At 46.1% G+C, this 141,435-nt stretch overlaps 5 protein-coding genes across 16 annotated transcripts; 3 read left to right on the top strand and 2 right to left on the bottom strand.

The window, feature by feature from the left end:
- The first annotated feature begins 1,461 nt into the window (after positions 1–1,461).
- Positions 1,462–23,407, top strand: MIGA2 (mitoguardin 2). 7 transcript variants are annotated; one of them, XM_077922764.1, is made up of 17 exons: positions 1,583–1,699; positions 3,252–3,327; positions 6,059–6,283; positions 7,395–7,605; positions 8,384–8,496; positions 8,937–9,054; positions 9,593–9,726; positions 10,471–10,588; positions 11,740–11,846; positions 12,882–12,997; positions 14,188–14,260; positions 15,038–15,124; positions 16,167–16,265; positions 16,604–16,738; positions 18,362–18,415; positions 19,256–19,372; positions 19,980–23,407. In XM_077922764.1, the coding sequence occupies exons 3-17, from the start codon at positions 6,188–6,190 to the stop codon at positions 20,178–20,180; spliced, it is 1,779 nt and encodes a 592-aa protein (XP_077778890.1). In that variant the 5' UTR covers positions 1,583–1,699; positions 3,252–3,327; positions 6,059–6,187; the 3' UTR covers positions 20,181–23,407. The 7 variants fall into 7 exon arrangements, with proteins under 7 accessions (XP_077778891.1, XP_028570799.2, XP_028570803.2 ...); XM_077922765.1 differs by lacking the exons at positions 1,583–1,699; positions 3,252–3,327 and adding an exon at positions 1,462–1,482; XM_028714966.2 differs by lacking the exon at positions 3,252–3,327 and having other exon boundaries at positions 1,557–1,699.
- An 8,654-nt stretch (positions 23,408–32,061) lies between these two features.
- Positions 32,062–54,635, top strand: DOLPP1 (dolichyldiphosphatase 1). 3 transcript variants are annotated; one of them, XR_013391281.1, is made up of 9 exons: positions 32,062–32,303; positions 44,051–44,151; positions 47,814–47,898; positions 48,928–49,027; positions 50,038–50,136; positions 51,116–51,244; positions 52,238–52,327; positions 52,746–53,829; positions 53,911–54,635. XR_013391281.1 is itself a non-coding variant. In XM_028714840.2 (9 exons), the coding sequence occupies exons 2-9, from the start codon at positions 37,285–37,287 to the stop codon at positions 52,780–52,782; spliced, it is 669 nt and encodes a 222-aa protein (XP_028570673.1). In that variant the 5' UTR covers positions 32,168–32,303; positions 37,249–37,284; the 3' UTR covers positions 52,783–54,635. The 3 variants fall into 3 exon arrangements, 2 of the variants coding, with proteins under 2 accessions (XP_028570672.1, XP_028570673.1); XM_028714840.2 differs by adding an exon at positions 37,249–37,312 and having other exon boundaries at positions 32,168–32,303; positions 52,746–54,635; XM_028714839.2 differs by having other exon boundaries at positions 52,746–54,635.
- Positions 54,636–55,716: 1,081 nt separating this feature from the next.
- Positions 55,717–85,133, bottom strand: CRAT (carnitine O-acetyltransferase). Of its 2 annotated transcripts, none has more exons than XM_028716084.2 (14): positions 84,987–85,133; positions 76,859–77,122; positions 72,879–72,997; positions 69,056–69,109; positions 67,470–67,635; positions 66,142–66,316; positions 64,957–65,135; positions 64,447–64,547; positions 62,812–62,931; positions 62,215–62,337; positions 61,136–61,271; positions 59,892–59,954; positions 58,915–59,052; positions 55,717–58,645 (listed from the first exon to the last, which is right to left on the bottom strand). In XM_028716084.2, exons 1-14 carry the CDS (start codon positions 85,116–85,118, stop codon positions 58,430–58,432), a joined length of 1,986 nt encoding a protein of 661 aa, XP_028571917.2. In that variant the 5' UTR covers positions 85,119–85,133; the 3' UTR covers positions 55,717–58,429. The 2 variants fall into 2 exon arrangements, with proteins under 2 accessions (XP_028571917.2, XP_028571916.2); XM_028716083.2 differs by lacking the exon at positions 84,987–85,133 and adding an exon at positions 82,938–83,167.
- A 475-nt stretch (positions 85,134–85,608) lies between these two features.
- PTPA (protein phosphatase 2 phosphatase activator) lies at positions 85,609–109,037 on the top strand. 3 transcript variants are annotated; one of them, XM_028716085.2, is made up of 10 exons: positions 85,609–85,767; positions 89,228–89,331; positions 90,902–90,988; positions 93,109–93,234; positions 94,343–94,460; positions 97,596–97,695; positions 98,035–98,159; positions 98,780–98,880; positions 106,072–106,179; positions 106,309–109,037. In XM_028716085.2, exons 1-10 carry the CDS (start codon positions 85,743–85,745, stop codon positions 106,381–106,383), a joined length of 969 nt encoding a protein of 322 aa, XP_028571918.2. In that variant the 5' UTR covers positions 85,609–85,742; the 3' UTR covers positions 106,384–109,037. The 3 variants fall into 3 exon arrangements, with proteins under 3 accessions (XP_028571918.2, XP_077778363.1, XP_028571919.2); XM_028716086.2 differs by lacking the exon at positions 85,609–85,767 and adding an exon at positions 85,794–85,909; XM_077922237.1 differs by lacking the exon at positions 90,902–90,988.
- Positions 109,038–130,867: 21,830 nt separating this feature from the next.
- Positions 130,868–134,448, bottom strand: IER5L (immediate early response 5 like). The gene has a single exon (XM_077922116.1). It carries the CDS (start codon positions 133,885–133,887, stop codon positions 132,565–132,567), a length of 1,323 nt encoding a protein of 440 aa, XP_077778242.1. The 5' UTR covers positions 133,888–134,448; the 3' UTR covers positions 130,868–132,564.
- Between the last annotated feature and the right edge of the window lie 6,987 nt (positions 134,449–141,435).

The following is a 141,435-nucleotide window of genomic DNA, read 5'->3' on the forward strand; positions in this document are numbered from 1 at the left end:
GTCTACTAAGACCTCTACATGCTCAGTGTACACAGGGCCCTGAACCTAGGTATGTTGGGTTAGACAAAGAAGCAAACAGTTGAGTTCAACAAGGCTCTCAAGTAGAGCTGTGATCCTGGGGGTTGTATCCAATGTTAGTTCTACTCACAGTAGACTGTGAGTGGACTAACATTTAAAAGAATGACCATGACTAAATTAGGTCCACTGGATCAGAATAAGAGTAGGACTAACAATAAGAGTAGGACTTAGTTACATACAGCCCTTGGGTACAGTGTAGTGGCCCTCAACAAAACATGTCAGTCTGCTGCTCTTGAATAAGACCCATTGAAATTAATGGAGCTTAGTTAGTCAACAGATCCACTCTGTGTATGTCTACTGATGGCTACAACCCTTCACACACACACACACACACACACACACACAAAGTATCCTAAACCATGTAGGCTTCTCATTTCAGAAATACTGTTTTTAGCTACGTGCAAACTTTAATCAATAAATTAATGAGCAACTCAGTTCTAGAAAGCCAGAAAAAGGCTCCTAGACCTGTTCATTGCGGCAGCTAAAATCCAATAATAATAATAATATCAGGATTAGAATATTATTGTGGATCGGGGAAAGGAGGATTCTATTATTATAATACTAACAATAAGTAGGTTTGCCATATTTTGAAAAGCAAAAAAGAGGATGCTATGACGACTCTCATTTTAAATACCCCTACTATATGTAAAGGGACGCGGGTGGCACTGTGGATTAAACCACAGAGCCTAGGACTTCCCAATCAGAAGGTTGGCGGTTTGAATCCCCGCGACGGGGTGAGCTCCCGTTGCTCGGTCCCTGCTCCTGCCCACCTAGCAGTTCGAAAACACGTCAAAGTGCAAGTAGATAAATAGGTACCGCTCCAGTGGGAAGGTAAATGGCATTTCCGTGCGCTGCTCTGGTTCGCCAGAAGCGGCTTAGTCCTGCTGGCCACATGACCCGGAAGCTGTACGCCGGCTCCCTCGGCCAGTAAAGCGAGATGAGTGCCGCAACCCCAGAGTCGGTCACGACTGGATCTAATGGTGAGGGGTCCCTTTACCTTTACCTTACCATATGTAGGCTATAGAGAAGCTGGGATATATTGCTGTTGGGGGCAGGAGAAGAGAAGAGGAAAGCAAGTCTTCAGCCACCCGTTATGTCTATGTCTCATCCAGAAAGTACGTATAGCTAGAAACATTTTGGCAAATTTAAAAAATCCGCCCAGACAGAAATTTTACGTGTCCTGGAAAGAGAGGACACATGGCAACCCTAATTTTCTAGTCTCAGATTATTGATCTCAAGATACCGTACTTACTGTACAGGAGACGTTGCCCCTTTAAGAGGAGTCCCGCCCCTTGAGCTGCACGTCAATCAGCCCTGAAGCGCACGCCCCGTTTCCCACGGGGCGGGGGCAGGGGAGGAAGAGGGAAACTCCATTGCCGCTCAACCGCACTCGATTTTGCTGCGGTAAGTTAAACCGGCGACGCGGTGGAGGGGCGAAGGGCGCCCATTGGCTCTCACACGGGGTTGAGGGGGCCGCTTTCATTGGCCGAGAAGGCTGCCAATTGGAGGTCTCCCCACGGCGCCCTGCCCCTTGCTGACAACAGGCGTGTTAGGCTGTGAGGCTGAGTCGTAGCCGGGAAGGAGACGCTGCCCTTTTGAAGCCATGGAACGCCGATGCACGGTGAGGGCTTCTCAATCCCCCCATCAGGAAGGTGGTATTGTCCGACCCGCTTAGGGCAGGTGCGCGGTGGTGTGTTCCATTATGCGGAAAGGGGTGAGGGGGGAGTGAGGGAAATCTGTTATTACCTTTCATTCCAAAGAGCCCTGCGCGAACGAAAGGAGCTCTTGGGCAAGTACTTTGCTGGGAAATGATAAGGTCTCAGTTTACGTTGCTGCTGCCGTTTCCTCGTATTTGCCATCACTTCATTTGTGGTAGGGTCCTCAGCCCATTTCTGCCATGGCATCCTTTGGCCAAGCCTTTTCCTACCTTCCCAGTTTCCATTTGTGCTTCCAGCTCCGTAAAATTTGGCAACCGTTACTTAGGCTTGCTGCCTTAATGGGTCTCCCTGGTTCAGGTGCAGTTTACCTCAACAAAAGAAAACGCTAGTTCGTTGCTGGGGGTGGTGGAACTTGAGACATTGCTTGGGGTTGGACGCGTCTGTGACTTAGGATGGCTTTAAAACGGGGTCGGGGAGAGTGGATGAATTGATGGAGGACTGAGCTGCTGGCAAGCTAAGGACAATCTCCATGCCCAGGGGCAGCCAGCCTCCAAAATGCCAGCCCCAGAGAGTAGCAAACAGGAATACAGTACTGTAGTCTCTTTCTTTGCATGCTGTTGCTTTGGGGTTTCCCCAGCATTTACACTTGGTGAAATGGGACTCTCGGCTTTTGTTCTGATTGAGAAAGTCTTTTAAAAGCAAAAGTAAAAGTAAACTGAATATAGTACAGTGGTACCTCGGGTTACATAAGCTTCAGGTTACATACGCTTCGGGTTACAGACTCCGCTAACCCAGAAATAGTACCTCAGGTTAAGAACTTTGCTTCAGGATGAGAACAGAAATCGTGCGGCGGCAGCGGGAGGCCCCATTAGCTAAAGTGGTGCTTCAGGTTAAGAACAGTTTCAGGTTAAGAACGGACCTCCGGAATGAATTAAGTACGTAACCATAGGTACCACTGTATGTCGCTTTGCTAGTGGTGTTTGGTGATGATTATGAAATAGGAACTTAGTGTCCAGGGGCTCTATTCATGGGGGGGGGGGGGCAAGGATGGGATGGCTGTTGGCTTCAAGAGGGCATTTCAGAGGGCTTATTCTGGGTGCAGGCTGCTGAAAGATGCTTTGCATGGAGAGGGTCCCAGGTTCAATTCCCAATGGCACCTCCTGGTAGGGCTGGGAATGTCCCTTCCTGAAACCCTGGAGAACCAGTCAGTGTAGACAATATTAAGCTAGATGGACCAGTGGCCTGTCTCAGAACATGGCAGCTCCCTATGCTCCACTTTGGTCCGTAACTCAGATGCAGAGCATCTGCTTTGCATGTAGAAGGGCCCTGGTTCCATCCCTGGCATCTCCAGATGGGGATGTCCCCTGCCTGAAACCCAGGAGAGCTGCTGCCTGTCAGTGTAGACAGTACTGAGCTAGATGGGCCAGTTGTCTGACTTAACATAAGGCAGCTTCCAATGTTCCTATACAATACAGCCCACTTACATCAGGACTGGAATATTACTCTGTGTTTCAGGGAAGGGCCATAGCTCCGTGACAGAGAATCTGTTTTGTGTGCAGAAGGTCCCAGGTCCTATCACCAACATTTCCAGGTAGGGCCTAGGAGACACTCCCTGCTTGAAACTCTGCAATGACATTGCCTGTCTGTGTAGATTGTATTGAGCTGGATGAACCAATGGTCTGACTTGAGACTATCCCATTTTAATTTAGCCATTTCTTCACAACCATGAGGCCTGGTATCTTACTTTATTTTTAGAGGAAGGGCCATAGTTCAGTGGCAGGGCACCTGCCTTAGACAATGAAGGACCCAGATTCAATCCCTGGCATCTCTAGGTCTGCCTCGGTATGTCCTGTTGCTGAAACCCTGGAGAGCCATTGCTGGCAGTCAGTGCAGGCAATACTAAGTTAGATGGCCCAATAGTCTGACTTGATATAAGGCAACTTCCTATGACGGCAATGATATAGTCACTTAAAAGTTCTATGCCAAGGATTACAACAGAGACGTGATTGAAAATGAAGGAGGGATGAATGCCAGGGATGAGTAGGTGTCCATCAAATTGTAACAAATGTAGCTGGTGTTCTGCATTCCTGCAGACGAGAGTGATGGGTTGGGTTGGGACAACTGATAACCTAGGTGCCTGATGGTAACTAATTTGTACCAACTCTACTGGGTGGTGTGTGTGTGTCTGCTCCACTGAGCAAAGGTTGCTGTAAGGAGGGTGTTTTTTTCTGCACATCAATTTGGAAAAGATCTGACATGGGTGTATCAAAAATAAATGCATGCATACATTTAAAGTTTTCCACCCTCTTGCTGTAGTTGTCCAGTTGGCATCACTGTTCATAAGCACTGCTTGAGAAAACCCTGTTGCTTTGCAAATAATCTGACAATTACTGTATTTTTCCATCTATAAGACTCCCCCATGTATAAGATGCCCCCTATTTGGGGGGACTTAGATTTAAGAAAATGGGGGGAGATGTATCTGTGTATAAGAGGCCCCCTAATTTTTGACATTATTTTTTAGGAAAAAAATCTAGTCTTATACATGGAAAAATACGGTACATAGAGCACCTTCTATTCATTTATTTTGAAATCATTGCATGTAGAAGAGTAGCATGTGAAAGAGAAAACCAGATTAGAGTCCTTCCCCTTACAAGCTCCTTTTCTATGTGCGGGGACTTCTTTAAACAAACAAAAACCACGGAGGAACTAATCAGTCACGTGGACAGCTTAGTGTGCCCAGAGACATGCAGCTGAGAAGCAACCCTGACTTGTTACTCTTTGTATCTCTTGGAGTTCTGATTGTCCTTGATTGTCGTTTCCTACAATTTTCAGGCCAGGCCACAAAAAGTCCAGCTGTATCGCCTTAAGAAAAAAAAAAGTATAACAAGTTATTCTTCAACTCCCACTCTAGCTCAGTGGTTCCCAGAGTGAGCGGATTACCAGGTTTGGGGGGCGGGGAAGAACAACCAAGAGGCATGGGAGGGGTGCTGGAGGTTTAAATTACAATCAGACTTTGAAAAACTGGCATCACTGTATCAAGTTCCTTAATTCCATTGAATGATTTAAACTAGTGTTAGAGTTGGATTATAAATAAAGGTACAATTAATTTTTAGTGTTTTGAATTTTATTGTGCTGTTATGTTCCTTAGTGGGTCATGCAAACTGCTATTCTGAATCATGCTTTTTATTGGGTAAGGTACGGTATGGGGCACTGGGCTGAGTTGATGGAAGCATGGGGCAGTGGCCCCAAAAAGTCTGGGAATAGGCTGTCCTGTGTTACAATTATTATAGCACACATGTATTGTAGGAAGATGCAGCTGTTGATGATCTGGCTACAGCAAAACAATTTTGTTTGAAAAGATGTCCCATGAACTGAAAGTATCTAAAGGGTAGAAATTGAGCGACCTTTTTTAAAAAAAAATACATATTGTGATATTGAGGCACATGGTCACTCAATGCTACCAGGATATGCAAATGTCTGGCTCATTCAAGACTATATAGAACCTAAATAACAACGGAACTCACAAGTAGATAATGTTTTTATTTTTATAAATAGTTATTATTTGTGAAGGGAACCTTTGTATGAGTCAATACTTCATTTTCTGTTTGGAACTGCATGGTGCCCTTGTACTTTGCTTTTCCTGGCTGTGATGCTGTAAGGTTTAGGTTTTTTTAAATTCTTTTCTTTCTTTTTGTTATGTTTGCACGTTTATTTTTGTTAACAAATAAACATGAAAACTTTTTTAAAAAAAATCCTCATGTTTGCTTTCTTTTGTTTTTCTTTCCCTTGACTTCAGTCACATTGCATACAGTAGTTTAGTTTGGTCTGATATGCCTCGTAGAGAAAAGCCTTAGTGGAACTTCATGTTCAGCTGCAGTCTACTTGTGTATATTAGTTATTTATTTGTTTGTTTGTTTGTTTGCTGCTTTTTTCCTCCATGGAGCTCAAGGTGGCTTACGTGGTTCCTTCCCCTCCTTGTGTAATCCCCAGAACAGCCCTGCAAGGGTAGATTAGGTTGAGAGGCAGTGACTGGCCCAAAACCACCCAGTTAGCTTCATGGCCAAGTGCAGGATTTGAACCCTGGCCTCTCCCAGGTCCTAGTACAACACCCTAGCCACTATACCACAACTGTCAGAAGAAAAGGGATGTCTTTTGCCTCCCTTCTCTGCTCATGAGCTTGCCCAAGATGGTCTTCGCTGTTTATTACCCCATGACTGTGCCATTCTGGATGCGCTCTGTGAAAGAGCCCCTCCGTTAGTTCTGTCTGACTGTCTTCCATTTATTTTTAATTATTTAATTATTGTTTCGTATCTCTGCAACAGGGAGGCGATCTTCCAGATAAGACTGACTGTAGGAGTCTGCCAAAGGAGAGCTGGGTCTCTTGGTGAACTTATTGGCCCAGGTTGTTCCTCACAGCGTCTTCCAGCACATGCCTAGAACCTCTGTCAAAAATGGCATTTCAGAGAACTGAGGGGATGTCCATTATTCAGGCTCTGGCGATGACTGTCGCAGAGATACCGGTATTCCTTTACACAACGTTTGGTCAGGTGAATATGCACATTTAATTCATCCCTACGTTTAGAACTTTGAAGACTGGAATCTTAATTGTATTTTTAGGAGAAGGCCCTAGCTCAGTGGTTAGAGCACCTCCTGTGCATGCAGAAGGACCCAGGATCAGCCCTCAGCAGCATCTCCAGGCAGGGCTGCAGAATGCCCCCTGCCATCCCGTGGAAGATGGTGCATGCTTGTTTTCTGCTGCTCCAGAGGGCAGGATTCGAACTAATGGATTCAAATGACAAGAAAGGAGATTCCAGCTAAACCATAGTAGGTGGTGGACTCGCCTTCATTGTAGATTTCTAAACAGAGGTTGGATGGCCATCTGTCAGGGATCCTTTAGCTGCGATTCCTGCAATGCAGGGGATTGAACTAGATGAGCCTCGGGGTCCCTTCCAACTTTACAATTCTGTGAAGTCCTGGGGGAGCAGCTGCCAGGCAGTGCAGGCAGTATTGAGCTAGGTGGTCTGAAATTGTGGAGAGCAGCTGCCAGACAGCACAGGCAACAATAGGTGAGATAGATCAATGGTCTGGTTCAGAACTGGACAGCTTCTTATATGAGAAAGATTTAACTGTGCTGGATAAAAGTGCCTCTACAAATATATATATATAGTGCCTGCGGGATAGCTCAGTCAGTAGAGCATGAGAATCTCAATCCCAGGGTTGTGGGGTCGAGCCCCATGTTGGGCAAAAAGATTCCGGCATTGCTGGGGATTGGACTAGATGACCCACGTGGTCCCTTCCAACTGACCCATTTTATGCTTCTATGATCACCCACCCTGTCACCCTGTGAAGCGCCCACCTTGTGGAATGCCCTCCCATCCGATGTCAAACAGACAAACAGATATATGACTTTAAGAAGACATCTGAAGGCAATTCTGTATAGGGAAGTTTTTGATGTTTTGTTGTGTTTTTATATTTTGCTGTTTTACTGTGTCAAATGTTTTAATTTGTTGGAAGCAACCCAGAGTGGCTGGGGCAACCCAATCAGATGGGTGGCATATAAATAACAAAATTATTGTTATTGCTGTTATTACTATTACTATTACTACCACTACTACTACTACTATTATTATTATTATTATTTCCCTTCCCCTTTTAAAGTCTGCCTTTTCTCAGCTGAGGCTCACTCCAGGCCTGCGTAAGGTTCTGTTCGCCACAGCGCTTGGGACGGTTGCCTTGGCTCTTGCAGCACACCAGCTGAAGCGCCGTCGTCGTCGTAAGAAGCAGATTGCCCCGGAGAAGGCGGGGGTGAAGCCCACAGGTGTCCCTGTTCCCATCTTGCCAACGAGGCGGGTCCCCTCCGTCAAGAAAGGTGGCTATGATATCAGAGGGAAGCCAACAGAGAAGCTGGCTACCTGATGCTTAGTGAGGGCGGGGGGTGGAGAGGGAGTACCAAGGGATACAAGATGCCACCCCACTTAATTGTGTGGAACGGACCTCCTGGTGGGAAGGTGCCACGTCCTGCAGGACACGGTGATAGGTTGAGGGTTTAAAGGACAAGCTAGCCTGGTCGCAAGCTGCTTTAGGTGGAGAGGCGGAGATTGCAGAGCACCTGCAGGCCCCAAGTTATGTTAACGTTACTGCTTGCTTATATATATATATCACCTTTTAGCCAAAAAGGCAGCTCCCATTAATAATCATAAAAATACAATAATGTAAATGCAAACAGTATGGATACTTATTCAAAACGTTTCAACAAGACTAAATGCCAAACACATCCTCATTTCTGCCCCAAAGGCAAATGATATCTCCTACAAAAATATTAAGGGAAGAGAAGGATGCTTAAGCAGCACCTTCACCTTTTAAGGGTCCCAGGCAGGGCTGGGACTAGGGCAAGGCAGGGGGGAAAGTTGGTGCCCTTTGATGGTTCCAGCAGACTCTCCCTGTAGCAATGCCTAGAAGGCAGCTGGTCCTTCTTATAAGGGTCCCAAACAAACCCCCAGCAATTGGCTACTCAGATATTTCCGACGACTGCCTTTAAAAACAGATGTACTGCAGCTGAGGTTGTCCCCATTTCATCGTAGCAATTAAGACCCCTCATCACAAAGCCTTTTTTTGTTGTTGTTTGAACCGCATGTTCCGTTTTGCAGGTTACTCCAATAAGCGAGTGCAGAGCCCAAGCAGCAAAAGCAACGACACGCTCAGTGGGATCTCCTCCATCGAGCCCAGCAAGCACTCCAGCTCTTCTCACAGCCTCGCTTCAGTACGAGTTTCTCTTTGCCTTTTGTCTTCTATCCATGTCTTCTAGCCAGGGTGCTGGGCACAGTCTTGTGGCCCTCTCTGTCTCGCCCTCAGGACTCTCTCCCAGGTCATACTCCCCCGCCAGCCCTGCACTGCCCTCCCCCTGCAGTGCCTGTGTTGCTGAAAGGTATCCTTGAACTAGGAGCATACCTGTTGTTTGTCTGGAAGGAGACAGAGGGGTGCAGGTGGCAGGGTGTAGAAAGCACTGGTTTTGCATAGCCAGAACGTAGCAAAAATTACAGTTGCAGTGTTTGGGATTTTTGGAGATAATGAGTAAGAGGTTACATGAAATAATTTTTAAAAGTGTATGCACCTTAAAAAAAAAGAAAAGCACGCTTAATGGGATGGGAACACTTGAGGCTGCTAACGGTTCTTTTTCTTCCTTCTCTTCTCACCTGGTAGATAGTGGTGGCCAACTCTTCCAGCCCGACTCCAGCGTCAGCAGGACCCTGGGAGACACAACCCATAGAAGATCCAGGAGCTGCAGGAGACTGTAGTGCAGAAAACCTCTACTTCCAAGGTCAGGACCTGGCCTGTTGCTGCTATGTACTGTATGAAATGAAATGGTTGCCCCAAAGAAGCTGGAGCAATCTTGTTTTCTGTGCCTCCCATGAATTCAAATTGCAAGGAAGGAGATTCCAAGTAAACGTTAGGCAGAACTTTCTGAGACGAAGAGCAATTGGACAGTGGAACAAGACTCCCACAAGAGGTGGTGATCTATCCTTCATTGGAGGCGTTTAGGTAGAGGTTGGATGGTCATCTGTCAGGGATATTTTAGCTGTCACTTCTGCCTTACAGAAGGTAGGACTAGACAACCCTTAGAGGTCTCTTCCAACTCTACAATTTTATGATTCTTTGAAAGCAATTGCTAACTTAAAAAAATGTGGCAGCGTTTCTTTTGTGTTGCCAATGGAGAGTTTTCCAATGCTGGCCAGAAAAGAGGGAGAAAAAAGATGAACCTTTTTGACTGCTATATTTCCCCCATCTACTGTAAGAAAACCAGTTGATTTTTTTTTAATGTGATTCTTTGGCCTTTTCTGCCAACCTTGCCTTGACAGGGATGGAGCTGTTTGAAGAGGCCCTGCAGAAGTGGGAACAGGCTCTGACTGCCAGGCAGAGGGACCACACCAGCCCCTCTATCACCTGGGACAACCGTAAAGAACAGGAGTTACTGCCAGAGGATCTCCTGGAGGTATGGCCCCATTAGCTCAGATGTGGGGAAACCTTTGAGCCTCCAGTTGATGCTGAACTACAGCTCCTGGGGCCATTGACCATGCTTCCTGGGGCTGATGGCAGCTGCAGTTCAGCAGCATTCAGCCAGGAAGGGGGGAGTAAAGGGTTCCCCACAACTGAGTTAGTTCAGTGACAGGAGTGAGGAATCTTTGTCCAGAGCACTGAGTTCTAAAGATGCAGGAGCACCGGCTGCACCCTCTGTTTTACAGCCCACACCCCTTGCTACACCTCTCCACAGAGTTCATTTATTGATTGCATCCATATCCCACCTTTTTCTCCAAGGCATTCAATGTGGCACACATGGTTCTTCTCCTCATTTAATCCCCACAACTCTGTGAGGTAGGTTGTAGGCTGAGAGTCAGTGAGTGGCCCCAAGGTTACTCATAGAGCTTCATGGCCAGCTGGTGATTTGAACCCTGGTCTCCTAGGTCCTAGTCCAATGCTTACCACTACATTGCACTGGCACTCATGGTGGTTGCCATGGCAAGGCTGCCTGAATGAAGCTCATGGATCACTGATGGTCTGCAGACCTCACCTTGGGTACCTCCAGCCCCCCTTGCTGCCTGTTGGGAATTTCATTGGATGTTCTTTTTTAAAAAATCAAGCTTGCTGTAAATCATGCCTACTAGCTTCGGGGGCAGGGTGTTGATGGGTGTGAGCCCTACAAGGTTTAATAAATGCTATATATCTTTTTTCTATTAAGCAGGAATCCCAGAAAATAGAGTTTGCAGAGAAGCTGGAATCCCTCTTGCACCGGGCGTATAACCTCCAGGAAGAATTTGGTTCCACCCTCCCTGCTGACAGCATGCTGCTAGACCTGGGTGAGTAGGGCTAGGATCCAGCTGTGGGCCAAGTTCTAGGTATTACTATTAGTATATACAGTCCTTAACAAACTTGGGACCAGTTTGCCTATCAGATTCCCAACTCCACTTGTGCTTACTTGACTGCTTTGATAGGCAAAACTGGCACTGCTACAGGTCCTGCATAATGCCTGTTTCACAATTGTAAGACCTCAATTTTTTAGTGTGACAGCACCTACACTTGGGAACTCTCTTCCTTTTGATACCAAGCAGCCATGGAATCATAGACCTTGGTGTGGTCTGACCAAGGCTGAATAGAGTGGGACTATTACATCCCTTAATCTGGACACAATACTTCTGCTGATGCAGCCCAGAATAGCATTAGCTTTTTCTGTTGCTGCATCACCCTGTTGACTCATGTTAAACTTTTGCTATACTAAGACCCTTAAATTCTTTTTACATGTGCTACTGGCAAGCCAGGTGTCCCCCATCTTATGCAAATGGGATGAGCATCCCCTCAATTCCTTAATCCAAGTCGTTAATTAAGATGTTGAACGACAACAGGCCCAGGCCAGGCCAGAACCCTGTGGTGTCCCACTTGTTACTTTTCTCCAGGATGATGAAGAACCATAAGTGAGCACTCTTTGGGTTCGGTTAGTCAACTAGCTACAAATCCACCTAGCAGTAACCTCCTTCAGTCACCTTCAGTGTACTCTTTTTGGAATGTACTAAAAACCTTTTTGTTTAGACAAACCTACCGAGATGTTTAGAAAGTTGATGCATGATTAATCTGTTTTTAGGCTTTGGTTATTTCAACTTTTTGAAAGTCTAAAATCATGGTTATTTATTTTTCTTAGTGATCATTATATTGTTGTGTGTGTGTGTGTGTGTGTGTGTGTGTGTGTGTGTACATATAAAATTTGTAACCTCCTTTGAGTTCTTGGGGATTTTCTTTGAAAAATCAGGCAGTGCATAAATTGAATGAAACAGGTAAATAGACAAAAAAACAGAGGCAGGACAGACTCCCCCTTGACTTAGCAGGAATGTTCTTTGATATTATACAGGTAAAATTGGGGGTGAGGGTGGTGACCTCAGAAATGTGCGTGTTGAGCATCATACTAGTTTGCTTATTATTTTGATGTCTGAGTCTTCCCACTCCCCATCTTCCCCAGAGAGAACACTCATGTTCCCACTGACAGAGGAGTCTCTAAGACTCCGGGCTGACGATGATGATGAAAACAGCTTGACCTCTGAGGATTCCTTCTTCTCTGCTGCTGAGGTGATTTGTACTGTGTGCTGTGGTTTTCCAAACTTGCTGCCTTTGTGGTGATGGGAAATCCCTTCCATGTTTGCTTGTCCATTTCAGTAAATTTGCTTTGAGCATGTTGCAGAGGATTGAGCTGTCTTCAAGGCAGTATTGCCCACAAACCATTCCTTTTTTGGGGAAAAGTCCTATAAATAAATAACCAGATTACAAAGCAAACTATTCCTATGGACCCAGAGGTGGTACAGTCATACCTTGGTTGCCGAATGCCTTGGAACTCATATGCTTTGGCTCCTGAACGATCAAAAACTGGAAGTGAGTGTTGCGGTTTTTGAACAATTTTCGGAAGCCAAACGTCCAGCATGGCTTCCACGGCTTCCGATTGGCTTCATTCTGTTCGAGAACCAAGCTATGACTGTACTAACAGTTTCCAGAATTTCAAAGCTTAATGAATAAATATTTTAATCATCTGCTAACAGCTGCAAAGCTAGTAATCACTGTACACTGGAGATCTCTCAGATCTTTTTTGGAGCTTGGATCTCACAGGTCTGGGGCTTGACGGTCATGGACAAATTAACTGACTTAAAGCCTGAACATCATACAGGAAAGAGGAGTATCACCTTCCAATCAACATTGTTCGGTTTTATGCAGCATGCACAATCTTTTGAACATGGCTTTTGCCCACCAAGAAGAACACATGGAATACTCTGGAATGACACTTGCAATTAATTATATTACTGATGCTTGTGAAAACAGAAGCTGTGTCCTACTTAGAGACAAATCTGCACTCTGGGAGGGAGTTTTATTTGTTGATGTTACTATGCAATTCTGTTTAAGTTTGGAATCAATAAAATATGGTTGTTTTTTTCAAAAAACAGAAAAAAAGAAGGGCAGTCCTGGGTACAGTGTCATTGCAGTAGTCAAGTCTGGCACTCAGAGAAGCATGGATCAGCTTGGCACAATCCAACCCAACATTGCCTTAGGGCAGCTTGGTATTTAGGAATTGTGGCCTTCGGGTGACATCAGTTTTATTCTATTACATTTTTGCAGCTCTTTGATTCTTTTCAAATCGGGGATGCTCCTTTCCAGCTCTCCAAGCCGGTTGCGGCATATGAAGAAGCTTTGCAGTTGGTGAAGGATGGACAGGTGTCATGCAGGACTTTCCGGTGAGCAAGCGAGCTGATCTGTACCAGAAAGCTCCATATAGTCTGTGTATTGTGTGCTACTACTCCTGGGAGGTGGTGGGATTAACTAGAGCAGGTGTTGGCAATGTGCGGCCCATGGGCTGGATGCGGCCCACGAAGACCATTTTACTGGTCCATCAGCCACCCCTGAACCGAGCCACCTGCTCAGTGAGTCCCCCACACGCTGCGCTAAACTGGTGCAGCGTGGTGTGGGGACTTGCCGAGTGGCGCTGGAAATCGCGTCTGCACATGTCCAGATGCCAAAAATTGCTTCTGCGCAGGTGCGGTTTTTGGCGTCTGGCCGTGCACAGAAGCAATTTCCAGCGCTGCGGATATGCGCAGATGTGATTTCAGGCGCTGCACCAGTCCAGCCCATGGACGATCTCTGTGGGAGTGATCCGCCCATGGCCGGTAAACCTTGTTGGCCCCTGACCTAGAGGGATGCTAAGAAGCAAGGTGGCTTTGGCACTGGAGGAGTTAACAGGTGTAAAACATTCCTGTTTGGAGAAGCCTACCCAGATGCTTAGAAAGTTAAAGTAATTTTGATCTGTTTTAGTATTTTAATCTGTTTTTGTATTTAGTATGGTATACGATATCTTTATTGTCATTGTCCCATACAGAACAATGAAATTGGAAATCTACATAAGACATTCAAAAACTCCTAAAAACTCTGAAACCCCATTTTAAAATACAATATACTATAGAGACTCCTTATGCTGCGTTTAGAACCAGAATTGCATTTGCGTAGAAACTATTTCTCAGGCAGCTAGTCCTGGTCTTTATAACCCTATACCTTCTTCCAGAAGGCAGAAGCTGAAAGAGATCATTTCCAGGGTGCGTACTATCCTGCGCTATCTCTGCAGCTTTCTTATGGCACCTGACTGCATAGATTTGATCTAAGGTGGGAAGAGTGCACCCAGTTATTCTCTCTGCAGTCTTTACAACCCTGGACAGCATTGTTTTTGGTGTGAATGTGGCCAGCAATACATTGTCCTGTCTCACTTTTGGAGATGCCAGTCATTATGTGTCCTGCCTTGCCCCTTGCGGCAGCCATTTTGTCACTGGAACCCATAGGCACTCTCTCATTGACCCTTTCCTCAAGGGATATGTGCCTAAGGAGCGTCCTGAATGTTTACAGGTACCTCCATTTTCACCCCTCTCTTCTCTTCTAGGACAGAGCTTTTGGGCTGCTATAATAACCACGACTTCCTGGCAAAGCTCCACTGTGTCAGACAAGCCTTTCAGGTAGAGAAATGCCAAGTCTCATCCAGACCCCTATTCCACCTCTGTGCAAATGTGCTACTGTGGTTCTGTTTTGAGAGGTCAGTGGCTGGCTGGGCCCATGATTGGCATGCAAGAGGTCCCATGTTCAACTTCTGGTCTTCTCCAGTTAGACGAATAAGTTGCCAGATAAGAGGAACAGAAGAAGTTGCTTTATACTATGTGTGAGGCCATTGGTCCATCTAGTTAAGTACTGTCTAAATTGACTGGCAGAGGCTCTCCAGGGTTTCAGACAGGGTTTCTTCCCGAGCTCTACCTGGAGACACAATTGGGGATTGAACCTGGGACCTTCTGCATGTAAAATAGATGCTCTACCGCTGAGCATTTTACCTAAAAAAAATAAGGTTCTAGTCCTCATGGTTCTAAATAATGACCTAATTTAAATAGGAAGCTGCCTTCTACTGAATCAGGCCCATTGGTTTATCTAGCCCACTTCTGCCCACACTGACTGGCAGCAGCTCTCCAGAGTTTCAAGAGGGAGACATTCCCAGCCGTACTTGGAAATGCCACTGGGAGGGTTGAACCTGGGACCTTCTCTATGCACAACAGATGTTCTAACCCATGAGCTACAGCCTCTTCTTTTCCTGAGAGCTGCTCCCAATCAGAGAGAAAATAACAGACAGACAATCATCATCTCCTGGCCAAGGGCTACTTAGAATCTTTTACATCAATCACCCTGCTGTTTTCCTCCTCCTTTCCATGGAAAGGATTGTTATCTCTGAATGGAACTCTCTTTTGCAGGAACTTCTTCAGGATGACAGAAACCAGTCCTTTTTTGGGGAGGTGGGGAAGCGGATGGTGATGGGGTTGATGATCAAGGCTGAAAAGGTAAGGGGGCCAGTTGAGGGAGAGAGGTGGCTTCAGCCATCACCATGGTTGCAGGGGACAGTTCTTACTCCTCATCTATTCCAGTGTTTCCCAAAGTGGGTGGTGGTGCCCTCTGGAGGGGGATTCCCCGGGAGACTCTAAGAGGCAAGGGGATGCCGGAGGTGTAAAGGACTATCACATTTTGAAATGCTGGCATCACTGGGTCAAGTTCTTCAGTTTTGTTGAATTAAATAAGTTAAATATTATTAATGGGGTTCTGAACAACTGTGAAATTAACTGCTACTGTCATGAAATTGTTAGTTATTATCTTCTTTAGCGGGTCATTCAAACCGCCATTCTGAACAATGCTTTCTGTAGAGTAGCAGGGTGAGTCTATGGAACCCCAAGGGATCAGAGGCCCAGAAAAGTTTGGGAACCACCGATCCATTCTCTCTATAGCAAAGTCAGGGGCAACTTCTGTGGTCATCCAGATGTTGCTAGACTACAACTTTGGTAGTTTCTGCACCATCGGCTGGAGGCTGATTAGAGCTATGAGCCCAGCCTTGTCTGTCTACCCAGTTCTCCTACCCCACCTCTAGCAGGGTGACCCAATTTGAAGAAGACTCATCTGAAACCACAACCACTTCACTCCACTTTTTCTTTATTTCTCTATGTGTATATTCCACAGCTACAATTCATAGAGTTCCCCTGTGAAGAGGGATTGATTATTAAGCCACCCTGGGAAGGTTAGCTCTGGGAGAGGAGTGGGGAAGGTTTCCAACTCTCAGCAACCTGAACAAATGGCAGCTCCCAGAATTCTTTGTAGGAGGAGGAGCCATGGCTGTTTAAAGTGGCAATATATTGCTTTGAATGTGTTGTGAAGGTGGGGCTTACTTTCTGTTTAGAGCTGACCTGATGAAATGAACACATATAACTTTAATCGTGCCCATTTTCAGTGGGTCTGCTCTTAGTTAGACTGATGTTGTTCAGTCTGCTGTGGTGCTGAGTTGTAGCATAGATTTAGCAACTGAGCTGTCTCTCTCTGTTCTTCCCCACATCCCAGAACACCAAGGGCTTCCTAGAAAGCTATGAGGAGATGCTTCAATATACGCTGAGGCAGGAGACCTGGCCCACAACTCAGAAGGAGTTGGAAGGACGAGGGGTTTGTGTCGTTTTCTCCTTTTTGAAATAAAATAAAAAGTAGTCAGTGAAAGCTGTTGTTATTATTGATTCATACAATTTACATGTCACTTGATTGTAAAAAAGAACAAACTCTAACAACCCTCAAAGCAGTTTGTAAAGAATAAAACAATGGAATTATCAGCAAAAAAGTTTTTTAAAAGATTCAAGCATTAATTAAAATAAGTAAATGGTTCTAAATTTTTTTTAACATTGTGTTTTAATGCTGTAACCCATGCTGGGACATTGTGGTGAAGGGCAAGCAATAAATAAACTGTTGTTGTTGAGGCCTGTCAGTTTACCTGTATTTCTCCTTCCCAGGTGGTCTGCATGAGCTTCTTCGATATTGTGTTGGATTTCATCCTTATGGATGCCTTTGAGGACCTGGAGAACCCGCCTTCCTCGGTGCTGGCTGTCCTGCGGAACCGCTGGCTCTCGGACAGCTTCAAGGAGACGGTGCGTCTGCTGGACATACCCCCCACTGGGAAGGAGAAATATTTGTTTTTATTTATTTGCACTTACACCTCTAAGGAGCTGAAGATGGCATACATGGTTCTCCTAATTCTCAGGAGGTAGGCTAGGCTGAGAGAGGCAGTGACTGGCCCAGGGTCACACCCAGTGGGCTTTATGGCCGAGGGGGGATTTGAACTAACCCCGGTCTCCCATGTCCTAGTTCAGCACTCTCACTACACCACCTCACTGGCTCTGATTTATGCCACAGTGCAAATCTTACCCTTAGGGCATTGTTCAGCCAGGTTCCAGCTTGTTCTGTGATCCCTGACCCCCAGGGCCGGATTAAGACCTTTACGGGCCCCATTTGTAATTTGAAATAAAAACAGCACTAAACTGTAAATTTAAATAAACAAACACAGATTTATTGCAACCCATGACAGGATCTGATTTCCTTGCATTATTTTGAACTACACTAGTAGGATGTCCCCCTGGTTTAGGTGGGGATAAGAAAAAAATGGGGTAAGAGTTGTAAGGAGGTCTAGTAAAGTTCTGATTTTTCTCATGATTGTTTTGAAATATCAAATGTCAAATTATTTATAAATAAATACATTCTATTTTCTTTTGCTTTGCCAGTGCCCAAAGCACATTTTGGTTGTCCAGAAGTTCCCAGCCCCCACTTAAAATATAGGTCCATTTTCAATCCCTGGACTTGGTCTGGAAAAGTGAATTTCCTCCAGCAAGCCATGAATTGGCCATTAATGCACAAGACGCACACAAATGGGGGGACCTGCTTGACAGGTTTAGGGTAGAGGTGGGTTCTAAGTCTGAGAAGAAGGCTGTGAATTTTAAGGTCTGTGGTTCCAGGAGGTGTCTGGATGATGATTGAGTCAGGCGGAGGGGAGACTAGCCTTGGTGCTCACTGAAGAACAGTTTTCTCCCTTCTCTTGCAAGACTAGAATTCATGAACATCCATTGAAGCTGAATGTTGGAAGATTCAGGACAGATAAAATAAGGTCCATCTTCATGGAGAGCATAGTTAAACTGTGGAATTCGCTCTCACTGGAGGCAGTGATGGCCATCAACCCTAATGGCTTTAAAAAAGGATAGGACAAATTCATGGAGGCTGGCTATGCATTGCCTCCATAGTTTGAGGCAGCAATGCTTCTGAATACCAGTTGCTAGAAACTGCAAGAGGAGAGAAGACTCTTGTGTTCAAATCCTGCTTGTCGGTTTCCCATTACTAGAAGCTGGTTGGCCATTGTAAGAAGAGGCTGGACTAGATAGGGCATTGGCCTGATCCAGCAAGACTCTTTTGATGTTCTCAGAATTTTTAATTTTTTTACTGGTTTCGTTCTGAGTTTTTTGGAGTGCCCCCCCCCATAAAGTGCTTACAAATTTCTTAGACCCTGATCTTTTCAACCTGAACTTAGAAATCAGCTTCAGATAAACTGAAATAGCAACAGATTCTTTGGAGAAAGGTGCAATGGAAAAGATCTGTTGCTTCGTAAATTGTAATGTGGGGACTTCAGACTGTAGTGGTTCAACAGCTGTAGGTTGTTGGCCTTTGAAATAAAAGTTGGCAGTGTGATGACAGTCTTGCTTTTTCCTTTATGTATTTAATTTCAGGCTCTTGCCACTGCCTGCTGGTCGGTTCTGAAAGCTAAGAGGCGGCTTCTATTGGTAAGTTTAATGGTATAGTTGACTTACATACAATGGTTGGTTAGCAAGTTGATTTTTGTGGGGAGGAGGCTAATGGTCTAATTGATTCTCATTTGTAAAAATTTGCTTCCTGATGTCTAGAGGATATTTTGTTTAGTTGTTTACTATGTTCATTATGAATTTTACTGTCTTTTTGTAGCTGATATTTTATGTGTGATGTTTATCTTGACACTAAAGAGGATGCTTTTAAGTCACAATGTGGCTGTATCAGTTTGTTTTGCAGTCCTTATGAGTGGTGTAGTCACATTGCAATGTACAAAGAGTTGCTATCACATCATCATTTTTATTTCTTAAATTTATATCCCGTCCTTCATCACAGGGCAGTTTACAGTATAAAAACACAAAACACACAATGCTAGTCCTACTAGGAGTGGACCCAATAACATTTTTTTTGTTTTATTATTTATTTATTGCCAGCCCCCCTACACCTGTCCCGGGGCAGTTTACAACATTAAAACATAGTATTAAAAACAGTTTGAAACAACTTGCAGTCATGAAAATAAGGGTTAATGGCCATGACCAAGTTAGACCCATCCATTACAGTTGGTCTACTCTCGGTATGCCTTAGTTGGCTACAGCAACCCAAAGTATTTTAATAAAATTGGGTTGCATCCAATGTCAGTCCTGCTCAGAATGGACCTGTTGAAACAGATGGACAAACTCGGGTACATTTATTCTAATAGGTCTGCTCTGAGTAAAAGTTAAAAATATATCCCATTACTGTGTGTGTGTGTGTGTGTGTGTGTGTGTGTGTGTGTGTGTGAACCACTGTTCAGTTTGTTTTTCTTTCTCCCACATCAGGTCCCAGACGGCTTCATATCCCATTTCTACTCCGTATCGGAGCATGTCAGCCCTGTTCTTGCCTTTGGTTTCTTGGGGCCAAAGGAGCAGCTCTCCGAGGTTTGCTGCTTCTTCAAGGTAAATAAAGTTAAAAATCATAGAACTGGAGAGTTGGAAGGCTCCCAAAGTCCAACCTCCTGCAATACAGGAAATACAGCTAATTTTAATTAATTTTTGTTAAATCTTGGAGACTGCTTTACCTAAACTTTTCAATTCTAAAGATAAAGAAATAATACCAGTTGCACTGTAACTTAAAAAAAGAAAAAAAGAAAATCCACTTCTGGTCGTACGTTATTTATCTATTTCATAAAATTTATATACTCCTTGACTGTAGAAAAAAACTTCAAAGTGGTTAATACTTACTGATTGTTTCTTGCAACACTGCAAACCCACCCCCAAATGGTGTTATGTATTTTTTCTTTAATATCTGCGGTACCATTTGTTACCTGAACATTGAAAAGGAGTCTGAGGACTGCATGAAGTTTCGAGTTCACAAGTTTCCTACCCGCAGCCTAAGACAATGTTCAGTTTTTATTACAAGCTAACTATCTTGCTGGTTCTTTCTCATCCCTTTCCCCAGCACCAGGGCCACATGTGTTTCTCAAGCCACAAATTGCCCAGTCCTTCATTTTTTATTGCTGACTATGCTGCTGATTATCTTTCTCCCACTCTCTCTCCTCCCCAGCACCAGATCCTGCAATATTTGAAAGACATGTTTGACCTAGACATTGTGAGATACTCCACAGTCCCGTTGCTAGCAGAAGATATCCTCCAACTCTCTCGGCGCCGCAGTGAGATCCTGCTGGGTTACTTGGGGGTTGAGACCATCCCGGAGGTGAACGGGACTCTGCCCAGTGACATTGAACCCTTTGAGGAATTCAACTGAAGCTCGTCCAGGCAACAAGCATCTTCTCGTCTAACAGATTCTCCTGCCCCCACCATCCAGCTGTCCATCCCAACCAAGTGGCTTAATAATTGGCAGCAAAGACACTATTCCGTCCCAACAGTGAGTCAGGGTATTAGCCACTGCCCCAGATGTTCCTTGTTGGATCCAGAGGTTTGGCAAGGGGCATTCAAGGGCACTCAGTGAACCTGTTTCTGGCTCATCTGTAGTTCCTGTTTCTTATAAATCTTTTTCAGCTCTAGCATAAAATGTGAAACACATACCAGGGCCTGAGCCACCCCCTCCAACCCCCCCAAACCTGCAAGGTGTGTGTGGGGGTGTAGTGCACAAGAACACTTTTCCTTCCTTTTAAAATGTGTGAATGGATTCCTAATGAAATTGGGGAAGAGAAAATAATTGATTTGTTTTGCTGTGTCTATATGTTTGTAAAGGCTTCTGACTTTGTAAAAACCTTAACAGTTCTGGTGTGAATTAGGAGGACAGCAGATTGCTGTCTCTCTGTGCTGTGCTGTCATTGCAGCTGCATTTCACTACATCATGGATTTTAAAATGCCATCATAGTATTTCCTGTGTGCCCCCTTCCATTTCCTCTATCTCTCTGAGTGGGCAGTATCCTTTTGTTTGTTTATTTTTTCACTGAGCACAATGACAGTGCAGTGGGGGGGAGTTATGTGTTGTAGCTGTGGGGAGCAAGTAGCTTTGGGCATTTTAAGCTGTGGGGAGGTGTTGTATCGATTTTGTTTGTTACCATGTTTGTTACCTGTGATCCTCAGATGAAGGGTGTTACAGAAATTGGATAAATAATAATGATACGGGAAGCTGTTTGGAGCAGTAAGTTGTATAAAAGAAGATTCAGTTCAGTTCAGAGAGCTTGGGTGCCTGGGAGGGAGAGGCTGATGGCAAATACTTTAATCCATTCACACCACCTCGTGTGGAGAGCACCACATTTGCACTGAGGGATTATCCTTTGACTAAGGTTATGGGACAGACTATATACAATGCATTGAAAAATCAGATTTGGGGCTTTTGGGGGAGAGATGGCTTCCCCCTAGTGAAGGTTGGCAGTATTCTTTATGGAAGAATTAGTAATCGAGGGTCAATTCATTCTGTTATTTAAAACTGAGAATTTGTCTCTTCTTCTCCACCTCCTCCCTTGAGCACACAAGGAGCACTTTAATGTTAGGAGAAACCAAAGCTGTGCGTTACTTATGGACCCAGGGAACTATGGTTTGTTCTACCCAAAAAGTTGGTTTAAAGAATAGAAGTGTGCTCTGTTATCTTGGTTTGTTAAGTATTGTGCCGCATTCATACTGTACAATTAAAGTACAGTGATGCCACCCTTCAATTCTACAATCCTATTCTGTGTCCGACCCCTTACAATGCAGGAATATGCAGCTATCATAGTGCTTTAAATATGTGCTGTGAATGTAGCATGCAGATGCCTTCCAGCTGTTGCTGGACATGGTGTCCTTGTACATAATCTCTGGCCCCCGATCACGTTAGCTGTGCCTGATGGGAGTCCTGCCAAGTCGGAATTGCATCCTGTTGGCTAAACCCCTAATTTGAGAACTTAGAATACTAGAAGGCTTGCAGATGCCTGGAAGGAAATAATGGTGCTTGAATGCCTGAAAAGGACAGCTAAGAGGATGAGGGATATTGTAAGAGCTGATTAAGATATTTCTCTTGTATATTTTCACTGTTTTGTCGTCTTGTGTAGCTAACCCATCATGCAGCCACATTCTCTAGCAGTGATGAAGAGACTGAGGCACCGTCCAGAAGTTGTTGGACTCTAATTCCCCTTAGCCAGCATGGCCACGGGTGATGGGAGTTGTAGTCCAGTATCAACTGGAGGGGGGGCCAGGTCCCGCAGCCCTGCAGTGTAGGAGTTTCTGTGTGGGAAACGGAAGTGGGAAATGGAAGGGGAAAACACTACAGAGCAAGTGTGGGGAACCTTTGGCACTGCATTGTGTTGCTAAACTTCAACTCCCACTATCCCTGGCTATTGACCGTACATGCTGATACTAATGGGAGTTCAGCAAATATTGGGGGGGGGGGAAAGGGTTCCCCACACTTGATATCAATGCTGGTGGCAAGTGCATGCAGGAGGATGTATTGCTAGTTGTCAAGGACCAAGGGCCCGATCCACTGGAGATGCAGTCATGCAACAAACATATACTTGTGTTCATATTCACAGATAGTGTCAATAACCAGCAGCACTGTTGGAGTGCTTTTCACTTAGGCCTCTTAAGATGCTAAAACATGTCCACACAAAAAAATGGGTTTTGGTTCTCAGTCCAATCCTAGGAGAAAATGAATGTGACTTGGCGTATTTTTCGCAGATTTCAGAGGTCTTTTTACAACCTGTTCCATTAGGTTAAAATGTGTGGGTTGTTTTTAAGGAAAGGAGATACACACAGAGTTTTTTCTATTTGCACGTTAGAATTACTTGTGTAGGTATTTGGTTTCTTTGCTAGAACTTGACTAGAGTTGCCAACTGACCAGAGAAGGAACCTTGCCAAGACTGTTCCTTCGCCTTTTTAACAGCCGCTTGTGCAGAAATCAGCAGGTACAAAGCTTACACATGATCATTTCCTTATGGCAGAACTCATGCATCATGGCAAACCGCAGTTTGCCATCATAAGCTGATTGAGCCTGCTTCACCCCTCCCCACTAACGGGCAGAGCAGACCAGTCATGACCAGCAGCTTAGTGTTATGATCAAACCATAGATTGTAGACAAGGTTTGTTATTGGCTACAGGCTGTGGTTTGTTTCGGAGTGAAACAAACCATGATCTCCACTTCAGATGTAACACTAAGTGCGTGATTGTGGTTGTTACTCTTAAGCATGAGAGTGGAGGGGCACAGCAGCCGCTATTAGTTCATGAATTGTTTGGTTAACCATTGTTTTATAGCGTATGGTATGTGTGTGAATACAAGCGGTGAGTCTCAGATCAAGAACGGTTTCCTTTATCTCTTTTTAAAGGACATTCCTGTTAAACCTGAAGCTAATGAATGTAACATTTGTGCCTAATCTGTTTCTTTTTTTAAAATTTCATTTTCCTTAATTGTAAAATATTTGTTGGGAGTTTGTTTTGTTTTGTTGTGCTGCATATCTCACGTCTTTTGCAATTTAATTTAAATCTCTTTTTTTCGTATCCCATTAAGGTTTCAGCATTCAAAGTCAAATAAATCTTTCCTTCATTATCAAACTCTTAACTGAGTCTTCTTTTGCTCATACACAAGTAGAACCTGTTCTTCAGATCATGGGTTGCAGAGGTGGGCAGTCGCTTGCTAGACCTCTAAAATCTGCCCCACAACATCATTATTCCTGAGAGCCTTCCGTTTAGAAGATGAGGTGGCAGAGGGTTTTCTTTGCGTGTGTGCTTTAAACATCAAAAACTTTGCTGCTACTGCAGTGTTATTATTTTATCCCCAAACAGCCCAATGGGTGTGATTCTACTGCATCATTTGGGGGAGGTGGGTATGGGGGAGATGGCTTCCTTGTTGGCTAACCTGTTGCTGGAAATGCCTCCATGCTTTTTTTGTGGGGAGAGAAATGGACCCCACAAAAGGAAGACGCGGGAATATTCAGTACTAGACTAATTCACACCTGGGTGAATGTGATTTAAGTTATAATAATTGTGTAGGACATTCAAAGCATGTTGAACACACATTACTCTCCCCACACAGCTAAAGAATTGTGGGAAGTCTAGTCTGTTAAGGGTGCTGAGAACTGATAACTCAGTGAACATAGTGTCCAATTGCCCTAGAAATGTTGGGGCTGTCATGAAAACCCTTAAGCCTTCATGAGTTCTTACTTTGTCATGCAGAGTCCCAAATTCCTAATGCAGCCCCCTTTTTTCCAAGGGGCCAATGGGAAGCGGTGGCAGGTTGGGTTCCTGGGGCTCTCGCCCAGCTAGGAAGAAGAGGGAGCAGGGCGGTGCAGACAACAGACAACAGCTGGATGGTGAGGCAGCCAATAGGAAGCACAGAGGCCCCACCAGCATGGGAGGTGGGAGGGAAGGTAACAAATCAAACACAGGGGCAGGAGGCTGCAGCATCCTTGGCCAAGCCAGAGTAGCAGGAAAAGGGCTTTCTTAGAAGCAAGACCTTTTAACTTCTATAGGGCTTACTCCCAGATAATGGCTGGAATCGCATGAGGCGAGGCGTGCATCCCAAGTTGCTGATGATGTGATATGCAGTCCTATGACTACTCAGAAGTAAATTGCATTGTATTAAATGGTGCTTATCTACCCCACCCCCAAAGTTAATCTGGTTTGGGATTGCAGCCTTGACTAGGAGATAAGAATGGCTTTGCTGAATCAGCTGTCCCTAGAGAATTCTGCTTGCTGCTTGTTTACAGCAAAACAAGGACAACAAAACCAAGAGAGTTAAAAAAACAACGAACAAACCAACCGAGATTCTTGTGGCTCCTAAGATGATCACACACTTGTTATTTCAGCCCAAGTTGTGCTGATCTAGAGCCTTACTTTACCATATACATGGTGTGAGTGAGAGTGTGTATACACATGCATGGCAGTGGAAGGGGAGTTGCGTGCAGTGGGGTCAGAGGGAAGTGAAATTCCAGAAACGCAGATAGGAACCATTCAAAGTAGAGCTACAATTTAGGCAGAATAAGCACAGGGACCCTCTAGAACAGCAGTAGGCTATGGCATAAACCGTATTGGTAATGGTGAGTGAATTTACATCTGCAAACCATTGCCTCCATTCAGACCCAAATCATAGAATTGTAGAGTTGGAAGGGACCCCAAGGGTCATCTTGTCCAACCCCTTGCAATGTAGGAATCTCAACTAAAGCATTCATGGCCATCCAACCTCTGCTTAAAAATGGTACGCAAGTGGCTCTCTCTATGTGTATGTAAGTGACCCAAAAGAACACCATGAAATACTTAGACTAGCCTTCCCTGTGCTTGGGTCCCCAGGTACTGCTGGACTACTTTCCCCATCACCCCTGGGGATTGGAGATTAATATATTATTAATAACAATGATAATGTCGCCCCCGGGGATTGGATAGTAATGCAATATTGATGATGAAAATTATAATAATAACTGCAGTCCAACAGCATGTCTGTCATGTTTGTTTTTTTAATATTGTGCTTCTCCCAAGTAGTTCAGGACAGTGTACATGCTTTCTTCCTCACTCCTTTTCTCCTGACAACCTCCCTGTGAAGGCAGTAACAGATCCAAGGTCAACCGGTGAGATTCATGGCAGGGGATCTGGACCTCTTGCCACCCCAGTATGACACTCTAGCCCTGGGGTTGGGAAACTTCCTTTCCTTTTTGTAGCCCTGAGGCAACATGCCCTGGTGAGGAACCTTCCAGAAGCCATGTGCCAGTGACGGGCAGGGCCAGAGGCAGAAGCAAGCATAGCAATGGGGGTTATGTTCCACCCATACAAAACCAAGAGGATTCTACACACACACACACACGCGCGCGCACACACACACACACACACACACACACACACACACACACAGAGAGAGAGCTCAACAGCTCAGGCTGTAGTGGCCCCAGGGGCTTCAGCAACCCCCCTCAAGGCCAGCGAGCCAAGACTCACTACACATGAATTGCACTGAATGTCTTCAATACTTGTAATGTGCTGGGGTGAAGCCCTGGAGACAACAGCACTGAGCTGTATGGACCAGTGGTCTGACATGGTGTAAATCAGACTATGCGTCTAACTGTATAACATAATTATGAACAAGGAAGAACTGGAGCAGAATGGTACAGCATTTGCCTTGCATTCATTCAAGCTCCACGGAGAGCTGGGAACGAACGTGAGTGAGCTCTATGCACTGTTGGTCTGATTTAGTGTAAGGCAGCTTCCTATGTACATGAGGACATAAGAACATTACTAAATATGGCCAATGGCCCATCTAGTCCAGCCTCCTGTTTTCACAGTGGCTGACCAGATGCTCCAATGGGAAACCCGCAAGCAAGATGCAAGCACAAGAACAGCTCTCCTCTCCTGCGGCTTCCAGCAACAGGTAATTCAGAAGCATTTCTCCCTCTGACTGTGGAAGAAGAGCAGAACCATTGTGGCTGGTAGTTGCTTATCTCATATCTTTCAGATTAAATGCCCTCCAGTGCATCCAAATAAAATAAATAAGGCACCAGACACTTTGGGCAATTCCACTTTTCTGTCTTCTGCTTCTGAGGTTGTGAAACTAGATCTAACCACTACAACTCTTCTTTTGGATTCCTCCTCATCATCTTGTTATTGACTTTTTCTCTCCTCCTACCTGGTATCTGTTGCCTTGCCTGTAATTATAGTATGAGAGCATCCTGGGGGAATGGATCTGGTGCCTGAGGCTTTGCTGCCAGAGACCCTTGCGAGAGTCAGTCTAGAGGATAGGGGAGAGAAGGAAAATGAACTAATTCCCTCTCACTATCATACAGTATATATTAAGGCTTAAGCCCATAACAGAATCTTTGGTGGAAGATTCAGAACACATAAAGTACTTAACATAGCACATAGTTAAACTATGGAACTCATTTCCACAGGAGGTAGTGATGGCTTTAAAAGAAGATTGTGGAGGCAGTGCATAGCTATTATAGCTAGTTGCCTTCAATAGCCCTTTCTTCCATGAATTTGTCCAATCCACTTTTAAAGCCACCTTGGCTGGTGGCCACTATTGCCTCCAGTGGGAGTTCCAGGCCCATGTGTGAAAGTGTGGAATTATGCACCGTGGCAATCCTGTAAATAAAACCCAGATCTCTGCATCAAATTGTTACCTGTTTACTAGAAGTATGTAGGGTCTTTATGGGATGAACAAAGCCTGCAGGGTTATTTATTTACCCTCCGGCTGCCTAATCCTTCCCAGTTCATTTGCTTTCTGACACAGAGCCGCCCAAATTGATACAAGCCATCTTGTTAGCTGCCACTACACTACTGTATTTATAAATAGGCAGCTGGAAAGCACTCTTGTAAAAAGAGCTTTTTTTAAAAAAATACTCTGGTAGCATCAGCCAATGTTGTAGTATGAGTGGGTGAAGAGTGAATCACCTACAAGGCACAAGGTTGTAATTACAAGGTAAAGCTGAATGGAAATCAGCGTTTGCATAGCATTATAAGGGAATAAAAAGGAGGAAAACTACAAAACATTAAACCCATATATGTATATAAATAGCATACATATACTAGGGTCTGCCATCCCTGCCTCCAACACACATCAACCTTCATTCCTCCATACCTAGGCAAGCCCTCCTCCTTGCATAACCCCTCACTCACTGATCCTTTTGCTGCTCACCCCTCCCGTCAGAGAGGGCTTTTCTGCAGCAAAGTTTAACATCACAGAGCAGTTTGACATACCGCTCTGTGAAGCACCCTCACATTAAACAGCTTGCCTGGGTCGCCCCCTGCCCCACGCTGATTGTTTACCTCTGCCATCAAGCTGCAGTGGCCAGCTTCACGTTTGCAATAAGTCAGAAGGTTTGTGCCCCTCAGCAGCAGCAATGTATTGCATCCATGTTTTAATCAACTGCTACTAAAAGTTTATGTACATTTAAAAAACAAGAAGGGGGTTCCCAATACAAGTAACAAAATAAAGCCACAGGAATGAAATTAGTAAATATGTCTTTAAGTATAAACAGGGACGCAGGTGGCACTGTGGGTTAAACCACAGAGCCCAGGGCTTGCCGATCAGGTCAGTGGTTAGAATCCCCGCGACGGGGTGAGCTCCTGTTGCTCAGTCCCTGCTCCTGCCCACCTAGCAGTTCAAAAGCACGTCAAAGTGCAAGTAGATACCATATTTTTCGCTCTATAGGACACACTTTTCCCCCTCCAAAAATGAAGGGGAAATGTGTGTACGTCCTAATGCAGACTCCTTGGCTTCGCTTGGCTTCAGCGATAGCGAATGCAGACTCCTTGGCTTCAGCGATAGCAACGCGAAGCCTCCGAAGTGCAGAGGGAGAGCACCCCCCGCGCTCCGGAGGCTTCGTGTTGCTTTCGCTGAAGCCCCCGGAGCGCAGTGCGAACTCCCGCTGTGCTCTGGGGGCTTCAGGCAGCTATCCACAAGCCTTCGGAGCGCAGCAGGAGTTCCCACTGTGCTCCGAAGTCTTGCAGATAGCCGCCTGAAGCCTGGAGAGCGAGAGGGGTTGGTGCACACCGATCCCTCTTGCTCTCCAGGCTTCGCTTTGCTGGAGAGGCGCTGCACAGTTTTCCCTCTCTGCGCAGCGCCCCTTCAGCGAAGCGGGAGGAGAAATGGAAGGGGCTCCGTTTCTCCTGCCGCTTCGCTGAAGGGGTGCTGAGCAGAGAGGGGGAGAATTCCCCCCCCCCCCGTTCTCCCGCTCCTATGGTCCGGTGCATCCTATAGAGCGAAAAATACAGTAAATAGGTACCGCTCCAGCGGGAAGGTAAACAGCGTTTCCGTGCGCTGCTCTGGTTCGCCAGAAGCGGCTTAGTCATCCTGGCCACATGACCTGGAAGCTGTACGCCGGCTCCCTCGGCCTACAGAGCGAGATGAGCGCACAACCCCAGAGTCGGTCACGACTGGACCTAATGGTCAGGGGTCCCTTTACCTTTATAAGCAAACAACAAAGTCACTATTAAGTAGTGGGTTGACAAAGCAGGCGACACAGAGATTTCTCCAATTGGTTCTTTATAGTAAGCTGGAATGGAACTGAACTGAACAGCTCAGCTGGCCTGCTTTTATAGGCAGCTGGCTGTCAACATTGTAACAACAACACCCCAGGGTTTCCCACCTAAATTACCGTAACTGATGTGGACCTGAGTGAAAACTATATGCACAATACCCCTGGTGGCCAGGGTGAGAACTTCAATGCATAACAGTCACAGTATGTAATTATATACCTGGGCGGTCCAACTTTTCATGCCAAGTGAACCGCAAAAGTACTTTGACATGGAACCTGTGTTCTGCACACTGCCTTGTTGCATGTGGGGGTGGGGAGAGGCCAAAGTTTGACAATCCCCATAGCCCTTGTGCTGCCTTCCCAAAGCTGACTAAGTGAAGCACTGGGCTTTGGGAAGGAGGTGTGAATCTTTGACAGGATCCAAGTCCTCCCTCCTGCTTCCCAAAGCTGGGAAAGCGCTCCTGGGAAGGAGACAGGAGAATTCCAGGAGCCAGTCAGAGCCCTCATGTCGTAATCACAAAGCAGCGGGAGGGCTGAGGGTGTGGTTAGTTGTCAAGGGCCACCGAAAAAGGCTTTGAGAGCTGTTGAAACACCCTGTTATATACAAATACGTAATTTACTACTGGGTGAGTGTATAAAAGAGTGCTTGCTGGTGAAAATTGACTATTATTGGACCACAGTAATTGGAAATCACAATATTGATAGCACTTTCATTATACAGCTGTCAGTAAATGCTGAATACCCACCTGTCTTTTGACACTTGAGAGGTATATTTTTTCGACACACCAGATTTTTGTAATTTTAAGTTGCTTTAAACAGTTTTTAATATTGTGTGATATCGTATTTTAATATTCATGTTGTTTTATTTGCTATAACCTGCCCTGAGACCTTAGGGTGAAGGGAAGATAATACATTGTAACAACAACAACAGGCATCAGAGCATCCAATAGAACTCAGCAGGGTTTGACATTCACCTGAAAGATGGGGAAAATTCTAGAAAACTGAGTGGGAAAGGAGTCTTTAGCTGTCATTCATACACATTTTCCATTGGTTGAAAAAATATGAAGAGTTTTAATGATGGATAATTTGTCTTATCATCTGGAGAATAGTTTTGTTTACTTGCCTTGCGCTGTTTGAATCATTTCAGTTTATTGTATACAATGAACTTTTTTTATCACATGGTGACCATGACTGGTCTTTCTTTCTTTTTCTCTCTCTTGCTACATTCATTGCATTATGTTTATGTATGATGTACAGAACCCTTGGGCTTTTTCTAAGGTGGTTATATAAACACCTGGGTTGTATATTTATTTATTTATGGGATATCCATCATTACAGGGGAACAGTCAATTCAGGACCATCTTGAAGCTGGTGCAATGCATCTTTTGACAAGGCTGCTGACACCAAAAGAACTTGCAAATCCTGGTTTATTTCTGGGCAGAATTATCAGTTTTCCCACAATAAACTGACCCTATGGGGAAATCCAACTTTAAAAACTGGGGGAAATTGTATTATGGAAAAAAATAGTATCCTTAGATCAATTAGTAGATGAGAATGATTTTTATTTTTACACGTTACCTTAATATAAAAGTATTGCTTAACGGGAATGGCACAGTAGCAATGTTTACAATTGCAACACATGCTAACATCTTTATTGGGACTGCCAGCTTTTATAGCATCCAAGAAGCTGGACATACTCAAACACTTGAACCTTAGAGGCTAAAAAACCAGCTATTACTTTTTATAGATATTTGGTATCTTTTCGTCAATTTTTTATCAAATGCTTGCAGATAGGATTGCCAATGCTACATTCTGTACAGTATTGATAGTTATGTCCTGTATTTCAGGTTTTTTCTTTCTTTCTGAGAGATTAGGGATCCTCTCCAAATACATGTGTTTGAAAGGGTGTGTGAAACATCATCATCATCATCATATTTATTTATACCCCGCCCTCCCCAGTGAAGGCCGGGCTCAGAGCGTCTTACAAGCAATAATAAAAACAAGTTGAATGATTACAACTTAAAAACAAAATTAAAATACATTAAAATATTGAAACATTAAAATATTAAAATGTGGCCTCATCGCAGGAGAAGGAAAGGAAAAAAGAAAGAGAGGGAGGGAATCAAATTGGCTCCAAGCCAAAAGCCAGGTGGAACAATTCTGTCTTACAGACCCTGCGGAAAGAAATCAGATCCTGCAGGGCCCTGGTCTCATGAGGCAGAGCGTTCCACCAGGCCGGAGCCAGAGTTGAAAAGACCCTGGCTCTGGTTGAAGCCAATCATGTATTGAAGCTGTGGATAACCAAGCACCAATTTACATATTTATGTGTCTGTGTCAATGTTCAAAACTCTAACTGTTTTAGGCACATTTTGCGACAGGTAATTTCATTAGTGTGAGCAGTTTCTGAGCTCTGGGCGCAGTACCCAAGATTTCAGATTAAAACTGCAGTGGAAGGAAGGGGGACCTTGTTCTGCCTTCACTTCCATCTACTCTCTGAAGACTGGAGAAGAGACCCTCTTAAGAATATTAGGAGGGAGGGCAGGGGAAGGACTAGAGTAGACCATGTGAAAAATGAACATAATATTTTAGCTGCAGTTCATTCATTTTCAGCTTTGTATTCTTGCTATTATAAAGCACGCCTAGACATTCCGTTGTTGCGTCCACAACCTAGATTTAAGTGCCATTTAGCTCCTAGCTTTCATATATCGGTTTCTATCCTAACACTGGTCTGTGTTGTGCGCGACAAATTCCAGAGAGGCCATCCTGTTAGGCTGCATTAAACTGTAATGGGTTGCTTTGAAGCCACTTCAGTGCCAGATGGAAAAAAATCGCCCCCCAACAGCCCCACCCTGTATTTTGCGAGAACAAAGGTGGCAACCCAGTTGCAGAAGACCGCCCCCCCTTCAAACCCTGTCAGGGTGGAGAACTCTGTCTCAGCTCCATTCCTTTAGCTCCCCTTAGTTGTACAGTGGAGAAGCCCCCCCGCCCCTTTGAGCAACGATAATACCCACAATACACCTCACTCACTCAAGTCGCTCTCTAGCCCGCCATCCACCCTCTAAGACCTGATTGGCTCAGACGGGGGAGGAGTCGGAGAGAGGATTGGCGAGAAGGGCCAGCCAATCCCCGGGCGCCGCCACGCCCCCGCTTCCTCTGCCATTGGCCATCTCTTCTACCTGGGCCCCGCCGAGGATTGGACTTGTGGAAGTTCCCCCTCCCCAACTCGTTCTCGCGCTTCAGAGCGGGGTGGGCGGGGCTGCTGTACGTTGCGGTGCCCGCGGATTGGCCAGTGCCTCACCTGCGGGGCACGGCTATTGGCCGTGCGCGTCTCCCCCTCCGCCCACTCCCATTTGCCGCCCCGCCCCGTGTGTGCCGCCCGATTGGCTGTGGCGGCCCGGCCCGGTATCCGGGTAAGATGGCCGCGGTAGGAGAGTGCTCGGTCTCTGTTCCGTGGAAGTCGGTTTCCCTCACTCACGTCGAGTACCCAGAAGGTAAAGCCTCCAGCCTCCGGCGCTTCGCGGAGCCTGTTTTCTTCTCTCCGCTGTGGGTGGGCCTTTCGCCCTACGCCCAATTCATATCCGTGAAAAAAGGCGAGGTTTGGGCTTCGGGGAGTTCCTGAGGGGATCGGGTGGGAGCTGCCAAATAGTGAGCCATTGACTAGCAGCGCTGTGAAGCCGGGCGGCGGCGCATGCGCGCTTCGGCTGCCGCTCTTTGCGAGATAGTGTACTTCGGAGGCTGCAGTGCGCGTGCGCGGCACCCTTTCTGCTTTGGATTTCTCGTCCCAAGAGTGCAGAGTTTTTTTGGGGGGGGGGTCACCTTTACATTTATTGTATTTATTATGGTCCCGCTTCCGATAACCTATTGGCACCTCCCTCTTCCTGGCCGCTTCCATCTAGATCTAGATCTATTCTGTTTTATTAGAGTTAAGTTTTCTTTTGACATGCCTCTTTGTCACACCAGTTACTAGATGCTACTTTTGCAGGATCACTGACCCATTCCTGGAGAGATCCTTTTCCTAACACACTTGGAACACAGAACGCTGCCTTATATTGGGCCAGACCTTTGTTCTTTCTAGGGCAGTGCTGTCCACACTGACGGGCAGCAGCTCTACAGGGTTTCAGGTGGGGAGGGGGGCAGAAATGTATTTTTCCCGAACGCTACTTTGAGATGCTGTTAGGGATTGAAGCCAAGACCTTACACATGCAAAGCAGGTGCTCCTACCACTGAGCCAAATGCCCTTCCTCCGAAATAAAATAAGATTCTAGTCTTTGTGCTTTTAAATAGAGGGTGGGATTCAACACAGTGCTAAGGTGATTGTTTTCACAATGCAGGGGGAGGTGCAGAGGAGGGGGAACCTAGCTAGCAAGAGTACTTGCACTGATTTCCACTAGTGCAGTAGTTCTTAAAGGGTGTGGCGTGCCATACTGGTGTGACAGGAGAGGGTGGCAAGTGTGGCAGGAAGATTCAATGACAATCAAATAAACATTTAAACATTTCAATATTATACGTAAAATATTTAAGTATAGTATCGTATAATATAGCATCAAAATGTTTTTTTTAGATATACAACCAGAGACAGTATCCATGCCTCTTTTCAAGAGTGTTGGCTATTTATCTACCATTTTCCACAACATATTGTTGTGAACGGGGATTTTCAACTGACAGATAAGAAACAGCAGAAAAGAGAAAGGTTTCTTTGTGTTGACGAGATGAGAGTTTATTTGTCTCAAATTAGACATAATATAAATGAGATTACTTGGCAAAAGCAAGCTCATACCTCTCATTGAATTTGTATAAATATGTAAGGTACATATTAAAAGGCTTGTTTATAATTATATTTTGGGAATTATTTCTGTTCTTATGCATTTTTTAATACTTTCTGGATGTCCCACAATCAAATTATAAAGTAGTTGTGTTGTATGTTTTAATCAAGCATTGCTAGGACTCGTTTCTTTTTGTTTTCCAATGTATTTCTTATCAATAAAAATATTGGTGTAGCACAAGCAAATTTTTATTCTGAAAGTATGACCCAGAGAAAAAAGTTTGAGAACCACTGGAGGAGCAGAACAGAGTAAGTTGAATCTGGTCCAAAGGGGTGATTGAAATAATAACTCAGATCATTGTCTTGTCTAGCTCAGAACTGTCTACACTGACTAGGAGAAGTTTTTGAGGGTTTCAGCCAGGGACTCTTCTCCCAGCACTAACTAAAGGTGCTGCATGTGGGAACCTGGCACCTTCTGCATGCTAAAGATGTGCTCTGCTACTGAATTGTGTCCCTTCCAAATAACATGTAAAGCTATGTTATTCAGAGTCAGACCCTTGATCCATCTAGCTCAGTATATTGCTCATACTGAGTGGAGGAAGCTCTCCTGATTTTGAAAGAGGGCTCATACCTGGAATTGTCTGCATGCTAAGCATGTGCTCTGTTATGCTTTTTTTCTAGGAAGCTTGCAGGCAGGGTGCAAAAGCACCAGTCTTTCCTGCCTCCCATCATGTGACCGTGCAGCCATTGGCATTTAGAAGTAAACTATCTCTGAATAATGGGTTTCTAAATGATCAACAGGATAAACCCTAATGGTGCAAAATTGTATTAGGGTCAGTGGCTGAGGAAGGGGGTCGCAGTGGGTGCGGGCCGCCCCGGGTGTCATCACTGAGGGGGGGTGACAAAAATATGAGATAAAAAAAGGACTCATAAAACTTTTTAGTTCAGTCAAGAAACTTAATGAAACGTGGCTGGCACTGGGCGCCACACCGCAGGGCTGGCACTAACCACGGGGCCTGCAGCATGCCCAAGCCACACGTTTCTTCTGGGAGTGACATGGTGGCTTGGGTGCCTGCAGGCTCCACGCTGCCTGAAATGGCTGCGTGGGGCTTATATCTGCCCACTGCCTCTCCCTCAGCAGCCCTATAGCTGAGGGGAATGTGGTGGAGAGGCTCCATGCAGCTTGCCCTACTTCCATGGGCAGATCGCCCCGACCCTGGCTGCAGGACGCATGCACCGTACCAGGTGCCTGAGTGGCTAGCTACACCGATGATTAGGGTTTGGTGTTTTGTTTTGTTTTGTTTTTTTACATTTTTTCCACATATCTTTTTCAAGGAACTCAAGACAGCATACATGAATCTTTTCCATCCTATCAATTTTGCCCTCAGAACAACTTTGCATTGTTGTTGTTTGACTGAAAGATAATGACTGGCCCACGGTCACCCAGTGAGATCCCAACACTCTTAACCACTGCTATGAACACCTGGATGTCTCTAGAGAGCACCTGAATAGGAACATAGGGAGCTACCTTATACCGAGTCAAATCATTGGTCTAGTATTGTCTATACCACCCTTTCTCAACCATGGGTTCCCAGATGTTGTTGGACTACAACACCCATCATCCCTAACCACTAGTCCTACTAGCTAGGGAAGATGGGAGTTGTAGTCCAACAACCTCTGAGGACCCAGGGTTGAGAAATGCTGGTCTATACTGACTAGAAGCTACTCTCCATGATTTCAGGCAAGGAATCTTTCACAGCCCTACCTGGGAATACTGCTGAGGATTGAACTTGGGACCTTCTGCATGCAAAGGAGACTCCCCACTGATTTTGTAATGTATCTGTAAAGCTTCATTTGACTGTACATTTGCTTGGGATTGTCCTGCTGATTTCAGGAGACTTGTTTAAATAATAATTTATATGGCTGTATTAGTGTGCATGTCACTTTTCAAAACAAAGCCTAAAATGTTTGTGCTTTACAAGTTCTGTGATCCATCTCTTGCCTGGCATTTAATTTTTAAACTTTAAAAGCAGCTACAGAATGTTCTGATTTTGATCAGAACTGGGATGATGAAAGGAATGTGTTAGTTAGTTTCCTTGATCTAAATCCCCTCCTCACAAAAAACTGCTATTCATCCTGATGAGCAAAATAAAAATACAGGCAACTGTATCACCACCACCACCACAATGGGGGCATGATAGCATATTTTTTTAAGTGAAGGGAAAGGGTTAAATTCAACTGCTTTAAAGTAACAAAATGACAGGATGACCAGTAACAAATCTGCATCATACACACCAAGGGGTAGGGGGAGAAATCCCTGCCCCAAGCCACTTGCAGTCTAAACTTCCACTTTACATGTACCAGCAAAATGTACCAAAGGACAGATGGGAGTGAATGGAGTTGCAATGCCAGGGGAAGCTTTGCCTCTCCAGATGTTGCCTTACTAAAGTTCCCATCAGCACCAGCAGCCAGTGCCAGGGATTATGAGAATTATCGTTCAGTAGCATCTGGAGGGCCACAGGTTCCTCACACCTGACTTAGACTATGTGTGTGTTGTCTCAGTTTAGGGAAGAGGTGACTTTGAGAAGGAGGAGGAGGGAGGCAATCTGGGAGTGAGTTCCAGGCATAGGGAACAGCAATGTAGGATGGGAGGGTTTTTAAGGGAGCAGGAGGAGATCATTGGGTGGCAGAGTTAGGATCAGCTTCTACGTTTGTAACTGGATCTCCCAACCTTGCTAGCCTGTGGCCTATTTATTTATTCATTTGAACTCTGAATATTTCAGTAACTCAGGGCTTTAAATTCTGACATGACTTAGTGCTGCCATTTGCTCTCTTAAGTGCCAGAGCCCAACCCTAAAATAGTGGAAAGTGATTCTGAGAAGGTTTGGAGTGCATTTCCCCTGAGTAACCAACCGAAAGAGGTCTCTTTGTGTCCAGGCTTCCATACTAGGGTGTGGTATTTCCAGGCAGACCTGCAACTTGGTATTCTTGTTTTTTTCATTTGCAGACACTAAGCACTGTGGGAGTTAGACGCATTGTGGTAATGAGGGGGGGGGGTCACATGTATTATTTATCTCTTCTTTCTGATACTTGGCTCCCTTACCTTGTGCTTCCTGCATTAAACTGGGATTTCTTTCCGCCTGGCAAGCTGACTGTAGAGGAGTATTCTAGAGTTGTGTGCGTGCTGCTGAGAAAGCCCACTCAATTCCCATGATTTTGGCACGGGGGTGGGGAGAGGCAGAGCTTCTGAGTGAGAGAATGTATGGCTTTCAGGCCAGCCCAAACTCATCCTTTGATTCCCCCACGCACCCACCCGCACACACATCCATTAACTAATGGAATTATTGGATTCAGTTTTTATAAAGATTGCACACTGGAAGACAGGGCAGGAGATAAAAATCTCCAAAGCCGCACCTTATGTACTCTGAAAAGCATAGTTCAGCAGTAGAGCAGCTGCTTTGCATGCAGAAGGTCCTAGGTTCAATTCCACCCTGGGGATGCTGTGATGACATGCTGCCAGCTTGTGTAAGCCATAGTGAACTAGTTGGACCAATGTTAATGCCTTGGTTGAGGCCACTTCCCAAAAGCAGGTGACATATCGGGCTGTTCCTTATATACAAAGAAAATGGAAGTAAATGATCATAGGCAGCATCCTCTTCATATTTCTAACCCAGGGTATATAACGCCAGTGGGAGCCAGTAAGCTGCTGAATGCTTCTTAATGGAAACTGCAAGAAGGGTGAGTTGTGGTTGTGCTTATGGGATTCCCATGGGGCATCTGTTTGGCCACTGTGAAAACAGGATGTTGGACTAGATGGGCGCCGGCAATATTTAGCAGGGTTCTCATCAACGCCAGCCAGCATTGCCAATGGTCAGAAGTGACAGTTGCTGCCAGCAACAGCCATCCCTTGATCCCATATCTCTAATGAACAGATTGATCAGCTGCAGATTTACCCCAGTCTGAGTAAAGAGATCCACATAGATAAGCAGGTTTTCATGCTGTTTGCTTCATCAAGGACTACAGAATGAATTGGATGAGCACAGCTGATCCAAACTTTTTTGTTTGCTTACATCCTTAGGATATGCCTCCCACACCACATCCAGTGCATTTTGCATGCACACCCACTTAAGAGTCATGCAGCATGGATAGATAGCATCTGTGCTCTGAAAGGCATTCTGATTTATATGAGTGGTGACCCAACAAGTGATCCAGTTAACCCCCCAAAAAATTCTTTTCCTGGATCAAAGTGAAAAATGGCTTAAGGCCAGATTTGCACCAAGATCCAATTACAAGCCTTTTTGTGAGTGGAAGTAATATGGCATGTGCTTGGCCACATCTGCTTGTTTCCTACTTGAATGCTAGTGCACGTGAGAGTAAGAGAAGCTGGTAACTGTATCTGGAGAGCTTCTGGTTTCTTCGATACTATTTCTAATTCAAGGAATAGGTCACTGAAAATAGTGAACACACAGCATGTCTGTGGTGTTTTAAAGTTCTGAGGCACCAGGCTGGCAAAGTTTGAAATGGAACCTGCCTTTTATTCAGGTAGGTCAGTGATGGTGAGTCCATGACACTCCAAATATTGTTGGACTCCCACCTTCCACCAGCCCCAGCTAACGCAACAGTCAGTCTAGGGATAATGGGGGTTGGAATTTCACATCATTTGGAGGGTCACAGGTTCCTCACTCCTGAGTTAGAAGCAGCATTCCCTACTGTGTGTAAGAGATGGAATAAGGCCTCTTATGTACAGTTCTGGTCCTTGGTTGCCTTGCCTCAGAAAAGGGCTACCAGAATGATCAAGTGACTCCTCTATTAAGAAATTAAACTAAAAAGTTGAGTAAGAGGAGACATCAAAGAAGTTTATAAAATTATGCATAGCATGGAGAAAGTAGATAGAGAAACCACAGGAAGGGAGAGTGCACGAATCTTTTTTTCCAGGTGTCCCACAGACACTATGAGAACAGGTTGCTAGACTTGCTAGGCCATTGGCCTGATTGAGCCGACTCTTATGTTGTGTTAGAAGAGTCATTCCCCATAAAATGGGAAATAATGCCACTTCTTAGGCTGGGGTGAAGAACTTTGTGGCCCTCAGGTTGTTGTTGCACTCCAACTCCCATCTGCTCCCTAGTCAGCATGGCCAGTGGTCCAAGCATGATGGGAGTTGTAGTCCACTAACAGCTGGATGACCACAGGGTTTAACCACCCCTGCTTTACACCATCCAAAACTCTTTGGCTATATTAGCATAAACAGCTGTCTTGTAAGGTAAATCAGCTTTAAGACACACAAGGATTAGGATTGAAGGAGAAGGGAGTGTTCATTTTAAGGCTGTCTATGGAATTTGTAGCTGAACAAATTCTTAGTTGACAGCTCCATCCCTTGGCCACTGAGCTACATGCCAGGGAAAGTCAGACCCCTTTTTAAGCACATCAGAGTTCAGATGCTGATGAACTGATAGAAGCTGAGTCAGGATGATGAAAAACTGACTTTGAACCTTCTACACCAAATTTATGCCTAATGAAGGCACCAGTCAAGCCTCCCTGGGAAGAGCATTCCACAAACTGGGAGCCACTGCAGAAAAGGCCCGTTCTCATGTTTCCACCCTCACATGAAGAAGGGCCTCAAATGATGAACGCAGAGTCTTTGACAGTTTATAGGGGGAGAGGCGGTCCTTGAAGTATTGCAGTCCTGAGCTGTTTAAGACTTTTATACGTCAGCCAATGCAGTCAGGTCAGGATCAGTGTAATATGCTCAAACCATCTTGCCCCACTGAGCAACTTGGACGCTGAATTCTGCACCACCTTAAACTTCCATACCATCTTCAGAGGCAGCCCTATGTGTAATGTGTTGCAGTAATCCAGCCTAGAGGTTATTAAATATATATATTTTTTGCAACCCTCCCCTTCATTAAGATGTTACCTCAGCCAGTTCCATCAGAGCTTGTTGTGCTTTCAGTCAGTCAAAATTTTTTTTTAAAAAATGAATGGATTGTAAAAGATGAAAAATCCTGACATCTGAAAAAAGAACACAAGTAAATGAGTTTAATAGCATTAATTATTATTATTTTTGAACAATCTTAAATTTAAGTAACAGAAGTGGCATTGAATTTTGTGGCTTAAGTATCTCAACTTTCACCCAAGGTTCCAGCTCTCATGCCAGTGGAGAGCCTTGAGAGTAAGTACACCTGCTGACATTTCCAAAGCCTCTCGAGAGAGGAGGGGTCTCTTGGAGGTCTCTGGGGAGCTCTGAAGGTGAGAGGTTTAGACTGCCTTCACCAACATGGTGTCATCCAGATATTTTGGACTTCCGTCAGCCCTAGCCAGCAACTAAAGAATATAAGAATGTAAGAAGAACCGTGCTGGATGAGACCAAAGGCCCATCCAGTTCAAATCTTCTGGAAGTCACCAGGTTAACAAAGGCTAAGAAGTGGCTTACAGTGGATTTCTTCAGATCAAGCACCAGATCACAATCTGTGGTAAGATTCATTTAGACTGCGTACATACCGTACACCATCTCCCCAACCCCCCAAAAGAGTCCTGGGAAATTTAGTTCACCCTCCCACAAAGCTACAATTCCCAGCACTCTTTACAAACTACAGTTCCCGGGATTCATTGGAGAAAAAGCAAATGTGCTTTAAATTCATGGCATGTGTCCAAACCATGATATGGCTTACATGGTTCCCCTCTCCAGCCACCTTCCCTGAGAACCCCCAGAGGCCCATCCCAAACAGCAGGTTCTGAGGGTGTAACAGCATCCCAAACCACAATTCATCTTCTCAGATGTAGCACCAAGCCACAGCTTACTGTACTGTGCAAACCAGTTTCATTTGCTATATTTAGGCATAATTATTGTCCTAAGGGATAGAAGCTTGTCCCTAGTGTTAACAAAAACCTGTGTTTTTTGGATGTTGTGTTCTGCACTCAGTATGCACTTTGTAGATGGGAAGCATTGCCCCCATGTTTGTCCACATATGTGTACATAGGTTCTGCATTATGCATACACCTAAGGGCAGGAGGAGGCATCTATGGGGTCGTCCCCCAGGATGGCAATTAGCAAGCAGAGACCTTAGGAGTGTTTCTTGGGGCCAGATTCTGCCTGCAGGCCACCTGTTGTATCCTGGAGGTGCAGCATGAATCTTCTGCTCTGGCTCGCTAAATTAATTGGTCCCTGCTGCGGAGCCATCTGCGCCAGCTTCCTTGTACGGAAATAATGGTGTGTGTCTGTGTGTTTTCACTGAGACTCATGTTCTGTTTATGCTGCTGCATGAGCAAATGAAAACCCTCTCGATCCCATGCCTGTTGTCTGGTTCTGGTGCTGAAAACATTTTTAGCTAGCTCTGTAAGACCCACGGCCTGTTGTACATTCTAGAGCCCCTAGAGTAGACAGGCATGATCCATGAAAACAAAATAAAGATCATTGGTCCATCTAGCTTTGGATCCAGCTTTGTTACCGGCACTGACTGGCAGTGGCTCCCCAGGGTTTCAAACAGTCTCTCTGTTGAATACTGAGATGCTGTTGAATATTGAACCGAGGACCTTCTGCATGCAAAGCATGAGTTTTAAGATGTAGATATGTCTCTCCCCTAGAAATAAAAGTATCCTGATGATTATGGATAAAAGGGATTTTTGTGTGTCAGAAGGGGGCATAGGAATATAAGCAGGAAGTTGCCATATACCATGTCAGACCATTGGTCCATCTAGCTCAGTATTGTCTACACTTACTGGCAGCACCTCTCCAAATGTTTCAGGCAGGGAGTCTCTCCAGCCTTACCTGGGTGTGCTTCAGGTTGGTTCTCTACTGCTCAGCTGCAGCTCTTCGCTGTACAGCACTTTCAGAAACTTTATTTGCTTTCCAACAAGCACATGTTGGCACGTAAACAAGCCACATGTAACAGCCACCCCCAACAGGCCACTTGTCAGCATCAAAAGGATGAACAGAGAGCACGATGTAATAGATATCCTTAAAATATCAAATTACTTTCTTTGAGTCCACAATGCATTTGATGACATGCCTGGGATTCCCTTCTAGTCTGTTTCCTGCTGATGTTCAAGCCTGGACCACTCCTCACAAATTAAAAAAAAAAAGCAGAGGTGAGAGTGTGGCCGTTAGAAAGTCTTGTGCAGTTGGATAGCGCCCCCCCCCCCCATGCTTTGGACAACAACTCACATCAGCCCCAGGCTCCCATTAGTTGAATGGTAAGCTATCAAAACTGTAATTGTGAGTATCTTCCTGGGTCAGCCTTCACCAACCGGGTGCCCTCCATATTATAAGACTGCTGCTGGGAGAATGGCTGTGCTGGCTGGGGATGATGGGCCACTGGCTTCAAGTTACAAGAAAGGAGATTCCAACTAAACATCAGGAAGAACTTTCTGACAGTTTTGCCAGATGACCCATTGAGGTACTTTCAGTTCTACAGTTCTGTGATTCTATGAATGTATGAAAACAATACTTTCTGGGGAGAAATAAAGCACTAGGCAATTTCCCCAAAATTTTTCCATCCTTGGCCAACCTGGAACCCTTTAGATTTTTGTCTTACAACTCATAGGCTCATAGAATAGAGTTGAAAGAGACCCTGAGGGTCATCTGGTCCAACCCCATGCAATGCAGAAATCTCAACTAAAGCATCCGTGATAGATGGCCGTCCCACCTCTGCTTAAAAACTTCCAATGAAGGAGTGTTCAACACCTGTCAAACAGATCTTACCGTCAGAAAGTTCTTCTTAATGTTTAGGAATCTCCTTTCTTGTCATTTGTTCATTAGTAGCAACAAACAGATGTTGTTTGCAAATGAAACATCAGGCCAGGCTTGGCAAATTTCAAAGTTTTTAGTTTTGTTTACCAAATGCTGATAAAATAAAACATGCTAAATTAGAATATTCTCTAGGAGAGGGATGGGGAACATCTGTGGCTCTCCATATGTCATTGGACCCCAATTCCCTGACTAGGTAAAATTCACTTTCATTGCTCCACCCACTTTTGCCTCTGGCCTCGCCCAACGCTGGAATATGGCCTTCAGAAGGTTGCACAGAAGAGAATGTATTGTTCATACTGAAAAAAGGCACCCCATCCCTATGGTTTAGACCAGAGCTTTCCAAACGTTTCATGTTGGTGCCACACTTTTTAGACATTCATAATCTCGCAACACAGTAATTCAGTTTTACTAGCAAATTGGAGGTTAAACTAACCCCTTTCCAGCCCCAGGAGGAGCACGGGGAGCGTTCACGTGAGATACCTACACACTGAAGCCAACACACTAACATGTCACAACACACAGTTTGGAAAGCTCTGGTTAACACAGTACTGGACAAGATGGACCAATGGTCACATGCTGTACTGGATAGCTTCCTCAATTCCTTTGATGCATTTAAGAGGTGTGTTTCTACTCAAAAGTAGTTCCCATTGAGTTTAGGTGGACCTAACTTCCAGGTACTTGTGTGAGTATATCTCAGAGGTGCAGAAAATTTGGCACTCCAGATGTCATTCAACTCCCAATTCACACCAGCCCCAGCCAACAATGGCTAACAGTTGGGGATGTTGGGAGTTGTAGTCCACCATCATCTGGAGGGTAATAGATTCCTCATTACTGGTGTATAAGAATGCAGCTACAGCAATCTTCATGTGATGGCCGGCCAAGCTTTCGTATCTTTACAACAGCCTTGTAAGGCAGGCCAGCTGTGCAGTTTTTATGTAGCAAGCAGGTGACAAGGTGGAGGGAGGCTGATGATGTGAAGGGGGAGAGGACGGCTTTCAGGGCCTCCCCAAAAGCCTATTGCCAGGGTGAGTTTCAAACCGGCAGCCTTGTGTTCCTCTGTGAATGGAAAGCTTTGTACTGATGACCCTGAGATCATTGCCCTTTAAAGCAACTGATATCCTGTACCAAGTTATCATGCAACCAAAGGTTTTGCCACAAGCAGACATCCAACAGGAAATGGTGGCGGCCGGGTGTCTGGGTAAGAAGGATGTGGTTTGGGTGCTGTTCATCTATAGGCTCTGTTTTTCATATTTAGACTGTGCTGCTGCGGTAAACCTCATAGTTTCCTCTGGAGTTGGAAGGAACCTGTTCATTAGTGCTCCCTCTCTTTTGTTCTCTCTCGCTCTTTTTTAATTGCCTTATTCATAAAGCACAATGTTACTAAGTTTTTAATTCTCACAGCATTCCTGTGAGGTAGGTCAGGTTGAGGGAATAAAGTACTGGTGCAAAGTCACCTAAGAAGCTTCAAGTCTTGTGTGGGGACTTGAACTCGAGTCCCCCTTAGTTCAAGTCCAACACAGCCAGGGTCCTTGGGCCTTTCTCCCCTCAAAGCACAACTCCTATTACATAGTTGTCTAAAGACAGTTAAACTTAGTGGCCTGTAGCACACCTGCTTGCGGTTAGTTCCATAAGTTGCACACGTACTTGAAAGTAAAAAAACAAACAAACCTTTACAGCCAGGCAAGAATACCTTTTGGGCAAGTTTTATCTCTTTTTGTCTACTACCCCAGGTGACTTCACCGGATTTATTCTCGCCCAAGCAAGCCTGAGCCCAATTTTCATCATATTCGGATTCATCACACTCATCGTTTTCAAGAGAGAGCTTCACACGGTGAGTCCTGCTCCTGCTTCTCTGCCCCCCTCCCCAAATCTGGGTCTAGCCTTTTGTGTTCCTGAACTCACATCTCCTGCTGGGGCCTGGTAGCATCTGCTTTCCTTTCTCTCGTTTCCCCTTCCCTGAAGTTGTCCCCATCACTCCCTTCACCTTGACCATCCCATGACTTTCCTTTCTCTTACATCTGTAATTATAACTATTATTAATTCAATTTCTTACCTGACTGTCACCATGAGGTCCCAAGATGGGTTGCAGCAGTTTAACATTCAGAATGAAAAACAGTTTAAAACAAAATTACAGGCACAGAAATAGGGTGGGTCCTTAAAATATGCCTCTTGTCAAAGGACATGTTGAAGAGGCTCAGCTTCAGCATGTAACAGAAACTGTATTGTGACGGTGCCAGAAGCACCTCTGCAGGGAAGGAGTTCCACAATTTAGGGGCTGCCACAGACAAGGCCCTCTTCTGGGCTGCCAAGAGGGTGGAGGAACTACCAAGAGGGCCTCCTCTGGCAATCTCAACACCCTAGAGGCTCTCTAGGGAAAGAGGTAGTATTGACAATACCTTGTCAGTTGTGCCCAGTAACTGAATAGAATAATAGAATTGTAGAGTTGGAAGAGACCCAGTTCCTGTCAATCTCAATAAAGCATCCATTACAGATGGCCACCCAACTTCTGCTTTAAAACCTCTAAGGAAGGAGAGTCCACAACCTTCCGAGGGAGTCCATTCCACAGTTGACTCTTCTTGACAGAAAATTCTTTTTGATGTTAATCGGAATGTCCTTTCCTGTAATTTGAATCCATTGGTTCAGGTCCTACCCTCCAGAGGAGAAGACAAGCATGCTCCATCTTTTATGGGACAGCCCTTTAGATATTTAAAGATAGCTATCATATCTCCTCTCAGTCTCCTCTTTCCCAGGCTAAACATACCCAGCTCCTTCAACCATTCCTCATAAGACTTGGTTTCTAGAGCCTTGATCATCTTGGTTGCCCTCCTCTGCGCTCATTCCAGATTAACATGACCTTCTCCCTGCAACTGTTGGCTACTCATGTATACATCAGGGATTTCCTTTGTGATTTTCTCTTTCTTCCATTTCTTATGCATGCCCTTCTTAAATATCAGCTCACCTGTAAGCTTATGCACACTGGTTTCTTTAAATGCCTCCCACTTTTCTGTTTTGTTGGAGTTGTCTTCATAGATGAGTTCCAGAAGGATAGATGCCTTTAGTTCTATTGCAGCAGAAAGAGGAAAGACCCTTTGACACTATGAGGCAGGGGTAGGAAAACCCCAGCTCTGGGAGCCACACCTCTCCTCAATTTTTTTAAAAGTCTGACTGGAATGTTTCCTTGAATGTAATGATGCCTCTTGCTTGCCTACACACACACACACACAGGCTTTGGCTTTTTGCCCCTCCCACTTCTGCCTCTGGCCCCATGTTCCCCATGTGCCCTTGAAAGGATGCTTGCGAGGCAATGTGACCCTCAGGCTGAGAAAGGTCCCCTGTTCCCGCCTTGAAGATCCTATGCTAACAGATGCTTAGAGTAGGTACCTCTTTGGATAGGGGATTGTCAAGTCTGGAGTCAGATGCAGGTCAGCATGAAGCAGCAGAGTCAGCTGTCAGTGAACTTAGCTCTTTATTCAAGGAAATGGCATACAACTCAGCAACACTTCCCAGTCTTCCCCTATAGAGCAGTTGCCAGGCCTGACGGTGCCTGCCTTCTATCCCTCCTAAGAAGACTGCTCTCCCAGATGTTTCCCAAGAAGTCTCAAACGGTGTCTGAGCACCTCCGGTCCCTGTTCTGCCCTCCTCATTATCCTGTGCATTCCTGAAGATCATCGGGGAGAGGAGCTTGTCGCAGCAGGAGAGGGAGCTTCTCTGGATTCTTCAGCAGTCCCTTGACACTCCTTCCCTTCTGCCTCAGCCTCAGAGTCTGAACTTCTCCCTGTCACAGGTTCCTTCTGCTCACTGAACCCTGTTGTCCCTTCAGTATCCAGCAGGCCCTTCCAATTTTCCCCCTCTGACGTCTCCTCAGTGTCCCACCGCCAGTCCCCGGGCTCTGAGCCTTCCTTCTCTGGGATTTCCTTTGGGGCTTCCCCAACTGGTGCCTCCACCACTCCTCTTCATCCAGCTAGTCCCTGACAGTATCTAAATTTTGAGTTACAGAGAGGAGGAGGAAGAGGAGGGAAGAAACTTCAACCTGTGTTTTTTACAGTGAGGCCAAAGGTTCAAGCAGTGCAAGAGAGAGAGCCATAAGTATGTTGCCATCCAGTGGGCAGCCAGTCAACCTGGAGCACCACCCCACTCCTTTATTAGCAGCTAGTGGTGAACAGTCATAGCTATCCATAACCATCAATTGTCTAAATAGAGCCAATGAGATAGCAGTACGTATGTTGCAGCAACATGGCAAGCCAATGGATTAAGAGCAAGAACCAGCTGACATGTTTGTGCATGCGTGACCTGGTCCTGGCTGTCGGCCAGAAGTGAGGAGCAGGCATAACCAGAACAATTGCAGAAACCAGGGACAGGGAACTTTTGTCCCTCCAGATTTTGTTGTTGAGCTCCCAACTCCTGTCAGCATGGATCTCATTGTGCCTTGGCACAAGCAGGACTTGCTATCAGTGCCCATCAACCAATCAAATGCTGACAGCCAGCCCTAGTGAGATTGGGAGTCATTTATTCCAGTGGGTCTCCTTTGAATAGGACAAACATTGGAAACAGCACAAGGTTTCTGAAGGGCTCCCTGTTCTATATGTGCCTGCTCACCTTTGGAGGTCATCATCTTTGGTTGCCCCTGGCTTTGAAGGTTGGGCAGGTGGTGAGAGGGTTTCTTCTCCTGTGTTGGCGCTCTGGTTGCAGAGTCCCAGGGACATTGGCCACCTTGGTGAGTCTCAGATGCAAGGTTAAAAACAATTTGATGCCTTTGGGAGTTGTTTATTGGCCAAGAGAACATGTCAAAAGAAACCTTGATGGGACTTTGGGGCGTATTAAATGAAATTAATATTCACAAATCATATCATATCAATCATTCATTCATATCATTCAATCGTATCATAGTATATCATTCTATCATATGTCATATCATTCAATCAATCAATCAATCAATCATAGCATATCACATATCATATAATTGAATCAACCAATTGTTTAGAATTCATTGCATTTCCAATTTAACCACTTGCAATTAGAGAAATATGCAGTTCACCCTTTGAGGTCACATTAGCTGAATATTCGAGAAGGCAGAGATCACTTTGCATCAACATTCAAAATCGAGTTATGTTTGAGAATTTTGACAGAGGTTTTGGGAGGGGGGGCTCACATTTTTTTGTTTCACCTTTAGAAATCCCAAAAGCAAGAAGATATTTGCCCATCTATTTCACGGGAATTTTTTTTAACAACAACAACAAAACAGTTGCTGCTGAACTTTATATATAATGTTTTTATGTTATTTAATCAAATTATTTGGTATTGGACTCTATTATGATGCTTATAGAGCTTATTTTAAACCAGAGGTAGCCTAATGAATTTGATTTTTGGCTTTTAATGGAAAGGTGGGATGATAATGCTTTCTAAATCCCTAGAAGAGTCTAGCTAAACAAATTATCCTCTGCGCAACAACCAGTTGATCTCAAAAATCACACATCCCTTTTTGTCCTTTTGCAGATCTCATTCTTGGGGGGCCTCTTGCTCAATGAAGGTGTGAATTGGCTAATAAAGAATATTATCCAGGAGCCTCGTCCTTGTGCAGGTGGAGTATTGCTGGCAGGGAAAGGGCGCAGCCGACTACAGACCTGGGCATTGTTAATGAGGGTAGCAGTTCTCATCCACTGCCTTTGCTTATGGAATGATAAAAATAACTACATTTTGTTTTTGCTTTTTTAAAAATAGTTTATATTTTCCACATTACAATCAACAGCAAAATTCAATAATGAAAGCAGCCAGCTAACAACCAGCTGACTGGGAAACTTTGAGAAAAATCATTGGTGCGGGCTTGCAGATAGCAGTACATCAATCACCAAAGCAGACTTGCTGCTGCTGCTGCTGCTGCTGCTTCTCTGCCATCGGATTGCATTGAGTGCGTCATCCATCTTCCCTGTAGTAACAGAGTATAAAAGTGGATCTATTTCCAAATATTTACATTTTTATTTATTCATTTATTTACTGTATTTAATAAGATTTATACACCACTTGTATTGTTAACAAACACACCTCAAAGTGGCCTAAAAAGAGATAAAACAGTAGAATCATAAAAATTATAATAATTTAAGACTTTTGTAAAAAAAATAAAATTAAAAAATCAAAACATGCATTGACTTTCTGAATATCTGGGTAGGCTTGTCTAAACAAAAATGGAGCTGCTGCCAAAAGCAGTACAGTGAAGGGGCCTGCCTGATATCTCCAGGCAGGGAGTTCCAAAGTGTGGGCACTGCCACGCTAAAAGATTGAATTCTTACAAATGCAGAATAGGTCTTATGTGGTGCCTGTAACTGTGGCAGTTCCGCTGATCATTTTTAACTGTTCAGGTTGCTTTAGTGCAAAACGTCTTTACCGCTTCAACTGCTTTGGGGGTAGCTGGGAGAGCACTTCCTTCAAGCGGTTGGGGCTTTCTATAGCCAGCAGGTAAGAGGTAGCATCTTCCTCCACATACTCTGGCAACATTTAACCCAAACATATACTCTTGGGGAGTCGGGCCCTTCTTGATCGCAGGGGAGGAGAGCCAAGCAATGCTCCTACAGTCCAACTAACATTTGTGCTTCTTCTTCCTCCTCCTCCTCAGAAATCCACACATCGGTTTTTTCCAAGTACGCCATGCCTTCCAGCCATTCCCAGTTCATCTGGTTCTTCTCCATTTACTCTTTTCTCTTCCTCTATTTAAGGTGAATAATCCCTTTTCCTTTTGATGCTGGTGGATAGGGTGTTCCAGCCTTGCTTTTAAGCTTATGTAGAGCTCAGAAAAGGGGCTCCATTTACAGTGGCCTCTTCCTTTTTCCATTCAGTTAGATTAGGCTCCCTTTGTCCCTGACCACTGGCCATGCTGGCTGCAGGGGCTGATGCGAGTTGGGAGTCCCCACAATATCTGGAGAGCCGCAAGTTCCCCACCCCTGATCTAAGAAGAAGCACCCTCTTTCCTCTCATGAGGGAATGCTGCTTCTACCTAGAGGCATCCTTCCATCTCTTGCATGCAGCCAGGAATGCTGCTTCTCAGATCAAGGATATGGAACCTGCAGCCTTTCAGATGTTTGTTGGATTATAGCTTCCATCATCCCTCACCACTGGTCTCGCTGGCTGGGGATAATGGAAGTTGGAATGGCATCGTAAAAGCAACAAAAAGCTGGATTTATGGTGTGAAATCAGTATGTTTTAAATGAACAGAGGGAATCTTTGTGAAGCTTTAAGTGGATTATTTTTATTTTTGCTCTGCCTTTGATTAAAGTGTTTTAAGAAATTGATCCAGCAAGCACAGAGTCTGCTGACTTTTTTTGGGGGGGGGTCCATCAAAGTCAAGTTTCTAGTCCTTAAAGAGGTGAGAGAATCTTGAAACACATTAAGGTGTATCTGTATGATGCATGCACTTGCCGCACAGGCACACATTGAGATCTTAGACATTTACCTTAAGGTACCATTTTAGGTGTAAAAATAAAAGATATTTATATGTGAACAGGTCCTGAAACTTAGGATTTTTTTTTCTGTGTTGCATAAAATCAAGTATCAGGCTCCTTGGGGTTTTTTTTAAATGAAGGATACAGGGCGGGGGTGTGATAAGCTTTTTCTTTTTTAAAAGAGCAAGCTCTAAAGTATCTATGTGGGCTTGAGCTTGCTGGATTGTGATTTGGATGTCTTGCTTGTTTAGTGAGAGGTCATTTCAGTTAAATATTTTTTCTCCCAGAATGCATCAAACGAACAATGCAAGGTTCCTGGACTTATTGTGGAGACATATCCTCTCCCTCTGCCTCTTAACCGTGGCCTTTCTCGTCTCCTATAGTAGGTAGGTCAGTTCCATTTTGTTGGATGCTTTCTTGGGGCAGCTCTTGGTTTTGCTGTTGGGACTGATGCATTCATTATTAATGGTTTAAAAGCTTCAGTTGTTCCTGGAAGCAATGCAAGAACTCTTTATTCAAATAAATGTTTCAGTAAATATGCAGCAGGGTATTTTGATGGTGGGTGGGTGGCTTTTTAAAATTATATTTATTTCTAATCTCTTATCTTAGCATGAGAAGAGCCCTGCTGGATCAAGCCAATAGCACATCTCGTAGACCTTTTGCCTGACATTGCTACGCTGTGCATCTTTCTCTTGCTGTCCATCACTGGTGGATCCTAGAAGGGCAGATAAATGTTCAGCATTGCAATATCAGAACAAATTATCTTTTGTATGGTAAAGAAGGAGAGGGGCAGGAGCTTAAGACTGGACTCCCATTTTTTGCCTCTGGTCCAAAGTGCAATTCCACTTTGAGTAAGCAGTGAAATGCCCATTTAAAAAAAATAAATGTATTTTTTCCATTAACTATTCAACTTGGGTCCAGCCCAGACTGCACAAGTCAATTCCATAGTTTGGTCATCTGTGCTGTTCCTCAAACTCATGTGCTGTCTTCCCCTGCTCTGCTGGTGTGCTCCCAGCTCTCTTCTCTACTTCCTGTTTAGCAGTAACCATAGTTTTATCTACAAAGTGATTTGAACTGTGACTTTCCAGTTCCAGTTTGGAGGCAAACTGTGGTTAGTGGTAGCCACTATTGGCCTCATTCATGTACCACATCAAGCTGTATGATTAACCATGAACCAGGGTGGGAAGGTGGCCCTGATAGCCAGGCAATGAATTGGCTGTCCTCGGGGGGAAGCGGGGATAGGTGAGGGGCAAACAGGGTCTTTGTGAGCTTCCCTCTTTTGAGAAAAGGTGACGATGGTGCTGTAACTAACTCTCTAGCATGCTCTCTTCTTGATGTGCTTTCATTCTGTTTCAACACACACAGAGTCTATCTGATGTACCACTCCTGGAGCCAAGTTGTATATGGAGGGATTGTGGGGAGCATCATGGCGATAGTTTGGTTTGCATTCACACAGGAGATCTTAACACCATTGTTCCCAAGGATAGCTGCATGGTAAGTCCCCCTTATTTGTTCTGCCCCCCCCCCACCTGAGACCAAATTGCTGCTCTGGAATCTTTCTAAATTGAAAGGCAGGTCAGAAATCCTTTGAGTTTTATTGGGCAGCAGGTGGGAGAAGCTCCTTTGTGTGTTGGGCTGGGGTCCCTTCATATAGAAATCCAGTATGTCAGGGAGAATATAGTACAGAAGGAAACTCAGGTGGCTAAGTGCAGAGTTAATTGTCATGTATGATGCCTCATAGGAGAGTAAATAAAATAAGCTTATTTTTGAGCACTTGCTGTCCGGATTCTGCTTTAGCGATGAATACCTCAGTTTCAATATCACAGCAAACCATAGTTGAATATTTGTTTTGGTGTCTGCCAACCATGGCTTGTCAAATTCAACCAGCCAGCAAACAAATCAGTACTGGAAACCATGGTTGGAGGTGCAGTTGCCAGTCATGATTTGTGCTGTGTTGTTTTCGATGATCTCTGAATTGACAAGCCATGGTTACCTCCATCGCTTCACCTCCAAAGGTTTCTGTACTATGGGCACATGAGGAAATCTGGGGGCTGAACAAAAATGAAAGCAGGTAAGCAGCCGTAAGTCATAGTTTACCTGCAACGTAAGGAAGCTCAGGTCATGGTTTGTGTTCCAGAACCATTCTTGGCACAGAGCTTTGTTCTAATACACTCTCTGAATTTAGACCTTAAGGAAGTCACCACTCTCATTTGGCAAATCCCTGATATTTGTCAGAGTGAGGGAAAGGTACCTGGGACTGAGTGACTGTTCTTTTATTTTTAAGCAAAATGTAATTAGACCATCAACTATCCCAAGTGTATCAAATGCTTTCATTCAGAATCTGCCTTGTTTTTTGCTATGTTGATTCACTTACAAGAATTAACAGACTTTACAAAAAATAAGTTTGCTGAATTCTTGTTCTCTGTCTCCTTATTTTCTCCCCCTTTCCCGTCTCCTTCTTCTGCCAAACCTTTCCACTTCTTCCAGGCCATTATCAGAGTTTTTCTTAATCAGAGACACCAGTCTCATCCCAAATATATTATGGTTCGAGTACACAGTGACCAGAGCAGAAGCCAGGTGAGGATTTCATGCACGATTGAGGTTGGGAAGGGTGCTGCTGAGAGGAGACCATTATTCCCTTCTGAGAGATACATTTCCTTGAGGAATAGGGGGTCTCCTAACAATTCTGAACACCCTGAACAAGCTATAGCTCCCAGAATTCTTTGGGGAAGCCATGACTTATGGAGTATAATTGTCTTTTAAAAGTATGATGTGGGGGTGATTGTTTTATAGAAATCTCTTCCCTTCTTGAGTTACTGGATTTTATTGACTCCTTGGTTGCAGGCTTGAGTCTTTCCAGCTGGGAGGTGCTGGGGACTGAACCTATGGCCTTCTGCACACAAAGTGCACCCTCTGCCCACTGAAATCAAAAGCCTGGGCAGGGCTCAAAAAGCACCTTGATAAGATTTGAACCCACTTCCTTTTTAAATTGCAGGAACCGACAGCGTAAGCTGGGTACAAAGCTCCAGTGAATATAGAAGGGAGATGTTAGGAACTGGACTGCACGAATTCTGTAAGACAAAAAATAAAAATAAAAATAAAAAAGCAAGGGCCAGCATTAGAGAGAGAAAGAGACCTGTACAGAGCTGGAAGTGAAGGAAGGAGCCTGTTAAGAGATGGACCAAAAGGAACGGAGGCAGGGACCACCACACCCTGAAGACCAGAGGCCTTTTCCAGCTAGCCGGATCCACACTCTGCTGCATGCCGAGGACCATTCAGGAACCAGCGACCCATTTATATACCGCAGCTGCACAGCATCTGACCGGGAGGGTGGGAACAACCCCTTCCCTCACTCGGCCATTGCACGTCTCTTGCGCAGACTCCGCTGATGCAAACAGAATTGCTGGAGGGAGAGAACTCCAATGCGCCTTCTCTCCCCCCTCCCCCCCATCTGTCCCTTCTTTTCAGCAGGGCCTGCGCAAGACACCCTTTTGGGTTGGTTTTACCTGTGAATTTTGAAAAGTCTGAAACAGGGAAAGGGGGGGATATATTTAGCGTTTTGTCGGTGGGGGAGTCAAAATATTATATGTCTGTGACTCCCCCCACAAATTGATTTCCCCTTTTGCAGCATGCAATGTACACACTATTTATTATTCCTTTTAGAATAAAAACTGGTTTGCAAAAAGGGGGGGTGGGGACCCTGTGACCAAGTGTTTTGGAAGGCAGCTGATTCATCTCCCTTTGGCAGGAGTTGAGAAACGTGGATCACTGGAGCAGAAAACAGGGGGAGCCTTCTTTCTGTTAGTTTAAAACTTTATCATGACTGTTCAGGGGCATCTGGGCCAATCCCAACTGCACTTTGTATTGATTTTAAGAAAACTACACTAGTGATGTTTCTGCACTGTGTCAGCACAATACAAAAACTCAATCGTAGGGCTGGGTGATATACCCCTATGTCATCCAAAACCAGTTTGAAGTCTGTATCGTGATATTGGTTTCATAATTTTTGACCTGGCAATATATCGCGAATTATGATGTGTGTTAGGGCTAGGTGATATGTCAGCCAAAACAGCTTTGAAGTCTATACAGTGGTACCTCAGGTTAAGAACTTAATTTGTTCCGGAGGTCCTTTCTTAACCTGAAACTGTTCTTAACCTGAGGTACCACTTTAGCTAATGGGGCCTCCCACTGCCGCCGCGCCACCGCTGCTCAATTTCTGTCCTCATCCTGACCAAAGTTCTTAACCCGAGGTACTATTTCTGGGTTAGCCGAGTCTGTAACCTGAAGTGTCTGTAACCCGGGGTGCCACTGTATCGTGATATTGGTTTCATAATTTTTGACCTGGCAATATATTGCGAATCATGATGTGTGTTTGTTCGCTATGCAAAAATCACAATGCGGGGAAAACCGTGAAGCCAGTCAATGCCTCTACATGCATTCATCCATACTGCAGACATCGTGATGTATCAGTATATTGCGATGTTTAGCTGGTGGTATATCACGATGTTTAAAACCAGGTATCACCCAGCCCTACTCAATGCTATCTTTTTATTATTATTCAGATATCTGTACAAATTGTTTTGTTTTAATTGTTTTGTTTTATTATTTTAGAGCCAACTTCACCAGTGACCCTATATTTTCCTTCCTTCCTTCCTTCCTTCCTTCCTTCCTTCCTTCCTTCCTTCCTTCCTTCCTTCCTTTATACTTTGTACCCTAATCTTTTTTTCCTTCCCCAAAATACTGCTGCAGTCTTTCTTACTGGTAGTTTAAAATGCAAAAGAAGAAAGCACCATCAAGGCATCACTCATTCCCTTGGTGGTTTCAAATTTATCCCCAAGTTGCCCCCCCGAAACTTTTAAATACTCAATAAAATGTTTTTATGGTCGTTTTTGGGTTGCCAAGTGTGTTTGTTTGACAATTGTAGCTATATGGAGAGACCTCTCCTCCACACATTGGTAGAAGCCTGAGGACATGTGCCTTGCTCACAGGTTTGCCTCAAACCCATCAAAATATGCATCCAGCTATATATACAGCCAGCCATGATCCAAACAAACATCACAATTACTTCCCCTTTGAAACCAATGAGCCTTCAGGGAGTTGAGCACACCCACTTTACATTGCTTTCAACACAATGTAGGCTGAAATGCTGTGTTTCTTACCTGGGAGTAAGTCACATGAAACTCATTGGGATTTACTGCTGTGTAGAGCCATGTAGGGTATGTGCTGCTGATTGCAGGATTATGTACCCAGTATATTGCTTCCAACTGAATTAACTTTAGGTGGATTACATGCCTAGAGAAATCTACTCTGATGCACAGGAGCCTGTTCCTGGATTGGAGTGAAAATATATGGGCTAAAAGAATCCCCATGATGACTTCTCTTGGTGTCCACAAAATTTCTGCATGCTCCCCACCCACTTTGGCCTCCTTTCAGAAGAGAGCAACCACAGCCTTAAACAAGTACATAGAGGCGAGAGGGGACCATGAAAATGACACTGCTCTTTCCTCCTCTCCTGTTCAATTGTTCAACTTTTCCAGACTAAGATCAAGACCAGCGCTGCTAATCTCAGTCTTGAAAAAAATCCATAGAAGTGAGAGAAAGGTCGTTTCTAACTTCCTGTGTCAACTTTATGGACTTTGGCACCCTGGGCTGCAAAGTAGAAAAAGCACCCTCCCTGTACACAGTGCATGTTTAAAAACACAGAAAAGGGTCAGTTTGAGGAACAGATCTGATACAATGGGGCAGAAGGCAAGTGAAAAAACCCAATGGTGAGAGGGGAATAGAGTGGCTGATGGTTCCTGGAAAGTGCTACTTCTGTCAGCCAGCACAGAGAGGAGGAAGCTAGCTTTCTTTGTGTCTAATAATGCACCTACAATCTAAGCATTTACAGTAATGTTTCACTTTTTTGCTAAGCACAAGGGAAGAAAACACACCATCTTCAGTACCAGTATGCAGAAACAAACAGCTTAAAATTTCAGTTTTAATTGGGTTAAGTTTACACACAATACCAGTGAGCGTTTTTAGGCCCATCCATACATATATTACAATTTACAAGCAGATCATGCAAACATTCATCAGAAGCATTATAAAATTACATGCACCAAAGATTCTGCAGTGCTTTGAGAAAGCACCTGTTCTAACATTCCAGTATGCTAGAAGCTGCTGCTGAACAGCTTGGGCAATGAAGATTTTATCTTTTTAATACCATAAATGATGGGAAACCAGCATACATTAAGTATTTTGGCAATTCAAAATGTAATTGTTTAGCTCTTGAGAGCTCAAAGTACATGTCGACAATCCTTAGAAATGAACAACCCATCAGGTAGGCCTGTACTAAGATTGCAGGGACATTCACGACTAAGGTAAGATTCAAACCCTAGACTTCTGTTCATGCTCTCTCCACTTTCAATAATTTTACATAGAACTCTGATGTATAAATATCAGGGTTGGTTTTTAAAAAAATATATATTTAACACCTGAATCTAGGCACTGTAAGCTTCAAAGATGTGATGAGGTTAAAACCATTAAAACCACAAACATACCAAATACAGTTTAAAATGGGGAAACACATGGCAACATGTAAACAGTCCTACATTAACACAATCTCCCTTTCTCCCTAGGAGTGGGCAATATAAGGCACTTGTAAAATGAGGATTTTCTTTAATCTCAACCTCCATAAAAGCCAGTGGCTAGTCCTCATGACTGCCAAGATGCCTCTTGAACACATGACAGCAGAAAATGGTATTCTATAAGGGAAACAACGCAGATCTCTTCGGCACAAATCCAATACAGACTTGAGTGGGCTTAAGCCTTTAAGAGCACGACTCTCTGCTGCTGCCTCTAATGTTTCTCTTCTCATGCCCAAAGTGATAGGAATTTATTCAGAACTTGGCATATGGCCTGTGTTTGGCCTTGCTATTTTGCCTTTAAAAACAGGGATGGGCAACCTGGAAGTGCCCCCCCCCCCAAGATGTTGGACTTTCAACTCCCATCACCCCTGGCCATGCTGTCCGAAAACACCCAAAGCGTGACAGGTTCCTCATGCCTGTTCTAAAAATCTTATCAAGGCAAAAAGTTTGGTGCCAATTCCACACCTGAGCCAGATTTGAGAGATCAAGGAACAACCACAAAAGTCATCTCAGCAATTACAAATTTAACATGTTTATTTTGGCATAAGCTTCCTAGACCACAGTTCAATCAGATGCAGGGGAAGACTGAACTGGCAAGAAGGCGCTTGCGGTTTGTGTGCAAATGGGTACATAATGCTCGCCAGTTTGCATCTTCTGCAGTTGAAATGGACCACAGTCCACAAAAATCTCTTATTATAATGAAACTTTTTTCGTCTCTAAGGTGCTACGAGTCATCTGGAAGGCCGCATGTTTCCCAGCCCTGAGCCATAGTATCAAGAGTTTCCAAAAAGAGAGAGGATAGAACAGGGTGGTTGGAGACACCCCCCCCCCCAGCAGATTCTTACTTCTAGCCAGGCCCCATCCTTTCTCCCCGACTACTTGACTTCTCACCAGTTTCTCATAGATTTTACCAAGACCCAGCAAATCCTTTAGACTGCTTGATCTTCGCATACTTCTGTGTCAGGTGGGGTGAGGTGTCGGCAATCTACAGTGAAAATGGCCAGAACACCTACTTCTTCAACAACGAAGAGTGCTTTATTATCAAACAATAAGATGGGTGGATCTGCAGGGGATAGGAACCTGTTACAGCAGGGGGTGCTCCCATCCTGATGGATTCCCAAAACACACAAGGATATTAAAAAACCCAAGCAAACACAAAACGGAGATCTGAGCTGTGGATGGGTGTTGAGGGTATAGAAAACAGATAAAGCTACACTGCAATGATCCCCTCTCCAAGCTAGCAGCAAAGTAGAAAGGCGACCATATTTCCTTGGTTTGAGAAGCCCACCTCCCCATCATAAAGCAAACCACCCCAAGCACACAGGATTGGCACAGAGCTGCCGGACCGAACCCAGGGGGCTGGACTGGATGATCCTTCCAACTATAATTCTATGAAGAGGCCATGAGGAAACGCAGCTGGTGACAGATCCAGAGGCGGCCTCAAGTTAATTTCAGTTACTTCTCAGTGTCTACAGCAGGGGTTGTCAACCTGGTCCCTGCCGCCCACTAGTGGGCATTTCACTAGTGGGCAGGATTCTAGGATACAAGCTGAATCCTCCTTTCATAGAGCACTGGTGGGCAGTAAGGCAGTAAGGAAATTTTACCATCAAGAAAGATGCATTAGTGCGCAGTAGGTAAAAAAAGGTTGACTACCGCTGGTCTACAGGGAAGCAGGAATTCCCTGCCTGCCCTCTGGACTTGTTTGAGGTGGGAAGCAGGCAGCCATTCCTATATTCTTGTTTTCACAGCAAAAACAAAACGCAGGTATGACAAGAAGAAAAACCTATCCCCCCCAATTCTGGGGAAGCAATAAGGCACTTCGTGATCACAGGATAAAGTCTGTCTGTTCCAAGCTCCTTTCAAAACAAAAACCAAACGTATTTTTATTTTAGCTTAGTTTGTTTGTTTTTTGGCCTAGCTGTCCTAGAACCACAAACAGGCCTCGCTCCATGGAGATCAGGGGTGTAAGACACTCCCTGCAGCTGAAGCCTTTGTGCAACTGTCTGGATTTTAGAGCCTCCAAGGCTTTAAACCACAACTCCCCCCACCTTTAAAGTTTAGACCTGGGGTTCGATTTGAGGAGCAGCTGCATGTCCAAGAGGGCCTTCTCTAGGTAATGTGCCATCCGGGCTGCATTCGTTTCAGCGCAACTGTTGAAGGCCGAGATGGCAAAGTTGATGTGTTCGTCCATGGGGTTGTAGCAGATCCCGTAGCCGTCTGGGACCACTGGGCCGAAACACATTACACAGTCAGTCTTCGCGGGGACCTACGGGGGGGAGGAGGATACGTATTCATTTGTATCAGTGGTCCCCAGGCTCTTTCAGGACACCACCCACTTGGTTCCACCAGACCGCCCTCCCAATAGAAAGCATTCAGAATAGCGGCTTGCACAACCCACGAAAGATGATAACACAGTAAAATTCAAAACAGTAACAATTAGCTGCACTTTTATTCAAAATCTAACTAAGGTTATTTAGTTTAATTCAACAAGTCCACATGTCCCCTCCTTGATTAGTCAGGTGAGCTGCTGTTTACCTGGCTGGTGGAGAGCTTGAAGTGCATGGCAACAGCGTATGCAGTATCCATAAACAGTTCGGGCATGCTGACAAGGTCCTCAATGGCCTGGAGCTTCAGCCCCAGGAGGTGGCGATCTATTGCGTCCCCTCTAATTGCCTAAAGGGTTGAAAGAAACGCATTGCAAAAAGCTACACCAACAAACAATGGGCAGCAATGCTCTCTCTGCAGCCAGATACAGCTATAGCACCCAATTTTTTATTTTATTTTATTTTACTGCACTGCATTTTTATTCCATACTTTCTCCAAGGAGCTTAAGGTAGTTCTCCCCCTCCTCGTTTAATTCCCACAACAATCTTGAGAGGTCACCTGAGGATCTTCATGGCCAAGTGGGGGAATTTGAACCCTGGTAAATACTTTAAATAGATTTTTGAAAAAGGGATAGTAAAACATCAGCATGTGGGGGCTATCTGGGCAAACAGATTTCCAGCAATTGGTGGAATTCAGGTGCCTTCCACGAGGTGGGTGCCACTGCAGAGAAGACTCTACCAGACAGATTTCTGCAGGACAGGCATGGCCACAAGGGCTTTCTCTGACAGTTAAAGTGGGCTAGTTGGTCTAAATTGGGGCAGGGGAGAAGGCTCTCTCCTGGATAACTTGGTACCATGTAGGGATTTGAAGGGAATCCAGTAAAAGTTCGTCCTGATCTGCACCAACCTCCTGAACAATGTGTGAATTGGTTTGGGTGTCCACTCAGCAATGGGCATATAGCTGGATCCTCACCCACCTTATGGATCACATAGGAGGTGGTCCAAGGGCTACCTCTTTTGTTGTTTTCTTGTTTTATGGAAGTAATTGCAAGCTCACTAGCAGGCAAGACTTCTGCTGTGACACACTGAAAACTCTTCCTTCTAGGCACCTATTGGAGCACCAGAGAATCTGCTCTGTATCAATGAAGGGTGGCTCATTAAGGCAAATGGGGCATTATAGGAACTTACCATGTCAGTGTAGGCACGATGAGCCTGGGTGGCTTGTCTCAGTAGTTCCACCTTCTCCAGGTCCTGAGGGAGGAATGAGAAAGCACAGCTGCCGAAAACTACTCCATTTCAACAGCCCACCTGCCTAACAAGAGTTCCAACTCTTTCATTTATTTTCCATTCTGCATTTGTAAGAACTCAATCTTCTATGGTGGCAGCACCTAAACTTTGGAACTCCCTGCCTACTGACATCAGGCAGGTGCCTCCACTGCACTCTTTTCGGTGCATGCTAAAAATATTTTTGTTTAGACACACCTACCAAGATATTTAGAGGGACGCAGGTGGCGCTGTGGGTTAAACCACAGAGCCTAGGACTTGCCGATCAGAAGGTCAGTGGTTTGAATCCCCGCGACGGGGTGAGTTCCCGTTGCTCAGTCCCTGCTCCTGCCAACCTAGCAGTTCGAAAGCACGTCAAAGTGCAAGTAGATAAATAGGTACCGCTCTGGCGGGAAGGTAAACGGTGTTTCCGTGCGCTGCTCTGGTTCGCCAGAAGCGGCTTAGTCATGCTGGCCACATGACCCGGAAGTTGTACGCCGGCTCCCTCTGCCAATAAAGCGAGATGAGTGCCGCAACCCCAGAGTCGGTCACGAATGGACCTAATGGTCAGGGGTCCCTTTACCAAGATACTTAGAAAGTCAATGCAAGTTTCAAACTGTTTTTAGTCTATTGTTATTTTAACTTTTTCAGAGTCTAAGATTATTGTTCATTTTTCTTACTGATAATTCTATTGTTTTATTATTTTTGGAAAACCACTTTGAAGGTTTTTATTTTTTAAACAAACAGAATGGATACCCACAGCAGAGGTGCACAAAAGGATTGAGGCTCGCAGAGTTTTCCTGTAAATTTGCTAGGGAGAACTCTGTGAGAACACTCTCCTTATGCCCTGACAGGAAGAGGGTGTATCTATTCATCCTTCTCCTTGCCTGGGCACACTCTCCTTTCTGCTCTTCTTCACTCTTCCACTCTTCTCCAGCAAAATGAGAACATCTGCTAGGGGAAGCTTGTTGAAAAAAAAGTATCTTAAATGGTTCCCAGAAAGAGCAGATAGTGGGAACCTGTCATGTATTGTCAGGAATTTCATTCCACAGAACAGGGGCAACCACACTGAAGGCCCTGCTCCAAGTTACTGCACAGCAAGCTTCTGAGGTCTTTTAAAGTAGCAGGAGAGCAAAGGAATAGGCAGCAAAGAAATCCGCTTTTCCCACCTGCTTGCCAGATTCATCCATGGCTTGCACAAACTTGAGAGAATCTACAGAGGCAGAACGGATCGTGTCTGTCCGGCCCAGGCGGAACATCCGGAGTGAGGCACTCTCATAGGTGGAACAGGCCTCCCCATACATCCTAGGAGGAGGTTGACAGAAAAGACAAGCAGAAGAAACAGCCAGCAGATCAGAAATGACTCTCTGAAGAACTTGAGAGAACGTACATCAGGTGAGCCCTGCTAGATCAGGCCGAAGGGGACCCATCTAGTTCCAGCATCCTATTCTCACAGTAGCCAGTCAGAGCGCGTCCTTTTACAGGTATTTTTGAATACCCCACAATTACTGGGGTCCCATTCATCTCCTTTGCTGGAAGTTCTCAAGAAGGTTTCAATTTGAGGCTTTTCAAATATCATTACTGCTTATTCTTGTGCCTTTCTTTTTGCAGGGGGCGAGGAGTGTCACAGAACCTTTAGGCCTCTGCAGCTGCCTGTCGCATCTCTGAATGAACCCCTGCTCCTTCCAAAGCAGTGCACCTTGCAGGGACACATGAGGCGAGTTCCTCCTAGAGAAGGGAACCCCTCATGAATCTAAAACTGAATGCCTTGGGGTGCGGGACCAAAGGATGCCTCAGAAATTGGGGAAACATTCCTCTGTGGAATTTGGAACCCGCTGGCTCTAGGCCAGGAAAGTAGCCCTCCAGTCCTCTTTCTCTGGCCCAGGCCACACCCAATGCCTTGCTTTGTGCTATCCAGGAGTTTTGAGTTGCCTGGAATGTGTCCTTGACATCTGATAACAGTCCTTGCTTACCTTGTTAGAGGATAATAAGTGCGTTACACTACACTACTACACTACACTAAGTACTACACTAAGGTAAAATTATCATTTGTTGCTCTGCCACTTTCCTCTGAGCATGTGGCCTCCTGGAAGGAATTCAGCCTTTGGGCTGAAAAATTTTCCCTAACCCTGGTTTTAGTATGTTCAGACTGCATAAACTGTCAAGCAGACCCCAGAAAGTTGTTGTGAATATTCTGATTGCTACTAGAAAGTAAAGTAGAGCACCTGTCCCCTTCCCTGTCACCTACCTGTAGTAGGCCAGCTGCAAAGCAATCTGGATAAAAGCATCTGGACTGATCTTTTCCGACTTGGGGAAATTCTTCCCAAACTGATGGAAGACAATTGCACTGATATCCAAGTCTTGCACCAGGCTGCAGAAGGACAGAGGAAGACATGCTTTCTTGAGATGTTTATCAATAGGCTAGAGAGCTAGATGTTTCTGCCAATATCCCTGCTGGTATCTCCATCAGCTACTGCTCCAGCTGACACCAAGGCTTCCTGCCTGCTACACATTTAACTCGAGAGGATTAGAAGACTGACTGGTCCTTTAAGAGACTGCAGATTACTTCTTTCTCCCCCACGTCTGTGCTACCGCATGCAACAGCAACAAAAAAGATAATTACTCTGAGCCCAGTGAAAAGATCTTCAAGATTCTAAACAGCCCCTCACAGGAACTAGAAACTTGATTCCCTCCTCTACATATTTGCTTTAAGAAAGTGGAAGCTGAGATAGCCAGTCTCCATCTTGTGTTGGCATAACTCTGGGGAAGTCTGACTTTTTCCTCTTGTTCATTCCTGAACCTGTCTCCTCTGGAAAACTCTTATTGTCCCCCATGGATAACTCACATGTTAAGGTTCTGTTTCGCTTTCTCGATATCATTCTTCACTTCTGGGGTGATGTTAAACCGGAGTTTCTTAGGCATCGGCAAGGGGACCATGGGAGATCTCACCAATTCTGGTTTCTTTCTACCAAAGAACAACCACCAAAGAGATATTAAGAACAGAAGGTGGTGTTTTCAGTTATGAACATCACATCCTATACAACACAGCAAAGAACGGGATCCTGGATGCATAAGGCCCTGCTTCATGTGCCTCCTCCAAGGGAGGCGTGGAATGTGGCAAAAAAGAACAAGGTCTTATCAGTGGTGGCTCCCTGGCTGAGCATTCCCTTCCCCTGTGAGGTGCACTTGGCACCATCAATACTAGGCACCAGGCAAAGATGGTCCTGTTTACCTATGCATTTAGGTTTTAATTGGGATTTTAATGGTATGACAATGGAAGGCAGGGGGAGAGAACAACATGTCTTGTTCATGCCCCTTACAACTTATAATATCCTGAAAATGGCATGGCTCCCTGGCACTCCATAAACAGAAGCACTGTTTTTATGCGTATGCTGCAACATTTTGCTGCAGGCCCATTTGTGGGAATAATGTTCATTCACCTTACAGGGTTGGTATAAGGCAGGGGTAGTGAACATCAGCCCAGGGGACTGAAGTGGTCCTCTGAAAACACCCCCTCAAGATCTAACAAATATAGAGAGTAATGGCTAAAAAAAGATTTTTTTAAAAAAATAATAATAAACACAGTGCTGGAGAGGGTGAAAAAGTTTAAACCTTTGCACCATGTCCAGAGGCCTAGTCATCTATTGAATGTATCCCCATCTACACACATGAGGAATGGGAGGCTATGCACAGTCTTGGTGGGTGTTCATACATGTAAGTTTGTACAGCAGGTCTCTTGCAGGCTTGTGGGGTGGCCAAAGCCACGGCTGGCATGAGGCCCCCAAACAATTGGCCACAAATGAATGCAGCCCTTGGGCCATAAATATATATATATATATACAACCCCTGCTATAAGAATTGCTATGAAGTAATATATGTGCATTATATAAAACGGTGGATCCCAAACTCCCCCCCGCCCACCATGGACCACTTGAAAACTGCTGAGAGTTTTTTTTCTGCCTACATACTAGATGCTGAATGATTTTTAATTGTATATTTATTGCTTCTTTGATTTCTTACACATCACAGTTTACTGCAATTTGAATTCCATAGAATTCCAAACTGTAAAGCAATGAGATACTGGTACAGTAAGCCCGCATCTGATACGCATTTAACTTGTGTGCATTCAGCTTTATGTGCTCGGCAATAAAAAAAATTAAGGGGGTAGAAAGTAGGTAGGCTATAAGCGCTTTTGGCTTCAGGTGAGATTCCTGGGACTGAATCTCACACATGTAAGTTAAGGGTGCAATAGCCAGAGTTAAAAATGAATATGAACACTTAATGTGATGCATGTGCCGTCTCCTGTCTTTGGCTAGAAATCCACAAGTATGCCATGGACCACCTGAATGCAGCTTGCAGACCACTGGGAACCCATGATATAAAAGATAAGTATTATCATGAACAATCCATCATGGGCACAGCCACTTACATTCCCAGGAGGAGAAAGGATCACATTCATAGAGAAACAACAGAGACTTACGTATAGTTCACAACATGATCTAGTAGGGCGACAATAGGGGGACCCTCCGAGGGAGCATGTTCGTACACCAAACCACAGGAGCCATCCTCAGCCACGATAAACTGCAAAGCAATTTTTGAGACAGTGAGAGAAGGGCTGCATGGGTGAACAAGCCGGAGATGAGGGTCAAGGAAGCTGATAATGGGGATCTTTTCTCATATTATGTTATGCCAACCTTTATTTATGCCATGATCTACAGTAATAAACTATAGAAAAAGTTCAGCCTGACACACATTGATAGATAGATGATAGATGATAGATAGATAGATAGATAGATAGATAGATAGATGATAGATAGATAGATATGGAAGGGGAGTGATTTAAGGGAAGAGTTGTCTCAGTGGTGGAACTTCATTCATCCCTGCTGTCTCCCTACAGTGAAGCTAAAAGAGTTTTAAACCTTCAGTGAAGGAATGAAACTGCTATAGGAACTAATTCTATTGCACTTTAGCCACACACCCCAGCACCCACCTGAAGCGTTTTATCAAACCAGCGGTTCCCACTGTTCCAGCGACTGCCCCCACCGTGCAACATCTGGGCAGCCACACGGCTCCTGTAGATATCGTCTGAGACACGGGGCATTGGTGCATCCAGGCAGACAGTGAAGATGCTCTTTTCAATTGAACGAACAGACTCTTTGTTGGTTTTGTCTGGAGAAAAAAGTCGGGGAGGATCAGAAATGGTGCAAAACATTTTACCACACATTTCTCCACGTGCATTCAATAACTGATTATAATTTTGCCTTAATATTTCTTTTTGCAAGTAAATTTCCCTAATACAATGCAATTCTGCATGCTTTTTTAAAATAATTTAAAAAACCAATAGAGCTCTTATTAGTGCACATTTTAGCGTATGCATTTTACAGTCCATCTCTTGGTAGTATCAGAGCTATTTTCAACTATTTTTATATATGGAATTGTTTTTAAATGTTTGTATCATTGGTTATATATGGAATTGTTTTTACATCTTTATGGTTGGGACTGTGTGTGTACACACGAACACACACACACACACACACACACACACACACACACTTTTCAACATAAAATACAAGAAAGAACAAACTAATCTAGGTTGGAATTGTTTTTATTCTGTTAATCCACCTGGGGACCCAATGGTGGTTAAGAAATTTATTGTATTTAAACAATTTATATACCATTTGACTACAAGAATCTCTACGTGGTTTACAAAAATACAATATAAAAATATAAATCTGTTGAAATGAAAAAAAATCTGAACCTCACTAAAAATGCCCATTGGAATAAAAAAAGCAGGGGTTGGAAGTTCAACAGAAGAGAGGGCCTGTCTAACCTTGACTGGAAGGGAGGTGCATAAAATTAGGTCCACAATACTAAATGCCCAGTTCCTGGTGATATTCACCCTGAATCTGAGCCATGGAGGACCACAAAAATATTTTATTGTCCACCTTATGCAGTTGGAGAACTGCATCAACAAACTCTGAGATGGACATGTTTTCAAGGATAACTGTATTTGGGCTTGCATACTGTTCTTGGAAGTGGGAAGGAGGCTGGGCCAAATTTCAACCTTCACCCCCACCTGCTAGGGAGGTACACTCCCCGTCCCCAGTCTGGCATCTCCTTCCACAAGGGTGAGGCAGCCAGTTCAATGGCACGGGTACCATTTCAAAAGACTGACCCTTGATGAGGTTATTGTAGGCCTTGGCCCAGCTGTTGCGATGGTTGGTGGTCAGGATCCCAATTGGCTCCTTGTTGGTTTGGAGGGATGTGTTCCAGATCTTCTCCAGCTGAATAAATATCTGGTCAGTCGTCAGGGGGCTGCCGTCGCTGCTGTAGACATCCAGCTCAAAGAACTGGGAAGAGGGGAGGAGAGGAGAGAGAGTCTGGTGCCTGGCACTCATATTTATCCATTCAAAGTAGAGCAAGTGAGGATCACACACATAAAATGCTGAACTCGGTCCATCAAATGGCTGACCCATTTCCCCCCTACACTTACACTTGAACTTGAGGACATCCAGTGAAGCTGAATATTGAAGGACAGATAAAAGGAAGTCCTTCACATAGTGCATACTCCCAAGAATCTGAAAGACCGCCTCCTTCCCTACAGACCCTCTTGGATGCTGAGATCAATAGAAGTGACCCTTTTGGTGGTTCCTCTGCACTTAAAGGCTTGGGGGTGTCAGTGCCCCAAGGAAGGGCCTTCTCTGTGGCAGCCCCTAAGCTGTGGAACTCCCTCTCATCAGAGGTGCACCTGGCACCTTCATTACACAGCTTCTGGCAAATGCTGGAATAAATATGCTTTTCTTTGCCCTGGCTTTTGACACTTGAAGTGTACAGTTTTAAGACCCACCTTATTTATGTGAAGGTGAGTTATTTTAAATTGTTTTTAATATTTTGTTTTAATGCTGTAACCTGGGACCTTAAGGTGAAGCGCAGAAGTAGTAAATAAATAAAGCTGCGCTATGGAATATTCTCCCACAGGAAGGTAGAGATGGCCACCAACTTGGATGGCTTTAAAGAGTAGACAAATTTGTTGCATATATCAATGGCTCCCAGTCACAGGTGGTTATTCAATGCCTCTATGGTTGGAGACAGCAATGCTGGGAACCACAGGAAGGGAGAGTGTTCCTCTTGTGCTTGAATCCTGCTACCGAGTTTCCCATAATGGGCATCATGTTGCCACTGCGAGAATGCTGAACTAGATGGGCCACTAGCCTCATTCATCAGGGCTCTTCTTGCATTCTTATTTTCATTATTGTTTTTGGAGTAGTAAAGTGCATCACAAAACTCAGATGTGTGCAGAAACTAGTAAGGGCATTCCAACCTGCTTATTAGGCTGCTTGTGTGAACTTACTTAAAAATGTGAACTAAACAAAACCCTCCAGCAACCCTATGCCTACCCCACCTTTATATAAAGATGGCACAGGGAATGTGAAGAAAAAAGGTGGCTACCCTGCATGTGGTCTAGTCCCGAAACTTCAGCTTAACTGAGAGCTGCCTGCATACCTGGAAGTTGTGGACTACAGTGATATGCGTTGAAGGCTTCTTTCCTTTTGCGTAATTCACAACAGAGTCCCGTTTGGGGCCGGGGATACGGCAGGAAGAGAGGATTTGGTAGTATTGGTTCATGCAGAGGGGTTTCCCACCCAGGTATTCAACAGGAAGTGTCTCACTGGTCAAGGAACAATGAAGAGAAAGAAGATTCAAAATTGTTGTTGTTGTTGATGATGATACACTGTCTGTCTGACTGGGTTGCCCCAGCCGCTCTGGTCTGCACAGCTTCCACCAAAATATCAAAACATAAATAACCTGAAACATTGAAAACCTCCCTGTACAAAGCTGCTGTTGGATGGCCTTCGTGGGAGGCTGTTTTATGGAGCCAGGCACAGTTCCACAATCAAACATTCAGTTTTGTCACAGGGATGGGGAACTCGGGTCAAGAAAAAAACATCACTATGGCTCTGTTCTTGAAATCAGGGCAATTGACTCAGGGAGGCCGTTTCAAATTTCAACAGATCAGACAAAGGTGTGTGTGTGTGTGTGTGTCTGCAGGAGTGTTCACATGTTACATTCAGCAAGTGTACAATCTGTGTCCACAAACAGTTGAGTTGTACACTACTATAGTTATTCACCTGTAACATTCAATGAGTGTACAATCTGTGTACACAAACATTTGAGCTGCACAATTCAACAAGTGTACCCTCTTTTGCACAAAAACCTGTACCTATGTGGAGACATTGTGTACCCATGTTCTGTGTAACATGCGAACAAGCCTTGGTGTGTATAAGACAGGCAGGGGGATTATTTATTGCATCCCCCCCCCCAATATTTTTCTCTAAGGCGCTCAAGGTGAACTACATGGTTCTTCCCCTCCTCATATAATTCCCACAACAACCTTGTGAGGGAGGTTAGGCTGAGAGCAGCAGCAAATTTAGGGCAGTGCAGGCAGGGTGCCAAGTCGAGGGGGCACAAAATCCGTAACTGAGAAGATCCATTTGGAGATGCCAAATTTTGCCCTCGCAAAGGGCACCGTGTTACAAAAGATTACCAAAGTCCACCCCCTCGCAAAGGGCACCACGTTACAAAAGATTACCAAAGTCCATCCGCTGCTGAGAGGCAGTGACTGGCCCAAGGCCACATCCAGTGAGCTTCATGGCTGAGGGAGGATTTGAATACTCCTGATACATTCAGAATTAAGTCTTGCCTGTAGTCAATTAGATTAAGACTAAAACCCTAACAGAGCTGAAATACGTACTACTGAAAATAACAGTGTATTGCTATCCTGTTTTCTTTTGTTGTTTACTCTCATGCAGGAGTTTGAATTGTGGGGCAGAGATCTGCCCTTTTGTACCTAAGCATCACGCATACAGATACTGCAATACAAACATATATTTATTTAAAACACAGTGACCCAGCGCTCTTCAGCCAAAAAACAGCTCCCAGGGTGGCTGATGGCGATTAGTTATAAGACAGCCTCTGCCCTCAGACTTACAATCTCAAGGGCACAGAAGGAAAGGAAAAGGAGAGGAGGGAGGGATGGGGGGGGGGAGTGAACCACTGGGAGGGTGGGTGGGAAAGAAGAGGCAACTCACTTGTCAATCATGGTTTTGAAGTCCAAAGCCCCCTCGATCAGCTTCGCAGCAAACCTGCAAAAACCAGAAAGCAGTGGGGAAATGGAGATGTAACACAGATTAAACAGCAGGAGTGCAAGAGCTCTTACCTTATGCAGATCCTCAGCCAGCGTCCTTATACTTAAAAACACCTGGGATCCCAGTCCAGTTTATACATTCCATAGAATCACACAATAAAACTGTCCCATTTTTCAGGTCCTGCTGGGTGGGTGTGCCAGCTGCATGTCTGAACGCAGCTGCATGATGGTCAGTCGGGATGGAGTGACACAACTCCCCACATGTAAGAATCATAGAATCATAGAGTTGGAATAGACCACAAGGGCCATCGAGTCCAACCCCCTGCCAAGCAGGAAACACCATCAGAGCACTCCTGACATATGGTTGTCAAGCCTCTGCTTAAAGACCTCCAAAGAAGGAGACTCCACCACACTCCTTGGCAGCAAATCCCACTGTCGAACAGCTCTTACTGTCAGGAAGTTCTTCCTAATGTTTAGGTGGAATCTTCTTTCTTGTAGTTTGGATCCATTGCTCCATGTCCGCTTCTCTGGAGCAGCAGAAAACAACCTTTCTCCCTCCTCCATATGACATCCTTTTATATATTTGAACATGGCTATCATATCACCCCTTAACCTCCTCTTCTCCAGGCTAAACATGCCCAGCTCCCTTAGCCGTTCCTCATAAGGCATCGTTTCCAGGCCTTTGACCATTTTGGTTGCCCTCCTCTGGAGGGCTGTTCGACAATGGAGCAGATTCCCAAGAGAGGTGGTGCACTCTCCTTCCTTGGAGGATTTTAAGCAGGGGTTGAACGGCTATCTGTATGTTGCAGCTGAGAGTCCTGCATTGCTGGGAGTTGAACTAGATGACCCTCAGGGTCTCTTCTAACTCTACAATTCTGTGATTCTATGTAAAAACCCAGCATGGTTCAGTTTAGATTTCTTTCTGATCAAAATGCACCTCCCCCCCAAATGCACACGTGTGTGTGCGCGCACACACACACACACCATGGTTTCCCCTCTGAATTGCTACAATGAAATAACATTTAAAGAAAAGAAAAAATCCAAGGAGCCTTATCTGAGAGGATCTACAAAAATGCAGGGCAATTATCTTAACAGATAAAACTATTGCTCTTCAGCAAAAGAGACAGCTTTAAAAAGCTATCAACAGATTTACTAAGAGTTTGAATCCATTTATTTTTTATTAGAATATAAGATATAGGTACAAAAAACAGAGAACAGGAGCCATTTTCAGCCAGGGGGCCACATTCTGCCATGGGTTACCTTCCAGGGGCCACATGCTGGGGGTGGGTGAAGCAAGAGAAGAAAGTGGGCAGTGCAACAGATGTGACTGTTCCCCCCCCCAGGAGACTATGTTCTAGCCACAATAAAGTCAGAAGGCTATATCCAACACCATACTTAGATTAGACCCACAAAAGTTGACAGAAATTAATTTGCATGTGCCTACCACAAATGAAATGTAGCTGAACCCAACCCAGAATACATACACAACCCAGAATACACACACAAACACATCCCTTCACCCTCCATCCAGGAATAAGAGAGGCATTGTCACAGTTCTGCAACACATTTCAGGTAAGCAGCTGTACTCAAGGGGAGTGTGGAGGAGAGAGTAGCAGCCTGGAGGGGGAGGTGTGGCTGAGGGGGAGTCTCAAGGGCCTGACAAAGAGATTCGGAGGGCCAAATTTGGCCTCCAGCCCAGATGTTTGCCACACCTGGTTTTAGGACTATCAACTGCCTTCACTGACGCAATCAAAAGCAGCAACATCCACAGCCACCTGGGTTACCTCAATAACCTGCTGAATTGCAACACCTGTCCTGCAGGTGGAAAGAGTTCTGAACTAGCAAAAAAAATCACCACTGAACTCAGCCAGGACTTACTTACAAGCAGAAAGGCCTAAGATTGAGAGGTCAAGCTTTACTTACTTTCAAATAAACACAATATGCCATTTGGGCTAAACATCCACAGATTTATTTATTTTTTAAAGTATCACTGCTCCTCTCTTCATTAATTTATTTGGGATTGAGCATCAGGGTTCAGTACGTTCTGGGGCTGAACCCTGGGGGCAGATTTACCCAGGACAGGCAGCCTTAGACACTGGAGTGTCAACACAAAGAGGCAGAGGATCTTTTATTCCACTGGTCCTTGCTCTTTTCTCTGATTGGGCAGTATTTATAAACACAGCAGGAGAAAAGATGAAAGGTGAACAGAGGCTGATGGGGGAAGTGTGGGAAAGGTGATCCTGTACAAAGGTCAAGGCGTACTTACAGGGAAAGGACAACACAGATCCCTGGGGCAAAGGTGCAATTAAATATATATTCCATCCTGCTACACCCAGAGAAGCTGCCCTGTTGCATTTCATTCCAGTCTCACCTTTGGTTAATTGCTCCCGCACTTTCATGTACACCCTGAGACATTCCACCTCCGCAGACTGTGAGCTCAGGTTTCCCTTCCCCTTGACACCGAATCTGCAAAGTTAAGTCTGTGCACCCAGCCCCAAAAAGTGTGATAGTGTGTGCCAAAAATAAAAAAGGAAATGAGTGTGTGTGTGTCTGTGTGCACATGCATAGGGGAACATTGATACGGGATTGCAAAGCAGCTGGACGGGGGTGTATGCGATATTTAAAGTGCATTGTGTTATACCCGGAACTGCCTTTAAAGACAGTTCAGAAACTTCAGCTGGTGCATAATTCAGTTGCCAGGTTGCTCACCAGGGCAGGATGTTTTGAGCATACAACACCAATCCTGACCTGGCTGCACTGGCTACCAATTAGTTTTCAGGCCCAAGTGCTGGTTTTGACCTATAAAGCCTCATGTGGTTCAGGACCCCAATACCTTACAGACTATGTCTCCCCATATGAATTGACCCAGTCCTTGTAACTGTCATCTGAGACCCTTCTTTGTATGCCTCCTCCATAGGAGGCTCACCTGGCGCCATCGTTATATATCTTCAGCTGCCAGGCAAAATCACTGCTTTTTAACTAGGCCTTTTGCTGTTAACTACCTATGTCCTTTTAGAGTGCAAGGAGTGGTTTTTAATGTATTTCCCCCACTACCCACCCATCCTGGTTTTAATGTATGTATGTGGTAGATTTTTCTGGTATGTCGCTTTGAGCGGCCTGTGTTGGCAGACGCTGGAACAGAGCAACAGGACCTCACCCCATCGCAGGGATTTGAACCGCCGACCTTCTAATTGGCAAGCCCAAGAGGCTCAGTGGTTTAGACCACAGTGCCACCCATGTCCCACCTCTGGAGTGTACCTGCTTTCCGCAGACAAGCTGATTATCCTCCATAAAGCTTCATCCTAACAACGCTCAGCATCCTGAACAAACCAGTTTCCAGGATTCCTTGGGCGAAACTACAACTGTTTAAAGTGGTAGGATACAGCTTCAAATGTATGGTGCAGAGGGTTCTTGGTTAAAGATAGGCACAGTGTTGGCTTCCAGATTTTGAGCTGAGGCCACATTAAGGAAGAGACCTGCTGAGTAAACCACAGAATCATAGAACTGTAGAGTTCGAAGGGATCCAAAGGGTCATCTAGGTGAAGCCCTTGCAATATAGGAATCCCAGCTAAAATCACAGGTATCCCAGCCCAAAATTCTGTGTTTGCCAACCAGCATCTTTCAGGAAGCCCGAAAGCAGGGCATGGAGCCACCGTTACCTTTCAGTAGCTGGTATTCTGTGATAAGAGTTCACAATGCATAATTAAATCAGCATCCTATTTTCAAACACATTTTGGAACCTGAACCTCCAATGTGGTCACAATTACCTTAGCTGCCCTTGCCGATCCAGAAAATCCTGTTTGGGCAAAACTACTCCAGGACTGGAATGTACCACCACAGGCAGCCGATACTCTAGATATGCGGTTTTCAGCCACCAGTCAGAAAGCTGCGATGAGAACAGAAAAGGTATCATTAGCCCAATGCCATTTGGGAGTAGGGTGTTTCACTCAACGTGTTGTTATCAATGCATGGGTGGGAATTGTTGCTGGCTAGCCCCACCCTGCCATAGTGTGCCCCAGATGGCCAAACCCCCAGGGGTTGGGGCTAGCTGGCACCGCTCCACTTCCCTTGATACCCTGTGTGAACAAGACTTTTGGAGAGGGCAAGGATCCTTATAAGCTTGAATACTGGCTACAGGCTAATCCAGCTGCAGAATGGAAAATAGAACAGGCAGGTTTTTCCACACTAGATGGACCTCGGTCCTCAACCCAGAAGCCCAGAATGTTTTGCCTGAACTGAAAAGGATAAGAATGTCTTTTCTAAGTATAACACAGTTTTTATGTCTTTACTGAGTTTTTCTAGTATTTAGATTGCTACTGGTGGGGGAGGGGTTCATTCCTTTAGAGTTCTACTTAAAAATTTTTATTAGTGTTCTAAGAGAACTGGCAATGTCTTTTTTTTTTTTGCCAATTCCTGACATTTTGCTTGTGTTTCACACACATGTAGACATACACAAACACACACATTATGAGAAAAAGAATATGACGGAAGGGTGGACAACTTACAGAAATTTATTAAAACAAGAGGGAGGAGAGTATAAATTAAAACAATTTAAGGAATTATCAAGGAAATTAACAGCATGGTTACAATATCATCATTTGAATGAAGTATTTAAGGAAGATAGGATACAAGGGTTTGGGGAACAAAGATCACAACTGGAGAGAGACCAAAGATCACAACTGAAATGAAATGTAAAAGTGTTGTCTAAAATGTATAAAATATTATTGGAATGGGAGACAAATGACGAGGAAGTAAAATCCTCAATGATGCACTGGGTAAAAGATATCAGTCATAATATAGACATGGAAGCGTGGGAACGATTGTGGAATATGGATATAAAATTTACAGCATGTTATAGTATGAGAGAAAATGATATGAAAATGATATATCGTTGGTATCTAACTAGTGGCAGAGGAACGGGGGTGCAGTCCACCACAGGTGTCATCACTGAGGGGTGTGTGTGACAAAATGAGATTTTTTAAATTTTTTTTAAAAAATAGGGCTCACAAAACTTTTTAGGAGTGATGTGGTGACTTAGGCACCTGCAGGTTCCATGCTGCGTGGGACTTGCGTCTGCCTACAGTGGTACCTCGGGTTAAGAACTTAATTCGTTCTGGAGGTCTGTTCTTAACCTGAAACTGTTCTTAACCTGAGGTACCACTTTAGCTAATGGGGCCTCCTGCTGCCATCCTGTTCTCATCCTGAAGCAAAGTTCTTAACCCAAGTTACTATTTCTGGGTTAGCGGAGTCTGTAACCTGAAGAGTATGTAACCTGAAGCGTCTGTAACCCGAGCTACTGCCTCTCCCTCAGCTGCCCTACAGCTGAGGGGGAAGTGTCGGAGAGGTCCCAAGCGTCGGAGAGGCTCGCCCAGCCCCATGGGCAGATTGCCCTGCCCCTGGCTTCAGGACACCGCCCCCGCACCAGACACCTGAGTGGCTAGCAATGCCGCTGTATCTAACACTGAGTAAACTGACAAAAATGTATAAATCTAAAACAAACAAGTGTTGGAAATGTAAAGAGAAAGAAGGTTATTTTTATCATATGTGGTGGACTTGTAAGGTTAAAGCTTACTGGGAAATGATATATAATGAATTGAAAATGATGTTTAAAGTAACCTTTGTATAACCCCCCCCCCCCCGAAGCTTTTCTCTTGGGAATTATAGGGACAGAATTACCTAAACTGTATAGAAATTAATTTATGTATGCGACTACAGCAGCAAGAATGCTACTTGCCCCAAAATGGAAAGAAGCAGAAGTCCCAGCAAAGGAAGAATGGATACAAAAACTTATGGAATATGCAGAAATGGTGAAACTTAAGAAATCAAGATAACAAACATTTTATAAAAGAATGGAAATGGTTTATTGAATATTTACAGATAAATTGGCAGGATTATTGTAAACATTGGCAGGATTATTGTAATAACCTGCAGTTTCATACGAGTATATATTTAAAGTAGATAATTAAATGAGCAAATTAAATGAATTTGGATATGCAGAAGATATTAAAAAATAAATTAAAGGAACTGCAGAAAGAGGGGGAAGTCAAACCATGAAATGTTAAAATGATTGTAAAACTAATGAAATGAATAAATTTGAAAAGTATAAATAAAAACTTTTAAAAAGACAGAATGGGTGGAGAGGAAGAACAGGGGATGATGACATATTAGGGTATAGAAGATGAAGATGTGAAGACCTGCGGGGTGGAGGAGAGAACCCAGAAAAAATGCAGGGTGGAGAAAATACTGTCCCTTTCTGCCTATTTTGCCTTTCCCCTTGAAAAATGGTTTCTAGTTGTTTTCAAAGACCAGGGTGGGGAGGGGATCAAAAAATTTGTGTGTATGGCGGGTGGAGGTGATTCCCCCACCCAATTTTCCAGTTTTTTTCTTGGCTTTCACATCTTACCAGCAGAGCCAGCGGGGGTGCTCATTAGGTTCTAATGCAATTTGCATAACTTCATTTCAAACTGGACAAGGGTGCTGTATACCTTAACAACTCTAGCCATGGTCGATCCCCCACCCCCATTTCCCCCTCCTTATAAGAACATAAGATAATGGATCAGGCCAGTGGCCCATCTAGTCCAGCATCCTGTTCTCTCAGTGGTGGAAAAGACACCCCAAAGGGAAGTCCATAAGCAGGACTTGAATACAAGAGCAACACTCTCCCCACTTGTGATTCCTAACAACTTGCACTCAGAAGCATTGCTGCCTCTTTGGAGGCAGAGCATAGTTGGCATTCAAATAAAATGATTGAATGTTTGTTTGATTGATTGATCATGGCTGGCAGTGATTGATAGCCTTATATTACATGAACCAGTCCAATCCTCTTTTAAAGCCATCCAAGTTGGTAGCTTACATTGGCTCCCAGTACATTGAAAGACCTAATTGGCTCCCAGTACTGTTTCCGAGCACAATGCAAAGTGTTGGTGCTGACCTTTAAAGCCCTAAACGGTCTCGATCCTGTATACCTGAAGGAGCGTCTCCACCCCCATCGTTCTGCCTGGACACTGAGGTCCAGCACCGAGAGCCTTCTGGTGATTCCCTCACTGTGAGAAGTGAGGTTACAGGGAACCAGGCAGAGGGCCTTCTTGGTAGTGGCGCCTGCCCCGAGGAACACCCTCCCATCAGATGTCAAGGAAATAAACAACTGACTTTTAGAAGACATCTGAAGGCAGCCTTGTTTAGGGAAGTTTTTAATGTTTGATGATTTATTGTGTTTTTAATGTACTGTTGGAAGCAACCCAGAGTGGCTGAAGAGGCCCGGCCAGATGGGCAGGGTATAAATAATTTATTATTATTATTATTATTATTATTATTATTATTATTATTATTATTATTATTGCCATCACTGCCTCTTTTGGGAGTTCCAAAGTTTAACCTTGCACTGTGTGAATAAGAATATTCTCTTTTCTGTCCTGCATACTTCCATCATTAAACTTCACTGGATGTCACAACTTATAGTATCATGAAAACTTGTCTCTACCTACTTTCTCTGGCTAATTAAACAATCAATGGCCTTTTAAACTGCGTGTGTGTGTGTGTGTGTGTTTGCTTATTATGTTACGCATTTTTCTGTTTTTATATTGTAAACCACCCCTTGATCCTTGGATCAAGGGCGGTCTAATTTTTTTTAGTAATTTCAATAATAAAAACAACAACTGCCTTTCCCAGATGAAAAAGGGACCACATGACAGCTTTAACACCTTCACAGCTGCTACAGCAGTTCTGACCTCCTCCAACCGTGACCTACCCAGTTCTCATGTTTCCGGGCTCTTCTCTCCAGTCCTTTCTGTAGCCTCTCCCCAACACCGCCTTGTTTTAGAAAATCCTGCACCAGCTCCCTGGTGTGGCTGAGTTCCTCCTCACTGATGATGGGCTGGAGCGCAGACAAGTAGCGGTCCAACGTCTGCTGGAGAGGCGGGATGGGGAGGCATGGCAAGCTCTCCTGGTGGGCGAGGTACCTGCCCGGAAGTTTCCTCAGTGCCACCGGCCTCAGCAAACCTGATGGCTTTGCCTGAAAATCCGCAGAGAAAAAAAAACATATGGTCACTTACTTTATAGCAGAAGAGGAAGCACCTGCCTCCCTCTCCAAATGCACCCATTTCACAGGCCTCACTGAGGTGGTCCAACTTTGTACTTCAAGACAGGGCTCACTAAAGAGTGGTTCACCATACTCTGTCCCTAAATAATGGGGGGTAGGAATGGTTTATTACCCTCTCAGTAAATATTGCCTGACTAAACAGAGACATGATGCAACATAATCCAAAACCTTTGGCCAAGAGGCATTTTCACTGGATAATTTGCCATCAGAGACCAGAGGCAGATCTTTCTGTATATGTGCAAGGAAACTGAGCAAGATCATTTCATTGAAGCCCAAGGGTGCATTCCAGTGCAAGCTTATTTGGAAGCTAGTTCAACAGAATAAGCTGGGACTTGCTTCACAGTTAAGGATCAGGGAGGTTAGTTACTGGGCAAAACAGGGTTTCAGACTCTGGGAAACACGCAGTAATGCATAGCATGTGTAAGGACACCAGAAGAGCCCCGCAGCTGAATCAGGCCTCCAAAGCCCAAATAGTCCTGCCTCCTATTCTCATAGTGCCCAACCAGTAGCAGGACCTAAAGACAACAGCAACACTCTCCCCAACTGGGATTCCCAGCAAATGCTATTCAGAGGCATATGGTCTCCCACAGTGGAGATAGGACATCTTGCCCTTAGTAATGCTAAACCTCAGTTTTCTTCACATTCCTCTCTTTTATACAGTAGTGTTTAACTCTGGGCCTGAAAGGAGGTCATGTATCACTTTTAAGAGATTAGAAGTGTAGACCATTGTGACTACTCGCATGTTTCAGTGGTGCTTTACAATTTAACCTATCTTTATTTATAAAAAATACGTATACAGCACAATTTCATTAGAACAAAAATCAAAGCAGTACACAATAGATATATGCACAAGAAATGTTTTTTAAAATCATAGATCACCAGTTAACTGTAACAGACTTGTCACTTTGTCTCTCTCTCTCTCTCATTTTTATTAACTTTTCTGTTTTACAATTTAAAATACTCATTCAAACATCCTTAACTGTTATGTACTAAACTTGGATCCTAGATCAATAGGCAAGTAGGATCCTAGAATGCAACAACTGATTGGCCTGCAGGAAAAGACCAATCAGGCTCCAGGAGGGAAGCAGAATCAGCCAATCAGACGGGACTCATTGTGTAAATAATGTATATAAAAGCCTGAGGTTTGGGGGGCAATTCAATGACTGTTTTACAAGCTGCAATAAAGAGCATGAAATTACTACAGGACTCAGAGTATATTTCATTAACATATCAATGACTTCCCTTCTTCTCTTTCCATGGTTCATTTTGCATATCATAAATCTCTGCATATTTTACAAAAACTAAACCATTCAGTATTCCATTACTGCATCCATCAAAACCTATTTACACTGTTGAATTTATCTTAATGCTGCCAACGTTTTCAGGTGCACACTCCCGCCCATATATTCAATAAACCTTTTCCAATCTTCTCTAAATGTATGTTCTTCTTGTTCTCTTATTCTGTATGTTACGTCTGCAAGCTGCACATATTCTATTAGCTTAAGTTGCCATTCTTTAGTTGGGACCTCACTCGTTTTCCATTTTTGGGCTAACAAAACATGGGCCACAGCAGTAGCATACATAAATAACCTTTTTTGACACCTGGGAATTTCAGTCAGAATTATCCCCAACAAAAAGTACTCTGGGGGGTTGTTGTTGTTGTTGTTGTTGTTGTTGTTTTTAAAGGACTTTAAAACTTTTTTTTCCAATTCATTATGGATTATTGCCCAATACTTTTTTACCCTTTTACAAGTCCACCACATATGAAGGAACGTTCCCTCAACCTCTTTGCATCTCCAGCACTTATCTGACTCAGTCTTATACATCTTAGCAAGCCTACTTGGAGTTAAATACCATCTGTAAATCATTTTCAAGTACAGTGGTACCTCGCAAGACGAATGCCTCGCAAGACGGAAAACTCGCTAGACGAAAGGGTTTTTTGTTTTTTGAGCTGCTTCGCAAGACGATTTTCCCTATGGGCTTGCTTCGCAAGACGGAAACGTCTTGCAAGTTTGCTTCCTTTTTCTTAACACCGTTAATACAGTTGTGACTTGACTTCGAGGAGCAACTCATAGCGCGCGGTGTGGTAGCCTTTTTTGAGGTTTTTGAAGACTTTGGTGGTTTTTGAAGCTTTTCCAAAACTTTTCCGACACCGTGCTTTGCAAGACGGAAAAAATCGCAAGGCGACAAAACTCGCGGAACGAATTAATTTCGTCTTGCGAGGCACCACTGTAGTTCTCCTTCAAAGAATAACATGCTGTAAACTTCAAATAGCTTTTTCTAAGTTTTTCTCAGAGGTTAAAATCTACCGTATTTTTCGCTCTATAGGACGCACCAGACCATAGGACGCACCAGACCATAGGAGGGGGAGAACAGGAAAAAAAATATTCTCCCCCTCTCTCCTCAGCGCCCCTTCAGCGAAGCGGAAGGAGAAATGGAGCCCCTTCCATTTCTCCTCCCGCTTCACTGAAGGGGTGCTGCACAGCTCTCCCTCTCTGCACAGCACCCCTTCAGTGAAGCGGTTGGAGAAACGGAGCCCCTTCCATTTCTCCTCCCACTTCGCTGGAGGGGTGCTGCGCAGAGAAGGAAAACTGTGCAGCGCCTCTCCAGTGAAGTGAAGCCTGGAGAGCAAGAGGGATCAGTGTGCACCGACCCCTCCCACTCTCCAGGCTTCAGGCGGCTATCCGCAAGCCTTCTGAGAGCAGCGAGAACTCCCGCTGCTCTCCAAAGGCTTGCGGATAGCTGCCTGAAACACCCGGAGCGCAACGGCAGTTCGCGCTGTGATCCGGGGGCTTCAGGATTCTCCTTTTTAGCCACGGGGCTGGGGCTGGGGAAGCCCAAGCTTCCCCCGACCCCAGCCCCCAGAACAGGTCGGGGAGCGGTGGTCCCTTCTCCCTCCTGGTGAAAAGCCCGCAAGAGCCGCGTGAAGCGGCTGTCTATTCGCTCCAAAGGACGCACAGACTTTTCCCCTTAGTTTTTAAGAGGGAAAAAGTCTGTCCTATGGAGCGAAAAATACGGTATATTCTGCCCTATATCTATTGCCCAGTGTGTCATAGAGGCTTTGACAAGCTCGTCTTTTGTTTCCCAATCTAATAACAGATTATATGTTTCAGACAAAAGTTTTTCTTTGTTTTGTAGAAGTTCTTTTTCAAATTGTGAGCTTAGGTCTGAAGAACCATTTTTCCTGTCTATTTTAAATATTTCATATAACCGATGATATTGTAACCAATCTGTAACATGGCTCCTTACATTTTCCATTGATTTCAGTTTAGCTTCCCCTCTGTAAAGTGCAGCAATTCCCTGTAAGTTTCCTACTGTCTATCCATATTTTCTCTCTTAATTGTAACAGCCTCGATAGGAGATAGCCATAAATGTGTTTTCCTTTCCTGCAGATTTTTATATTTCTCCCAAACTCTATACAGATTCCTCCTAAGAATATGAATCATAATACTTTTATAAATTTTTGCCTTCCCATACCAAAGACATGCATGCCAGCGGAATTTTAAATCATGACCTTCCAAGTCCAGGATGTCTGTATTGTCCAATGTAATCCATTGTTTTAACCAACACAAACAGGCTGACTCATAATACATTAGCAGGTCTGGCAGGGCAACGCCTCCTCTTTCACAATTTTATGTTTAAGTCTTGGATTTCCCCACTTCCAGATGAATTTAGAAATATCCTTCTTCCATAATTTGAAGCAGCCTAAATTATTTACAATTGGAATTGATTAGAATAAAAACAGCATCCTGGGCCACAAATTCATTTTGATAGCCGAGATTCTGCCAAGTAGGGAGAGCTGCATTCTCCCTTTTCTCTACGTTACGTCTGACAATATAGAAAAGTCTTCAACAAACATTTTAAAAATTGATGCCAAAGACACCTGCTGCATTCATTTCCTTCTAGTCAACTCAGATTTTCTATGAAGCTAAGGTTATTTTGGAGAGACTTTAGCACATTTTTCTAATAAAAAAGCAATTTTTTAAACATTTACTATTTCAAAATTATTTTTTTTACACCTTGCCCCATCATCTGCAATTTCAAGGGTGTTTAAAAACGTATTATTAAATTTGCACCCCATGTTTCCTCCAAGGAACTCAAGCTACTATATATGGTTCCCTCCTCCCCAATCTACGCTTTATATTCACAACATATCTGTGAGGTAGGCTACTATGAGAGGGTGTCAAACCCAGTGAGCTTCATGGCCAAGTAAGATATCTAAACCCTGATCTCCTAGGTCCTAATCTGACACCCTAACCACTGCAGCAAGAAGGACGCGGGTGGCGCTGTGGGTTAAACCACAGAGCCTAGGGCTTGCTGATCATAAGGTCGGCGGTTCAAATCCCCGCGACGGGGTGAGCTCCTGTTGCTCGGTCCCTGCTCCTGCCAACCTAGTAGTTCGAAAGCACAAAAGTGCAAGTAGATAAATAGGTACCGCTCTGGTGGGAAGGTAAATGGTGTTTCCGTGCGCTGCTCTGGTTTGCCAGAAGCGGCTTAGTCATGCTGGCCACATAACCTGGAAGCTGTACGCTGGCTCCCTCAGCCAATAAAGCGAGATAAGCGCCGCAACCCCAGAGTTGTCTGTTACTGGACCTAATGGTCAGGGGTCTCTTTACCTTTACCTAACCACTTTAGCATGATAATACAGGCCTATGATATTGCATGATAATACACAAGATTTATTTATTTATACGATTTCATGAAATTTACGCACCGCATGATTGTAAGAAACCTCAGAGCAGTTTACAAAAAAGATAAAACAATCACTAAGAAAAATGAACGATTCTATAATTTAAGACTTTCAAAAAGTTAACAATGGACTGAAAACGGATTAAAACACACCAACTTTCTAAACCTCTGGGTAGGTCTCGCCTAAATGTTTTTAGCAGGCGCTGAAAAGAGGACAGTGAAGGTGCCTGCCTGATATCAATTGGCAGGGAGTTCCAAAGTACAGGCACTGCCACACTAAAAGATTGAGCTCTCACAAATGTCATGAACATTATCACAAACATGTGTGCGACGTCCTTCAAATATTAAAAATGGGCTATATAAGCATTTTATTATTAACAACAATAATATTATATATGTGTGCGTGTCGTAATTGCCAGTGTGGTGTTAGAGTATCAGGACTTGGGAGACCAGGGTTCGAATCCCCACTCGACCATGAAACCCACTGGGTGACCTTGGGCCAGCCACTCACTCTCAGCCTAATCTGCCTCACAGGGTTGTAGCGGGGTTTAAATGAGGACTAGAAAATGGAGACCAGGGTTCAAATCCCCCCCCCCCCCTCAGAGAACTGAAAACGAGCCTCTTTCTGTTTTCTATCATTCTTTGGCTAAGAATCCTCCTGTACTTTTTAAATTAGAGAAAAAAGATTCTCCTCCTTGCATAACTTCGTCCCCCTCCTCACATGATCTGCCAAAGAAAACCACACATATCTTGGAGAGGAAGGGTGCTCTGCCAAATAAACACACCCACTTGAGAGGGAGAAATCAGGAATGTTCCTTCTCCAGAAAACAAGCAGCAAGAGTTACAGGACACGAGTTAATTCTTCCTTTCCTCCTTCCAACAGCCCTGCGCCTGGATCTTCCCCGAAGTCAGACCCCCAATCCACCTACCCCTGCACACCCCCCCGCCAAAACCCCCTCTTTTTCCAGCCACAGAATCTGAGCCCTTTCCCCGCAGCTGTACCCCCAAAGATTCAAAGACAGCAGAGAAAGTCACTTACCATGTTCCTCGCTAGGAAGGCAAGCATTGCACTATACAAGTTTGCACCACCCCTTTTTTCAGCTTAAGAGTCGAGGCTCTGCCTCGAGGCCAAAGTCCTGAGCTATTGGCCTTGGAGAGAGCAGAGGGCAGGGAGCTGCAGAGTGCAACTTCAGTAGCCCAGCAAGAGGCACCCACCACCGCAGCTGCAACAAGAATTTGCAGCTGCTGTGGGGAGGAGCTAGCAAGCAGCCATCTTTGGAAAGGGCAGCAGCCCCCCCTAAACAGAAAGGGGTAAGGAAGCAGGAGAGGCTCCGCCATCTTCAGGTTGGGCACACTCCACCCGCCCCCCATATTTTGGAAAACGGCTGCGTAGTGTTGCATGCAAGGGAAGTTTACTATTGGTTGCATGCCTCATGCTTTCCTGGAAGTAAGCCCTAATGAATACAGCTAGACTTATATCTGAGATGCACACACGTTTGGGTGTATCCAGCTGAGTTGCAGTCAGTTAATTCCATTATTTTCAGTGGGTATACACTTGAGTAGGATTTAACATCAGATGCAACACTAAATAGTGCCCCCTGTAAATTGCATAGATATTATGATGGTTTTAATTTAATCATAAATGAAAAATAATGTCTGCGGCTAAGTTCTACTCAAGATTTGACCCAATTTAGGGGGTGCATTCTACAAATATTTGATGTTATGCATGCTATATTTGTTATTATTATTACTACATTATTATTATTATTATTATTATTATTATTATTATTATTATTATTATTTTCAAATAGGTTTTTATTTCAATGCCCCCTAAAGCAAACAAGCAGTACTAAACAGGAAGAACCCTACAAACGTTATAATATACACTTCTTAAATAAATAAATAAATAAATAATCTTACAGGTATTTACCAGAAAGTGCCCCTGAACTGCCACATCATTGTCGTCGTCATCATCATCATCACCATCATTTTACAAATCACTTCATGGTCTGAGGCCATCAAACCAATGTGCAACAAACTAAAAATTCTACAAACTATTAATACCATTTCAACAAACTCTAAAACCAAGGAGCTGTCCCCAGTGCTAGTCCTACTCAGATTGAAATGAATGAATGTAGTTTTCTCAGGTGCTTTAATTTCAGAGGGTTTACTCAGTGTAGAACTTAGTTGAATAAAACCTGATAGAACAGGCCTGCTGGATCTAGTCCAGCATCATGTTTTCACAGTGGCTACCCACAGATGTGAATCATGAGTAACGAGCAGGTGTTTTGCATGGGTGTTTTGGCAGGCAAGGTAGATTTCCTTGGGAGGAGGGTCAGAGAGATAAGCAGCAGGGCACTGGTTTTGTGCTGCAGGAGTTGAGGATGTGAAATTATTTGAGGTGACCAATGAGGTACCCTCCAGATGTAGTTGAGTTACAGTTCCCATCGTCCCCTGCTGGCCATGCGAACAGAGTTTGAGGGGACTTGGGAGTTCAAACAATTTCTGGCTTTTTCCTCTTATACTGTTGTCCTTGAATCCAACAGTACCAGTTAGCTGCTGGATCAGGCCAGTTGCCCACCATAAGTTCTTAAATTTTGTTTGCTACCTTTATCATCTTTTTCCAGGAATCACAAGTGGCAAAACTTGCTATAGCACTCAAATCCAGCTCACAGCTTCCAAAGAGGCGTTTGATTGGCCCCTAGGAGTACAGGATGTTGGACTAGATGGGGTCCTTTGGGTATGATGCAGCATGGCTTTTATGTGGGGTAGTGGTTAGAGGACTGAGGTGACCCAGGTTTGAAATCTCAGCTAACTGTGAAGCTCATGAGGTGATCTTGGTCCAGCCACTGGCTTTCAGTTTAGCCTACCTGACAGGGGGAGTTGTGATAATAAAATGAAAGCAGAGACAACTAAGCTGCATAGCTACAAGTTCCTCAGAGAAAAGATGGTATGAATAAATAGCTATGCCACATTTTCCCACTTGAAAATCCACTTGAGAACTCAGAAGCGGCATTCAAAGCAAACCCAGAAGTTATATCTACAGAGAATGAGCTGCTTTATCTACTTTTCATAAGTCTATGCTTACCTTAACGCTCCCTCTGTAGGAGACCTTAGTAAGAGAGAGAATGCAGAATGACACGCTATCTGAACTTCCGGCCAAAATGGAAAGCCAGTCTAGATCACGATCCTTTATGGGCTCAGTAGCATCGTTCTGCATAGTATTATCTCTATGATACAAGACCTTCTATATGTTCCCTGGAAGTTAGAGTCGGGGAGGGGGAAAAATCTCAGCTTATTGTCAAACCAGAAGTATGTTCTATCCCATTTTAATTTATCTAGATTCCAGGGGCGGGAAGAAGCTAAACCGCCCTTCCTCAAGATGGATGCACAAGGGCGCGGAAGTAGGGCAGAGAAGTGTTCGATGTAGAGATATAAATGTAGAGGGACACATGTAGAGGGACACGATAGTATGTCTGTGTTTTTAAAAAAATGAAAATTGTTATAAATTCTAAATGGTTACTCTTAACTTAACTTTACTGGAAATTTCATTGTTTTATTCTTTTAATAAACCGCTTTGAGGTTGCGTTCTTTTTTTTAACAATCAAACGGTGTACAAATCCCCCGTCTCTCTGACGCTTGGGGAACTCGTAATCCAACCCTGTGTATGTCGCGGTGCCCTTTATCAAGATGGCAGCGTCAGGTTCACTCCGCCCGCCCCCGCCCCTGCCCAGCCCTCCTCACAGCGACGGCCCCGGTGCCCGTATCCGATATGGCGAAGCGGCGGTTATTTTCCAGTGTCAGGTGGTGAGAGGTGAAAGGCGGCGGCAGCGGCTCGAGGAAGATGGCAGAAAGCGAATGGCAGCCAGGTAAGGAAGAGAGCCACCCAGCCCCACCTTGGAGAATGGCCTACCTTGCAGGGTTGTTGTAACTCCTTTCCGTGTCACGGGGACTTGCTCGCGAGGAGGGTTGCTGTGGGGCTACTCAGGACCGGCTCACCCATGAGGCAAGGTGAGGCGACAGGATGCACCAGAGCAGCAGATCCGCATGTCGAGCTTTCTCCTCCCGCCCCGTTTCTTCTCTTGCTCCTTCCCTGGTGCCATTTTGGGGTCTGACTCAGGTGGCAAAATATATTGGGGCTACTCAGGGTGAGCCTGAATTGTTGTTGTTGTTGTTCTCAGGGTGAGCCTGAGCTGCTGCTGCTTTCTATCCATGATAGTGGGTGTTGGCACCCCATAACTGGAACCAAGCCATGAGCTCCCCTAACCCCACTGCTTCCAGGGTATGTCCCCAAAGCGAGAGAATGGGCATTAAAATGGCAAGTGCAGATACAGTATACATAGTGTTGCATGGCGGGGCAAAATGCCGTAAATAAACCCTAATGTCACACATGCTGCGTAATGAGGTTTGTCCAGGAAAGAGATCGCAAAGATGTAGCGAGGATCTCAGTGGTGATGTGGACCCAGGTGTGGGGCACCTGTGAATAGCTGGGGGGTGGGGTGGGGCGAAGGGTAAATTCCATGCTCAGGATTGTTAGAAAAGGTGCTGAAAATAAAACTGCCAAGATCATGATGCCATTATGTAAATGTAATGCATCGCCACATTTTGGATGCTGTGCACAGTTCTGCTCACTTCACCTAAAGAAATGAAATTGTGGAGCTGGAAAAGGTTCAGAAAAGGGCCAGTGAAATTATCCAGGGGGGTGAGGAAAGGTTGCAGCATTTGGGATTTTAAGGGAAAAGGTGAGGAAGAGGCAACTTGACAGAAGTTTATAAAATGATGCACAGCATGGAGAAAGTGAAGAGAGAAAAGTTTTCTCCCCTTCTCTGAACATTAGAACTCATGGGCATACAGTGCAGCTAAATGTTGGAAGATTTAGGACAGAATTTAAAAAGTCCTTCACACAGCACATAGTTAGAAACCCTTCCTGTGGTTTCTTTCAAATAGTACTCTGAAGCATTACAGTCTCCAAGCATGTCTTGCCAAATGTGGAGGCAGAACTAGCCATTGATAGCCTTCTCCACCATGAATGTGTCCAATCTTCTTTTAAAGCCACCCAAGTTGGTTGTCATCATTGGCTCTGGTGGGAGAGAGTTCCATAGATTAACAATGTGCTGCGTTTAGAAGTGCTTCCTTTTATCTTTCCTGAATCTTCCAGTATTCAGCTTCATGGGGTGTCCATGCAGTCTAGTGCTGCAAGAGAAGGAGAAAAACTCTTCTCTATCCACTTTTTTCATGCCATGTATAATTTCATTGAGTGCTTCTGCCTGGCTGGGATGGGTCCCTTGAACTCTGATAATGGCCCTTGCTTGCCCGAATGGATGGAAGAGAGAGATACATGTGCAGAAACTTATCACTTATATGACAGTAGAATTTACATTTGTTGCCCTACCCACTTTGGCCTGTGGCTCCACCCACCACTGGCAGGCAGACCCTGGGAGGTTGTCCAGACGGGAATGCAGCCCTCAAGTTGAAAAGGGTTCCCTAGTTTCCCCCCCTAAACTTAATCTTCCTTCAGGGTTGTTGCGAAGTTTCTTGGAAGAAAGCGGGGTGTAAATATGGGCAACGATACTCCACTGGTAACCAACTGCAGATTTTCATTTAGCAATGTTGAGTTTAGAGTATCAGGGACCAGGTTCCGCCCTACAGCCAGGAAGGTCATCAGGTGACCTTGGGCCAGCATATCTCTCCCTCAGACCACAGAGGGCTTTCATGTGGCTAAAACACAGAGAAGGTGAGAATGTGTCTGGTGGTATAAGATAAGATCCACGCGCTGGATGCGATTATTTTTGGCAATGAAAGATACAGACTGAATGGCTTTGATGCTTTGACACTCTGCAACCTTACTGGGAGAAAACTTAAGACATTGGCTGTCGCCTTTGTGGTTGGGGACCGAAATCCTCTCTCTGTTCCCTGCACATCTCACCTCCCCCCCCCCCCCGCTGCTTTTCTGTTCCACTTCTCCTTTCCACGATTCTTGGCTCCCTTGCGGCAATGTGACTACATTCACCTTGTTTTGCTGGAACAGGAATGTAGAGCAGAGCCATTCATCCTTGAGAGCCCTCAACTTTAGAAAGGGAGCCTCCCTCTGTGCAGGAGCGGGAGGGGATCAGGGCACTTTTGACAAGGCGCTGGGTGAGGGGAGTGCTTACCTGCTTCCTGGCTAATGAGGAAAAATGAACCAAACCATCTACCTAGTCTGCTGGTGGTGGGGAGGAGGCTGAGTTCCTGCTGACTTTGCAGCTTGATAATCTGCATTCTCCCCCCACCCCCTTCCTGGCACTCATCCAAAGGCCTCCAGGGACTTTAGAGTGCTTTGCAAGCTCTAAACCTCCTTTGAAAGCCATCCGTGCCAGGGGTTTCTCTCTGGGCTGCAAGTTTGCTCCACTTTTAAGGCCAAAGTGATTTGTGGAGACAGCTATCTGTAAAGCAAGGGTGTCCTGTTTGCATTTAGGCCCCACTCCTGAGAGCGGTTGCGTTAAATTTTACTTGCATGTGCTAATTTATAGAATCATGGAACTGCGGAGTTGAAAGGGACCCCATGGGCCTCTGCAAAGCAGGAATCACAGCTAAAGAATCCCTGACAGATGGCCTTCCAACCTCCAATTAAGGAGACTCATTTCTTGCAATTTGAATCCACTGGTTTGGATCCTGCTCTCTGGAGCAGCAGAAAACAAGCTTGCTCTGTCTTCCAAATGACAGCCCTTCAGATATTTGAAACCCGTATCCGTGTGCGTTTATCCAGAAAACGCAATGAAGATGAGGATTCGCCTAATAAACTGTATACACTGGTCACATATGCGCCAGTTACCACTTTCAAAAGCCTACAGACTGTTAATGTGGATGAAAACTAATCTTTCATTACAATAAAAATGTTATGACATAAAAAAAAAAAAGAATATCAGGGAACAGATTTCCTTGGAAGCTGATGGACTCTCCTTTACTGGAGATTTTAAAACAGGTTGGCTCGCCACATGTCAGGGATTCTTTAGCTGTGATTCCTGAATTGCAGGGGATTGGATTAGATGACCTTTGGGGGATCCCTTCCAATTCTCTGTTTATGTGATGCTATAAGGTCATCCAAGTTGGCAAGGTCATCTTTGCCTCTACTGTGGGGGTGAGTTTCACAGCTGAACACTACTGAGTGAAGTAGTCTCCTTTATCTGTCCTGAATATTGGATTTTAATCATGCTCCACATAGGGAGTCAATACGATAGGTAAGTGGATTTTAATAATGGCCTGAAAATATTTTCTTTAGAAAGGAACTCACAGTTGAGAACATAGCAACATCTTCACAGTCCAAATGGTTTGAATTCTTTCTCCTTCCAGAATCCCCCGAGGAGGCAGCACTGCCTCCTCCCCACCAAAATTTCATGATCCCCAAGAAGGAAATCAACATGGTTCCCGACATGGGGAAGTGGAAACGCTCACAGGTACAGAATGTTTGGTATATTTCTGGGGAGGTACCATTGGCATGTGGGTTGAGCAGGAAATAGTTCCTGCTGAGGGGTCATTTTGGTATCTCGGCTGTACCACCTAAGACTGAAGTTGGGAGGGGTCTCCCATGTTAAATCAGGAGAGGGGCACCTCTGGTCCTCTGCATGTTGCTGAACTGGAACTCCCATCGTCCTTGGACAGTTGGCCATCCTTGCTGGGGCTGATAGGATTTGGAATCCAACAAAAATCAGAGGGCCACAGATTCACCCCCCTCCGGGTTAAATGACACTCCATGCTTTCTCTGCACATAGAAAGCTAACCTGTCTGGGAGAATGGTCCCACTTAGTCTGTGGCAGGGAGCTAAAAAAGCCAGCTTTCTACTTTCAATCCTTTGCTGCTGCAGAAGACTGCTGTCTGTCAGCACAGAGTTCCTGGGAGGTTGGAGAAGAGTGGCAAAATCTCATTTTCCAACATCCTTCAGTATTGTGGCAGTGCAATACTTTTAACTGACAGCAGCCTGACCCAATCAATCTCTGTCACATTCCTATCAATTTTGTATTCCATAAGAACATAAAGAAGAGTCCTGAAGGATCAAGCCAAAGACCCATTTAGTCTTGCATCCATTAAATGTTGTTATTGCTTATTAATCGCCTCCTATGTATGTCCCAAGGCAATGTACAAAATATAATAAAAATATAATTTAAAACCCACAGTTCTCACAGTGGCCAGTCAGATGCTTTTGGGAAGCCCACAAACAGGACCCAAGTGCAACAGCAACACTCTCCCTGATATTCAGAGGCATCTTGGCAGTGAAAGAAGAACATAATGGCCATTGATAGCCTTATCCTCCAAAGATTTGTTAAAGCTCCTCTTATAAGAACTTAAGAAGAGCCTGGTTATTGGATCAGGCCAAAAGGCACCCATGACAGTGCCCATCATCCCTGACTGCTGGCTCTTCTCACTAGGGATGATGGGAATTTAGTCCAACAACACCTGGGAAAGTTGAGAAAGGCTGATTCAGGGGGACACTGCCTCTGACAATGGAGGTTTAATGTAAGAATCTAAGCAGGGCTCTTTTGGATCAGGTCAGTGGCCCATCCAGTCCAGCAGCCTGTTCCCATAGTGGCTGACCAGATGCCCATTATGGGAAGTCTGAAAGCAGGACCTCAACACAACAGCAACTTTCCTCACTTGTGATTCCCAGGAACTGGCATTCACAGGCACCCTGCTTCTAACAATTAGCCATTACAGCTAATTCAATGTGATGGTTCTTAAAATTCGCAGTTGTTTCATGCCAAATGCTTGTACCTCATTTACTCAGTGCTGATTCTGCTGGCCATCTTGACTGCACTGGTGGAAAAGTGGGCAATCAGTCTTAAGAAACGTGCCTTCTCCCTGGCATGCCTATTCCCCATGGATCTCTCTCTCCCCAGGGCAGGATAAGCAACATTGCTGGATTTTTCCATGGAATGTTGTCTAGCTAATGCTCCATTCTTGCTTTCCCTCTCTCTGATATTATTATTATTATTATTATTATTATTATTATTATTATTATTATTAAAATAGGCTTATGCAGATTACACAGGCTTCATTCTCAAGCTGAATGAAAGCATCAAGGGCAAGAAGCTGACCTGTGAATACAAAGTCTCTGAGGTAAGCCAAAGTGTGAGGGCTCCATGCTCTTCTCTTTTCCAGTCCAGGCAAGCTCTTTTCCACCAAGCTTTTGAATGGGCTAAAATTATTATTTTTTTGGCTGCCGTTGCTGAATTTGTATTTTATCCAATTCTATTTTTTAGTTCTGAGATTGATTTTGGGGTTGCTTCATTTATGTATTGTTTCCCAAGGCCAAAAAGTCTCCAAGCATTTGTGCATCTAGCTCAGAACTGTCTACACTGCCTGGAAGAGGCTCCCCCAAGATTTCAGGGAGAGGATATTCCCAGCCCTACCTGGAGATGCCAATGGGGATTGAACTGATGACCTTTTGTGTGCAAAGCAGATGTTCTGCTGCTGAGCAATGGCCCCTTCCCCTGAGAAATAAAGCAAAATTTTAGTCCTCATGGTTCTGAATAATGGCCTCGGTTAAAGCTTTCTTATACTGAGTAAGACCATTGGTTCAAATAGTTCAGTGTTATCTACGCTGACTGGCAGCAGCTTTCCAGGGGTTGCAGGCAGGGGGACATTCCCAGCCCTACCTGGAGATAGCATCAAGGATTGAACCTGCAACCTTCTGCATGCAAAAAAGAAATTGTGCTGCTTGAATGAGCCTTGTACTGAATCAGAGCGATGGTTGTCTGTATCAGTACTGTCAACACTGGCTGGCAGTGGCTCTCCAAGGTTTCAGGCAGGAGTTTCTCCTAGTCCTACCTGGAGATACCATTGAGGAATGAACCTGGGACCTTCTGCATGCAAGGCATGAGCTTTAAGACTTAGATATGCCTCCTTCCCTAAAAATAGAGAGTCTAGTCCTCATAGTTCTGAATAAAAGGCTGGATTAAACAAACACAGGAAGATGTTTTAACCTGAGTCGGACCACTTGTCCGTCTAGTTCAGGCAGAACAAATGATGGCTCTTGGCTTGGAGATAGCATGATGCTGTCAATTTCCCCCATTACTCTCTCCTCCTGCTGCTCCTGCAATGCTTCAAGGGCCAGAAAAGCTGCTGGACTTGGCACTTCCCCACGCCCTTCTGACACAGCAAAGGATCGAATTCAGGCTTGGGAGACTAGAGGATTTCTCACGCACGAGGCCTCCGGCAAAGTCAGAGGAGTTGCTCCTGCTGTTTTTGTCCTTTGTCTACTCTTGAAGGAGGAATTCCTTCCCGGAGTATGTGCTGCCCTTTGGAGCGGCAGCATTGCAAGCCCCTACCCCCCATCATTCAGGAACGGGAAATCCCCCACATCCCAAATGAACATGTTTAAAAAGTATATACAAGAGGATCTGCAGGGCATCTTCTCTTCCTGAAAAGAGTTGGTTCCTATTCACAGCACTAGCCAGTCCCCCCCCTTCTTGGAACTCCATTCTGTACCCCTCTTCTGAGTTTCATTTTTTTTTTAAAAAAAAGAATGCTCAGCCCTCATTGTGCTAATCTTTGTGGGGTCTATGGGGGAAAGGGTTGCCTCATTAGTTGTCTTTTTTTTATTAATAAATAATAATGGTGTAGTGGTTGGAGTTATAAACCAGGACCTGGGAGAGACCAGGGTTCAAATACTCCCACCTGGCCTTGAAGCTCACTGGCTGTGACCTTGAGGCAGTCACTGCCTTTCTCAGCCTAACCTACCTCACAGGAGTGTTGTGAGGATTAATTGAGGAAGGAGGGAACCATGTATGCCACCTTGAACTTCTTAATGGGAAAAAAGGTGGGATATACAGTGGTACCTTGGTTTTCAAATGTGATCCGTTCCGGAAGACGGTTCAAGTTCCGAAATGTTCGAAAACCGAAAACTCAATAGCTGGCATCTAGGCCTCCGCATCTTGCACTCAGCGGAAGCCATGTGGCATGTTCAACCTCCGAGATGTGTTCGAAAACTGAAGCATTTACTTCTGGGTTTACGGTGTTCGAAAACCAAAACATCCGACTTTTGAAACGTTTGAAAACCAAGGTACCACTGTAAATGCAATAGATGAAATAAATAAATAAGAAATAGTAAGTTCTGCCAATGATCAGCTTGGGGTGTGTGCTGACGTTTTGAAACATTTGGTCTCTGGTGAGCAGAATGTGTGATGTGTTTGTGTCTGCCTTCTGCCTAAGTAGACTCCTCTCCCTTCTCTTGCCAGCCAATTGAAAAGCTGATTGATCTCCTGAACACGCTTGACAGGTGGATTGACGAGACCCCACCGGTGGACCAGCCATCTCGCTTTGGGAACAAGGCTTTTCGGACGTGGTACACCAAACTGGACCAGGTAAAGCAGTATGTGTGTGTCTGTGTCTGTTTCTGTGGTATTGAATGGAGTTGCCCAATTCTCTTCTAGCTTCATTTTCATAGAATTATAGAATTGTAGAGTTGGATTGCAGAGTGTCATATGATTCAGGTATTGCCTTAAAGCCATTTGCTTTTGGTTGGTTTCCTCTGCACACGTTCCTGCTTGTCAACAATCTTTTTTAACTGTGGTGCCCAGAACTGGTCACTGTATTTCAGGTGTGGTCTACCCAAGGCAGAATAGAGTGGTACTATGGCTTTGCTTAATCTGGATTTTGTTGACGGCCAAAGGAAATCTTTTTATTTGGCTCTTGCATTGAAGGGGAAAGGGTTCTACCTTTGGCATAGTTTGACTTGCATATTTTCCTGTGTATATAAAAGCACCTAGATGTGCCTGTTCTCTTCACCACCACCACCTGGTAGTCTGATTTGGTACTGTCGAACAAGAGCTGTACCATGTTGGCTCTGTTTTTTAATTTTTGTGTCATATAATTTATACAGTACACCACTTAATTTTTTTTAAACCCCCAAAGCTGTTTACAACAAGAATAAAAGAATAAAATTATCAGTAGAAACAACTCTTAAAACATTAAAAAAAATAAAAGCAGCAATAAGCTTAAAACCAATCCAAACACACACGTGTGTTATACATGTCTAGGTTAGGCTTGTCTAAGCACAAATATTTTTTGCAGGTTCCAAAAGCATTCAGTGAAGGTGCCTACCTGGTGTCAATAGGCAGGGAGTTCCAAAATGTAGGCACTGCCACACTAAAATGTCTTGTAAATTGGCTCTGAGATGCATGGTGAATTATTATCAAGGGACAGCAGCCTCTTTTCAGCAAACACAATAAAAAATATTTTGGCACCTTTAAAAAAGGAAAAGAAAAGAGACTAGCAGATTTTTTAACTCATAAACTTCTCCCCCTTTTTGATTAACCCCTCCTAGTGGTGAAATCTCCCTAATTACATTAAAGGAGGAGCTGAAAGCTGTAAGAAAAAGGAGAGAGAAGGGCAGTGATCTGACGCTTCTCAAAGTCTGAGTGTGGGAATAGCACCTGACCAACCTAACACCCTGGCTGTTTGTTCCTTTAGGGGGCTGAGAACCTGGTGGCCACTGTGGTTCCGAGTGAGCTGTCAGACGCCATCTCCGAAGTGGCAGTGTACCTGAAGGAGTCAGTGGGCAACTCTACTCGTATTGACTATGGGACAGGTATCTGTCAGGGGATGAGCAGACTGACCTGGAAGCTTTTCCCCACCCTCCCTGCTTCAGTAAAGGGGCCTGGACCATCCCAGGTGGCCTGCTGGATGTCCTGGAAGCTGCTCTGCTGATGCCTCTGGGAAACCTGCAAGGTGGACAGGCTGTTCCCTGGCAACCAGTATTTAGCAGCAAAATGCCTCTGATTATAGAGGCACCCATTTAGCCATCAGGGCTGATTGCTGTTATGGGGTGGTCAGCACCCATCTTTTATGGCATCCTGCTCCTAAAGGGATTTCCCTCTATTCCCAGCAAGACTCGGAGATTGGAGAGGTAGCAGCAGTGGGCTCTTTGTGCTCTTTCTGCTCAGACGTGGTGTTACAAAAGTTGTTTTGCTTTCAAAATAGTGTCTGCTTCAACAGGAAGAGGCTTTCTAAATTTGCTTGACTGCTAATGTGTAACAAAAGCAATGAACATTAAAATGACTGCTGGTCTTCGAAATGCCCACGGGCAGGGCAAGCAGATTTGGTGTGCCAGTTAAATGTTTAAAACCCCCCACCTCCAGGCAGGTCTGTTGTCTAGTCGATTGCAAAACTGCTGTTGGTCACGAGGTGGTGCTATTGTATTGCTGTTAAAAGTGAGGATAGTTCAATGGCGGCTCTCACTTTGTATGGCAAGCCTGCTGCTTTTCCTTTTGGGGTTAATAGTTATAAAGGTTGTTGATTTCTTTCCTCCTCTTTTTTATTGAATTTTATTGAAAAATTTCAGAGGGAAAAAAAGGTGAAAGAAATGAAACAAAATCAAAAAGGTGCTTGAAACTGTAATACAATGCAATACATAAGTATATATGTCATTATTCCGATGAGTATGCAATTATTAACAAGTCATTATAATTTTTATAAATGCATTCCAAATATCATTATATTTATCCACACACAACCTGCCTCTTAAAAGCAGTCCATTCACATATTGGAAGAGTTGTCATATCTTCTGTCCATTGATCAAAGGGGGCCATAGTATTAGCTTTCCAGTGAATCAATATCAGTCTTTTGGCAGAAGTAGGGGCGCAGAGAGTCCATCCACACTGACCAGTTGTCAAACCCCATATCATTGGTATGTGGTGTAGGATAATATTATCATCTGACAATTTTAATTTCCACCCCCTCCCCCAAATAGTATTTATACATCCTAATACTTATCTCCAAAAAATCGTAGGTGGATAAACCATGCATTCCTTTTTATAAACAATATCACTTGTTGTGCTCTAATTGCCAACTTTGTTGTTAAAATCTTTATATAAACGTTAAATTAATGAAATTGGGTGGTAATAAGCGCAATGAGTGTGGTCTTTGTCTGGTTTTGGTATAACAGCAATATTTGCTTGATTAAACATCGTTGACAGAATTCCCCTATCAAATATCTCGTCATATAATTGGCAAAGTTTTGGTGCTGAAAGATCTACATATATTTTATATTGCTCAATAGGAAATCCATCTAAGTGTTTTACCACTAGCCAACTATAAAATTGTTTTCTTGATTTCTATTTCAGATTTTGGGGTTATTAATAGTTGTTTCTGTATATCATTTAGATATGGTAATTTTTTAAATAAAAAAACTGTATCTTCATTCACTATTTTCTTTTGATTGTTATATAATTCTGAATATATATATATTTAATAATTATTAATAGTGATTGAATTTTTATATACTTATTGAATTGAATTTTTATATAATTTTCCTATTAACTTTTTCTATTTTTGGCTATATAATGTAGTTCCTAAAAATTCTGACAAGTTCAGAAATCCTGCAAACACTAAGCTGATCCATTAAATTCAGTTCTGTTAGACAGAGTATGCACATAGTCCCCAGATTGGGAATAAGCCTCAATTCTGTCAACAGAAATAATTTTTTTAAGTGCTTGCGTGAATGAAACAAAACCTTATAGATAGCATTTTATTTTTTAAAAAAAATGTTGCAAAAAAGAAAGTAAATAAAATGAAGAACCACACCACAAATAGCAATGAAAAAAAGAAAAGAAGACAAAACAAAACAAATATACAAGAGAAAAAGCAAAAAATTGACCTGCTTGACTCAAGTTTGTCACATCTCTTTATTCTTAACAATGAAATTACAGGTCACTCTTGAGAAGAGAATAATATTAATAAAAAGAAAAAAGGGGGGAGCCATCTTAAAATATTTTACAGAATAGAAAGGAAAAATGCCTAAGCACTTAATTCATGACAAAATATGCTTCAGTATATGCTTTCCTGCTTCCTACATTTCTGCCCTTGGCGATTGAAAGGGCCTAGATCCATGCCTCACTTGCCCCATACCTGACATCAGGCGGGCTGGAGAAAGTAGGACTGAGGTTTCCTGTGCATTAGCTGACATGCACAGGGTTCAGTCCTGCTTGGGGAGCTTCTCTCCACCTCTCCATCATCAAGTGCCAACTTTACCAGGTTAGGCAGGACAACCTGCCATCATTATTGTGCCAGATGATTGACTGGTGGGTGAGATAAAGACTTGGCCTCCCAGGACAAAAAACACTCACTTCCCCATCTTAAACAGTGTTGCTTATTTGCTTGCACTCACCCTGTGTTTCCCAGCTCTCCAGATTAAGATTGGAAGCTCCTTCAGGCATAGACTTGCCTCTCCCTCACCTTAATGTGTGTGAAACTTGGTGTAGCCCCACATTCATAGGTGTCTCTCTGCATAAATGGTTGAGAAATGCTGCCTCCTTCACTACAGATCCTCTCAGGTGCTGAGGTCGGCAGAGGGGGCTATCAGGGAGGGGCTTCTCTGTGGTGGTCCCTAAGCTGCAGTACTCGTTCCCTACAGAGGTGTGCCTGGCATCTTCACTGCACAGCTTACAGCAAATGCTGAAGACACACCACTTTATCCTGGTCTTTTGATACTTGAGGTGTATTTTTTTAGGACCCACTTTATTTCGGTGATTGTAAATTGTTTTAAACTGTTTTTAATATTGTGTTTTAATGCTGTCATCCACCCTGGGACTTTAGGGCGAAGGGTGGGCAATAAATAAATAAAGGTAGCCATGTTAACATGTAGCCCTCCAAAGCATCATGCAAGTGCAGAGGGTTTTCGTCCCTTGTCCTGAAAATTGTTCCCCTTCCTGTCCTTTCATCTCAGGTCATGAAGCAGCGTTTGCCGCCTTCCTCTGCTGCCTTTGCAAAATTGGAGTTCTCCGGGTGGATGACCAGCTGGCCATTGTCTTCAAAGTGTTCAACAGGTAAAGCTGGTGTGTGTGTGTGTGTGTGTGTGTTTGTGAGAGAGAGAGAGAGAGAGAGAGAGAGAGAGAGAGAGAGAAAGGGCTAAAAATCGACCCTGTGGTATCTGAAAGTGGGTTTTTAATAATGGCTCAGCCCAGCAGAGGACGAAGCCTTGCATGAAAGGGATGGGGGGGGGGTCCAGAGAAGAATAAGTAATCACTCTCACAACCTTGTGGTCAAGAGGACAGTGAGAGGCTCAAAGGCTTTGTAGGCAAGGCCTCATGAGAGCACCTTAGAGAGGCTTCCCTGGGGACTAGTCATTTATTTAATAGAATTTAACAATCCCCTTCTTCCTCCAGGTATTTGGAAGTCATGCGGAAGCTGCAGAAGACCTACAGAATGGAACCGGCTGGGAGCCAAGGAGTCTGGGGCTTGGATGACTTCCAGTTCCTGCCCTTCATATGGGGCAGCTCACAACTGATAGGTAACCAGGGAAAGCTTCCCCACTGCCAACTCCCATCAGCCCCCCAACCAGGGCTTATTCCATTAAAAAAGAAAAAGAAAAAAATAATTTTTCAATCAGGCACCCTAAGGCAAATTGCACCCTCCTTTTCCACATTTTCTCCATTGCCTTGCATGGGAAGTAACGGTCAAAGTGATCTCTCTGTTACCTTGCATGGGGGTCCTCAAACTGTCTGGTGAGAAAAGTAGCTCCTTCCCTCACCCTTTGCCAGGGACCCTTAGAATGCTAGCCTATTGATACATCTTCTCTTCTGTGAAATTTGTTCCATTGTTGTGAAGGGGTTGAGGGATGGGCCTAATTTCTCCCTTTCCTTTGCTATTTGTAACTCTGATCAAAGCTCACAGTACTGCCAACCTCAAATATTACCTGTGCTCCCTGTTAACGAGTGATCAGAAGTGCCCATTTTGTTGCTGGTTAAGAGAGGACCCTGCTTCTGTTGCATAAGAAGTGATGGTGGGCTTGTACCTAGAACAATTCTCTAACCCCCAATTTGCCACACTAAGCTGGGAGGATGGGGTGGTCCAGATAAGCCTTCGGCATCTAAATGGAAACTGCCCTGAAACATAATGCTTCCTTCTCAGATCACCCAAACCTGGAACCTCGACATTTTGTGGATGAGAAAGTGGTGAATGAAAACCATAAGGACTTCATGTTTCTTGAGTGCATCCTATTCATTACAGAGGTGAGACTGAGTCCCACCCCCGACCCCCAGTCTTTGCTACTGAATCATTTTATGAGATTTTTCAAAGATGCATACTTTTGTAGATTCCTGCATTGAAGGGGGTTGAACTCAATAACCCTTGGGGATTCCTTCCAACTGTGCAGTTTTATGATTCTATGCCAGATCATATCTGGGCTCCTCACCTCCACTTCCTAACCCTCCGATCTGCGCTTTGTGAGATCTCCTTTCCGACATTCTTATGGACCAAGTTCCAACAGTATCAACCTCAAGGCAAATTAGCAAAAGAGAGATCCCGAAAGGCAGAGAACTCAGGAAGCTGAAAGAGAGAGGAAGGTAGAAGCAAAGGATAGGAATGTACTCCTGCCAATAGCATGAGCTTCTTTGGCCTCTTGGCCACTGTAAGAAAAGAATCCTGGACTAGATGGGTCTTTGGCCTGATCCCCTATGCTTCCTGGCGCCCGGTGGGTACCTAGTTCTTTAAGGCGTCTGAAAGGAATTGAAACTGCTGACATGCTAATGTTATGGTACAAATTACAGTGCAACAGCATTTGGAATAGTGTGTAGAGTTTTGGCCATCAGCCTCAAAACAGATGTTGTAGAGTTGGAAAAGATTAAGAAAACAGCAACCAGAATGATCAAGGGGTGTGTGTGGAGTGACTCACCTATGAAGAAAGATGGCAGACTTTTTAGAGAATGTGTATAGCCAAATTTAAATGGGGCAAGGACCATAATTCAGTGGTAGAGTACCTGATTTGTGAGCAAAAGGTTCCAGGCTGAATCTCCAGTGGCATCTCCAGGTAGAGCTGGGAATGTCCCCTGCCTGGAACCCCGGAGAGCTGCTGTCAGTTGGTGCAGGCAGTACTGAGCTGGATGGGCTAATGGGCTGATTCAGTGTTCTTCCTTAATTCAGTCCTTTATTCAGAACCATGAGGACTAGAATCTTACTTTATTTTGGGGGGGGGGTAGTGCCGTGGTGAAGTGGTAAAGCTTCTACCGGCTTTGCAGGTAGAAGGCCCCAGGTTGATTCTCCAATGACATCTCCGAGTAGGGCTGTTTCCTGCCTGAAACCCTGGAGAGCCTCTGCCAGCCAGTGTAGACAGTACTGAGCTAGGTGGACCAGTGGCCCAACTCAGTATATAGCAGATTTCTGTGTAAAGCCTTGCCCTGGCAATTTGCAGAGGGCTTCATGGTCCTCATTCCATAGCGTATTGTGTACGGATGGTGGTCGTTCCTGTTTAATTTTTTAAAACAAAGTTATTAGGGAAGGGAAGGAAAGAAAAGAAATGATGCTGCATGACTTGCCTAGGGCCACCAAGCAGGGTGGTTCTTTTCCAGCTGGGCCTGAGTCCAACCTGCCCTTTTTTGTTGATCATGCTGGCTTTTCTTGAGCTTAAGACCCACCTGATATTTTCAAACCCTGCCCTTAGGGGTGGAATGGAATGTGCTCCCTCTTCCCTCTCCTCCTTGCTACTTTGGAGAGCATTCACAATGTTCTGAGCTTGGGTGCTCTCCCAAAAGAAACATCCTTTTAACAAAGGGTTATCTTTCTCCTTGGTGGGCATTTCCCTTTTGCCTTTTCCTGTGCTAGGCCACTAGATGCCGCCAGAGTACTATCTTTGGCGTCTGCCAGCATTGAGAGCCCTCTATCGGCATCTAGTGGATGAGCATGATCATTGCAACACCAACAAAATTATATGGAAGGAATTTTATTTACATGTCCTACCCATAGAGGGGAAACAACCCTCTAGTTTCTGCTTCCAAACCCCATTGCTCAATAAGCACACTTGGCTGATTGGTTGAGCCCCCTCAAGTTACAGCTGTCATACCAAAGCAATCATTTGGGGGAAAATATGACTATTGCCCCAATCTCTTGTTTCCCTAAACAGGGCACTGTTCTGATGTCAGCTACTTGCCATGAGTTTGGACCTAGACATCCTGGTGGTGCTGTCTGGGTATTGCTGGACTTGTAACTCCAATCTTCCATGGCCACTGGCCATGCTGGCTGGCGGTAGGGGTGGTGGGAGCATGGGCGAGAGAAGTGCTGCCAGCCTGGGGAAGGCTGGGTTGGTTGTTGGGTTTTTTATTTTTATCTTTTGAAACTTCCCCCTTGCCTCTAGGTATCTTCAAATGCTAGAACAGCACCCCTTTCAAATCACACCCCTCGTTCCCCTGGGGTTGGGGAACATAAAAAGAGCCTGCTGGATCAGGCCAGTGGCCCACCTAGTCCAGCATCCTGCTTTCACAGTGGCAAGCCAGAAGCCCACTAGTGGCAGCCCAAAAGCAGAACCCAGGGCCAAGAGCACTCTCCCCTTCCTGTGAGTCACAGCAACTGGTATTCACGAGGGCAGAGCACAGCTGTCATGGTTAATAGCCATCAAATAGCCCTCTCCTCCTTCATGAATTTGTCCAGTCATCTTTTAAAGCCATCCAAGTTGGCAACCATCATTGCCTCCTGCGGGAGCTCGTTCCGCAGTTAAACTCTGTGCTGTGTGAAGAAATCCTTTCTTTTGTCTGTCCTGAACCGTCTAGCATTCATCATCGTTGGATTCTTGCGACTTCTACTGTTACGAGGGAGGGTGAAGGCGACGGAGCAGATCCAAGAGCAGGAAAAGCAAATGTTGGATTGACTATTTGCAAGTTCTGCCCGAGTTGGCGTTCTTTTAAAAAAATCCCAGAGAAGGGCAGGGCAGCCCTTTTCCCTATTTCACTGCCTCCCAAATTTGGAGGTTTTTTTTTGGGGGGGGGGCAAGGGAGGCTGGGCTCTGGTTTCAGCTGGTAAGGAAGCAAATGACAGGAAGGTGCTGTGTTGAGCTTGCCCCCCTTTCCCTCCCTCCCCGCCAATACCTCCCTCCTCATTTTTTTTTAACCGACAGAGGAACCTTTTACAAAAGGCTTATTCTCTCGGGAACGGAGAGGCAGGAACGCAGCGTCTGTGAGTAATTTCCTGCTCAATATGGCTGCCCTGACTCACTCCGTTCCCCTGGGGTCACTGCGGGTCTGTGGCGCTCCCGCTCTCTCGCTCTCTCCCCCTCCCTCTCCCCCCCCCCCACTCTGCTTGCCTACTTTTCTTCTCTCCCTTTGTGGCTAGAATGAGCCACAGGGTTCTCTGCGTGTGTGTTTGTGTATGTGTGTTAGTTTTTTTCCTCCTCCCTATTCCCCCCCCCTTTTCCTACTTCCAAACAATAGCAAAAGGGCTTCAGTGAGAGCAGATGTTGGTTTGGAAAAGCTGTGCCCGCCTGGGTGGGGTGTTGTTTGTGTTCTAGTTCTTTGGGGCGCACAAGAGTCTGGTCCTTGCAAGCCAACCTGTTTTTCTTCATTTTTTTCAAGAGGCAATACCCATTTTGAATGCCACCAGCAATCTGTCTGAAATTTTAAAGTCTCGAGGGCCAGGATGTTGGTGGTCAGGAGGGGACCAGCTTTCTTTGCACTACACAGACAGGATGGTGATTGTTACCAAAAAACCCCAATGTGAAGCCCACAAACAGGACCCTAACACAAGAGGAGCTCTCCTCTCCTGCAGTTTCCAGCAGCTGGGTATTTAGAAGTACTTCGGCCTCCATCTGTGGAGGCAGAGCATAGCCACTGTGGCTAGTAGCCATTGATAGCCCTCTCCTCCTCCATGAATTTGTCCAATCCTCTTTTAAAGCCAACCAAGTTGGTGGTCATCACAGTTCAATTGCCAGCAAGAGCCAGTGTGGTGTAGTGGTTAAGAGCGATAGACTCGTAATTTGGGGAACCGGGTTCGATTTCCCGCTCCTCCACATGCAGCTGCTGGGTGACCTTGGGCTAGTCACGCTTCTCTGAAGTCTCTCAGCCTCACTCACCTCACAGAGTGTTTGTTGTGGGGGAGGAAGGGAAAGCAGAATGTTAGCCGCTTTGAGACTCCTTCGGATAGTGATAAAGCGGGATATCAAATCCAAAATCCAAATCCAGCATTTCCAAGATGGGCTAGGCAGGTCACCTGCCTGGAGACCCAGCTTAGGCAATAATGAGCTATACAGACCAATGGTCCTGGCTTGGTATGGATAGGATAGGATAGGATAGGATAGGATAGGATAGGATAGGATAGGATAGGATAGGAGGGTCATCTATTCCAACCTCCTGCAGTGCAGGAATACGCAGCTGTCCCTTATGCAAGGCTGATAACCTTGGTGTAATCAGCACCACATTCTAACCAACTGAGCTTCTTTTTTCCTAAGTACAAGGACTTCCTACCCCCAAAGCCCATGACCTGTGAACTGCACTGTGGAAAGTAGGAGAAACCGCTGTTGCAACTTCAGCATTTCCCCAAGTTCTTGAAGATTAGGAGCTTGCAACAGTAAAGGTTTGCCCCAGTGCAAAGGCATGCTCTTTTACTTTCCTTGATTTTTCCCATCCCACCTCCTCTCTCCGGAAAATGCCATGGCTGCATTAAAATGCATGATGCCCCTGAATAGCCATAGCTCAGTGATTAAAGAACCTGCAGGTAGGGCCAGGAGAGACACCTTGTCTGAAACCCTGTGCCAGCCAGTGAAAATGGTCCTGAGCTAGAAGAGCCCTAGTGGTCTTGCTTCCTGTGGACGGCGCTGCACTGTGCTGTCTCTTCAAAGAAGGAAACTTAGTGCAGTCGTACCTTGGAAGTTGAACGGAATCCGTTCCGGAAGTCAGTTTGACTTCCAAAATGTTCAGAAACCAAAGCGCGGCTTCTGATTGGCTGCAGGAAGCTCCTGCAGCCAATCGGAGGCCGTGGAAGCCCTGTCAGACGTTCGGCTTCCAAAAATAGTTCACAAACTGGAACAGTCACTTTGGGGTTTGTGGCGTTTGGGAGCCAAAACGTTTGAGAACTAATCTGTTCGAAAACCAAGGTGCGACTGCATTTTAACCCACTGAGGGCTGAGCTCTTGACTGCTATCATGAGGAATTCCAGCCAACATTTTTGTTCTGGGAACTCAGGCGCACACAGCCCATCCTTCTGTAAGCAAGGGGGAAGTTTCCTGGGGAAAGTTTGGCCTATCTTATTTTTTCTGGCGCTCATGTACGCTGACAGGAAGTGGAACTTAACATCCATTGCAGCTGTTGGGGGAGGACAGAGGATATTCTTTTTGTGGCTTCCTTTCTTTTTCCTTTTTACCCAGAGTGCTTCAGTGCTGAGGTCACCAGATTCTAAACATATGACTGAGCTCTTTCTCTCCCTCCACTCCCAAACATCCCTGTGTGCTCACGAACACTCACCCACCCACATCTTCCTATATACATAAAACGGTAAGGCTATTGCCATGTAGCCCCCATTGGAAGGTTTGCAGTGCCTCATCACAATCCTGGATTTGCAGGAAGGAACAACTCAACAGGCCACAAAAGTGAGCTTGCATGGGATGAGAAAGAAAAGCTTTTCTTTAGGGATTCTTTAGCTGTGATTCCTGCATTGCAGGGGGTTGACGTAGATGCCCATTTGGGCCCTTTATTGTTCTACGATTATTTGAGGGATTAATGTGGAGGGAATTGCCAAGGACTTGGCGAGCAGAGGAACCGCTAGTATATATCTATATGCATAGACAGATGAACACACAGACATACACTTTGGGATACTTTTTCACTTGTACAAACCTACCTGTAACAACAAACCGTTTGGGCTTCCTGCACTGGAAAAGTAAGTTCAGAAATGCAGTCTGATCCCCACCCGCTTTTAGGGGATAGCTGTGACTGTTTTGGCTGTTTGGGATTTTGGAAGGGGGAGGGGGAGGAAGGGAGGTTTTCTTCTTCTTCAAAACACCCCTGCATTGTCAAAAGTTCCTTATTTTCCCAAGTTCCTTTTTTTGGCTTTGTGGTTGATGATGTCACTGAATCTTCCCACAAGAAGTTTGCCTCCATTCCCCCTGCCTTCCCTTGAGAGTAAGTTGCATTCTCTGGGTGTGCCCAGAAGCTATTTCTCTCTTCCGCCCCCACTCCCACTCCAGTCCCAAACCGAGTTCCCCCCACCCTCGTTTTCCCCTAACCTTATCTGTGGGTTATCTTGGTCTCTAGAAACTGCTGTATTTTTTAAAAAATAATACTTTATTGACTTATACCTCACTCTTCCATTAAAACAACAACCCATTAACACTCAAAGCAAAACGTCTGTCAAACCAACAATCGGTTTGTTGTTGTTGTTGCTGTTGTTGTTGCCATTGTTGCCCAGAACATTAAACGGACACACAATTTAAAAACAAAGCAAAAGCATCCTAAAGCAGATCAAAACATTGCAATCCATTTTAGAGTTAGAAACATTCCTAAAGCAATTACAATTAAAACTAAAACGTTGTTAAAAACATTAAGTTCAGCAACAATGTTTTTAAAATATATGAGTAGCAGAAAACCATCTAGGGTGGTGGTTCGATGACAAGAGAGTGAAAGGACTGCTAAAGGAGGATAAGAAGATTGTGGCAGCAATGCTTTTGAATCTCAGTTGCTGGCAGGCACAGGAGGGGAGAGTGTTCTTGTGCTCAGATCCTGCCTGCAGGTTTCCCAGAAGAGGCATCTGGTTGGCAACTGTGAGAACAGATGCTGGACTAGATGGGTCAGCAAAGCTCTTCTGATGTTCTTAAAACATTCTAAAAGCAATTATGAATTAAAGAAAAAATCCATCTAATGATATTGGGATTGTCAGGAGCAGTCTTTTTCAGCCATCAAATGCCTGGGTAAACAGGAATGTTTAAAAATTTCTCTTGAAAGCAGAGGGAGACAGGATGCACCTTGTTAGGGAAGGCATTTTGCAGTGGGAGAGCCAACACCAAAAAGGCCCCATCACAGGTCAGCATCAGGTTTTGCTTCCATTCTGCCTAGTAAATTTAGGTGGCTATAAATGATGGTGATAAATGAGGAGAATAGAACAATTGAATCATAGTGTAGTGTTTGGGTCCCTTCACTGCAGGGAGTAGGACTAGGGTCATGATGCCTGGGGTAAGGAGGAGGATGCCTTTGTGCCCATGTCAGGAGGAGGAACAGCAGATTCCAGTACTGGAGCCATGCTAGAGGGGAATGGCCAGAGCTGCCCTGCCCTTGTATTTCTTCAGAGCAGATTTCATTGGCCTGGATGATGGCATCCAGTGGGTAATAAGGAGTGCAGATCAAGTAGCTGTGTGGTTAAGGACACTGGGGACATCCTGTCCAGTGGTGGTCTGGAACGGGGTGTGCCAGTGCCTTGTGGTGATGGCTTGTCTGTGTCTTGTCTTCCAGATGAAGACAGGCCCATTTGCTGAGCACTCCAACCAGCTGTGGAACATTAGCGCTGTCCCTTCATGGGCGAAGGTCAACCAAGGCCTCATTCGCATGTACAAAGCAGAGGTAAGGTCAAAGCAGAGGGAGGTGGGCCTGGAGCAAAACCTCTCTCCAGCTCAAGTTGTGGGGTGGGTGGGTGGGTGGGTGGGTGTTGAAAGAGGCCCCAGCCAAATGTTCTCTTTGTCTTCTTCCCAGTGCCTGGAGAAGTTCCCTGTGATCCAGCACTTCAAGTTCGGCAGCCTCCTCTCCATTCAGCCTGTGGCATCTTAAGGAGGTTTTGGAGGGTATTCTTTCCCCCATTTCTGGAAAAAAGAGAGGGGGGTCAGAAAGCATTGGAGAGAGGAGGGTGAAGGGCCAGAGCTCTCCCCATTCAGCCCCACCCCCACCCCTCAGGCAATGCAGTCCATTCATTTCCGCGGATTATTTTTTTCCAACTTTTGGGGGTGCGGGACAAACCACCAGGAAGATTTTCTGACTCTCTTAAAGACCCCTCCCCCTGCATTTTGAAGAAGGGAAAACCCGCCTTGGAATGTGACCCCATGACTTTTAACACTGGACCACAACAGTATGTGCCCTCTCTTTTGCTCTCTCTCCCCCTGCACAGGACTATCCTTTGCACCCATTGCTTTTGTTCTATTTTATATCTATATTTTTAAAAGCTTGCTGTTTTCAGTCTGGGGAATCCAGTCTGATATCCTGAGGGGCTCCACATTTCCTATCTGAGGCCTCCCTAAATGTTTTTATTCCTGGTCGCAAAAGTGTAAGAGGGCATCTGTGTTCTCTCCCCCCCCCCCGTCATCTTAGTTGTGGGTCCTGCCTACATCATCAAAACCTGTCTCTAACCTACTTGAGCTGTGGCTTGGCTCCTTCGCAGAGAAACTAGGGGCTAGTAGTTTAGGGAGGAAATGGGGTGCTCTATATCTCCCCCCCCTATTTCCAATACTGTTGCCAAACTAAATGTGCTACGCTTTTGGAGAGAGGCAGAACCATCAGTTCAGCTTCAAGCTGGTTCAGATGCATCCCATTTCATGATCCCCTTGGAGGCAACATGTTGTCAAGTGCTCCCTCCCGCAGGTTCACAGAACATTTTTGCAGGCACCAACTCAAAAAAACTACCCTCCATCCACATACAAAGAGGGTTTATCTGTCAGGGGGGTTGCTGCAAAGCTTTTGGGTGATCTTTGCAATAAAAAATAAAAAATCAGAGAGGTGTTCAAGAACGTGGCTGTATGCTCCCCTTGCAAGGGCTGCTGGGCTGCTTCAGAAAGACCTGGGCTTTACTTCATTCAACCCAGGCAGCACTCAGGGCTTTTTGCTACACTTGGCAGGGCTCTTAACAATTTGAGTGCTGCCTGGGTCCTGTACAGCCTTGAGTCCTACACCGTGCAAAGTTTTGTGCAGGTGATAATTAATTTTGGCTTGTATTTTTACAGAGGGTTGCTTGAGAGCTCCTTTTCCTAGGAGCTAGTAGAAGAACTGAGAGCCAAAGGTTTGCTAGGCTGAGCAAAACTGGTTTGAGCTCACTGGGAACTGTCCCAACTCTAAACTAGGCAAAAGACCTTGCCGTGCCCTGCCTTGGTGTTAATACTTTGCTTCTTTCAACCACAGGATCACCCTTCCCCACTGCCAATTACTAAATTCTGATGGTAGGTTATTTTTTATTTTGCTCGTTGGAGATAGCCTTCAAAAATAATTTTCAGCATTGCCAAAAATTGCCTTTATTGCCCCCTTTTCCAATGGCTGGACTTCTTTTGGCCAGCGGGTTCATGAGTGTGGACCTTTGGGTGTTCAGAGGTGGCTCCACCTTGGATGAACACTACCTCTGCTCTAGACCTTGTTCTAATCTTGGCACTCTTGACTGGTCCCAAGGGAATGGAGCATTTTGGCATTTATTTAAGGTCTCCCTTATTTCTGTTCTTTTGGAGGCTTGTGTGCAAGTTCATGTTTAAACAGACCCCCAAAAAGGAGGGTTCAGCCACTTTGTATGGACTGCACACCCTACTCGTATCCTGCTGTGAGTTTGCAGCCTCTTTAACTCTTGGTGTGGAGCTTTGTGAGAGAGATGTGCAACCCTTCATATGTTGTTTTACTCCCAACTTCCATCAGCACCAGCTGCGAGTCCTAACAACATTGGGAGGGCTAACAACATTGGGAGGGTCCCGCCCCTGATCTAAGTGGTAGGCATGAGAAGGAAGGTGCATAAATGCAGGGGTTGCACCCCCCCATTTGCATATCCTATATGGAAAAACCAGCACAAAGCCATTATATGTGTAATAGCTGGAGATGAGCTTTCTTTTGACCCATCCAGTTAAAAATCACACCCCTTTTCCACATTAAACCCCCCACACACTTAGTTGGAGATAGACAACTAAGAGTTGGCTTGAGAGAGAGTGGTTTCACATTTCAGGGACTGAAGCATTAATGTTTCGTTTTGCTCTTGCCTCTGGGTGAAACAGGCTTGGCAGGTTTTGGAACTAAAAGCTTGGTAAACCTGTTTATCTAAGATGTGTCTGCCAGGGCAGCGGGCTCCCTTGGCCAGCTTGCAAATTGGAACAGGGTACCTCCCTGTTAATGTATACACTCCATCCTTTGAGAAGGCCTAATTTTGGCACTCATGTATGCATCAAACATTAGTGGTGTAACAGCTGCCTCCTCTTTCGTCTTCTGCAAAAACCTGGGTCCTACATTGTAGCTCAACTCCTCCCATGGACCACCCACCCTCCTGTTCCTTGGGCATGGTTTCTGTCGCCTCTGCTGTCTGTTGCAAACACCCCCCACCCAAGAAGCGCATGTAACTCCCCTTGGCCTAGAATCACCACCTGAAAAGGCTCTCTGCGCATGGCACTCTTTCCTGACTCCTCTGGTTTCCTCTAGCATTGTGGTTTGAATTAAAAAGAAGAAAAAGTTTCATGTTTTGCATCTAATGGCTGTCGTGGTTTGTTCGGCGTAAGGGGTTGGTACAGTTGTATGGAAGCGGATGGGGCAGATTTTTTTTTTCTTGCAGCACTGAAAGCCCTGGGTTCAATCCCTGACATTTGGACCAGCCCATGACATTCTGCTGCCTGAGGCAAAACAGAAAATGCTGCTCCCTTGCCACTGTTTCCTTCTCTGCCCCCATTGCTGCTACTAGCAATGCCTTATACTCTGCTGCCACCTGAGGCGACTGAAGGTGGCCTCGGGAAGCCTTGGTGCATTGAAGGGGTTGGTGATGAGTGACAAGTAAAGGAGGCAGCAAGTACTGCACTCCTTGGGAGCCCAGATCTGCCACTCCTCCCAAATGCAATTGCCTTACTCTGGATAGAGGGTGGGTTGGCCCTGCATGACCTCTCTAGGTAGGTTTGGGTGACCCCCCTGACCCTGAAATCCTGGAGAGCTGCTGCCAGTATGTGTAGACAGTACTGAGCTAGATGGACCAATGGTCTGACTCTGTATAAGGCAGCTCCCTAATGCTCCTATTTAATCTGGCCTTTTATTCAGAACTATGAATACTAGTTTATTACTTTATTTAAAAGGAAGGGCCATAGCTCAGATGTAGGACACCTGCTTTGCTTGTAGAAAATCCCAGGTTTGATTGTGACCTGAATCTTCAACTGCCAGTCAGTGTTGACAGTACTGAGCTAGTTCTGATTCAGTATAAGGCAGGTTCCAATGTTCCCAAGAAGGGCTGTAGTTTAATGACAGAGCATCTGCTTTGCCTGTGGAAGGTTGTGGGTTCAGTCCCAGACAGGATCTCCAGGTATGGCTGGGAATGTTCCCTCCTTGAAACCCTAGAGAGCTGCTGATGATTTGTGTAGATAGTACTGAGCTAGATGACCAATGTTCCCATTAAATTCAGCCCTTTATTCAGAACCCTGAGGACTAGAATTTTAACTTTACGGCAGCGGTTTTCAACCAGTGTGCTCTGGCACCCTGGGGTTCCTTGAATAATGGTCAGGGGTGTTGCAGGCAACACTGGCCTCTGTCCCTCTTTCCTTCCCTCCCTCCCTTGATGCCCTCTCATCTCTGCCTTGCACAGCTGTTTGTTGCAGCAGCCCTGGCTACAATGTGCTTCCCAGGCGAATGGTGCCTCTGGGGCTGGCCAGGGGGTGCTAACTGCCAGGAGCTGAGGCAGCCTCGGAGTAAGCAAGCAAGTGGGTGAGGGAGCTCTGCCAGCCAGTCTGCCAGCCCTTCCTATTGGGAATGGACAGAGGGTCCCAGACCCCTGTAGGGCAGTGTGAGGTGGCACCTCTCTTTGGGGCAGGGGCGGGCACCTCAGAGACCAGCGGCTGCCCAGAGGACTCCCAAGGAGAGAGGAGAGAAGAGGAGAGGAGGCTGAAGGAACACTCTACAAGGGAGGGTGTTCATAAAAGGGTAAGAGGCTGATAGTTCTACAGGCAAGGGGTGACACAACAGGGCTCCTGAGCCCCACAGGGGTGCCACAGAAAGAGCATAGTTGGTCAAGGGAGCCATGGACTCAAAAAGGTTGAAAACCTGCTTTAGGGGATGCAAAAGGCTGCAGGTTCAATCCTCAGCATTGCCAGGTTTGCCTGGGAATAAAACCTCAAACCCAGTTTGATCTGCTCCAAAAACACATCAAAGCAGATTACCTTTAACCAATCTCAGACTTGAGGCTCCACCCATTTCCCCCTCTGCCCGTGCCCACTACTGCAGTGTGGGCCCTGGGATTGAAAGAAAGCCCCCCAGCCTGGTTTAATGGAATGTTAATCCTGTAACGGACCTTCGTGTACTCGCCATAGAATAGTTGCAAGCCAGAACACATTCCGAGGACCAGTCCCTGCCCTGAAACGCTTACAAGCTAAAAATAAGCCCTCTCTATGCCTTAAAACAGAAGATCTGCAAAGTGAGGGCATGGCAGGGAAGTGTGTGTTGTGGAAGGCTGAGCTCTGCCTGTCTTCCTATAGCTTGCCCTGTCAGGCCTTATTTCCTTGTTTGTTTGCTGCATTTATATCCCACCTTTTTATCCAAGGAGCTCAAGGTGCTATACATGCTTCTCTCCCTCCTCATTTAATTCCTAACAACATTGATAGGTAGGTTATAGGCTGAGAGGCAGTGTTTGGCCCAAGGTCACCCAGTAAGCTTCATGGCAGAGGGGTGGGGGCTGAACCCTGGTCTCCTTGGTCCGAGTCTGACACTTTTAACACGGCCTTTCTCAACCTTTGGTCCCCAGATGTTGTTGTTGTACTACAGCTCCCAACATCCCTAGCTAACAGGACCAGTGGGAAGGGATGATGAGAATTGTAGTCCAACATCACCTGGGGACCCAAGGTTGAGAAAGGCTGCTCTAACCACTGTACCAAACTGGCTCTTTTCTGCCTGCTGCTATGCTCCATTGTGGGTGGCAGCGATGCTTCTGAATACCAGCTACTGGAAACCTTAGGAGGGGAGAGTACTGTTGTGCTTGGCCACTGTGGGGACAGGATTCTGGACTAGATGTGCCACTGACCTCATTCATAGTCTGCCTCTGCTGTTGGAGGCAGTAATGTATCGGAATACCAGTTTCTGCAAATCACAAGTGGGGAGTGTTCTCAAATCCTGTTTTTCGACCTTCCTGTTGAGGCATCTGGGTGGCCACTGAGAAGAGGATGTTGGGCTACATGGACCATTAGCCTGACCTAGCAGGGCTCTTCTTATGTTACTATGTTTTGAAGCAATTAAACTACTAAATGTAACAGCTCTAGATAAAACTGTATGCAACAGTTGCATAGTCTTTTTAACATTCCTCTGGGGTTGATATACCGTAATTAAAACTGAAATTTCAACAGGAATTTGATCCAAAGGAGTGCGTTGCAAAACATTTAGAAGACTTTTGGAAGAATTGTTTACTTTTTCAAGCCCTTCAATCAAGAGTTCCAAGTTGGTTTCATCAGTCATCGCTATCAGGAGGCTATCAGGGAAGAAACTCTCTGAAGGTTGCAATCTTAGGTCTGCTTACTCAGGAGTAAATCCTATTTAAATGGAGCTTTCTTCTGTGCCGACCCCCCCCCCCCGACCTTTTCAGCTGCAAATGAGTCAAAGCCAAATTGCATTTTCCACTGTTTGTGGTGCTGGTCATTGCTTTGGCTTTAAGGAGCAAACTGGTTTTTTTTTTTTTTAATAAACTGTTCAAAACAAGAAGACCCCCAAAAGTAGGGATTTATTTCCTAGTCAAACTACAGGGAGGAACTAATACATATGGGATTTTTAAAAACAGAAAACAGAAAGTACTATTTTCCTAGTAAAATAAAGCATGATGCTGTATTTATGAACTCACACTCTTAGATGCCACCCGGCTTCTGCCCTCCTCAAGGCTGGCTTAAGAGCATGGACAGGCAACAGAACCTCTACAATAGCTCAGTATCCAGGTTCAATCCCCAATGGCATATCCAGGTAGGTATGGGAATGTTCCCTTCCTGAGAGCCTGGAGAGCTGCTGCGAATCAGTATAGACAGTACTGAACTAAAAGGACCAATCGTCTCTAACCCTAAGTAGGACAGCTTCCCATGTTCTTATTTAATCCAACCCTCCTGAATAATGATGACTAGAACCTTTTTTTTTTAGGGGAAGGGCTGTAGCTGATACTTTGCCTACAGAAGGACCCTTGCTAATTCATCTGGGTGTCATGGGCTACTATATTTCTGCTTTCCGGGTTGTGTGGAAGACATCTAAGCCACTTCTTAGTCTTCTGTTTTAAGGCAAGGGTGGAAAAAACAGTCAATTTCTTTGCAATCCTTTTAAAGCAATCAAAGTAATCGGGTGCCAAAGGTCACCTTTCTAGACCACATGGAACAGCCTTAATCATTAGATGTAGCTATCAGGAATTACTAGCTACAGTGGAATCAGCTGAGCAGCCCATCATGCCATCAGCCATGAAAACCCCACGCCTTCATCCTATGTGTATCCAGGAGGGCGAAAACACACTCTTTGCATGCTCAGAAGTCTGTTCCTACTGTTATTAATTTGCAAATCCTTGTAGCTTGGGGGGCTGAAAGCAGAGGTTGACCTTGTGCTCCCAAACAAATTACACCCCCCATATTTTTTTTTAATTTCCAAGGATGAGTCCATTTAATCTAGCTAATTCAATCACTGTTCTTTGAGACAGAGGCCTGAGAGCAGTGTTTGGAAACCAGGAACAAAAATCAAGAAAGCGGTAAGCCAATATGAGGGGAAGATGCTGGGGAGAGGGCAAAATTTGTCTGTCACCTCCCTTGCAGCCTGAGTGTTACTGACATCATGATTAATTTATCAGGTGCTTATGAATATGCATATAAGGCTGGGTTTGGACTTTCAGGAGAGAGAGAGAGACTGACTGACTCTTGTCAAGAAGCAAACTCTGTTCCTGCACAGCCTGCACCACTGTGCACGTCTGTACCCATATGTCTGTGTTATTTAAAAATAAAATAAATGGATTTCACTGCTGAACAGGATCTGTGCAAAGCGCTCTCAAGTCCATGGTGGGAGCAAGCGAGCAGAGCATATTGATGCTTTGGGAGGCACCTTTGGGATGCGTGTGGTGACGCATGGGGGCCTCCAGTGTCTTTCATTCTGCGTCTGTTGCAGCATCCAGAAAGTAACTTTCACCCTGAGAAAAGAGGAGATGCTTGATTTCCCTGGAGGAAGGAGATGGGAAGAAGAAGAAGAGGGGGTGCATTCTCAGCAGCTGGAGCCTATGAACACACACCCTGCTAGGCATCCAGGCCTTTGTCTGTCCCCCACATTTCCCCCTCTCTCACAAACACACACCTATACTTCTATAAATTGGATTATTCCAATTAAACATTACAATTCTTTTATTTCCCAGAATACACCTATAGGTGAGAAAGAAAGGGAAATGGTCGTACCAAAACCACAGGAAAAGGGAGAAAAATGAGATATATTTTACACAAGAAGGAACTGAACAGCTTTACCAGTTTCAAAATGCATATTTATTTCCCCTCTTCAACAGAATGCATCCAACAATATATTGGGTTTTAAGAATTAGGAATACATCTTTCTATAATAGTTAACTGATTTCTGATTTTAACATTTTACATAGTTTTTAATTGTATGGTTTTATCTGGAATTCTTGTAAACCACACTGTTTTTAACCCACACACTTTCTTACCATCTCGCCCCGCCCTCCTTCTGAGAAGACCACATGCCTCCTATGCCACCTTAACAAAAACAACAACCCTGTACGGTAGGTTAGGCAAGAGAGAGTGACATGCTTGAGACTGGCTCTGGGAAACAGTAAGCAGCTTTGCAGAGATGGATTCACATGGCAAAGACTGAAAAGGATACCTTGTGGAGGTCAACTGCAGCCTTCAGCTGCTGCTGAACTTCCGACTCCCACCAGCCACCATGGCTCGTGGTCAGGGATAATGGGAGATGGGGGACAACTATGTCTAGAGGCTCACAGATTCCCCCCATCTCTGCCTTATAGACTGGAACACACATGTGTTTGGAATGGCTTTGAGTGGCCCCTGCTGGATCAGGCCAAAGGCGACCCTCTAGCTTGGCATCCTGTCCTCAAAATGACCAACCAGATGCCTATTACAGGAAGCCGTCAAGCGGGACCTGAGTGCAACAGCACTCTCCGGTTCTTGTCCCCCCCCCCCCCGGTACTCAGAGGTAGACTGCCCCTGGATGTGGAGGTTCTGCTATGACCATAGACTTCCCTAACAAAGGACAATAATGATAATATGCTTCTTTGGCTGTGTTTGATGGAAGAGGAAGAGCAAGCAAGAAGAGATCCCTTGTGCAGAAAAGGAGAAAATGCTTTTGGGTGACAGAGAGGAGGTGAAATTGCTCAACACCTACTTGCTTCTGTCTTCACCCAAAAGGAAAGCAGTGCCCATCCTGCTGATAACAGAATAAAGGATGCGGGGGGGGGGGGGAGCTGTAGCCCAAGATAAGAAAAGAGGTGATAAGGGAACACCTAGCTAATTTAAATGAATTCAAATCTCCAGGGCCTGATGAGCTGTACCCAAGGGAAGAAAAGGAGCCTGGGGATGTCATCTCTTGTCTATAATCTTTGAGAATTCTTGGAGAACAGGTGAGGTCCCTGTGGACTGGGTGCGGGCAAATGTTGTTCCCATCTTCAAAAAGGGGGGGGGGGGGAGAGGACCCAAGGAACTACTGACCTATGAGCTTGACATGAATACCAGGAAATGTCCTAAAACATCATTAGTCGGTCAGTCTGTGAGCGCTTAGGAAAGGATGTTGTGGTTATTAAGACCCAGCATGGGTTTCTCAAAAACATTATGCCAGACAATTTTATTTTATTTTTGATAGAGTTACATGCTTGGAGGATAGGGGAATGCTGTGGATGTGGTGTATCTTGATTTCAGAAAGGCTTTTGACAAAGTCCCACATGATATTATTGCAGAAAATCTGGTAAAATGTGGGCTGAATGAGATAACTGTTAGGTGGATTTGTAGCTGATTGCCTTACTGAACCAAAAGAGTGCTCACCGAGAGTTCCTCATCATCCTGGAAAAAAGTGATATGTGGGGTGCCACAGGGTTCTGTCCTGTGCCCATTGTTGTTCAAGGTCTTTATAAATGACAGATGAAGGAATTGAGGGGATGCTCATCAAATCTGCACTTTACACCAAACTGGGAGGGATAGGCAATGCCACTGAAGACAGAATTGGGATTCAAAGATGACCTTAACAGTTTGGAGAACTGGGCCAAAACCATAGCTGTCAACTTATAGATTTGAAAATAAGGGACCAGCAGCCTCGAAAATAAGGTATCAGCAGCCAAAATAAGGGATTTTGCTTACCCGGTTCCTCACGATGCGCCCCTGAAGGGGAAAAGGGAGAGACAGAGACGCGGCAGCTTGTGCGCTCTCTCTCTCGCGCGCAGTGGAGGACCCTGAGCCGCTGCTTCCCTCCTGAGCCGGGCGAGTATGAAACCCGGGAAAATTAAGGGACATCATCAATAAGGGACAGCAGTGGGACATGGTGCTGGGATAAGGGAGTTTCCCGCCAAATAAGGGACGGTTGACAGCTATGGCCAAAACTTTAAAAAAAAAAAAAAAAGAATTCCAATAGGACCAATTGTAAGCATCTAACCTAGCAGTTCAAAAGCACGTCAAAGTGCAAGTAGATAAATAGGTACCGCTCCTGTGGGAAGGTAAACGGCGTTTCCATGCGCTGCTCTGGTTCGCCAGAAGCGGCTTAGTCATGCTGGCCACATGACCCGGAAGCTGTATGCCGGCTCCCTTGACCAATAAAGTGAGATGAGTGCCGCAACCCCAGAGTCGGTCACGACTGGACCTAATGGTCAGGGGTCCCTTTACCTTTACCTTACACTTAACAGGAATAACTGGCAGCACAAATATAAGATGGGGGACACCTGGCCTGCCAGTAGTATTAGTGAAAAGGATCTAGTGGTCTTGGTAGGCCACAAGCTTAACACGAGTCTACAGTGTGATGCAGCAGCAAAAAATGCTAATGCTATTCTAGGCTATTTCAACAAATCTAAGGAAGTCATAGTACTGCTCTATTCTACCTTGGATAGACCACATATGGAGTCCTGTGCCCGGGCACCACACTTTGGGAAGGACATTGACAGGCTGAAACGTGTGCAGAGGAGGGCAACCAAGATGATAAAGGTCTGGAAGCCAAGCCTTTTGAGGAACAGTTAAGAGAGTTGTGTATATTTAGCCTGGAAAAGAGGAGACTGAGAGGAGACATGATAGCCATCTTCAAATATCACAAGGGCTGGCACGTGAAAGATGGAGCCAGCTTGTTTTCTCCTGCTCCAGAGGGTACGACCCAAACCACTGGCTTCAAGTTACAAGACAGGAGATTCCAACTAAACATCAGGAAGAACTTTCTGACAGTAGGAGCTGTTCAACAGTGGAATGGACTCCTTCGGGAAGTGGTGGACTGTTATATACTAAGCTTGGATCCTAGAACAATAGGCAAGTAGGATCCTAGAATGCAACATCTGATTGGCTTGCAGGAAAATACCAATTAGGCTCCAGGAGGAAGTTAATCAGCCTATTAGGCTGGTAGGATTGTAGAATGCAACAACTGATTGGCCTGCAGGAAAAGACCAATCAGGTTCCAGGAGGGAAGCTGAATCAGCCAATCAGACGGGACTCATTGTGTAAATAATGTATATAAAAGTCTGAGGTTTGGGGGACAATTCAAACACTGTTTTACAAACTACAATAAAGAGCATGAAATCACTACAGGACTCTGAGTATATTTCACTGGCGACGAAGGTGGGATCCTGCTGAGCTGTCTGCCGCGCACCGCACACAGCCGCCACAGGCAACACAGCATTGCACCGCACATCCAGGCTCCAGCTCCAGGACCCAAGGACCCAGAATGGTGACAGACAACAGCTTCATGCCGTTCAGCCCAGTCTCAGGAGACTGGGAAGACTACGCCACCCGCTTCCAGTTCCTCCTGGAAGCAAAAGATGTCACTGATGCAGCCAAGAAAAGTGCGACCTTCTTCAGCTTCTGTGGAGAAGAAACGTTCGAGATCGCCTGAGCCCTCCTCACTCTCGCAAATATTGCAACTGTCCCCTACGACATGATAATGGAACGGCCACAGCCCTCAATGATGGTGTGTCGCAATGCCTTCTACACCAGTGTTTCCCAACTTTTTTTGGGCAAAGGCACACTTGTTTGATGAAAAAAATCTCGAGGCACACCACCATTACAGCCCCGTGACGTCAGCGCGCAGCGTCACTTGAGCTCCTTCTCCTGCTCGTTCAGGGCCGCAGTGGCGTAGCGTGGGTTGTCAGCACCCGGGGCAATGCAAGTAATTTGCGCCCCCTAACCCGTGGATTTGTGCCCCCTAACACTAACCCCCAGATGTTGCGCCCGGTGTGGCCGGCCCCCCCTGCACCCCCCACGCTACGCCACTGCAGGGCCGGGTCGCCGCCGTGAGGGAAGGGCGCCGGGGCGCTGCTGCTGCTGCTGCCGCCGCCGCTCCCGGCAGGCATGGGCCCAGCTGAGGCGGCGGCGGCTGTTGTGGTGGTGGCGGCGATAGCGGGCGAAGGAGGGGGCAGCGGCGGGGCCGAGGTGGCCGGCGGCGGCGGGGGAGGCGGCGGCGGGTGGAGCAGGAGGGCGGCCGAGGCCGGTGAGGGAGTAGGGTTGCCCGGGGCTTGAGGAGCCGTCGCCGGGAGTTGCTGCTGCTGTTGTTGCTGCTGCTGCCCGGACATGCCGGCCTCCTCCTCGTCCGCTGTCTCGCGCTCCTCCCTTTTGCGCGCGCTGCCCCGCCGCCGCCCCATTGGCCGGATCCTGTCAGCTGATCCTGTGTTATTTCCTGTGTGTGTGTGTGAGGGGAGAATGGAGAGAGAAACCTCGGCACCACCACCGCGGAGCCGCCCCCGGCTCGACGCGGATCCTCGCCGCCGCCGCCCCGCCTCTCGCCGCCCGACTCGCCCACCTCCCTCCCACGGCACACCAGGCAAGGTCTCGCGGCACACTACTGTGCCGCGGAACACCGGTTGGGAAACACTGTTCTACACAAAGCAGCAGGCCCCGGAGAAACCATAACCGGGTATGTGACCTCCCTCTGCCAGGCTGCCCGGCTCTGCACCTTCACAGAGCTGGAGAACATGCTCTGTGACCACCTCATGATGAGAAGTTGCAGCGGTGCCTCTACTCCAAGAAGGACTTGACATTCCAGGTCACCCTAGAGGAGGCTCTAGCAAGTGAAGCCTCCGAGTGGTTGGAGCGAGGATTCCAGTCAAACATGTCTTCCCAACCGAGGGTCCACCATGAGGACCTCACTGACGACTCAGAATCCGACCGGGAGGATGTGCACTGAGTGCAGCAGCGCACACAAGCTGCCCGCCCACCACGACAGCCTTGTCCGGAAGAGGGGAACTGCGCAAGCTGCGGGGAGAGCCATGAGTGGAGGACTTGCTGTTTCCGCAACACAGAATGCCAACAATGCAGAAAAGTGGGACACATTGCCCTGGTGTGCCGTGCCCGCCCCACCTGATGCCTCGAACCAGATGACCGACCCAAGAGCCCCAGGCCCTGAGACACACCAAGGCAACTCGATGGAGATCACAGACTGTCAGGTATACCAGTTGCCTCCTTCTAATGCGGAAAAAAATTACATCAAGGTACAGATAGAGGGAGCCCCGTGCCGCATGGAGCTTGATACAGGCTCAACCCTGTCCATAATCTTGGCACAGACATTAAGGAAATTGCGTTCCAGTGGCGGCCCCAAGCCTAGGCCAGCCCCATTCTCCCTCCGGGACTTCCAAAAACGTAAGGTCCCCATGATGGGGGTGGGAACCTTCAATGTACAATATAGAGGGTGGAAGTGGCGATTGGACTTGATCGTGGTCAAGGGGCCCTACGTTAGCTTACTGGGGTTGGCGTGGTTTGGGCCACTGGGGCTCACACTACACCAGCTCACACGTGGACGCCATCTGCAAAGAGTTTCCAGAGGTTTTTGATGGGGCATTGGGACGATATACAGCCCCCCCCCCGTTGGCCTACAACTAGACCCCACTGTACGACCCATCAGGTTCAAGGCCCACTGGATCCCGTTTGCCCTTAAACCCCGCATCAAGGAGGAATTAGACCGGCTCGTGGAGCAAGGATTCCTCAAGCCAGTGCCTAATGGCCCCTGGTAAACCCCAATCGTCACACCCATCAAGCCCAACGGCTCAGTCTGCATCTGTGCAGACTACAAATGTACCATAAACAAGGCCCTTATGGCTCATGCATGTGGTCAGCCGTGTCCTTGCCACCCTGGTGGGGTCTAAGATTTTTGGCAAGCTGGACCTGGCCCAGGCCTATCAGCAGTTGCCAGTGGACGAGGCGACTGCCGAGGCACAGACGACTGTAACGCACAGGGGCACTGTCAGGGTTACTTCAAGATCCTAGCTCACAGAGGATCACGCTAGCCAACGGTCATTAAGTAAAAGTCTTTATTGAGTTACAGTTTCCATTCTCAAGCTGCTGCGTGCAACCCTACGTCTAGTAGCTAGATCGGCGAAGCTCCGTCTGAATCTCCGCCCCTCGTACACCAACTTAATATCCTAGCCCTGCTCCACCTTTTCCGCCTGACTGTTCTTCTCTGGGTCCCTCTGCCCCCCTGGGTCTCTTCCTTCCGGGATTCTTCGGACGCTGACCCCCCGGACTCTCCTGTCTCCTTGCGCCGGGCTTTAGGACCCGGCTCTCTTTCCGGGCTGCCTACTGCGCCTCCTTCCTGTGCATTTGAACTTGGTGCGCGCGCCCAACCTTCCACCTTCCGTCTAACCGTTTCTTCGCTCCCAGATGGAGGTGTGGCCACCCCTGACTCGTGCCCTCCCTCCTGCTGTGAGCTGCCAGCGCTTGCCCCCTGGCTCCTTTCCTCTTCCCTGTTCTCTGGCGGTGACGCTGGACCCGATCTCCAACTGCTCTCCTCTGATTCCCCTCTGGCTCTCTCTCCCTGGGGTGCCCCCCTAAACTCCCCCCTTGCCTTGGCCACTGGTGCTCCTTTCTGTGAATCCTCCGACTCACTGGAGAGACTCGGAGATCTCGGGTCGTCGTCATCGCTCATCCTTTCTTCTGCCTCCTCCCCTTCGCTCTCTGTTTCCTTCCTTGCCCTTGCCTCTGCTCCTGAACCCCTGACATCCATCCCCCCCTCGAAGCCCCCCACCCCCCCTTCCCCTCCTTCCGGTGCTGGAGCTGGGTGCTGCTGCGTCAAGGAGACGAATGTCGGGTACCGTTCGGTTCCCGTAGCGGGCCTCCCTCCGAAGTCTTCCGGTTCTTCCTCCCTTCTCTCGTCGACGACGGTCACCTCTGCTTCCATCTCTGTGCCGCCGTGCTCGAAACCTGGATCGTCCCCGAAAATGTCCATGTCCGTCTCTCCCTCGCTTCCTCCAGGCGGCGTTGCTCGGCCTGGACCTTCTTGCCACTTCCTGCGCCACTGTTCCTCTGGTTTGTCGTCCCACCAATACGAGGGTTCTGAGGCAGATCCCGAAGGCGACCCCTCCGGGGAACGGACGTCTCGTATCGGGTCCTCGTCCGAGTCGAACCCCCGGAACGTGCTGCCCGAAAGCGTGGGTGTGAAAAGCCAGTCGTCGAAAAAGTCTGCTGGCATCGGTCTATGTGGGAAGAGGGCATGAAACTCGTCTTTGAGCAGAGGTTCGTCCAAGGCGTAGTCCGGCACCCAACTGTTCGCACTGGCTGGGGTGCCCTCCCTGGCGAGAAAGTATTCTACCCCTTCTTCCCCCCATCTGGAATCCAAAATCTCTGTGACTTCGTTGATGCGCTCCTTCCGTGCCACTGCTGCGTGCCCTGGTCTGTCTCTGGCCGGACTCTGCGCCGTTCCGGGTTCCTGAAACCTGTGCGGTGCCTTGTAGGGAGTGAGCACCGATCTGTGGAATACCGGATGCATTCTGGAACCCTCCGGAAGCGCCAGCCTGAAGGCCACCGGGTTGACCTGCTCTTCGACTTGATAGGGCCCCAGTTGCTTATGCCCTAGTTTCTTCTTGGCCAACGACCTGGCCGGCACTGCGTGGGCTGCTAACCAGACCCAGTCCCCCACGTGTAGCTCTTCGCCAACCCTTCTGCGTTTGTCCGCTTGTACCTTGTATGCGTGCTTGGCCAGTTCCAGGTGGCGCCGCAGCTGATCGTGGACTTCCTGCAGTTCCGACGCGAACGCATCTGCCGTCTGCGGCTCCCCTTCCCCCAGCCTTTCCAGTCCCGGGAAGGTTCTGGGGTGCCTCCCGTTGTTGGCGAAGAACGGTGTGACCCCCGTGGACACGTGCTTCGTGTTGTTGTAAGCGAACTCGGCGAGCGGCAGGTAATCCACCCATGTCGCAGGCTGTTGATTTGCATAACACCTCAAGTACTGCTGCATGATGGCATTGACCCGCTCTGCTTGCCCGTTGGTTTGCGGGTGTCTCGCCGACGCCAGGTTGATCTTGACGTTCAGGAAGCCCATCAGCCGCTGCCAGAAATTTGAGATGAACTGCCGCCCCCGGTCGGACAGAATAGACCGTGGCAGACCGTGAACCTTGAACACGTGGTCTATGAACAGTGTGGCGGTTTGTTCCGCCGTGGCCACCTTCGCACACGGAATGAAATGTGCCATCTTGGAGAACAAGTCCACCACCACCAGCACTGCCGTCTTGCCCCTCGAGCTGGGCAGATCCGTGACAAAGTCCAGGGCCACCCTCTCCCAAGGTTCGGCCGGAGTTTGCAGCGGTTCCAACAGTCCGGCCGGCGGTCTAAGCACCGGTTTCGCCCTCTGGCAGGTGTCACACCTCGCCACGTAGTCCGCGACCTCCCTTCTCATTCCAGGCCACCAGAAATCCCTGGCTACTAGTTCCACCGTCTTCTCCTTGCCGAAGTGCCCTGCAGTGGGCGCGTCGTGCATCTGCTGCAGCACCTTGGCGCGAAGTTCGTCTCCCGGCACGTAGATGGCCCCTTTACGGATGAGCAATCCATCTCTTAGCTGGAAACCGTCGGCCGCTGCATTGCCCCTTTGCACCTCTGAGATCTTTGCGTGCGCGAATGAGTCCCCCTGCAACGCTCGTCGCACCGCCTCCAGATCCACGGTCGCCGCGGCGCACGCCCACACTGTTGGTGCGAAGATGTGCATGGCGGCCGCTGGCGTTGCTTCCTCCAGATACTGTGGCTTGCGGGAGAGAGCGTCCGCCATGATGTTGGTGTCCCCCGGGACATACTCTATTCGGAAGTCGAAGTTCGCAAAGAACTCAGCCCAACGTATCTGCCTTTGGTTCAGGAACTGTGCCGTGCGCCAGTGCTCCAGGTTCTTGTGGTCCGTGCAAACCTGCACCGTGTGCTTGGCGCCGATCAGAAAGTGCCTCCACGCCTTGAACGCTGCATGAATGGCCAGCAACTCCCTGTCCCATATGGTGTAGTTCTGCTCGGACTTGCTGAGCTTCCTGGAGTAAAACGCTCCCGGTCGCCACACCCCCTGCGGGTCTTTCTGCAGCAGGACCGCCCTCATCGGCTTGCTGGGGTTGACATGAAGCAGCTGCTCTTCCGACGCGAAGAGACGCTTGAGTGCCTGAAAGGACTGTTCCGCCTGCTCTGTCCAAATGAACTTCTTTTTCTTGGAGCTAAGCGTGTCAGTGATGGCCGCCGTCTGCATAGCGAAGCCCTTGATAAACTTGCGATAGAAGTTCGCAAAGCCGACAAACCGTTGGACCTCCTTCCGGTTGCGCGGGCTCTTCCAATCCAACACCGCTCGAACCTTGGCGCTGTCCATGGCGAGCCCCTTGTCAGACAGCTTGTAGCCCAGAAAATCCACCTCCGTCACGTCAAATTGGCACTTCTCCAGCTTGGCGTAGAGCCTATGGTGCTTCAGCCTGTTCAGTACTTCCTTGACGTGTTTGTCATGCTCCTGTTGCGACTCCGAAAAGATCAGGATGTCATCTAAGAAACATACGCACGTCTTGTAGAGAAGTCCCGCCAACACGTGATGCATGAATGCTTGAAAAACGTGGGAGCCATTTTGCAATCCAAAAGGCATAACTCTATATTCGTAGGTCCCCAGTGGCGTGAACATGGCTGTTTTCCACTCGTCTCCCTCCCGCATGCGAATGAGGTTGTACGCACCTCGCAGGTCCAATTTGGTGAACACTCTGCCCTTCCGCACCTTTGCGAGGAGGTCGTCAATTCGGGGCATGGGGAAGTCCGACGGCTTAGTCACACTGTTTAAGGTCCTGTAATCCACCACGAGCCTCTTTTGGGGCGTATCCCGCTTCTTAACGAAGAACACCGGGCTGCCTCCCACCGCCTTGGACTCTCGGATGAAACCGCGCTCCAAATTATGATCGATGAACTCCTTGAGTTCTTGCAGCTCGTCCTCTGACATGGAATACAGTTTCCCCTTAGGCAGCGCCGCCCCTGGCAGCAGGTCAATCTTGCAGTCATATGGCCTGTGAGGGGGTAGCCTGTCTGCCTCCTTCTCGCAGAAAACTTCCAAAAAGTCTGCGTACTTTTGGGGAATCGCTTGCAGCGTGCCTAGCAGCAGCTGTGACTCCTCTTCCTCTCCTTCCTGCCTGGGCACGATGCAGTGTTCAGCACAAAAGGAAGAGCCGAAGGTCAGCTGCCTCTGGTACCAAGCCAGCGTTGGGCTGTGTTTGTCCAGCCAACTCATGCCCAACACAATGGGCGTGTCCGACAATTGAGTGACGTTGAAGCTGATGACTTCTTTGTGATTCCCAAGTCGCATCACCATCGGTGGCGTCTGCTGCACCACTTGCCCTCCTAGCAGCTCCCTGCCATCCACCGTGACCACCTGCAGGGGCAGTGTGGCCGGCAGCAACTGTATAGCATGCTGGTTGACAAAGTCCTGCCCCATAAAGTCCGCATTGCTGCCTGAGTCAATGGTGATTGGCACGTCCATGGTGATGCCATTGGGCAGCTGGAGCGACGCGGTGAGCCTCACCACTGGTTTGGGCGGGAGGGGGTTCACGGGCTGTAAAATCTCTGGGGACTGCATCATTAATACGTCTGGCTGGGCCCCAGTGCCTCTTCCTCCAGCCAGACAGCGTCGTTTCCCTGCTGTGGTTCTCCTTGCTGCGTTGCTGCAGTCGCCATTGCTGAGGCTGCAGTGAGCTTGTGGAGCCTCTGGGGACACTCTTTCGCCATATGCCCTGGCTCCTCACAGACGTAACACTTCCTGTTCCCTCTAGGAGGCTTCGCTTTCACTGCTGCTGGTGCTAGGGCTCTGGTTGCTGACTGAGCCCTGGCACCTCCAACCTCCATCGGTTCGGCTCCTCCCCCTGGCGGAGGCGTGGATTGCGTACGTGCTGCTTCTCTGGGAAAGAAGGAGGAGCCCCTGGCTGGTTCGCGCCCTCCACGCCCTTCGTCCCTGCTCCACGGACGTCCTTCCAGCCGTACCCCCACTGCCAGCGCCCTCTGCACGACCTCCTGGGTGGTCCGGGGTCTCTCCCCCCTCGCAATCTCATCTTTTACAGAGCTGTTTAGTCCCTCCCAGAAAAGGTCTCTTACAGGGGTCGCATCTCTGTCCCATTCTAGGGCACTGGCCAAGGCGAAAAAGCGGGCATGGTACTGCCGTACGCTGGCCCTTCCCTGCTTCAGTCCATGAATCTGTTGCCGAGCAAGATCCACGTCAATGCTTGATAAAAAACACGCATCCATCGCTTTAATAAAGGCATTCGCATTTTGGAGCGCCGGATCGTTATCCCTCCATAAATTGCGCAGCCATGCTCTGGCATCCCCATGCAAGTAAGACATGATGAACCCCACTTTCTCTTGCTCATCTCGAAAATCTTTACTCAGCAGTTGCAGTGCACACAGTACGTCTGCTTTAAAATTGGGATACTGTTGCAGGTTCCCATCGAAGTGAGAGACCAGACCGCCTGTGCGTCTCCCCAACCCAATCCCCTCTGGTTTGGGTGTCTGTTGCCCTTGCTTCGTAAGCACTTCCAACCTGACCTGGAGATCCCTGTAGGCGGCAGCTGCGTCCTCCTCTCTCTTCCTGGATGCGAGAGCCTCGGCATTCAGCTGTGACACTGCTTCTCTGAGTTCCGCTATCTGCTGTTCAGCCGTCATGTCGGCTGCCGTTCGTGAGCTCACTCGTAGGCACCTGCTTCTCTCCTCTCCTCGAGGCTGTAGATGCCCACAATTCTAGAGACGGAGCTTACTGTCAGGGTTACTTCAAGATCCTAGCTCACAGAGGATCACGCTAGCCAACGGTCATTAAGTAAAAGTCTTTATTGAGTTACAGTTTCCATTCTCAAGCTGCTGCGTGCAACCCTACGTCTAGTAGCTAGATCGGCGAAGCTCCGTCTGAATCTCCGCCCCTCGTACACCAACTTAATATCCTAGCCCTGCTCCACCTTTTCCGCCTGACTGTTCTTCTCTGGGTCCCTCTGCCCCCCTGGGTCTCTTCCTTCCGGGATTCTTCGGACGCTGACCCCCCGGACTCTCCTGTCTCCTTGCGCCGGGCTTTAGGACCCGGCTCTCTTTCCGGGCTGCCTACTGCGCCTCCTTCCTGTGCATTTGAACTTGGCGCGCGCGCCCAACCTTCCACCTTCCGTCTAACCGTTTCTTCGCTCCCAGATGGAGGTGTGGCCACCCCTGACTCGTGCCCTCCCTCCTGCTGTGAGCTGCCAGCGCTTGCCCCCTGGCTCCTTTCCTCTTCCCTGTTCTCTGGCGGTGACGCTGGACCCGATCTCCAACTGCTCTCCTCTGATTCCCCTCTGGCTCTCTCTCCCTGGGGTGCCCCCCTAAACTCCCCCCTTGCCTTGGCCACTGGTGCTCCTTTCTGTGAATCCTCCGACTCACTGGAGAGACTCGGAGATCTCGGGTCGTCGTCATCGCTCATCCTTTCTTCTGCCTCCTCCCCTTCGCTCTCTGTTTCCTTCCTTGCCCTTGCCTCTGCTCCTGAACCCCTGACAGGCACGTTCCGTGTCAAGCGGCTGCAATTTGGCATCAGCGTGGCGCCAGGCATATTCAAAAATCTAATGGACTTTCTCCTCAATGGAATTCCCGGTGTCACCCCCTTCTTCGATGATGTGTTGATTGCCAGGGCCATGCTGGGGGAGTTCAGGGACTGACTCCGTGCCGTCCTGCACTGTTTCCAGACGGCCGGCCTCAAGGTGAAGCGGGAAAAGTGTCTCCTAGTGCAACAGGTGGATTTTCTAGGATTTACGGTGGACGCAGACAGAGTCCACCTGACCGGCAACAAGGTGTGGGCTACTTGCGATGCCCTGGCACCTAAGGATAAGGCGGAACTCCAGGCCTTCTTGGGACTATTGAACTTTTACCATGCCTTCTTACTGCACAAGGCAGTGGTAGCGGAGCCCCTACACAGACTCCTAGACAAGCGAGCCCCTTGGATGTGGGGGCAGTGCCAGGAGGCCACGTTCCAAGCGGTCAAAGATCTGCTCATCTCAAACTCAGTCCTGGCGCAATTTGACAAGAGGTTGCCGGTGGTGCTGGCATGCGACACCTCGCCCTATGGTGTTGGCGCCGTACTAGGTCACCAACTTCCGGATGGAAGAGAGGTGTCGGTGGCTTACTTTCCCCAGACTCTCTCCACAGCCAAGAGGAACTGTTTGCAAATAGACAAAGAGGGCCTGGCAATCGTGAAGGGAGTAAAGAAATTTCATGATTTCTTGTAGGGCGCCCCTTTTCCGTCGTGACCGACCACAAGCCGCTGTTTGGCCTATTCGCCCCCAAGAAGCAGACCCCTCAAGTACAGTCACCCCGCGTCCTCAGGTGGTTGATTTTCCTCACAGGCTACCAGTATACACTGGTCCACTGGCCCAGGAAGGCGATGGGCCACACGGATGCCCTCAGCAGACTGCCACTACCTGAGACTGGCCCCAACCCAGCACCTGCACATGAGATCACAAGCTTGGAACAGCTTCCTGACCGCCACATTCAGGCGCCGGAAGTAGCACGCCAATCCATGAAGGACAGGGTCATCTCCCAGGTCCTGGACTGGGTGTGGTGGGGATGGCCCAGTAGCAACCCTGGGCTGGAATTTGCGGGCTATACGGCCCGTAAACATGAACTGTCAGCCCACAAGGGGTGCCTCTTATGGGGAAGCAGGGTGGTCGTTCCCCAGCCTCTGTGCCAAAAGGTCCTCATAGCCCTACACGAAACACTCCCAGGAAGGGCTGGACAAAGGAATCCCAAGGGGATAGCAGAAAGGTGAGGCCCATAGAACAGGAGGAGCAGGTAAGGGAGGCAGAACTAGGAAGTCCAGAAGTGACCCCCGAGGCTGAGCAGCCACAGAAACCAGAACCACGACCGAGTGGACCAGCAGCGCCCAACCCAATGGCCCCGTCACAGCTGGCAGCCCCGGAACAAGAGCCAGAACCAGTAACCCCTACCGAGAGAGACCAGAGACCACAACGCATATGTAAGCGACTGGCATACCTCAACGACTACGAATGCTAACCTAGGCACAATGGGAACTTAGAGGGGAGGGGTGTTATGTACTAAGCTCGTATCCTAGAACAATAGGCAAGTAGGATCCTAGAATGCAACAACTGATTGGCTTGCAGGAAAAGACCAATCAGACTCCAGGAGGGAAGCAGAACCAGCCAATCAGACGGGGCTCATTGTGTAAATAATGTATATAAAAGCCTGAGGTTTGGGGGGCAATTCAAGCTGCAATAAAGAGCATGAAATCACTACAGGACTCTGAGTATATTTCACTGGCGACGAAGGTGGGATCCTGCTGAGCTGTCTGCCGCGCACCGCACACAGCCGCCACAGGCAACACAGCATTGCACCGCACATCCATGGACTCTCCTTCTTTGGAGGTTTTTTAGCAGAGGTTGGATGCATTAGTTGAGATTCCTGCATTGCAGGGGGGTGGACTAGATGTCTCTCAGGGTCCCTTCCAACTCTATGATTCTAAGTGCTTTAATTTCTCAAAATATATGACTGTGGCACTCAGCATACTTGCTTGAAATATTATTCGTGTGCTCAGAAGCACATTATCACTTTGATTCTTCAAAGGTTTTAGCACATATGGGAAAGGGAGACACCTAAATCAGTGTTCCTCAACTTGCTGCCCTCCATGGGCTTTCAGCTATCAGTCACTCTCAGCAGCCAATGTTTAGGGGTGCTGGGAGTGCTAACCAATTCCTAATTGCCGGGCTGTAGAGAAGTTTCATCCAAACTCCCGGACCACTTTCATTCATTTGATCTGGAAAGTCGTGGTTTTTTTGTTATTTAAAAAAAAAATAATGCTATTTATATGAGAGATTTTGTGGGTGGGGTGGGTAAACTTTTTACTTTGAACATATTCACTCCAGTCTTTAACTGAAGCGAAAATCCCGTTTGCTTCCAGCTTCCCCCAACCTCACCCAAACATCCTCCTGCAAAAATGTGCTTTGGGGGTGGGAAAAGAACGCCCCGGTCCTTTCTACCTGAAAAAGCAAGTTGCAGCCATTCCCAGAGCTGGACGCTAGGAGGAGCTCTAGCAACTACCTTAGTTAAGCCAACCACCTAGAGGCGTCCAGCCCACGCCGCTGTTAAAAGATTTTAGTTGGAGAAAAACAAACTATTATTTTAAAAAATAAATCCCGACTTTTAAAAAAGGGAAGGGAATTACAAATCTTGCTTTAAAAAACAAAAACAGGCGATTAGTTGCGATAAAAATCAACGCTATTACAATTTAGAGGTTTTATATAATAAAGTTATTTTTTGTAAAAAACGAAAACCTCGGCTTTAAGGAAGACCTTTTTTTCCACCTTAAAGATTGCGTGTGTGCGCAAGGTAGGAAGATCTTCACAACAGACTTTCAAATGCAAACGCGGTTGGTGCAAAACAACGGAGAATAAAAGCGCCCCCCGCCCCGCAAAAAACCCCCACACCTAGGGTAAGGCAGCAATTTCTTACCTTTAAATTTGGAGCAACCGAAGAACAAAAATACCCCCCCATCCTCTGAAGCTGCTCTAGAAGCCAGAGATTAAATAAAATAATTAAAATCATTCTGAGGTCAGCCTGCAGGTGGTCAGAAAATATTTTTATTACCTTCATTCATTTGGTTGGAAGAGGGGTGTGCGCGTGTATCTGTGGAACACACTCGTATACACCACCAAGTGGCACAGAGCAGAGATTAACCAGCTATAAAAAAAGCAAAACCTCAGGATGCCTAAAACTTCAGAAGTACATCTTAGACACAAGGGAGCAAATGGCATTTTAAGGTTTCCCTGCAAACGCCTTGATTTAACTTTCCAAATATATTCATCTTTAAAACAAAAAAAGCAAGATTTGAGATTACTTGGGAGTAAGCTGCTTTGCTGGTGGCTTGCTTTTTTTTTCTTTTTTTTTTTTTTTTTGAGAAAACATGTTTGGGATCAGGGGAAGCAGACTGGGTTTTTCCTCCTGGTGTTGAGAAAGTTTTCTACAGTTCTCTGTCCCCTTTCCCTGCTGATGGATCCCCTATAAATAAGAGAGCCCCTGTTAAAAAGTATTGGGTGATGAATTAAACTCTCCCACCCCAAGGGAACTCTGGTTAAGCAGTTGGAGTGAGCAAATATTTTGCCTGTATCTTGTGATGCGTTCAGAGTCTTTCCACAAAAGGTGTAACGCATAAAAAAAGTTAACATCACAGATGCTTCAGGAATAAATCTTCACAAATCAGTTATTGGATTTAGAAGTCTCAAAGAATACTCTCCTAACATCCTGACCCAATGCTTATTTAACTCAGATCAAGGGAGAAGACACTCCAAAAATGTGTATACAGTGGTACCTCAGGTTACATATGCTTCAGGTTACAGAACTTTGCTTCAGGATGAGAACAGAAATCGTGCTCTGGCTGTGCGATGGCAGCAGGAGGCCCCATTAGCTAAAGTGGTGCTTCAGGCTAAGAACAGTTTCAGGTTAAGTACAGACCTCCGGAACGAATAAAGTACTTAACCCGAGGTACCACTGTAATAAGAAACTTTACTTGAGAGTAGCCACTTTTGTAATTAGTGGGTTGGATTCAGTGCTGGCTCTGCTTAGAGTAGCCCCACTGAAATCAATGAACATGAATACCCTTGGTCCATTAATTTCAGTGGGTCTTCCCACAGTTAAAACTCTGATCTCATTGAGGTTATATCCAGTTTTGAATCTGGCTGCGAACTCTGCTGGATACCAAGTCTTTAAAAATTGTCATCTATAGCCAGTCTTTTTCAGGGTTGAGTTGTGAAGGTACACACACTTCAACATTTTTTATAATTGGACTTTTTATTAAGATTATAAATTTAAACAAATCTGAACAGTTTTACCCGGTGATATACAATTCAGTATGCACACACACAAAAATATACAGAGATACAAAGAGGGGGAAAATAATGCTTAGGGACGCGTCCTTTAATACACACAGTGCTTTAATGTGAAAGCTGGATGGCAAAAGCAGAAAAATCCACCTTTTTACAACAAAAGGTTCTTTATTTTCTCCCTTTAATAAAAAGAACACAAAGTTTATTTGAAAGAAAAAAAGAATAGGGTTACAGAAACACAGACCTTGTTTTGCACATAGGACCAAACAATTGCTGGTTGCATCAGGAGAGTTCAAAATATTTTGAGAAGGGGGAAAAACAAACCACCCACCACATTTAAAGACATGAAAATAGTGTTAACACATTTACTTGTGGCATTCACACACACACATTTGGGGGGAAGGGAGGGAGGCAGGACCTGTGAGAGCGCTATGCATGATGGGTAAAGTAGTTGAGATCTCATCACTCCCCACCTTTCCTCCCCCAAACTTTTTTTTTTTAAAGAGCAGTGTTGGACAGAACTATATACTTCAAGGAATGGCAAATAATACAAAAGGGGAAAGAGACCCTCACATGAAATTAGGCTACATATACCTAATCACATCATCCAGATTTCAACTAGGAAAAGTTGTACATTCTGTTGATGTTTTCAACTATGTTTTTTTTATGTTAGCAAGTTTTTATTATTAATTAGGGGGGGTTTCATAGAACTGTAAAGTTGGGAGGGACCCCAAGGGTCATCTATTCCAACCTCCTGCAATGCAGAAATCATAGCGAAAGCATCCTTGACAGATGGTCAAGGAAGGAGAGTCCACCCCCCACCCCCACCCCCGTCTGTTCCACTATCCCAAAACTCCTATGAACCCCTAGCAGGAACTAGGAAGGACCACCCCACCTCCCCCTTATAAGAACTCAAGTGACTACATGGGGAAACAGCCCAGCCCCATACAAATGTGTCTGTTTTGGGGGACAGGAAGGGGAAGAAGAAAAGCTATAGAAACCCACCCCTTTTAAAATGCATTTTGGAAAGTTTAGATTGCTAAAGAAACACAGCCAGTTTTCTGGTTTAAATGTTTTTTAAATAATAATAATAGTAATAATAATATAATAATAATGCATAAAAGCCCCCCCATTCAGCCCATAGTTCTGCAGACTATTCTGGGCTCAACTGAAAAAGGCAACGTGTCAAGTTCTACAACACTTCTTGTGGGAGGGAGATAGGAGTTGATTCAGGTATTTAAGTTCTCCCCTAATTTTGGAGAGTTACAATTCAATGGCCAGAACTACCTTTTCCCTAGAGCACTTTAACCTCGGGTGTAAACTCTTTTCTCTCTCACACAGCTTATTCTCCTTATCCATCTCTTCACCTCCTGCATTCCTCCCCTCCCCACCAATGTTTTTGGGGGGCAAATAAAAATGAAATACAATAAAGCCTGGAAAGAGTTAAAGAAAAAAACGAAACAACTCAACACCATCCAGGGGGTGGGGGGGGGGGGAAGACACAAAAGAACTCTTGTTGTTGTTGTTGGGGCTTTTTGTTTAAATAGGTACTATTTCTTCATCATCTCTGGAAAAATAAAGGCGCAAGAATCTTCGAAGTAAATTCTATGGTACAATTTAGAGAAAAAAACAAACATTCGCTTGGCTTGTCAACTGCCCCAAGCCACCCCCCTCCCCACAACTTCAGTCTTTGTTTCAGGGTCTCCCCAACCTCCCCACCCCCACCAAAAGAGCCAAGCAGCAGGCATTTCTTCCTTCCCGCCCCGTCAGATCTTTCCCTGTCCCGGCTAGAAGGCCACGATTGCCCGCGTCCAAGCCCCCAAGCTGGCCAGCGCCTGCTTGCTACACAGTTGCCCGTTCAAGGGCTGCTCGGGGTCCGGCTGCGGCGTTTGCTGGGGCGTCTGCTGGTGGTGGGTTTGCTGCTGCTGGTGGGCTTGGTAGGGGTGCTGTTGCTGCTGCCGGCTTACCAGCCCGGTAAAACCGGAGCCGAAGATGGAAATCAAGTTGGAGATGTTGGACGAGTCCTGGGGAGGAGACGCCGTCGGGGGCGCCGTCAGAAGTGGTGGTGGTGGCGGCGAAGGAGCCGTCGGGGGGTGCTCCGCGCTGAAATCCTCGAAGCGGGCGCGCTTGGGGCAGGGAGCGAAGGCGGGGTGAGACGGAGGAGGGGGACCGCCACCGCCCACACCACAAATGGGGGGCGCCGTCCCCACGACGGACCCCCCTCCTCCTCGTCTCCCACCGCCTCCTGCTTCTTCTCCTTCCTCCACGGCCTCGTGACCAGGGTAGTATTTGCGCTTGTAGCCCGGGCTGGGGGGGACGCCCATCACCGCGGCGCCTGGGCTGCTGCCGCCGCCGCAAGGACAGGGCGAGCAACAGTCCTGGTGCAAGTAGCCGTTCTCCACCGTGGTCACCACGTGCGTGTCCAAGTCCAAAACAGTGGTGCGGCTGGAGCAGTGCGGAGAGGCGGAGGGGGACGGAGCCGGGACCAGCCCCGACGGCACAGCAGAGCCTGTGCTGGCGCTGTTGCTTCCGCTGGAGAAGTCGCAGCTCCCCGGCACTGCGTAAAGCAGCCCGGGCGCCGGCGGCGTGGCGGCGCGGTGGTAGAAAGCCAGAGGAGAGTCCCTGCAGAGCCCCGAGAGGGTTGCCGGGGGTTGAGCGGGCGGCATGAGCGAAGGCAGTCCGGCCAAAGGTTCCTCGTCCTGGGCGCACCCGGACATCTCCAGAGCCGACTCGCCGCCCCCTCTAGCGAAGGCGCAGCCCCGCAGCTGCCCGTGCTGGAGACCGTCGTCCGCCTCGTCGGCTGCCTCGACGGGCAAGTGGAGAGGGCTGAAATCCGCCGCGATCTCGCCCAGCGAAGCGGGCGTGCCTGCTCCTCCGACGGGCGACATGGCCAGCAGCCCGCCTTCCTGGGGGTGGTGGTAGTGGTGGCTCTGCTGGCGGCGGTAGAGCTCTGCGTAGCGCTCGCTCAGGTAGAGCTGCCGGGCGTTGCGGAGCACATAAGAGACCAGGAGGTTCTTGTGCAGTTTGATGCCGCCGCGCTGCGTCCGCGAGCTGTGGATCTTGCGCAGCGAGAGGCTGATCAGGCTCTGGGCGTCCAGGGCGCACTCCATTCCCGTCCCCGGGCCCACATCCACCCCGAGCCCGGCCTGGAGCGGGGCTCTCTCTCCGTCTTAGCAGCCCGGCGCACAGCTCACCATCCCCGGGCAGGCGCAGAGCCGCACCCCTCCTTGCGCTCTCTCTCTCTCGCGCTCGCTCGCTCTCCGCCCTCCACTGTCGGCCGTGCTTGGCGAATGCAGCGGGCAATAAGCCCTTGCTTAGCCGACCCCCGCTATTTATGCACCCTCTTCGGCACCGCCCCCCGGCCTATGGGAGCACGGTTTTCGGCTCGAGTGGCGGCCCGCGCCCGCCCCGCCGAGGACCAGCCGGCCAATGGAGGCGCGGCGGTTCCTTTGTGCTATTCAAATACCTAGCAGGCTTTTTTGGCACGGCTGGAAGGTTCTCTGGAGAGAGAGAAAAAGAGAGAGAGAGAGAGACGGGAGCGAGCAGCGGGGAAGCCGGGCCAGCGGGGAAGCCTGGGTGGGATCAGAGCCCCCGTCGGGGGTGGGTTGAAAGGGCCCGATCCACGGATAGCCCTCCACCCACCTAGAATGTGCGCGCTTCCCCAGACGCCTGGCTCCCCTTCTCAGGTGAGGCCCTCGCCATGTGGACGAAGGGCGAGGGGGAGGGGCCTCGGTAGGGGGAGTGGCCTCTGGAGCCAGCGATCCGCCTCCGTTTCTCTCTTCCCCTCCGCTTGGCAATCAGGTGCAAAAGCGTTGGCACCAGAATGGCTCAAGAAATGAAAAATTTATTCAAGGGATGAGTCCAGATCCTGGAAACAAACAAACAAACACAGGTAGAACTTTAAAAAGATTTTTTTTTATAATAAAAATGAAAGTGATTCTCTAGGGAATATCATTATCATTTACTTTGTATTGCTATTTTCTGTGCAGGTACATGGCAAACAATTTGGAGTGCGCCAATACTTTATTCTAGAGTGACTTAAGTTGCATTTTCCTTCAAATTCCATTGTATGTAACAAAGTCTGGCACTGGAAACCACAGACCATACCAAGTGCAGAAAGCTGGATTCAAGACACCCTGCAAGTAGCAGTTCATGAGGCAGGAGAGCGGGGGAATTAAAAAACAAGACTTCCAAAAGATATGGAGTGGCTTTCTGGAGTTCTTTGTTGAGGACTTTCCAAAAACTGGAGATATAGGAAGCTGCAAGCAAAGGAACTCATGGACCCAAAAAACTTAGCTGGGCATAAAAAGAGTCTTGATGGATCCTGACAAAGTTGGCCCACTTAGTCCAGCATCTTGTTCTCGCAGTGGCCAACCAAATGCCACAACAGGGAATCCACAAACAGGACCTGAGCACAAGAGCCCTCTTCTCTCTTGTGGCTTCCAGCAACATTTATTGCCTCTGACTATGGAAGCAGAACATAGCCATTGTGGCTAGTAGTCCTCTCCACGAATTTGTCTAATTCTCTTTGAAAGCCATCCAGGTTGGTAAGCATCACTACTGCCTGAGGGAGGGAGTTCCATAGTTTAACTATGTGCTGCATGAAGAAGTGCTTTATTTTTTATGTCCTGAATCTTCCAATGTTTAGCTTCATTGGATGTCTGTGGCTTCTAGTGTTGTGAGAGAAGGAGAAGAACCTTTCTCTATCCTCTTTCTCTGTGCCTTGCATAATTTTATAACCTCCTGTCATGTTTCTTCTTACTCGTCTTTTCTCTAAAGTCTAAACTCCCCTTATAGGGGAAGCAGCAGGTAAGGGCTCCTCAGAGGGGACCATTGAAGCAGCATCAGTACACACCTGTCTTCATCCTAACTTGAACATAACACCCTGAACAATGTGTTGTGCAATGTTTCAGATGATTGCATGGCAAACAGGAAAATACTCTAATAAAAAAACCCACTATTTTACAGAGGAAGAAAACTTTTGAGGAATTAGAGGGCAGATTTTGGCACTACCTCAACATTCTTCCTGGGATGTCTTCCTCTTTAGGGTGTGCTGACATCACAAATCCAAATCAGAGTGAGGGGCTGATTTCTAAACGGACAAACATTTTCTCCACACTCAGAATGAGCAAGCACTCACTCTGAATGGGAAAACTTTTTTGCCTCCCTTACCCTCTGGAAAATTGGTGAAACTGCACAGCATGTTTTCAAGGGGAATACCCTTTTACAAAACTGCCTTTGTTTCCGAGCGAGACTATTCTCTCCGCTTGCACTCCTGGCTGTTGCGGCTTACACCCACACATTACGAGAGTGCAAGGCATGTACAATTTCCTACATGGAAGTGTTGGAAATGCTTCTGGTGTGTGCTGACTCTGAGGACTTTTGGCCCCCCCTGGGGGTGCAAAGCTCCCCATCTTTATTCATATTTAAGGAAGCTAGAGTCTTCTGTAAAGCCACCCATTGCTGGCCCGTACTGTGGCTGCACAATATATACTTCTTCCCAACCAATTGCTGTGGTGCGTAAATCCTTCTGTGCAGTTGTTACCAGCAGCTAAGCATTGGGGCCTTAACGAATGAGAAGCTATATTTGTGTTGTTGTTCTTTCCAGATGTCATTCTAGACGATCAAGTCATTTTGACAGTTTCCCCCAAGGAGAGCAAAGATGTCTTAAAATCTCTCTTCCCAGCCAGAGTCTGAGGGGTGAAAGACCATGGCATTTTATTTTATTAACCACATCTGCTAGCTCTGTGTTGGCAAGATCCTTCACATTTCCCAATATTTTCTTCCGGGATATATTATCCTAAGAATGCAACCCTGTCCGTACCCTGCCCCCCCCCCTTAAGCTCCATTGCATTCAATGGCTATAACTCTCTAGAGCCTACAAAGTGCTTTTTTAAAATAGATTGTGGCCTAAGAACAGTAGGCTTAAGAGGAGACACCTGGTGTGATTTACATTTTGAGGGGCAACTCCCCAATTTTCACTTTCTGAATGGATCTGTGAACCAAAACACAGCTATCCTTTGAAATTCACACTTCTCCGAATTTCGCCAAACAAACATAAAAAACGGTGTACAAAATCATATACAGTGGTACCTCGCAAGACGAATGCCTCGCAAGACAAAAAACTCGCTAGACGAAAGGTTTTTCCGTTTTCGATTTGCCTCGCAAGACGAATTTCCCCTATGGGCTTGCTTCGCAAGACGAAAACGTCTCGCGACTTTGTTTTCTTTGTCTAAAAACAAAGACATGTTTTGTTTATAAAGTTAATTTATTTTCCCTTCAATTTTTGAACTGCTCTTTACAGTATGTGTGACTTTAAAGAGCAGTTAATAAACTGTTGTTGTACCAAATTTGGCTTTGTTTGGACTTTTTTTGACCATAGGAACGCATTAATTGATTTTCAATGCATTCCTATGGGATTTCGTGCTTCGCAAGACGAAAAATTCGCTAGACGACAAAAATTGCGGAACAAATTAATTTCGTCTTGCGGGGCACCACTGTATTAGCAAAAATAAGATATAAATTTGCACTATGCTAGGGAAAAATAAGACCCAAGCATGCCTTATGTAAGGGAAATGGTTTTGCTAATAGGTGTGCATTAGGCAAAACTGCAGACAAAATGGGTGTATATTAGGAATAAGGCAGACTAAAATGCTGATGACTTTTTTAAAAAAAATGCAATCTGATGTAGTTAACGTGGCAAAGTGATCTTAAGGCAGGAAAACTGAGGGACAGAGGGAATTCAAAATGGGAAGCTTCTCCGATCTTTAAATGACTGCTCTAACAGATTAATTGGCTTCCCAGTGTACAGGTCCTACTCACAAGAAAGCTGACTTGAGTTCTTTCTCCATTTTCTCCACACCCTGCATCATATATATATATATATATATATATATATATATATATATGGGAGGGGGGGTCCTATATTTCCCCCCTAAAGTGGTAAGCCCCAAATTTTGCAAGCTTTCCTTGTAGTGGAGTTGCTCCAGTCCACCTGTGAGTTAAAAAACAGATTTTAAAAAATAATTCTAAATCACCTTCTTCTTCTTCTTCTTCTTCTTCTTCTTCTTCTTCTTCTTCTTCTTCTTCTTCTTCTTCTTCTTCTTCTTCTTCTGCATGTGGGAATTAGCTTACCAATGCCAGAATATTTTCTTGGTGAACGGTTCCCATTACATGAGTGAGTACAACCTTATCAGCCATGCTGAGTAAATTATCACTAATCTGCCAGTGTAAAGGCAGTGTATGTTAAGCACACGTTTCACCTCCATTTATCACACCGACTGTAATGTTTGGATCTTGCTTGCCATTCAACTCGCACCTAACAACTCCTCTCTCCTGCATGCCTGCCTACTAAGATTTCACTTCACCCATCCAAAGAAGTGGGCTTGAGTCCATGAAAGCTTATGCCTGTTAGCAGGCGCATTAGCCTTTAAGGTGCCACAGGATTTTTTTGTCATGTTCCAAGTCTGGTTAGTCACACCATCACAATATTTGCATTTAGGTTTTCAGTTCCTTCGCTGATGATCCCTAACATGGACTCTGCCCATTTCACAGCTGGGTAAACTGTATTATTTATTGGGTTATCTTCTGTGACCCTAACATCTGTGTGTCTCAGACCCCCATCAACATTCATTGATATGTCTTTATGCACTCCTAATTTGTTGCCTATTCATCCATTTTATTGAGCTCTTTTGGGGGGGCCAATCTTTTTTTTTAAAAAAAACTAAAAACAAAGACACCTACTCTTCCCATGCAGGTCCCAGGGTGGGTTACAACAGTGCTGTATTAAAAACAGTTAAAACAAATTAGAGTTGCAGGAATGGGGTTTGACCTCCTTCCATTGTGAGAACTGTCCAGTTCAGTTCTTTCTCTCTGCTTCCTGTTCTTTAACGACTTACTAATCAATAACAGGACCTTAACACTAGTGCTGGTGGACACCCAATGAAACTGAATGCTGGAAGATCCAGGACTGATAAAATGAAGTTCTTTTTCATGAAGCACAGAGTTAAACTATGGAACTCCTTCCCACCGGAGGCAGTGATGGCCAGCCACCTAGCTGGCTCTAAAAGAGGATAGGACAAGCTCGTGGAGGAGGAAGGAGAAGGGGTATCAATGGCTACTAGCCATGATGGCTATGATCTGCCTCCACAGCTGGAGGCAATGCTTCTGAGTCCCAGTTGCTGGAAACCACAGCTGGAGAGGAGAGGGTTGTTGAGCTTGGGTCCCGCTTGCAGGTTTCCCACAGGCGTCTGGTGGACCACTGAGAGAACAGGATGCAGAACTAGATGGGCCATCCACAACTTCTAAGCTTTCTCAGTAGCCTTTGCTGAGGAACTTTGTCGAAAGCATTTTGACAGTCCAGGTATACAATGCCTACCAGATTGCCTTTCCTTTGGGGAAGGGGTCATAGCTCAGTGAGCAGAGTACAGTGGTACCTCGGGTTGCAGATGCTTCAGGTCACAGATGCTTCAGGTTACAGACTCCGCTAACCCGGAAGTAGTACCTCTGGTTAAGAACTTTATCTCACGATGAGAACAGAAATTGCGTGGCAGCAGGAGGCCCCATTAGCTAAAGTGGTACCTCAGGTTAAGAACAGTTTCAGGTTAAGAACGGACCTCCAGAACGAATTAAGTTCTTAACCCGAGGTACCACTGTACCTGCTTTGCACGCAGAAGGTTTGATCCCTGGCATCTCCAGGTAGGACTTGGAAAGACCTCCCTGTCTGTAAACCCAGTGATGGTCATTGTTGACAATATAAGCCAGGTGGACTTAACATGTGACATGTACAAGGCAGCTTCCTCTGTTAGCTAACCCAGCCCATCATCCAGAACTATGAGGTCTAGCATCTCAGCAAAGGCAACTCCTGAAAGCCTGTAAATTCACTGCCAGTCAGTGTCAAGCAATAGTGAGCCAGATGGACCTGTGGTCTTGATATACAAGGCAGCTTCTGTGTTCCTACGATGGGAGGTGTGGCAGGATTCTAGTCCTCCCGCCAGAGCTCAGCTCTGGCACAAACTTGGATCCAGGGTGCTGCAGGCTGTCAGGAAAAAAGCGTGCTCTGAGATCCTCATTTGACTGCAGCTGTTGCCTCCTCCCCCTGGGTCACCAGAGGCCCCTGCAGGAAGTCCCTCTGCAGTGTGACAGCTGCCCTGCTTCCTTCCCAAAGCTGGAGTGTCTGCTGTTAGCTGCCCTCATCCTGCACCCTCCCAGTTGAGCGGTGACTGTATCAATTTCCTGACTTTGTGTGTGGTGATAACCATCTCCTGGCTCTGTCGCCCAGGTCCCTTCTAAACTCCCCAGGTTCTATGATCCGTTCCACCCTTCCTCATGAGCAGGACAGCATATATTTTCACGTGTCCGCAAGGGTGGCGCCAGTACAGTGGTACCTCGGGTTACATACGCTTCAGGTTACAGGCGCTTCAGGTTACAGACTCCGCTAACCCAGAAATAGTACCTCGGGATAAGAACTTTGCTTCAGGATGAGAACAGAAATCCTGCAGCAGCGGCGCGGTGGCAGCAGGAGGCCCCATTAGCTAAAGTGGTGCTTCAGGTTAAGAACAGTTTCAGGTTAAGAACAGACCTCTGGAACGAATTAAGTACTTAACCCAAGGTACCACTGTAATACAGAAAATGCAGTTCAGGATTTAAAACTCTTAGTTCCCTCCCCCCTTGATTGCTACTTGTTTGTAGTTATTTATTGATTGATTTATTGAGTATCTGCTCCACCTTTTGCTCCAAGGAGCTCAAGGGGGCCTACATGGTTCTCTCCCTCCTCATTTAATCTCCAGAACAACCCTGTGAGGTGGGTTAGGCTAAAAGGCAGTGACTGGCCCAAGGTCACCCAGTGAGCTTCACGGCTAAGTGGGGATTTGAACCCTGGTCTCTCCCAGGTCTTGGTCTTTGACACTCCAGTTGCTATGCCATACTAGCTCCCTGCTTGTTTATTATTCTCTTATGAGGATAGGTTACAACATTTGGGACTTCCCTTCTTACTCTTTTCCTCTGTCGACAATACCAATGTGTAAAAAATTTGGGGGTTTTTCATTTAGAATGTTTCATTTAGGGTTTAAATGAGATGCGGGTGGCGATGTGGGTTAAACCACAGAGCCTAGAACTTGCCGATCAGAAGGTCAGTGGTTCGAATCCCTGTGATGGGGTGAGATCCCGTTGCTTGGTCCCTGCTCCTGTCAACCTAGCAGTTCGAAACCACGTCAAAGTGCACGTAGATAATTAGGTACTGCTCCGGCGGGAAGGTAAACGGCTTTTCTGTGTGCTGCTCTGGTTCGCCAGAAGTGGCTTAGTCATGCTGGCCACATGACCCGGAAGCTGTACTCTGGCCCCCTTGGCCAATAAAGTGAGATGAGCGCCACAACCCCAGAGTTGGTCACGACTGGACCTAATAGTCAGGGGTCCCTTTACCTTTACTTTAGGGTTTACCACAGGCATCTGGCTGGTTGGCATCCATCTGTCCTAGAAGACAGTGGAAGAGTGAGCCTTTGGGAATGAAGTCAAACTGTTGGAAGGTCGCAGTGTGCCTGTCGTGGCTGTAGAGACAGATATGAGAGAGGCATGCTTTGTTGTGTCCGGTTGTGCTGCTGCAGATGCACCAGGGCGTTTCTTCTCTCTGTGCTCCTCCCAGTGGTCATTCGTTGTCTCAA

The sequence above is a fragment of the Podarcis muralis genome, chromosome Z, assembly GCF_964188315.1.
Source record: "Podarcis muralis chromosome Z, rPodMur119.hap1.1, whole genome shotgun sequence".
NCBI lineage: Eukaryota > Metazoa > Chordata > Lepidosauria > Squamata > Lacertidae > Podarcis > Podarcis muralis.

Bases quoted from the DNA above. Each gene is read 5' to 3' on its own strand.
- MIGA2 (XM_077922765.1), top strand. From the start codon at position 6,188: ATGGCATTTCAGAGAACTGAGGGGATGTCCATTATTCAGGCTCTGGCG. The intron at 12,998-14,187 runs GTGAGCAAGCGA...CTTCTCTTCTAG, and splicing joins GTGTCATGCAGGACTTTCCG to GACAGAGCTTTTGGGCTGCT. The intron at 14,261-15,037 runs GTAGAGAAATGC...TCTCTTTTGCAG, and splicing joins GTGTCAGACAAGCCTTTCAG to GAACTTCTTCAGGATGACAG.
- DOLPP1 (XM_028714839.2), top strand. From the start codon at position 32,228: ATGGCCGCGGTAGGAGAGTGCTCGGTCTCTGTTCCGTGGAAGTCGGTT. The intron at 49,028-50,037 runs GTGAATAATCCC...TTTTTCTCCCAG, and splicing joins TTTCTCTTCCTCTATTTAAG to AATGCATCAAACGAACAATG. The intron at 52,328-52,745 runs GTGAGGATTTCA...TTTAAATTGCAG, and splicing joins GTGACCAGAGCAGAAGCCAG to GAACCGACAGCGTAAGCTGG.
- CRAT (XM_028716084.2), bottom strand. From the start codon at position 85,118: ATGCAGAACGATGCTACTGAGCCCATAAAGGATCGTGATCTAGACTGG. The intron at 69,110-72,878 runs GTAATTGTGACC...TGGTTTTTGCAG, and splicing joins GATCGGCAAGGGCAGCTAAG to GTTTGCTGCGAAGCTGATCG. The intron at 64,548-64,956 runs GTGGGTGCTGGG...ATTGCTTTGCAG, and splicing joins GGTTTGATAAAACGCTTCAG to TTTATCGTGGCTGAGGATGG.
- PTPA (XM_028716085.2), top strand. From the start codon at position 85,743: ATGGCAGAAAGCGAATGGCAGCCAG. The intron at 89,332-90,901 runs GTACAGAATGTT...TTATTAAAATAG, and splicing joins GGAAGTGGAAACGCTCACAG to GCTTATGCAGATTACACAGG. The intron at 98,160-98,779 runs GTAACCAGGGAA...CTTCCTTCTCAG, and splicing joins GGGCAGCTCACAACTGATAG to ATCACCCAAACCTGGAACCT.
- IER5L (XM_077922116.1), bottom strand. From the start codon at position 133,887: ATGGAGTGCGCCCTGGACGCCCAGAGCCTGATCAGCCTCTCGCTGCGC.